Source organism: Rhinolophus sinicus, linkage group LG02, assembly GCF_036562045.2.
Source record: "Rhinolophus sinicus isolate RSC01 linkage group LG02, ASM3656204v1, whole genome shotgun sequence".
NCBI classification, from domain to species: Eukaryota; Metazoa; Chordata; class Mammalia; order Chiroptera; family Rhinolophidae; genus Rhinolophus; species Rhinolophus sinicus.
In genome coordinates, this window is record NC_133752.1 from 98,495,255 (window position 1) to 98,628,899 (window position 133,645).

At 42.8% G+C, this 133,645-nt stretch overlaps 1 protein-coding gene and 1 long non-coding RNA gene across 3 annotated transcripts; one reads left to right on the top strand and one right to left on the bottom strand.

Moving 5' to 3' along the window:
• Positions 1-30,757: 30,757 nt before the first annotated feature.
• LOC141570036 (uncharacterized) lies at positions 30,758-38,552 on the bottom strand. The gene is made up of 3 exons (XR_012493779.1): positions 38,428-38,552; positions 33,943-34,075; positions 30,758-32,723 (listed from the first exon to the last, which is right to left on the bottom strand). It is a non-coding gene; the product is annotated as an uncharacterized LOC141570036 (long non-coding RNA).
• Positions 37,490-121,316, top strand: CCDC3 (coiled-coil domain containing 3). Of its 2 annotated transcripts, none has more exons than XM_019717470.2 (3): positions 37,490-38,284; positions 40,654-40,828; positions 119,111-121,316. In XM_019717470.2, exons 1-3 carry the CDS (start codon positions 37,911-37,913, stop codon positions 119,384-119,386), a joined length of 825 nt encoding a protein of 274 aa, XP_019573029.2. In that variant the 5' UTR covers positions 37,490-37,910; the 3' UTR covers positions 119,387-121,316. The 2 variants fall into 2 exon arrangements, with proteins under 2 accessions (XP_019573029.2, XP_074181074.1); XM_074324973.1 differs by lacking the exon at positions 37,490-38,284 and adding an exon at positions 38,619-38,792.
• Positions 121,317-133,645: the final 12,329 nt, after the last annotated feature.

The window sequence follows — 133,645 nt, forward strand, 5'->3', positions numbered from 1 at the left end:
AATGGGTCATAATGGACTATGTGACTGGGTTAGAACTCCCAGCTAGAAGGGATTTGAATAGTCTTCTTGTTCCCTCATTTTAAAACAAAGGAAACTACAGCCCAGGTAATGACAAATGTAGGACTCGGTATTAGGCTTTTTGCCTCCAATCAAGTGCTCCAGAGACTCACCTGCCTGCCTATATAAGAACCTTCACAGGAGTACCTCTCAAGTCTCGTTCCTGTGTTTATTGCCTTGCTTCACTTCACAGACAAGAAAACTAAGCCCAAACCAACCAAACAACTGCTCTCTCTCATCCTCACAATTTTTGGTTGGTGTCTCTTCAATGAAAATGACTGCAGTATGAATTTCCTCTAGTCTCCTATGGTTACCAACCACTTAACTTCAAGAGTATGTACTAAATTCTGATTCTTCTAGCCTGGTTACTCAGATCCTCAAGCCCAGTGCAATGTATTTTCCTACTTTTTATTCTGAGCAGCAGATGGCACTGTGCACAAGCCTGGAAAGATGTTTTGTATACACAGAGAAAGTTGATGGAAAAATATGCTTAATGCTCCCTTAATTCATAGGCATGCCTGCCCTCCTCTTTCTGGGTCTGAGAGCTCACAATGAGTGTGAGCTGTGTACTTACAGACAAAAGTAATACAGTGTGTGTGATTTATATGGGCTGGGACATGGTGGCAGAGGCTGCTTCCTCTTCTTCCTGGGCACACAGCTGGACTGCGTTTTCTGGTCATAGTTAGACTGTGCCATGTGACTGAGATATGACCAATGGAAGTGATCTGAGAGAAAGTGAGAGGAGTTAGAGGAAGTGTTCGGTGCCATGTCCAGGCCTGGTCTATAAAAATCTCTGGTCCTTTTCCCTTCTACTAGCTGGATGCCAATGGCCTGGAAACCTAGAAATCATGGGTTGAAGTAGTAGAGTCGGCACCACCCTGGATCCCTGAATGACTGCATGGAGCCGAGTACCCCCAGTGACTTGGATTCACATTGGGGTATTACATGAGTAAGAATTAAACTCTAACATGTTAAGTTACTGAAATTATGGGGTTGGTTGTTGCAGTGATTAGACTATTACCCTTATCGGTATAAAAATTAACTAATGAAACCCTACTGCTCCATGTGGTGCTCCTGGGGAAGATGTTAATGATAGTTTTAGGAAGCATCCACATTTCTGCATATTCGGGTGTCTTTTTTTTCACATTAGCCTCCAAAGAGGAAGTCACTGTTCCCTGTCAAAGAGGGTTTAAAGGTTTATCCACCCCCAATTGTTTCAGCAAAACAAAGCACTTGATCTGCAGACCAGAAGGCAAGCAGCTAGCTGGGAGAATGCAAGTTAGCTCAGGATAAAGACACAGAATATATCCTGTGTTCGTTGTTTATGAGTAAGGCGTAGCTAGCAAGTTGCCAAGCACATTAGAATGAAGTAAATCCTTCATAGAAATAAAGGCACTGTAATAAAAACCACTCAGGGTGGGGAGGTTGTCTTTAAAAGCTGGCCACCAACAATTTCTCCCGTTCCTGTATACATCAGCTTCTCCTACAACAAGAGGTGGATCCTGTCTCCCCTCCACTTTAGCTTGGGCTTTTGCCAAAAGAACACAGCAGAAGTGATGTGGTGACAGTTTGGGACATAGAGAAGCTTCTGCTCTCTTGGAACCCAGCTGCCATGTGGTGAGGAAGCTCAACTGGACTTATGCAAGTGCATAAGTGACCACAATCTACACCACACTGAGAACAGGAATTGTTGATGTAAACTCAACCAACCCACAGAGTAATGAGAAATAATAAGCTATGATGTTAGGCGCTGAGCTTTCAGGTGGTTTATCATGTGTCAATGGATAACCAAAGCACAAGATAAGTGATAAATGCTCTTTAGCAAGAGTTGGATGGTAGGGGATAAAACACTGTGAAGCATGAAAGACAAACATTCAGCAATAAATGCTGAAGTCCCCTATAACTGTGTTAGATAAGGGGAGCCAAAGACCACTTGAGATGCCATTCGTGCCCTCACAGAGCTCATAGTAAAGCAGATGAATACAGAAATGTGAACAGATAGTTACTGGAATTGTATTGTGTAGGGGACAAAACAAACACACAAAAAAAACTATGCTTCCTTTAAAACTTAAGCAGACAAATGCAGCCTAGAAAATATAGTCAGTAATGTACAACAACTATATGTAGGTACTAGACTAATCAGGGGATCACTGCATATTATGTTAATATAAATATTTAACCATTGTGCTGTATACCTGAAACTAATATAAATAATATTGATTGTCAACTGTAACTGAAAAAAAAAAATAAACATACACACACACACACACACACACACACACACTTAAGCTGAGTTTTTAAGGGGAGTAGGAATTGATGAGTAGCTGATAGTGACTGCGGGGTGGGGGGGTGGGGGGGTGGAGCAAAAGCAGTCCAGGCAGGGGGAGTCATACACAAAGCTAGGGAAGGGTGAATCCTGGTAAACAGAGGAAACGACACAATCTGCAGTAGCGGGGTTGAGGGCAGGCACACCAGGTGAGGCCCACCTTTGCATAGTCACCTTGCTCTTATGATGCCTAACTGTTCTCAGTGCCACATGATGCCAGATGACACCCTGAGTTATACAACCTTCATACCTGCCCACACAGCTTACCAGGGGCAAATGAGGCAGTGCTTATTTTGGTCTGAGTGGTGTAAAAATTAAATGTCAGGTTCAGGTTTGTAAGTGACAAAATGAATCAGGAATCAACATTCCTACTTGGAGAAGTGGTTATCCTGTTTCTATCACCTCTGATTTTTCTAAAAAGCATTAATTTGGGCTCTGTGTGCTTTTATTGCATAAATCAATTGTCAAATGTTTTTATCTTTCCAATTTAACCCTCCAAACTACAAAACAAAACAAAAGAAATGTCTACTTGCACTCTATTATATTTATTGTGGTAAGAACACTTAACATGAGATCTACCCTCTCGACAAATTTTTAAGTGCTTAATGCAGTATTATTAATTTAATTAACTATGTTGTATGGCAGATCTCTGTTTTTTGTTTTTTGTGTTTTTTTTTTCATCTAAACCATACTTCATATGTCATCAATACAGATGAATAACTCATAAATAAAAATATGTATATGGAAGGTACCTGAGCAAATTACACAACAGTGAACAAAGTTTGGAGACTCTACCACCTTGGTTGTCCGTGTCTGAAGTCCCATAAGCGGGGCCCTCCTATCCTTACCTTCAGGTAGGCAGCTACACACCTGCTGAGGAGGAACCTGGGGAAATGAGCCCCATCCTGTCTCCTCCCTGGCAATACATTCCTTGGCTCCAGTCCAATTGTTTAGGCAGAATCGTTTAGTTCTGAAGTCTGCTCCTCCCCAGTGGAGAACTTTCTGCCCAATCTGATAATGTCATCATTTCCCTTCCACTGTCCTCCCCAGCCCTCCCTTCCCTGGTGGGGCTGGAGCACCGATGCTCACCTGTCCCAAGCAGCTCCTCTAGCAATCAGCCTCCACCTTTCACCCCAGCCTGACCCTGCTAATATCTACAGTTCGTCTTTTATAGACTAGTGTCCCCCTTGGTCACAGTGTTTCCCTGATTTTGAAAAAGTGTCAATAACACAATAAAAACAATATTGAGTGCTGCCATTTCTATGGCTGTGAGGTGCCCTGTACTTTTCATGGTAACCTCCAGTGCTCACAACTGTGGATGGTGGTGCCATTATCCTCACTTCAGGGACGGGTCAATTGAGCCTGAGAGGTTAAGACAAATATCTGAGTTGGAATTTGCATACAAACTTCCCACCTGCCACCAAAGCCTGAATCTTTCTGCCGCACACCATGGCTTTTCTTGTCATGGCCCAAGTGGTAGGGATGTATTTATATTAATGCCAAGTTTTCACTAGAATGGCCTTGCTGCCCTTCCTCCCCAAGCAAACAGTCTTAATTTGCAGTCTATTTGTAGGTGGATAAATGATAGACACTGTTGGGGCAGATTCCCAGAGAGCAGTTCCCGGGCTCTCGGCCTCACGTGGGGAGGTGCTGGCTCAGTCTCTGGCATGCGCAGGACATTCCCTGTGTAAGCAGTTATGTAACCATCACCTACAACCAGTGGGCCGTCAGCCTCTACTGTTCTGTATGCTATAGAACTGATACATTAGCAAGCGCAGTGCTTGCACATCCTACTTCCTGTGTCTCACCCGGCCGCCATCGAGACTGTGATGCAGGAAGACCCCTTGTTGGGGTACTGTTTGCGGCTTGTGTCTCGACCAGCAGCTGTCCATAATATGGTGGTATGAACCCCCTATCCATGCTCCAGTGTTGTTCCTTTTCGGCTTCACCATACCCTATGTTCGCCTGCAGGGAACTGAGCCCCTGTATTACAGATACACATAGATAGACAGGTAGAGAGATAGAGAGATAGAGAGAGAGAGAGAGAGAGAGAGAGAGAGAGAGAGAGAGAGATGATAGATAGATAGATGATAGATAGATAGATAGATGATGATGATGATGATAGATAGATAGATAGATAGATAGATAGATAGATAGATAGATGATAGATAGATAGATAGATAGATAGATAGGAAGAAAGAAAAACAGACAAAATAAATTGGTTGCAAATATTTGAGGTTAATTTGGGGAAGAGTCAGAACTATAATTCAAAGTAATTCGAACATCTAGAGCTTTGTCTAACCCACTGTCGTGCAGGGAGGCCTGCGGGGTCTCTGCTCCCGCTCCCCACATAACGCAGGATATGGTGAGGCCAAAAAGGAACACCCACGGAGCCATAGGTAGGGGAGTCATACCACTACGGTCTCACTGGAGGCTGGGTTCACTGGACGTGCGACCTGCTGTCCGTTTTGTCTGCAACCCACCGACGACTCTCTTTCACTCTCCTCCACTCTCCTCGGCTCTCCTTCATAGCCGCAGCAGTTATATTAGTGGCTAATGGCTCAATGGCTACAGCTGACGGCCAACCAGCCCCAGCTGATGGCCATCTAATACCCGAGCCAGCACCCCTCCACGTGAGGCCGAGAGCCTGTAAACTACTTTCTGGGACTCTGCCCCCACACCCACATATTACTATTATCACTTTTCTGAAAGCCCAGGGCCTATAAATGACCCAGGGTGTCATGCGGGAGACCCTGCTCACTGCACCATTTGTCATGCGGGAGACCCTGCTTGCTGCGCCATTTGTCATGCGGGAGACCTGCGGGGTCTCTGCTCCCGCTCCCCACACAAGAACGCAGGATATGGTGAGGCCAAAAAGGAACACCCACGGAGCCATAGGCAGGGGAGTCATATCACTATATTCTCTCTGGCGGCACTATACTCTCACTGGAGGCTGGATCCACACTGTCCGCAAACCGCCATCCACGCTTGCCAGCCCAGCCGCCATCTTCTTGCTAGCCCCCATTGTTTCTCCTCTCTTCTCCTAGCGTAGCCACAGCAGTTATATTAGTGGCCAATGGCTCACTCGTTACAGCTGACGGCCAACTAGCCACAGCTGATGGCCATGCAATCACAGTTGATGGCCATTCACCACCTGAGCCAGCACCCGTCCATGTGAGGCCGAGAGCCTGGAAACTACTTTCTGGGGCTCTGCCCCCACACAGGGGTTCCACCCTTCTATAGATATCACTTATTTAAGCATTTAAATAAAAACACCTGCCTCCCACAGTTTGATTTCCTCTATTCTGACAGCTTTACAAAGTGACTTAGGGAGACAACGTGGCTTCAGGGCTACCCTGGCCTGCCTGCTGCCCCGCTTTTTTATGGCATATGAATAAGATGTCACCCGCAAAGCACATTGCAGCCCTGGCCATGACCAAAACTGTTTTCCTCCACTGTTCTCACAGGGTAACACCTGGGCCCATTTCACTTTTCCACCTTTCTGGTTTGTGGTCTCTGCAGTGGAATCGAAATGACAGATTTATACAACACTGTGGGATTGGATCAGAGAATGCCCTTGAGCAACACGTTTATTTTCTGATTCTCCCCACCCTTAATATCTGTGGGGACAGAGCCCCAGAAAGCAGTTTCCAGGCTCTCGGCCTCACATAGAAAGGTGCTGGCTCAGGTAGTAAATGGCCGTCAACTGTGATTGGATGGCCATCAGCTGTGGCTAGTTGGCCGTCAGCTGTAACCAGTGAGCCATTGGCCACTAATATAACTGCTGTGGCTACGCTAGCAGAAAGAGAAAAAATGCGGGCTAGCAAGAAGATGGTGGCTGAGCCTGCAAGCGGAGCAGTGAGGTTTGCGAACAGTGTGTCTCCTGTTTCCTGTGTCTTGACCAGCTGCCAGCGAGAGTATAGTGGTATGACTCCCCTACCTATGGCTCCGTGGGTGTTCCTTTTTGGCCTCACCATGTCCTGCGTTCTTGTGTGGGGAGCGGGAGCTGAGATCCCACCGGATGCCCCGCACGACACATGGCGTAGTCGGCAGGATATGGTGCCAGCCAAGGCTCTCCCAAGGGTGGTGGAGCAGTTTGTGTGTATGAACGCTCAGTCTCTAGAAGACCAGGAGGAGCAGCTGCCGGAGAGCTGGACCCCCATGGAGGGGTGGGAGGGCGTGGATGGTTCTCCCACCAGCACAGGAAAAGCCATGCAGCTGCTGGAGAGATGGAGCCCTGTGGAGAGGTGGAAAGATGTGGACGGTTCCCCAACCAGCACAGGCCGGAGAAAGCAAAGGTCGTTGCGGCCCTGTGGGCCGGGAAGTTCCTGCTCAGGAAGCCCGGATGCAGGACTTGTCCCAGGAGGAAACGCTTACTGAGTCCTCCATGGGAGATGTGGGTGAGGTCCAGGTCGTCCCTCACCCCCAGGACAGCCCTGGTGAATGACTATGGACTATGGGGAATTGCCCTCCATCCCTAATTTAATGGACCGCTTGACTGTTTGCTTGGGAACATACCACTATGTAGTGGAACTGGCGGATGTTTGTTTTTGTGTCTTGACTGGCCACCATCGAGAATATGTAAGCACCTTGACTGTGAGTTACTGTTGTTCCAGCACGGTACCCTGAGAGGCCCAGGGAGAGTGGCAGTGCCCTGAGAACCCTGGCTGTGCCCAGGAAGTCTGGCTGTGCCCAGAGAGAGTGGCAGTGCCCTGAGAGGCCCTGGCTGTGCCCGGGGAGACTAGTGGTACCCTAAGAAGCCCAGGAAGTCTGGCTGTGCCCAGAAGTACTGGTGGTGCCCTGAGAGGCCCTGGCTGTGCCCGGGGAGACTGGTGGTACCCTAAGAAGCCCAGGAAGTCTGGCTGTGCCCAGAAGTACTGGTGGTGCCCTGAGAGACTCTGGCTGTGCCAGAGAGCCTGGCTGTGTCCAGGATGTTGCGTTCACCTCCAGGCTCCTCGCACAGGTCCCCTCGCGGAAGATGCTTGTCACGTAGATTGTGAGGCGAGAGCCTGTAGGGGTGGAGTGTGGGGACAGAGCCCCAGAAAGCAGTTTCCAGGCTCTCGGCCTCACATAGAAAGGTGCTGGCTCAGGTAGTAAATGGCCGTCAACTGTAATTGGATGGCCATCAGCTGTGGCTAGTTGGCCGTCAGCTGTAACCAGTGATTCATTGGCCACTAATATAACTGCCGTGGCTATGCTAGCAGACAAATTGGGGGCTAGCAAGAAGATGGTGGCTGAGCCTGCAAGCGGAGCAATGAGGGTTGAGAATTGTGTGGCTCCTGTTTCCTGTTTCTCCAACCCAGCTGCCAGCGAGAGTATAGTGGTATGACTCCCCTACCTATGGCTCCGTGGATGTTCCTTTTTAGCCTCACCATGTCCTGCGTTCTCCTGTGGGGAGCGGGAGCTGAGACCCCGCCGGACGCCCCTCACGACAATATCTACCTGGAAAAGCCGACAGAGAAGAAAACATCTATTTTTTTCCTTGGAAATAGGCAGAGGCACCTTGATATCTGGTACAGCTGTTCTCCACACCTGGCAACATTTAATCAAAACATAAAACATGGGCCTCCAAAATTGGGGCTGGAGGCCTTTGACTACACGTGGGCACAGAGTTCCAGAGAGGAGTTTCCAGGCTCTCGGCCTCGCATGGAAAGGTGCTGGCTTGGTCATTAGATGGCCATCAGCTGTAATCAGGTGTCCATCTGCTGTGGCTGGATGGCCATCAGCTGTTACCAGTTAGCCATTAGCCACTAATATAACTGCTATGGCTATGCTAGGGGGTTGGTTGGTTGGCAGAGAAGCAGATAGCAGATTGCAGCTAGCAAGTGGGGTTAGCAAGCCCAGATGGCGGATTGCGAGTCATGTGGATCCTACTTCCTGTGTCTTGCTGTGGGGGCAGAGCCCCAGAATGTAGTTTCCAGGCTCTTGGCCTCACATAGAAAGGTGCTGGCTCAGGTGGTAAATGGCCATCAACTGTAATTGTGTGGCCATCATCTGTGGCTAGTTAGCCGTCAGCTGTAACCAGTGAGCCATTGGTCACTAATATAACTGCTGTGGCTACGCTAGCAGAAAGAGAAAAAAATGGGGGCTAGCAAGAAGATGGTGGCTGAGCCTGCAAGCGGAGCAGTGAGGTTTGCGAACAGTGTGCCTCCTGCTTCCTGTGTCTCCAACCCAGCCGCCAGCGAGAATATAGTGGTATGACTCCCCTACCTATGGCTCCATGGGTGTTCCTTTTTGGCCTCACCATGTCCTGCGTTCTTGTGTGGGGAGTGGGAGCAGAGACTCCGCAGGCCTCCCCGCCTGACAAGTGGCGCAGCGAGCAGGGTATGGTGCCGGCCAAAGCTCCCCGAAGAGCGGTGGAGCAGTTTGTGTGTATGAACACTCAGTCTGAGGATGACCAGGAGGAGCAGCTGCCGGAGAGCTGGACCCCCGTGGAGGGGTTGGAGGACGTGGACGGTTCTCCCACCAGCACAGGGAAAGCCATGCAGCTGCTGGAGAGATGGAGCCCCATGGAGAGGTGGAAAGACGTGGATGGTTCCCCAACCAGCACAGGCCGGAGAAAGCAAAGGTTGTTGCAACCCTGTGGGCCGGGAAGTTCCTGCTCAGGCAGCCCGGATGCAGGACTTGTCCCAGGAGGAAAGGCTTGCTGAGTCCTCCATGGGAGATGAGGGTGAGGTCAAGGTCGTCCCTCACCCCCAGGACAGCCCTGGTGAATGACTATGGACTGTGGGGAATTACCTTCCATCCCTAGTTTAATGGACCGCTTGACTGTTTGTTTGGGAACACACCACCATGTAGTGGAACTGGGGGATATTTGCTATTGTGTCTTGACTGGCCGCCATCGAGAATATGTAAGCACCTTGATTGTGAGTCGCTGTTGTTCCAGCACAGTACCCTGAGAGGCCCAGAGAGAGTGGCAGTGCCCTGAGAGCCCTGGCTGTGTCCAGGAAGTGTGGCTGTGCCCAGAGAGAGTGGTAGTGCCCTGAGAGCCCTGGCTGAGCCCAGGAAGTCTGGCTGTGCCCTGAGATGCCCTGGCTGTGCCCAGGAAGTTGGGCTGTTCCCAGAGAGAGTGGCAGTGCCCTGAGAAACCCTGTCTGTGCCCGGGGAAACTAGTGGTACCCTAAGAAGCCCAGGAAGTCTGGCCGTGCCCAGAAGCACTGGTGGTGCGCTGAGAAACCCTGGCTGTGTCCGGGAAGACAGGTGGTACCCTAAGAAGCCCAGGAAGTCTGGCCATGCCCAGAAGTACTGGTGGTGCCCTGAGAAACCCTGGCTGTGTCTGGGATAACTAGTGGTACCCTAAAAAGCCCAGGAAGTCTGGCTGTGCCCAGAAGTACTGGTGGTGCCCTGAGAAACCCTGGCTGTGTCCGGGATAACTAGTGGTACCCTAAGAAGCCCAGGAAGTCTGGCTGTGCCCAGAAGCACTGGTGGTGCCCTGAGAAACCCTGGCTGTGCCCAGAGAGCCTGGCTATGTCCAGGATATTGCATTCACCTCCAGGCTCCTCACACAAGGCCCCTCACAGAAGATGCTTGTCACGTAGATTGTGAGGCGAGACCCTGTAGGGGTGGAGTGTGGGGCAGATCCCCAGAAAGTAGTTTCCAGGCTCTCGGCCTCACATAGAAAGGTGCTGGCTCAGGTAGTAAATGGCCATCAACTGTAATTGTTGGCCATCAGCTGTGGCTAGTTGGCCATCAGCTGTAACCAGTGAGCCATTGGCCACTAATATAACTGCTGTGGCTACGCTAGCAGAAAGAGAAAAAATGGGGGCTAGCAAGAAGACGGTGGCTGAGCCTGCAAGTGGAGCAGGGAGGGTTGCGAACAGTGTGTCTCCTGCTTCCTGTGTCTCCAACCCAGCCGCCAGCGAGAATATAGTGGTATGACTCCCCTACCTATGGCTCCGTGGGTGTTCCTTTTTGGCCTCACCATATCTTGCGTTCTTATGTGGGGAGCGGGAGCAGAGACCCCGCAGGCCGCCCCGCACGACACATGGCGTAGTCGGCAGTATCCCCTGCATGACACTTGCCCAGCTGCCAGCGAGATTGGGGTGCAGGAAGATCCCTCGTTGGGGTACTGGTGAATGTTTGCTTTTGTGTCTCGACCAGCCGTCAGCGAGAATATAGTGGTATAACTCCCCTATTTATGGCTCCGTGGGTGTTCCTTTTTGGCCTCACCATATCCTGCATTCTTTTGTGGGGAGTGGGTGCTGAGACCCTGCATGACACTACACCACCCCCCTCCCCAAGATGGGGAGAGATTGGTGATAGTGGGTTTAGAAATTATATTTCCCCTCAAGATGAGCATCTAACTGATGGTGTGGCTGAGTGTTGTTTACTCCTGGGCTCTTCAGGGGTGGCTTTCTTTGAAACTTAACCCCTAGAACCAGAGCCCTGCAGTGCTGTGATCTTACCTCGGTCACACTTTGGAGGTGCACTCCCTCTTATACTGAGGGCAAATTGTTTGATTTCTGCTGCCTTTGTCTTTCTATAAAAGGGATTTATGGGAGATAATTCTCCAAGGAATCTCAAGTGGTTTTAAGATCAAAAGCTCGTTTTGATTTTTTATCTCATTTCTTCCAGCTATTCAGGGTTTTGTTCTCCTGGGTTTGTGGAGGCTTATAAAAATGCATTAGTTATTTTCTAGTTTCACAGGTGAGATCAGAGTTTTTCAAAGAGCAAAGCGGATTCTGGCTGAGACAGGGCCAGTGACCCACGTCGTCCTTGGATGCATCCAACATACTTGTTCTGAGAAGGTGCATAGAGTGAATGGACAGGCAGAAATGCTCCATGGTTCTTCTATTTCAAGAATAAAGATGCTCTATAAGCTCGCCCTCCAACCTTCTTTTCCAGCTGATTATAACTGATTGTTTGAATTTTGAGTCCTGTGAAGAATGCATGATTGGATCTCCACTCTAACCAAATTGTTTAGGACCTATGCAAAGAATATTGACTCATTTGTAACTTGTAGTCTTCCTGGTGAATGAAGGGAAAGGATAGCAGGGGCTCTATTTTGTGTATCTTCAGTGGATTAAAGAGATCAAATGCCCAAGACATCCCAAACTACAAGGATAACCTGAGTCAGGACACCTGACCCTGATTCCTATGCAACATACATCTCAGGAGGCTTCTCTCCCCAACTGTGATACTGGACCTTAGTATGCTCAGCCTCTTCATTGTTATATACCCAACCCTTCATGGTTTGCAAAGAAAAGGTAGAAAATTCAAACCAGATTACTAAAATCCATGTGGTTCTGGATGTAATGAAAGACAGTCATGTATTCAGACAGTCTGTATTTCATACACACACACACACACACACACACACACACACACACACACAGAAAGACATGTTTGGCTTTTTACTTTACTCTGAATCTGATTTTAATCCCTCTTGGTTTGGTCCATACTGTCAGTGATCAGAGGACCCAGAAGGACAGCTGATGAAGTACCATAGTAAGCTCCTCTCAGCTTACTATGGTGCATTGCCCCATGCTGACTACTTGAGGCTATTTGAGAGTTGAGCATAATACTTAGAAAGCACCACAGTGTTGCATTAGTTATACGAGTTCGGACAATTCAGTGCATGAACTCATCCTAGAAAAACCACTATATACCTCATTGCTGAATATCACTATGGTCACCTTTGAAGTACTCCCCTTGGGAAGCTATGCACTGATTCCAGTGCCTAGTGCACCCTTCAAAGCAATTTTGGAACTCCTTTTCTGGAATGACCATCAGAGCTGTTGTAGTATTACATTTAATGTCCTGAATGTCATCAAAATGTCTTCCTTTCAATATTTTCCTGATCTTTGGGTAAAGAAAGAAGTCACTGGGGGCCAGATCAGGTGAATAGGGAGGGTGTTCCAATACAGTTGCTGTGTAATGTTCCATTGTGTATACATATACCACATCTTTATCCATTCATCTATCGATGGAAACCTAGGTTCCTTCTTTATCTTGGCTATTGTAAATAATGCTGCAGTGAACGTAGGGGTGCATACGTCTTCTCAAATTAGTGTTTTCACTTCCTTCAGATAAATACCCAGAAATGGAATTGCTGGGTCACATGGTAGATCTATATTTAGTGTTTTTGAGGAATCTCGATACTGTTTTCCATAGTACATATACAAATGTCTGACAGACATATGAAAAGGTACTCAATATTACTAATCATCAGGGAAATGCAAATCAAAACTACAGTAAAATATCAACCCACACCAGTCAGAATGACTAATATCAAAAAGTCAACAAATAATATGTGTTGGCAAGGCTATGGCGGAAAGGTAGCACTTGTGCACTGTTAGCAGGATCTCGGGAGTGTTTGAGACAGGTCCATAGGTGCCATGAGGAGGTCAGCCCACACAGGCAAGACACTCAGCTTGGAGCTCTCAGGAACAGAGCACATTACTAACATCCCCTTACATAGAACTACATATTTTAAGGGATAAAAGTAGGGGAAGAATGGGATCTAATTGGTTTGGGGAATTCTCCATTAAACAAAGTGAAACAGGTTATTTTAGCTTTTAATATCCGGGTTTTGTTATGAATCTCTAAGAAATGGAAACAATAGAAAGGTGTTCCCAGACTTTTTTGACCTGGGATCTTTCTTCACTGGGAATCTTTCTTCACTGGAAATCTCTAGCATGTCAAAGGGCACAAAATGTCCCACAAAACCCAGTTTGGAGAATGTCATTTGGAGATGTCAGAGGAACCCCAGGTGTCCAGGGTCACCAGTTCCATTGAAACTCAGTTCCCAGCCAGTGGAGATGTTCTGAGGCAGCGGACTCTACATTTGGGCATGCACATCCTCGGGGGTACGTGAAGGCTCACCAGACGTACATAAGTACATAGATTTGTTTGTTTGTTTGTTTGTTTGTTTAATTCCAGGCCTACCACTTGCATTGCTCTGCCAAGAATTGCATGGCAGTGAGCCATGGCAGTGAAATGGGGGGTCTCCTTTCTGGTCCCTCCTTCATGACATGCATTTCATAAAAGCAAGAGTTTCCTCTCACTCCCCTCAGCTTACTATGGTGCATTGCCCCAGCGGAGGCAAATCTCAAGGGTGCCACAGGAAATGCTGTTCTTCTAAAAAGTGAATGAATCTATTGATTTAGTCATAAGTCTTTTTGCAACTCATGTAATTTCTAATTCTTTGCTTTCATGAAAACTGAGGGAAGACCTAATTGAGTTGTCAGGGAATTAGATCATTAAAAATCATTTTGATGATAGGTCACCATATCAGAAGGAGCTCTGTAATTGACATCTGTATGATAAAATTCCTTTCATTCTCATCTACTTATTTTTATGAAAAAGTTTTCGTAGTGCTTACAATAACTGTAACAACAATAATTGTAAAATGGGAATAATGTTGATGAGGAGCCCCATGTATTTTAGAAAGCAGTCTGACGAAGAGTAGTTTTTCCAATAAAATTTTACTTTTTATGTTTAATAATCACTTATAAAAATTATATTTTTGTTTTGATAAATTACAAATGAATAGGGCCTACAATGATAATTTCATCCAGAAATATATGTTTGATACCTAGAGCTGTACAGGCATAGGAAATATTTTAAATTAATTTCAAATTAATTAAAGTGTGCAGGATTAATTTCATATTATACAGATATTCTTGCTGCAGTTAATTATTATGGATGATCAATAAAAGGATTTTTGGCATAAAATATATCACATTAACATAAAATTACTTGGGGAAAGTGGAACTGAAATACAGCTTTAAGGAGTGAATGAAATAATTTTTTGCTGATTGAAGACCAACTTGTTGGTGTATATTTAGAATGAATTTTAATGGATACCAAATTGCTATGGTATTAGATTTCATTGGAAACATTTATAAAAGTCATATGAGTTTTATTTTTAAATGTTCAATATTTCCAATGCACCAGAAGTTATATCTTTTGCAACTACTTAAACTTTTGACGAAACGTTTTAGATGTTAACTTAAATGGGCGTGAGAAGACATGTAGTTTTTAAAAATCATTTTAAGTTGTAATCGAGCAAGGAGTTGAGGTTCTTGCATCCAATAGCACATAAGGAGAATGAAAACATTTGGCCGAAGTCAGGCTTTGGGGAGTTCTGCCTTCCACTCACTTCATCCTTCCTCCCTCTGCAGTCCTTTGAGTCTGTCATCCATGCCTACCTAGGTCTCGGTGCCCTCAGCTTTCAACTTCATGTCCCACATCACCGCTAAGCTCCTCCTCCCAGACACAACACTGATTTCTTTCATACTTGATAACCAACCAGGGGCAAGGCCCTGTCCCATACTCCCCACCTCTTTCTTGCCCCAAATCCCACAAACCCTCAGATAGTAGGAAGACAAAGATAGTTCTGTTCCCTGAGGTCTCGTCCATCCATCACCATCTCAACAATTAGCCTTAATTTGTACATTGGAAGCTTCCAAAGTGCTTCCCTCTCTATATTATCTCATTTATGTCTTAACACAGCCTGCTGTGATAGATGAAGACAGTGGGACTCAGAGGATTGAAATGCTTTGCCTGTGATTATATAGCAAGAAATGGCGGAGTTAATGTTTGGATCTAAATCATCTCTCTTCAAACTCTAGGCTTTATCCAAGACATCCACTGTCCCACGGGGGTCAGATTTAGTCACAGGCCAAAGCAGACCAGTTGGGATCTCCTGAGTCTGGGCTGGTCCACTTCTCAGTTCCCCTACTAAGCCCTCCCCTGAGAGATGGGAGATGGTGGTGGGTGTTAACACAGCCTCTTTGTCTGATGACCAACTCTCTGGGGTCTCCTGGAAGATTCTCTACCAGGCACTGGAATGAATTCACAAAGACCAAGAGGGAAATCAACACGTTCACATTCTTAGCTCAGAACAAGATATTATGGCGTGGAGCCAAGATGAGATGAGTATAAACAAGCATTCACATAAAAATGTGTGAGATTTGCCGTGACTGGTGTCTTAGTCTGTGTAGTAGTTGTACTGGAATAAGACTTGGTCAGATGTCAAAATACCAGTCATCTCACTTTAGTTTTGATTTTTAAAGACAAAGAGTTTTAGAAACAAGGAGAAAAATAAGAAATACTTAATCTGTTTCAGTTTACCTCAAAGGGCCCAGATTAATAGGTATTTCTGGCTGAATAAATCAACTTTAACTGTGCTTTGTGTGTTAGTTTTGAAAACTTTTGAGGTTTTGTTTGTTTGTTTGTTTGTTTGTTTGTTTTTTAAGTACATCAGGATGCCAGACATGCATATTGGAAAAATCATTACTCTATTTTGGGGGCTTGATTTTTTATTCCTTAGCGTGAGGTATTTCACTGAGGCTGAGCCCTCAAGAACATTATAAAGATAACTGGGATTTCTAAAAGTGACTGATTCTTTAGGTCTTAAAGGAGTAAATCTACAGGTAGGATACAAATTTTAGGCCACTTAGTGCGCACAGGAAATAACTTATTTTAAAAAGGAGGACAGCACTGTAAACAGCCCAAGGTCACCCTCACAGCCCACCTAGAAGGCCCCTAGTGCAGGTGGCCAGGAGTTTAGCACCCTGGAACTTATTATACCTGTCCTTGTTAGTTGGCTCCAGCTTTTTACTTCTGAATGCAACGCACCCTGCTGGTTAGTCTGACTCCACTGATAGCTGTTTGCTCTGCTCAGAGTCAGTCTTGAGGGGGTGAACACCTTAACACAGTGTTACAGATATTAAAGTTGACAGCATTACAGATATTAAATTCTTGCTTGGAACTTAAAGGCAAATCTCAGTGAAACAGTGGGGGCCTTTGCCAAGCAAAATCTGTATATCCTGAAAAATTTGCCAATGGCAGCCTCCATGCCAGTCTCTGTGTCAGTTCCTAGTTCTGCAATGTCCTCATCATGCTCACTGAGCAGGGCACAGACCACCTGAACAGAGAACCTCATCTCTTTTTGACTGAACTTTTAGAGACTGATATGCCTATACTGTCACGCTGGAAAGGAAGTTAGAGATCATTTACCAGGGCAAATGACCACCCAGGGTGCTATTGGCATTTGGGGCAGGAAACCCTTTTTCTAGGAAACTTTCCTGAGCAGGGAAAACAGCATTCTGGCCACCTACATATCAATAATGCATCCATCACCATTCTTTTGACAAATGACAATCACCTCTCCCACATTTCCAAATACTGGGGGAGAGAAACAGACAGTCACACACATTCAGTTGACAATGCTGTTTATAGGGAGGGCACCTGTAAACTGGGAGGCAACTGGCTTGCCTGAAGTCATAATACAAATTATTAATGAACTCAGAATTTTGCTCTGGTGCCTCTAGACTTTAAGCACCCTCCTGCTACTTCCTGTAAAGTAGAAATTAACTTAACTGATTAATTTACTATTTGTGGCCAGTATTTGTGAAATACTTTAAAGTCCTAGGCAAAAGACACTGAATAACCACCCCAAATCATTTATTGTCTATTTATAGCTCAAGGCACTATCAGGAGTATAAATTATTGAAAAATTAATTACAGTGGTACCTCGGTTTTCAAACGTCTCCATTGACGAACATTTCAGTTTATGAACGCCGTAAATTTTATGGATCGATGGTATCATTAGATAGTAAAATTCATGCTAAATTTGCAATTTTAGGGGTTGATTTTAAAGGTCTGAAATGGATAAATCCATTTTGCATTACTTTCTATGGGGAAACTGTGCCTCGGTTTTCGAATATTTCAGAACTCAAACGGTGTTCCGGAACAGTTTATGTTCGAAAACCGAGGTACCACCGTATAATCCATCCTGGAAGTATTTTCAAAAGAAAAGGTCAGAAGTAGACAGGAGAACAGAAGTGTGCCCAGACTGATAGCTCCGGGAGGGCAGGTCTGGAATATTCTCTTTACACACCCATGCTGAACACCAAACCTGGCACGAAGGTGACAGTTGGCTCGTTTTCAATTGCAGCTGAATGAAGCACAGGCCTGTTTGCATTTGAGCTGCTCTCCCAGACAGGTTGTCAAAAGATAGCTCTTGGAGTTTCATTTCTAATTACTACAGGGGCTCCTGTTCAGGTTCCCTGGATTGATTGTAGTGAGCAAACTGGACCCTCAAAACTAGCCCTGATTGAACGAGAACACATGCGGGCTGCAGTCCAAACATGCAGTTGGTGCCAGGTGGGGTGCACAGAACAGGTCCTCTTGCCGGCTGGTACATCCCTCCCCCACAAGCTCTAGCAGCTGCAGCGAGACGCTGCCTGCCACGTACTCCCAGCTGCCTGGAACAAGATGCCCCACAATCATCAGCCTTATGATCCTTTCTAATCTGCAGATCCTGGGCTCTGTGTCTGAAAACACGAAGAAAGGAATGGGGCTGGGTAGATGGACGCAAATGTATCTAAGCACCCCAGGCTGCTGCTTGCTGCATGCTTTTCCACAAGGGACAGTAAACCTCTGCTTCTAAGCCTCAGCAAGGCCTATGTATTTGTCTGTGATAGGAGCTTCCTCTTCTGGAACATAAATGCTGTTTTTTTGTTTTGGTTTGGTTTGGTTTGGTTTTTCTGAAACAATCAACTTTTGTTCTTCCCAGCAGAGCCCTTACACAGCCCCAGGCTGCTTCTGGTCACTGAATTGTGGGAACACTACTCTGATCCTCCAGCTCTCCATTGAAACCTATTAAAGACCTCCCTTGGACAAAGCCGTTTCTTAGGGGTCTGCGTTTTTAGTTGCATTCCTCTATCTGGATCCAGGGGAGGAATAGGGTAGTGTGGACACTCAGGTTATAATGTACGCCCACCAGTTTCACGAAATGGGGCAGTGCAGAGTGTCCCTGAGATCCAAGGATGCCCCTTTAGAAGTCTAGGGTGTTCAATGCTTAAGAAATGGCTTGGCAGCCTACTCATGAGTAGCAATGGACCTACCTTTCAGCTTGCTGAGAAACCAGTTCACTGGCCTTCTGCAGTTTTGTTTTCAAGTTTGACAGAAGCAAATTGAAACTGTGTTTATAGTAGGTATTTAAAAAAAACTACCAAGATTGCCATGGAAACTAAAGGCAAAATCACCAAACTCCAAGGGGTGCATCCTTTGCTTAATTGCTTATGAAGATATATGAAAGGAACTGAAAGTTCAGGTCTGGTAAATTGATAGATCTGTTCAAGAGAAGGAAATGAAAGAATAGGTAACAACACCCTTGGGGAGGCCCAACCCAGCACTGTTGACATCATTGGCTCTGTGGAAGTGTTTTGATTAGAGAGTTTTAGTTACACTACCTCTCAGATTCATGCTGGGGTTAAAAAAAAAAGAAAAAGAAAAGCTTAAGTTACAATGACTATTATGGGATTAAATTTAGAATTTCTGGGGAGAAAAAATGATTAGCATATATGCTTCTTGCTTGGAATTTAAATCTCTTTTTTTAAAAAAAATTACCCAGTGTCATCAAGGATTAATAAGAATATAGAGTGTTTCTTAATTTTCAGTGAGTTCAGTCACTTCAGATTTTTTCTCTCACTATGTAGAGAAGACATATCCCAGGAATTCAATGCCAAAGGTAGACTGACCATACAGCATTATAAAACATGAAGTACTCTTATTCTTTAAAGTTTCCTTGAAAAAAGGAAGCATGCAGCAGAGAACAAAATTAATCCTCTATTTAAAAAGTGCACCTTTGTTCCAGAATGTTCTTTGTAAAGACTACAGGGCTTTCAGAACTAATTTCTATAGAACCCTCATGCATAAATGATTTGTAAAAGCTGTAGGTTATTAAGGCTTGACGAGGAAAGTCCACTGCAGGTCATTTCAAGCCTTGAAGTTATCAGTGTATAGTTAGAAAACTGGTGGGAAAGTGACCATTAATTCTTTATTAGTAAAGTAAAAGAATATATATCAGGATGAGGGATGATGTGGTGGTGCTATTATGATGGTATTATTTCCAGGGCTTAGCAAGGCCCAAATTATGTTTTGTGACTCATCCCTGCTCTGCAAAGAGTTCTTGACCTGAGAGTGACACTCTAGGTGCAAAAGCTAAATGGGAAACACCATACATGACCTCTTTATATCTGAGGATAATTGATACTAGAAAAAGGCCACTCAAATGGAATCCACTTAAAGTGGGGACCAAAATGTCATAGTAGACAATGTAAAACAAGTTTGATAGGTATGATTTTTGAAAAATAAAATGAAATTGACAAAAGGGAGTTTAGGTTGTCTTACAATTAACAAAATGATTTTTATAATGACAATTGTACACTAAATCATTTGCGTCATCAAAAATAAATCAAATGTTGAAGGATGTGATAGACTATTACTTTGGTGGCCCTCAATGAACTCTGCTTCTTTCTATTTGTACCCTTATAAATCCCCTTGCTCACTGATTCTGGGCTTGGCCATGTGACTAGCTTTGGCCAATGGGGCACAGCAAGAGTGATGCCGGTAAAGGCTTGGTAAGTCCTGGTACATCAGGCCTTGTCTGTTTCGAAGGTGTCTTTTTGGAACCCACCTGCCATACTATGAGAAAATATAAGCAGTACTGTGTAGGAACCCACGTGGAGAAGAACTGAGGCCCCCTCGCCCACTCTAGCTGAGCTCCCAGCCAGCAGCCAGTACTAAGTTCCAGCCATGTATGTGAGTCCATTTTACATCTTCTACACATCCCACCTCCAAGCCAACAACATGTGAAGCATAATAACCTCCTGTTCAACCCACAGATTTGTAAGAGGTAATAATAAACTGTTATAAGCCATTGCATTTTGGGATGATTTGTTATTCAGCAATAGCTGACTAAAACAGAAACTGTTACCTGAAAATAGAGTCCTACCATAACATGTGGCATTGGTTTTGAGTCTGGTAGAAGAAATGGACAAATTGGAGGAATGACAACGGGATCATTAGTGGAAGCTGGGAGGGCAAGGAGGAAGTTCCTATTGGAAGCTGAAGAAAAGAGACCTTGAGTTATGTATTGGCAGAACAAGTAGCAAAACTGTTTGCCTATGGAAATACAGGAAACAAGAAGAGCACCTAATGAACTTGTGGATCTGGCTAAGGAAATTCCCAGGCAGGATGCTGAAAGTACTGTCTGGTTTCTTTCAGCTACCAATGGTAAAGTATAGGAGGAGAAAGTTGAGCTTAAAGAAGGAAATACTCAGATTTAAAGCAGAAGTTAGAAGGACTGAAAGAGAGCTAGAACTTGTGGGTTTAATAATAAAATTGTTTTTTATCCCCAGTCTCTCCAAGAAAAAAATTATGAAAGTAAGAATTAGCTTTGGTTTGAAGATAAAAGTCAGGGTTCTGGCAGTAAAATATGGCCTCAGGGTCCAGGACTCTTTAAGCCATCAGAAAGATTTAAGGGGTATCTCAAAGATCCTCTCAGCTAGACAAGAAGAATCTTAAGGGTATTTTCCCATGGCACTCTGATTTGCAGCCCCAAACAGAGAGAGGACTGTCTTGAAGAGATTTGTGAGTGTGGTTTTCTTTAATAGAGTGGATAATAATTTGATACATAGAAAATTACAAAATGTTCAATGAAGTTATACTAGCCTAGATTAAAAAGACAGAGATGTTACAAAATGGAAAATGCCTCAAAACCCCCAAACTCCTATGGGAAGGAAGCAAACTAAGAAAGAAACTCAGCTGTAAACCTGGATATCTCTCTTGGAAAAAGAATTATATCTCAGAGAACAGAGCATAGAGCACAGAAGGTAGAAAGAAGAGCCATCGAGAATCACTCCAGAACTGGGTCATAGTCAAGAAACTGGCTCCCTGTGCTATATTTCAAAACTGCTATGGACCAGGAACTGCTGCATGACTTCCATTTTCAACCATTTTAAGTGAGTGCAGTTTTCCTGTTCTTGCATTTTCATTGTATGTTGGTTGTGTAAGGGTTAGAAAACGTGTCCCTTTTGTTCACACTTCTTCAGATCAAGAGCAGCTGCACCCGAGACTTTGGTTGCATCAGTACCTGATTTGGGTCGTGAGATTCTATACCTGATGCCATCATGGGATAATACCTTGGGAGCTTTGGAGAGGGTAACTATATTTTGCATGTGGGAAGGACATGATCTACTTGAGGCCAGAGGGTGCTGTGGTAGACTGTACTTTGGTGGCTTTCAGAGGACCTTATCTCCTGATATGCAGACCTTTGCATCCTTCCCTCCTTCACTGACTCTGGGCTTTGGACAATGGAACTATAGCAAGCATGATACAACTGGAGACTTGATAAACACATGCACATTGGGGCTTATTCTCTTGGAGCAATTCTCCTGGAAACCTGGACACTAAGCTATATGAAAGCCCAGGAAACCATGTGGAGGAAAACTGAGGCCCCAGCAAACACTTAAGGTAAGTTTCCAGCCAATGGCTAGTACCAACTTGTGGTCACGTGAATGAAGCCATATTGGACTTTCTTGTCATTCCAGCATCCCAGCTAATAACATGTGAAACGGAACTATCAGATCAGCCAATAGAATTGTGCAAAATCATTAAATGTATCTGTGGTTTGTTATGCCACAATAGATGAACCAGACAGGATAAATAATTTTTAGATAAGATTGTATAATAGCAGGATAAAATATCTTTTACTTTGTATTTGACTTTTGCCATATGATCACAAAAAGGGCTGTTTTTGCAAAAATATTCAAGGATTTTATTTAGTTTTTCTCAAGTGCTTTGTCAATGCTTTGATATATGAATTTCTTTATTTTTTTAAGTATCTTTTATGTCATCCTTGTTTATTTTTTCTTCTTCAATTGTTAACTGGTCAAATTGTGCCATAACCACATTTATTATTGGCTTTCATATAGTTCAAACAATGAATGCCTCGGGCTCTCATCAATAAAATTAGTAAATCTTTATATTTAGTGGGAGGATGGAGGAAGGAAAAGGTGGCGAAATCCGTAAGTAGGAAAAGAGGACTGAGGTATCCCATTGGTCTCACAGTATCTATCTTATCGGAGGATCTACCCATAGGGTGAAGTTGGGAAGTCACAAGAGGGTGGGTATTGTACTCTCAGGGCATGTCACTGTGTTTCTCTCTTCAGTCTTCCCAGTGGAAAGGATTGAAGAGAACTGAGCAAAGGAAACGACACCCCTGAGGAGAATTGTTTTAGCAACAGACTAAGAGAAGCTAGTCACAGGAATGTGGTTTTATCTGAATTGAAGTTCTCAGAACTTACTGCTAAAAAGAGCTGTAAGATTTCTTTAAAGCCAAGTTTTCCCAAAGTTTGTAGAACTAGAAGGGAGCTGACTCCAAGGGAAGATTGAAGTGGAGTGAAAAGCTCTTAAGTGACGATCAGGAGATCAGTGCAAAATGGAAATGATTGGTAAGAGAAGAAAGATGGAAAGGAACCGGTAGTATCTTGAATTGGTTTATTCAAAAAGTTATTCCAGAAGAGTTATCTGCTTTTATTGGTAAATATTATTCTTTGTTATTTCCACCAAGAACTACATTTTTTAAAATAAAGAGTAGAACATTTATAGTTGGATAATATTGAAACTATAATTTACCCTCAAAGCCCACACTTTTGAGTGTAAACACATGACAAGAAAACATTTAAGTTGAATAAACAGTTTTAGTGTTGAATAAACTTCCAGAAAGCTGAAGAAGTACATTTTTAGGTATGGGACATTTTCATTCATTCATTCATTCATTCATTCATTCATTCATTCAAAAAATACTGAGAGCCTGCTCAGTGCCAGTCATTATATCTAGCGTTCATATTATTAACACAGGTTTGGAAAACGTTTTAAAGTTATAATGTGTAAAGTGGGGTCCTTGGCACTAAGTCATCATATTTTTAAACAGAACAAAGTCAATAATGGAAAATTTTGAAAAAGCAGATATTCTTCTACAAAGTACTTTCCCTTAGGGGTAGAAGTTGCTGAAATGCTGACCACATTAGGCCTTCACAATGAGAGCACAGATAGAAAGGTTAATAAATGCAGAGAGCAAGTGAAAAAATAGTCTAATTGTGATGTCTTTGGACTTTTCCTAGCAATATCTAGTTTTATTTACATTTCAGAGCAATCTGTATCAACCCTTTTAATGAAGTGCTTTCATCATAAATGTAAGAAGACCCAAACTTGTTCCATACTTTCCATTCATTTCTCAGCACTCACCGCCATGTCCTACCAAGCAGAGAATTCTGTGAGAACCTTCCTCCGGAGTAAGAGGCCATTTCTTCAGCATGCTTTTCAACAGGATTTTAACTCATCTATGCAGCTGGCAAGAACACCGAACAAGCAAATTGAAAACACACAGTGGTATGTATACTTGGAGTCTTTATAAACTTTCCCACACGTGTGATTCTATCGGCTTTACACATTCCCTGAGCAGATACTGGTGAACTGAGCTATCAGGCAACTGCTCAGCAGTGAAAATTGGTCTGGTGTGCACAGTTTGTGAATTTCTAGTCTATTGAGCGGGCCCAGCTATGGGTCTCCCCTTCAGCAAGAGGGGTCTTGCCTTTTAAGAACTTTGTTCCACTTACCCCGCCATGACTTTTGTCACCTCCCCAGGAGACTTCACTTCCTATGGGAAACAGCTATGTACTGACAACACGTCAGGAACACTTGGAGCCGCTTTACGATATTCACACATATTCTCTCTCTCCACTTGTCCCAAACTGTAGCTTATTTTTTTTTGTTGTTTATTCAGTCCAAGGACATTGATGTGAAAAGAAGGTCAATGAAACCCACCTTGCTCTCAGTCTGAGGGTTGGTTATGCTCTAACATGTAAAGGGAAGCTTGGCTTCTTAGAGACCGAAGACCCATGTGCTTAATCTTAACCTTGTCAGTTACACAGACATTTAAATGTAAGTATTCAAAGGATGTTGAACAAGAAGATTGTCAAGCCATTCTTTCCCAGGTAAAAGTTATATCTTCAAAAGCAGGTTTTTCTCTCCCCAACGTACCCAATTGTACCAACTTGAGCATTGGTAGATGTGCATTCCAAGAAGGCAGGTCTCTGTTTTGTTTGCTGCTCTCTATGCAAGCCCTAGAATCATACCGGGCACCTAGTAATTGAATGGTGAATGTTGAAAGTTGTTTGTTGAAATGTAAATGTTGAATGATAGCTATAAAATGTCAAAATGCTCAAGCCATGCCTGGTATTTCCGTTCAGTATCTAAAAAATTGCACAAGAGGATGTTGGGAATTTGGTCTGATGGCCTTAAAATTACAACAGGAGTTCTTAGAGCCTCATCTCAGTTACTTGAAAAATCAATTAATCTCCTTGTTTCCATTTTTGCCAGCTGTGCAAGGTGCTATTGGCAGTGTCTTCACAATGACAATAGAGGGAGGAAGCAAGAAGAGGGCTTAGCCAAAGTGCTCATAACACCTGACAAAGAGCAATACATTTCTGTGGGGTGCTTGTCAACCCCAAATTTAGTTCATTCTTTCTCTGAAATGCAGCTGCTTAAAATGGCATAGACTAAGATGTCTATCAACAGTTCAGGCCACTGGTTTCTTTTCTTTTCTAACAAAACAGAATTGTCATGGACTCATATCATTGGCAGAGTCATTTAGGCTAAAGATTAGTCCCCAAATTGGGTGAATTTGAAACTATTATAGACAATGGCTACATGTCCTAAACCTGACTTCTGAAAATGTAGCATGTGTGAATGTGCAGGGGAAGAAAAATGCAGTTGTCTCTCAGCAGTCCCAGAACATTCCTTTTATAGAACAAGTCTCCAACAGAGTTTTAATATACAAAGTTATCTCATAAGAAGGGGGCCCCATTTGGGAACCAGGGGACCATAGGCAGGGATTCCTCACCCCAAACCCCGTTCCCAGCATCCCCAACTGCCTGTAGTTATGTGACCCTGCAAAAGGCACTTAACCTCCTGACCCTTTAGCTTCTTTATCTATGAAATAGCATTGGCTTCCTGCCTCCCAAGGATACCAGAAGGAAGAATGAGTTAACATTTACATAGCACATTGGGAACCTCCAAGAAACATACCACATGAGTAGAAACTGTGATATAACAGGAAAAATGTCTTTTGTTTTTAATTTGTTGGTCTCTGGCCAGGCTTGCTGGGCCTGTTCCTTTTATCCAGTATTAAAATAAAAGGCAAGTGTCAGAAAGTTCTGAATCTAATTCAGGTAGGATAACCAAATTATAGCTGCTGGGTTTTTTGTTGTTGTTTGTCCATTATTTAACTTTGCGGGAAAGAACTATGTGGGGGAGGTAACTTGGTTGCTGCTAGAGAAGTATCTGACTTTGGACTGCATTTAGCTCTTTCATTGCATTAATTGATTTCAAGGTTTTTTCCCCAAAATGTGTCAGAAATCCACAAAAAACAAAAAGTTGATATTTTGACTATTTTATGCATTTAATAATAGCAATTTGAGCTGCTTTGTATATAAATGACATTTTTATGTATAAAAATGTCCTATTGTTATTCATTATTGAAAAACACAAAAATATAGAAAAATGTACATCTGCTTTCCTAAACTTCCTTTCTGAAATATTGACACCATTTTTTATATTTTGCTTTTGAGTGATAATTCTCAAAATAAGGAACAACACACATTGCTGGGTTTCCAGGACACATAGCACAATAATATGTGTTTTGGTTTCATTTGCAAACACCTTTCCTGTTTTTGCACATTGTGAGGGCATAGTGCTGCCCATGCAGCAATTAGGTTGCTTTTTCTTGTCCTCAAATTGCCTGGGGAAATGGCGCTTTGTCAGCTTAATTTTTTTTGGTGGAGACATCCTGCAACCCCCCCCTTATTTCCATCTTTTCTTGAAAATCCATCTAATAAGCCCTCTATCATTTTTTCCCTGAATTTCCACTGCCTCAATTTATTGTTTGGGTTTTGAATGTTGTAACATATACAGCCATTTACTAGAGCCAATTCAGTGAGAAAATGCCATCTGCTTTGATACCACTTCTTAGACTTCCTATCAAAAGGGTACGTGGCACAGAGTTGATCAAATCAAGCAACTCCACCCATAAATGCACTGTACAGAATTTGAATATTTGGTTTCCATACAGTTCTCATTCCCATTTTTGATCTTACATGCACTTCCCTGACACCACCATTCCCCACAGTGGAGATCTTGTTAACTCGCCCTGTCTCCTGCCAAGTGCAAGCAAGCATTGAGCGATCGTGATTTTCCCACATCACTGGGAAGTCACCATGCTTCAGCGTGCCAATCCTCACGTCTGACGGTAGTCCTCTCCTATTGGCACACACTGTACCACATGCTCCAATGTTTTTCAATCTTAGACTCTCAATAAGTTCTACACTTGGATAAAAATTGTCTGTACAAACTGCATGTCCCTTACCTTCAAATCCATTCAACACGCTGGACACCACCCTTGCTCCCAACCCAACTTTCCTGTCTTGGAATGAATCTTTACCTGTATATGTATCAATCCATTCAGCAAGCTGGACACCACCCTGCTCCCAACCCAACTTTCCTGTCTTGGAATGAATCTTTACCTGTATATGTATCAATCCATTCAGCAAGCTGGACACCACCCTGTTCCCAACCCAGCTTTCCTACCTTGAGATGAATCTTTGCATGTATACACATCAAACTGCAACAGAAATCCTGTTCGTGAATCACAGAGTGACCAAAATCTTTATGCCCCACTTTGTACTTGGTTTACTGGGAAGATATTGCTTGAAAAATAGGCGCCCTTTGAATTTCAACATGGACTCATCCACACACAATTCCATATTGCTATTATAGGCAGAAATATATGTATCCTTCACTAAATCTATTATGGGCTTGATTTTTGCAAGCCGATCAGTCTTTGATGATTCATCATCAGTCTTGGAAAAATGAAGGAAGGACCTAATTAGTTGATAGTCATCCCTTCTCAAAACAGTGTTAAAACCAGGAGTTTGAGTCAGCCAATTGTGCCCTGAAAGCATGACTCTAACTGGCTTGCATACCAACCCATCCCAATTCCAATGGCTACCAACGCCTTAGGTGTTTCCTGTTCTTGCGCATTGACAGCAGCACTCACGGACTTCTGTCGCTGGATGCAAGTGCCTGAGAATATACTCGAACTCTGCAGTACAGGGAAAAGGTTTTTTTGAGCTTGTGGAGTAAACTAGAACACCAGTAAGCAGATAGAAATATTCATTCAGATATATCCAACCGTTGCAACAAAAGGGTTAGATAACAACAGATAAGCACTCCTCCTACTGGAGAACAGCTGTAGGCATAGATGAAGCAGCTGAAATTTAAAGTTCATCAGATGGTCAGCTCCTGGAGGGTAGGAATTTTGTCTTATGTGTCTTATATATTCAGTACATTTCCAGTGTCTGACATATAGCTGCTACTTAGTTTGTGTGTATCTAATGAATGAATTAACTAGGATCTGAATGCAGCTTCAGTCTTTCCTAGTTTTGTGCCCCTTTTCCTTAATTGTAAATTGGGAGTAATAACACCATCTTTGTGGGACTGTTGTGAGAGTTAGATGAGTGATATGTATAAAGTGCCCAGCACACCGTCTGACACGCCTGTGGGGCACACAATCACAACTGTTGTGACAACGGTTAGCTCTCTCACCACTCATGCTGGGGACACAGGTCAGTGTGGTGGCCAAAGCATGAATGGGTTTGTATCCTGGCCTTGGTACTTCTCAACTCCTGGAGAGCAATGGTTTCACTTTTTTGGAACTTGCTTCCTCATCTATACAAGAGGGTGATAACATTTGATCTATTTAGCAGTTCAATGTCTAGAATATAGCGCAGTATGATGAACGGTACTAGATGTCCTTTAAAAATCTTTTACTGTAACATACATCAGGAAAATACATAAAACATACTTATGAAACAAAGTGAATGACCATACAACTACCACCAAGGTCAAGACATGGACCATTGCCAACACCCCAAGAGCCTACCATGTGCCACTCAGTCATTTGTACTCTTCCACTTAACATTATATCATGTGCACGATATTTAGAATGTTTAAAAATATGTTTAATTGTGATAAATTATTTGAACATATGACTGTGCTACAATTTATTAAGTTATTATAAATACAGATCTGTTTTGTTGTCTCGGTGTGCCTGTTGCTTCCTGCACAATTACCACACCGTTTCAAGCACTGTAACTGTACAATCCTCTTTCGAAAACTTCTTAGCTATCCCACTTATTCATTAATTTTTCTTCTCTTTTTTTATTCTGAAATTTATTTTTTTATTCTAAAAGTTCTCAAATTTATAGAATAGTTACAGGTCTAGTTCCAACAAATTTTCTTCCCAGACCATTGGAGAATAAGTTGGTCCATTATGTCCGATCATCTGAAAATATGTTAGTGTGTATTTCCTGCAATCAAGAGCATAGAAATTGAAAATTAGCCTTGATATATTACCATCATCGAAACTTCAGATCCCATTCACATTTTGCCACTTGTTCCAAAAATATCCTTTATAGCAAAAGGATCCAGTTCAGAGTCATGTGTTGAATTTAGTCTTTTGCATTTTGTTTATATCTCCTTCAATCTGGAAAAGCTTCTGGGTCTTTTATTGATTTTTGTGAACTTGACAGAAAGGTTATAGACCAGTTATTTTTTACAATATTCCTCAATTTGTGTTTGATATTTCTTCATGATTTTATTTATGTTAATACATCTTCAGAAGGAATATCATAAAAGTGACACTGTGCTTCTCGTTGCATTTTATCAGGTGGCAAATGATTTCAATGTGTTGCATTACTCAGGATGTTTACTTTAGTTAAGGTGGTATCTTTCAGGCTTCTCCAACTGTAAAGTTGTTCTTTTTCCCTTTGTAATGCATAAATATTTTGTTGAGAGCTATTTATAACTATGTACATATCCTTAAAATGTTCTTTTTAATCATCCATGTATTTACTAGTATGACTTCATGATTTCCTATTTATTCTATGGCTTATAAGCAATTAATATCATTATTAACTTTAATTGATTAATGGGAGCCCCTTAAGGAGTGTGTGTGTGTGTGTGTGTGTGTGTGTGTGTGTGTTTGACATGTTCCAATTGTTTTTTTGAGCACTTCTTCACTTTTTGGCACAGCAATATTCCTGACTCATTGGAGAAATTGTATGTCCACTTCCTCAATTAGTCGCTGATATCAGCTAATTCTCCAAGGAACCCTGGTTCCTTTTAGTGGAGAATGATATTTAAAAACCCAGATCTGGGTGTGAGGTGCTCTCATTGCTACTGGAGTGTAACTGCTCCTAGGCCCTCTCAGTGGACAGAGCCAGGGAAAGTATGTGTGTCTATCAGGGTATCCCAAAAGTCTTATTGCAGTTTTAGACTTTAAGAACTTCGGAAGTACGAATGCTATAAATCCACAAAAATATCATTGGGAGGTTTATTTACATTTCTTTACACTTAGTTTTGATAATTTTGAATAATATGTTTTTTAATTTTAAGGTTTTGTTTGTGACAGTGTTATGGATAAGCATTTCTGAGACCAGTGAATTGACAGAGGAGGTTCTCTTGCTTGGCCAACTCTTCACCTGATCCATCTCCATTAGATATTTTTCTTGTGGGATCACATCAAAACTGTCATGTATGCATCAAAGCACCGTTCTTCCAACAAATTAGATAACTTAGATGAAATGGGCGAAATCCTAGAGTACAAACTACAAAAACTGACTCAAAAAAAAAAAAAGAAAGAAAATCTGAATGGATCTATGACAAGTAAAGCGATTGCATCAATACTCAAAAAGCTTTTCACAAAGAAAAGCGGAGGAAAACATGTTTCACTGATATATTCTACCATACATTTGGTAGAAGAATTAACACCAATAAATCACAGATTCTTCCAAAAAAATTAAAAAGGGTACTCCTCCACTCATTCTATGAAGCTAGTATTACCCTGATACCAAAACCAAAAATAGACATCACAAGAAATGAAAATACAGGCCAAAATCTTTTATGGTAAAAGTCCTCAAAAAAAAGAAAAGAAAGAAATTAGCAAACTGAATCCAGCAACATATGAAAAGAATCATACACCATAGCCAGGTGGTATTTATCCCAGGACTGCATGATTTGCTTAACACATGAAAATCAATATACTATATTAATAGATGTAAAGGACAAAAATCACGATTGTATTAATAGAAAAAAAACACAAACATTTGACAAAATCCAACACCCTTTATGGAAAAGCATTCAATGTATTAGAAATTAGAAATAGAAGGGAACATTCTCAATGTGATAAAGGGCATCTGTAACAAACCTACAGCTAACATCATACTTAATGGTGAAAGACTGAAAGCTTTTCCTCTAAGATCAGAAAAAAGACAAGAATTTTGCTCTTGCCAATTCTATTCAACATTATATTGGAAATTCTAACCAGGGTAATTAGGCATTAAAAAGAAATAAAAGGCATAAGGATTGAAAAAGAAGCAAAACTATCTATTTGCCAATTACATGATAATTTACAGAGAAAATCCAAAGAAATTGAAAAAAAAAAAAAAAAACTATTGGAGCAAATAATGACATCATCAAGGTTGCAGGATATGAAAACCAGTTGTATTTCTACACAATAGCAGAGCAACCCCAAAATGAAATTAGGAAAACAATTACATTTACAAATAATATCAAAAAAGAATAAAATGCATAGGAATAAATTTGACCAAACAATTGCAAGTCTTGTATGTTGAAAACTACAAAACATCATTGAAAAAAATTTCAAAAGGCCCAAATGAATGGAAAGAAATGCCATGTTCATTGATTAAAAGATTTAATATGGCAATACTTTCCAGACTGAACTACAGATTCATCCCAGGAATGCAAGGTTGGTTCAACACATGATGGCTAGAATAAAGAACAGAGATGCGTCGTTGAGGATGAGGAAAAATTTGAACCCTCATACATTGATGGTGGGATTGTAAAGTGGTGTTATTGCTTTGGAAAACAATTTTGCAATTCCTCAAAACATAAACATAGATTTGTTATATGACCCAGCAATTCTGCTCATCGGTATTTTACCCCAGAGAATAGAAAAGATATGTCCGTATGAAAACTTGTCAATGAATAATCATAGTATCATTATTCATAATAGGCATAAATGGAAACAACCCAAATGTTCAACAGCTGATGAATGGATAAACAGAATGTGATCTATCCAGAATGTTATTCAACCACAGAAAGGAATGGAGTACTGATTCATATTACAACAGGGATGAACCTTATAAGCATTATGCAAAATGAAAGTGGCTTAACACAAAAGGACACATATTGTATGATTCCATTTATAAGAATGGTCCAGAATAGGAAAATCTATAGAGACAGAAAGTAGATTAGTAGTTGGGGGAGTTGAGAGCAGGGGGAAATTGGTAGTGACTGGTAATGAATACAGGATTTCATTTTGGGGTGATGAAAATGTTCTGGAAATATGTAGTGGTAATGGTTACACAACCTTACAAATGTACTAAAACCCACAAAATTGTATACTTAAAAAGGATGGACTTCATGAAACACTGATTATATCTCAATAAAAAGGCAAAACCAATGAAAGTCTTAAAAAACCCTCATTTGGGGGATGATCTGAAGACTAGAATTATAACTGAAAGTTTTTATGTCACTGAGTAGCAACTGATGAAAGTTTTACAAAATTTGAGAATTTACTAGAATGATGAACTGCACACTATAGTAATTATGTTGAATTTAAAATATTATTTTATTTAACTATCATAGACACAGTAAACTATACATCTTAAAGTGTACAATTTAGTAAGTTTTGACATACAAATACACTCAGGAAAACATGATCACAATAAAAATAACTAACGTATCCCCAAAAGTTTCTTCATGTCTCATTCTTCTCACGTCTCCTTCGCAGGCAACTCCTGATCTTATTTCTGTTATTATATATTAGTTTGCATTTCCTAGCATTTTATGTAAAGGAAACCATACAGTATATATGCTTTTTAAAAAATCTGTATTCTTTCACTTAGCATAATTACTTTGAGATTCATCCATGTTTTGGTGTGTTTAATAGTTCATTCCTTTTTATTGCCGAGTAATAAAAAGGAATCCGTTTGTTTATCCATTGATCTGTGGATGAACATTTGAGTTGTTTCCAGTTTGGGCTATTACAACTAATACTGTAATGACATTGATGTGACCTTAGCTTCACCTTTTCAACTGGGTGTTGTCTAACCCAACCAGCCATAAGGCCATGTGTGTGCAGCAGCAATCTATTATCAAATGGCAGTGGTTTCTAAGAGCCCAAGCTTGAGCAGGTCCAGAAGGTACAAGTAGATGGCATGAGCAAGTGGCTTAGACTCCTCTGACTCTGAAGGTGCATTGTCTCTTCCCTCTCCATGGTCTAAGTCCTCTTGGTCATGTTCCCGATGACTGGTTGACAGAGGAAGAGATCATTCAAGCCAGGTTTATAGATTGTTCTGTATTATAAGTGAGTATCTTGTAGCACCACTCAGGGTTGACCCTGAAAGACACCAGTGAAAGAAAATTATCCCAGTAGTAGAACTTTGGGCAGCACATTTAGTTGTATACTATGTCTAGACTGAGAGATGGCCAGTGGTACAGATGGACACTAACTCCTGGGCAGTTATAGTGGTTTGGTTGGATGGCGTATTAGGGTTCACTAGAAAAACAGTATATTTCTATGTCTGTATCTATATCATCTATATCTATATCTATATAGTTTGTATTCCTATATATGGAGATCAATTGGCTTACATAGTTATGGAGAATGAAAGGGAACATGATCTGCCATCTGTAAGCTGGAGACTCGGGAAAGTCAGTGGTATAATTCAGTCTGAATCCAAAGGCCTGAGAACCAGGGGAGCTGATAGTATAAAGCCCAGTCTGAGGGCAAGAGGTGAGATGAGATGTTCCAGCTAATCCAGTGAGGCAGAAAAAAAAGGGGGGAAATTCCATCTTCCTCTACCTGTTGCTCTATTCAGGCCCTCAATGGACTAAATGATGCCCACCCACACGGGGGAGGGTAATCCATTTTACTGAGTCAAATGCTAATCTTATCTAGATACACCCTCATAGACACACCCAGAAGTAATGTTTAATTTGGGTATTCTGCCGCCCACTCAAGCTGACACATAAAATTAATCATCACAGATGTCTAGGAACTTAAAAGAAATAGGATGAGAAAATTGGTGACAAGGGCATCTGGAGAAGAAGCATATGGGTGGACCTCTTGGAATGGTCAGAGTGTGAAGATACTCGTATTTGTGTCCCATGTAAATGATGGGCATTCACTGACAAGAAGCTTCTAGTAACTAAGTGAACAAATCACATACTCTGTGGATGTCAGTCTCTTTACCAAGCCACCACAGTGCTTGTTCAATGGGCCCATGAGAAAAGTGGCCATGCATAGTAGGGATAGAGGCTATGCATTGACTGGACAACATGGACTTACCCTCACCAAGGCCGACCTAGGAACACCACGGATGAGGTCCTACTGTGTCAACAACAGAGACCAACGTTGATCCCCTAATATGGTCCCATTCACTGGGGTAACCAGCCAGCCACCTAGTAGTAGGCTGATTACAACTGGACCTCTTTCATCTTGGAGTGGGCAGAGATTTGTCTTCACTGGAATAACCAATTATGGATATGGCTATGCTTTCCCTGCCCCACATTGCTTGTGCCAGTAGCACTATCTATGAGCTCACAGAACCCCTTACCCGCCATCGTGGTATTTCCCATAGCATTGCTTCTGATCAATGATTTTCATGGCATCTCTTCTTTTACAGCAAAAGGAATCAGCAGTGGGCTCTTGGCCATGAAATTAACTGGTTCTACCACATACTCCGTCGCCTAGAAGCAACAAGGCAAATTTTGAAAGCTTACTAATGGAATGGAATGGCTTACTGAAGACTCAGTTATTGTGTCAGTTGGGAGTCAGCACCTTTAGGATGAGGTGTTATCTTAAAGGAGACTGCATATTCTTTGAAACAGAACAATATGTGGTGCTCTCTCCCCCCATAGCCAGATAATACGGGTTTTGAAATCAAGGAATGGAAGCAGCTCGTCTCAGTATCAAGCCAAAAAATTCACTCATAGAATTTTGCTTGCTATCCTGGCTACCTTGAGCTCTGCTTGTTTGGTGTTCTTAGTCCCCAGAGAGGAGGGGCTCACCAGGGGACAACCCATGATCCAGGTAAAGAACCCCAGTCAGAGAGGCACTCTGCCAGACCTTACGGAGAAGAAAAGCATGACTGATGTGTCTGTGAAGAATCTGGGCAAAGGACAATTTCTCAACCGGGCTCACTTCTGGAAAATACATTCCGGGTAGTACTGGAAGAGATTTGATTCTAAGTTTATACAAGAAGAGAGAAAACAGCCATGCATACTGATTTTTATTTATTTGCTCATCTAAATGGAAAGAAAAGTAACGATTTTAAGGTCTGTAGAAGTGGACAAATCTTTTCCAGGTCTCTGAGGCACTTGAAGGTGCAATTAAAAAGAAAAACTTTCTTACTATCTTGTCTGCATAAGTTATATCACAGGACTAAAATAGAGCAGGGCTGCTGCTTCATCCAGAATTAATGTTAATTCCTTTACACACTCCCTTAGCCATCACTGGTGATTATGCCAAGGTTATCACTATTCATATCCTCTGTTAATTCTAGATAAAGGATGCACTTGTGCCTTTTAAAGATCACCTATTCTGTCCATATTCTAGTGTGTAGTTAAGCACATGGGCTCTGAGGAGTCTGAGGCTGGGGTTTGCACTTGATCTTAGTGAAAAAGCTGAGAAGCAATACGGCTGGGGTTTGAATCCTGGCTTAGTCACTTTCTAGCTCCGAGATCTTGGGTAAGTCAATTGAACTCTCTGCCTGAATTTCCTTATCTATAAAATGAGGATGATAGTGGTATCTGCCTGGGAGTGTTATTTGGAGAATTCATTAACGTAACATATGCAAAGTCCTTACAACAGTGCTTGGCCCATAGTAAGCAATGAATTAATGTTAGCCAATTGTTAATATGATAATTTGGCAATGCTTGCTATAAGTTTGCTTGCCAGGAATATAAACCATTTTATATCCTTCATCTCTCTTTCTCTAGCAAATCTGCAGGAAAACTGTTATGGACTGAATTTTGCACCCCCACCCCCATTCAAATGTTGAAGCCCTAACCCCCAATGAGACTGTATTTAGAGATAGGGCCATTAGGGGAGGTAATTAGGGTTAAATGAGGTCAAAAGGGTGGTGCCCTAATCTGACAGGGCTGATAAGAACAGGAAGACCCCAGGTCCACCTCCCCCTTCCTCTATCCCTTCTTATCACCCTTCCTCTTCCTCTTCCTCTTCTCCTCTCCTCTTTTTCCTCTCTCTCCTCTCCTCTCTCTCTCTTCTCCATATGAGGATGCAGTGGGAAGGTGACTGTCTTCAAGCCTGGAAGAGAGATCACGCCAGAAACCAACCATGACGGCACCTTGATCTTGGACTTCAGCCTTCGGAACTGTGAGAAAATAAATGTCTGTTGTTTAGGTATTTTGTTATGGCTGCCCTAGCAAACTAAGACAATGACATTAAGAAGTTTCCTAATTCTCATATTAAATGAGACAAATGAACAGTGCTGACACAATGTCTGATGTTATCCTTGAATATCATTTCCCTGTTGTGTGAAAGTCTGGTATCTACCGGGGTGTGGGTGTGGGCGTCACAGCAGGGAGTCATATGCCATCTTGACTGCTGCCCACTTGAATCCCTCTCAGGATAACAATTTAGGGTTTTTTTTTCAGCAAAATGTATTGAGGCCCTAAACTGACTCCCACAAATGCAGGGATTTGTTATTACCTGTGAGGAGCTCTCACTCTTACTTCTTTCTGATTTTAGGCTCATCCCAGAGGGTTTTGTAAGAATAAGAATGTGGTCGATTGAGTCACTGATCAGATTCTGGACTAGTGCGACCTCATGTCAGCTGTGGTGTTCCTTTCCCTCAGGAGCTGGACAGTGTTGGCTGGAGTCCTTATCATTCCACTTCTGGGGACGCCCTCAGATGTCTTTGAAGCCCCTGAGGCCATCCTTCCCATGGCCTCTTCCTCCTGTCCCGATGGGCTGGATTGTACCCAGGGTCACCTTTCAAAAAGTACGGTCACAACAAGCATGTATGAATTTAGTGGTCCTAACTGCAGGTTGAGAGATCACAGGAAGGAGACTTGGGAGTCACCGGAGGTGAGGCCCAGCCTTGCATTCTTCTCCATCCTCTTTTCTGCTTATCTTTCCTTCCATAATTTCCCAAGAATACTTTACCCTGCAGTACATAGAAGGAGTCATTTGAGTTCCAAGGCTCAAACCTACAGAAACTGTAGTTTGTAAGATGCTTGCAGAACAAAGGGCCTTCCATTTCAAGTCAGTTTTCCTTAAAAAATTATAAATAAATATCATGTAATATGTATGATATACGTACGATATGTATATTGTATATGCACATTTTATATATGATATACATATTATAAATATATTTATAAATAACAAGCATCTCTTTTTTCTTCTTACTACATTAGGAACAATTAAGACAATTTAGAGATAAAAGGAACTGCTGAATTTAGAGAGAAAGATAGAACTGCTGAGTCTGGGTCTCCCCAGATTCACTCAGTGACTTTTGAAAAGTTGTTTGGAATTGACGTCAGAATATATTTCTTGGGTGTAGGGTGTTTAGCACTTGGAAGTAGGAATTATGTAAATCCCGTAGCTTTAGAAAAATCAGGGCAAAATGGCTTTTCAAATCTTTTATTAAGCCTTTTTTAAAAATTTTTATTAGTTTCAGGTGCACAAGACAAAGCAATACTTAGACGTTTATCATTTATATCCCTCACACTGTGTGATCCCCCTCCCCCCATCCACTATCCCTCTGACATCGCACAGCGCCTTTCTTAAGATCATGACTAAATAATAAGCAGAGAGAAACGCAAAAAGTTCATTAGTTCACACTGATTTTCGTAGCTAACACCTGTGAAGGTAAAGTCACCTTCACATTTCTATTGTGTTTCGACTCAGAACGAAATACACAGAAAATATAAAAACTCACGCAGAGTAATCATGCAAATTAACAATGACTTGTGAAAAGCTGTTCAGGATGGCACGCGTTTGAAACACTCTTTACCCTTGGGAAGCGTTGCCCCAGTGCATCAGTAGGGCGCAGAGGACTTGGAGACCACTCCCACCAGTGACCTTTCTCGGGGCGCCTCGTACTCCCCTAAACACCGCTCCTCGCAGGGGGACTGCGGCCCCCGCGGTTCCCGAGCGTCCCGCGCGCCCCTGCCTCGCGTCCCAACTCCGCCAGGCGGCCTCCCCGCCTTCCCGCGCCGCCGCCCACGCCCCCGTCGCGGGGGGCAGGGCAGGAGGCGGCGGCCCGCCCGCCCCAAGACCTTTAAAGCGTCCGGGGCGAGGGCCGGGCACTGTGAACCTGGCGGCGGGGAGAGTTGGGCGCCGAGCTCCGGGAGCAGCGCGAGGAGCCCAGCGCCCAGGACTGCCCTTCCCGGGCTGGAGCGAGCGCGCCGGACTCCCCGACACCTCCTGCGCCCCGCGGCGGCGCCTCCGGGCTCATCCCTGCTCGCCCCGGGAGGCCCGACCATGCGCCCTGGCTAGTGCACCCGGAGCGCAGCGCCCACTGGGGCCGCCCAGCCGCCCGCTCCTGCCGCCGGCATGCTGCGCCCGCTGCTGCTCGCCGCGCTCTGCTTGGCCGGCCGGCTCGCGCCTGCCGGCGGCTGCCAGCTGCCGTCCGAGTGGAGACCCCTGAGCGAGGGCTGCCGCGCGGAGCTGGCCGAGATTATCGTGTACGCCAAGGTGCTGGCGCTGCACCAGGACGTGCCTGGCCTCTACAACTACCTGCCCTGGCAGTACGAGGCCGGCGAGCCGGGGCTCTTCTACTCCGCCGAGATCGAGATGCTGTGCGACCAGGCATGGGGCAGCATGCTCGAGGTCCCCGCCGGCTCCAGGCTCAACCTCACCGGCCTGGGCTACTTCTCCTGCCACTCCCACACCGTGGTCCAGGGGTACTCCTATTTCTTCTTCCTCAGGTGAGCCCCGCACCGCATGCCCATACCACCTCCTTCACCTAGCTGTGTGGCCTCCCCAAGCCACCGTTATCTGGAGCCAGGTCAGGACTCCCACGGAATCCTGTCTGTGCCATTTTAGAAAATGCCTTACTCTTTATTCTCACCTGCTAGGTACGTCCGACATCTCTACAAAGGTCCGGGTCCCTCTGGCTAAGGGTGGTGAAAAAACACGGACGATTTCTGTGCATCATCAAAGAAGAGTGTTTCAGGCAAACGCTCAAGGTTGTTTCCAACACTCCATTTGACTGAACTTTTTTTTTTTCCTTTTTTTAAAAAACTGGATTCAGTGGGAGTAGCTTGGATGGTGAGGAAAAAACAAAACAACAACAAAAAAAACCTTTGAAGTCACACTGTTGGGATTCTGGTTCTGCTCCTTCCTAACTGATTTTGAGCACGTTACTGACCTCAAGAACCTCGCTATCCTCACCTTAGTAATGTGAGAAGCAAGGCTGATGGAGACTAAAACACAGTAAGTCAGGCAGACACCTGATGCAGCTCTTCTGCCCACCTGCTTAAATGCCAGGATGTGAATGGGATGGAATGCAGCCCAGCTGTCCTCTTGTTTCACTCATACCAGCTGATAGCAGTCTCATATCAGCTGCCCACAGACCTCAATGCCAGGCTATTTAAAATAGCCAAGGCTTGAGTTGGGATGGGGTGTGTGGGGGGAGGTTGCTCCTGGGTGTAAGACCCTGGGTCACAGTGCTTCCAAGAGGATAGAAGTGAATCAGGCAGGAGGCTCTCTCTGATTGGAGACTCCTGGAATCGTGTGATGTTCCATGAAAGTTAGCCTGTGGTCATGATGGAATGTATGCGTAAAAATTCAGTCAATGTGTTCTACTGAAGTGTAAAACAGAGCAGCAGGTAGAAGCCTAAATGCATTGGTTGTCTGCAGTTGAAATAGAAGAGTGATACAGAGCAACTACAAGCAACATCAGAATGGAATCTCACATCTATATCCAGATAGTGAATTAATCCAAGCTGTGCTTAGTAATAGTTCCAGTCTGCCCAGTGGGTAAAGTTGCAATAAGGATATTTGAATGACTGTGACCTGGGTCTGCAGATTTGCTTTGAGCACTTGAGATTTCATATTTATCTGAGAAAGAAAGCAGTAAGTTCCCCAGTGGGCGTCCATAAGCCCATGGCAACACATTTTCCATATTGAAGCCAGAATATCTAAGTTTAGAATGCATTATGTGCTTTGTTTTGGCTTGAGTGGTTTAGCTAGCTTCAGTTCAATTTTTTTCATTGCTGGGAAAGTATAGTTTCTAAATAAAATTAGCAAGGACTGAGACTGTACCTTTCTTGTACAGAGAAACTTGACTCAGAGTTCTCATGTTTTTATTTAGGATAAATGCTGAGAACCCAGCTATAAAACTATTCAACAATGAAACTTTATTTTCCAAAGAAAAAAGAGCGAGAGTGTTTATGTAGACACTGTTGTTGTTTTTTCCTGACTTTATCACGAAATACAATTTTGTCCACTGGCTCTGTGGTGGTCAGCCAACTCTTTCATCTTTTGCTGTGACATATTTATAAAAAGTTAGGGCAGAAATACAGAGTCAAACAGTAGTCTGACAGATTTCCATTTCACAGGGCTGTGTTCTTCAGTGCGTTAAAGCTGCATACAAATCATTCCTCCTCTGTTTTTCGAGGACCCACTGAAATGGATTCTGGTCAGTGTCACAGGCAGTGGAAACTCCCTGGTGAGCTGGAGTTTAATGTCCATCTCTCCTTTTCCTTTTCATGACTTCTTTGTTTCCAACAGACTATTTAGGCTCTATAAAAATGTTAACTAACATTTATACTGCACTCACTCTGTGCCAAATACTTTATTTATGTACATTTTTTAATGCAACCCTTATACTGCCACCAAGAAGTCAGGTGCCTTTATCCTCTTTTTACAGATTAGAATACTGAAACTTAGAGAATTAAAAAAAAATCCATTTCATGTCAGATTGAAGGTAAGTAGCAAGGGGAGGATTTGAACCCAGGTCATTACAATTGGTCTTCTTTCACCAAGAAGCAAGAAACACTCTCTATGAGAAGGAAGTCCTCTTGGGAGATATACAAATAGACAAATATGCAAGCACAAACTTTCCCGCTTTTTAGGCAGTCATCACTTTGAAAACCTTAAGGATAGATGCACATAGTGTGAGACAGAAAAACAATTAGAAACAGTAACTCTGATGACAGACACAGGAGACATTGTTGTATAACTGGCAAGATCGTCTCAGTCTTCTCTGATTCTTAATTAAAGATGGCACACCCCATAGGTGACCGACCAGTCTACATCTCTGCTTTTTTTTTTTTTTTCTCTTTCCCATTAGGATGGATGAAAATTATAATCTTTTGCCTCATGGAGTCAATTTCCAAGATGCCATCTTTCCAGACACTCAAGAGAACAGAAGGATGTTTTCCAGCCTTTTCCAGTTTTCGAACTGTTCCCAAGGGCAGCAACTGGCAACTTTCTCCAGTGACTGGGAGATCCAGGAAGATAACAGGGTAAGAATTGGCCGTTCCCTGTGCAGCAGCAAAATAATAGAATAGCTACCTCTTGTATGAGTTTTGTGACCAAAGGGTCAAGAATACTCTTCCAAAAGCCCAGAACAAAGCGTCTTAACCTTCCTTCTCCCTCCCTGCCAGCAGTTAAAAACACTGCTCGTAAACTTTGGATTCCCATGGCCTTACTATTTGGCAAAGGGTTCCTCACTAAGAGAAAGGATAAGATGAGACGAAGGTTGGCACATTGTGCCTCAGTTTCTTCTTCTGTATAATGGAGACAATAGTAGCTTCTACATTAAAGAGCTGATGTAGTATGACCTCACTGTGCAAAATATGTAAATATGCAAAGCATAGTGCTTGCCAGAGTCAGCGTTTTACACACGTGACACATCGTGAGTATCGTTGTTGCGATTGATAGCAGGGCGCTCTAAGAAATTTTCTAAGAGGAAAGAAAAATGTCCTCAAGGAAATGAAGTGAAAACATTATCAGAGTTAACACTTCCATGATTCGTAAATATGGTTGTCAAGACGTAGAGGTACAGGGTGGCCAAGCTGGTTGTGGAATGTGAGGGTCAGTATTATTTGGGGGGACTAAAATGTAAAAGGGATCTTCCATTCTGGGACAGATGCCAGAGTTGGGGGAAATTTTGAGGAAAGTCACTTTTCCAAAGCAGTGGCATTGCCACAGTGGAGATGGGATGACGGTGGGACCAGGGCATCCAGGTGGCGTTCCACCACTCCCAGGCCCTTGTCTGAGACATTTTTAGGGCAATGTGACAGACTGCTGAGAGAGTTCTGCTGTGTAGATATGGCTGTCTCGTGCAACAAGGACTCCTTTGTGGGTTAATGAGCAATTGCATGTGTTGGGCAGCTTCCTTCCACCCTTATGTGATGGGTTTGGGCGAATGCTCTTCTCTCGTCTGGTGGGTTGGCCTAGGGGAGCTGCATAGTTCTCTTCCAAATTTCCGTATCTTCTGCCCAGGGCTCCCAGGCACCTGGAGGCCTTCTTCGTGCTCTTGCCCAAATACTGTTTGCATGATGGACAAGTATGTCTGACTAAGGAAAATGGTTTATTCTTATTTCCTTAACATTTTATCAAGAGGTTCCACCTTAGGCCTACCCTATTGACAGCAATCTAGACTCCTCTAACCCCTCCTTCATGGTTTGCCAGAATTTTCGGAACATTTGTCCTATAGTTTGCTCCCAACACGGTTCCAAGCGCTTCCCCCACCAATCTGCACCAGCCCCCACTCCATACTGAACAAGATCTGGCAAGTGTGAGCCTGGGTATCCCCAGCCTGAGTCACACCTTAGCATGTTCCAAATGAAATCCTTTTAGCCTCAGCCCTTTGGTTCTCCGTTTTGTGGGAACTTTGTATATACTCCTAGATCCTGGGTAACAATATATTTATATCAAGAGATCAGATATTATTCCAAAAATATCTTAGTAGCTTAGCCTCCAAACTCTTCAGCTACATAACTTATTAGCCCTATGGTCACGTAATGATGCCGTTAAGCATTTTCCTGGAATTAGATTTTCCATCATTTGACAAACAAAACAAAACAGAACAGAACAATGGGACCATGGAGAATTGTTTCAGTGTGAAAACAGTCCTGTTTCTGGTGGTCAGATGTTCATTGGGAGAATTCTTTCCCTTTCCCTCTAATCACCCTGGCCGCTTAGATACCGAAGGGAGCGTGTGCTGTGCAGCTCTGAGGAAGCTTCAGGAGTTTTAGGAGAGGAAAATAATTGTTCCAGACTCCTGAGCTCCTGTGTTGCCAAATTTAGAAGTTAGAGCTGATGTACCTTGTGCTTTTCAACACCTGTTGAACCCCTTCCATTTTTAATCCCTTGCCCAATTTGAAAGGTAGCACATTAGCGCTACGTTAAATTAGCTCGCATAGAGTTTAAAATTAAATTTGCTTTTTGAGTCAACTTTATGATTTACATTTTATGGTGCTCCTTGAGAAATGTTTATGTACTCTGGAGTGATTAAAGTGGTTGTGAATTGACAATCTCAGGGGTAGATGAAGAATTATTGACAATTACTTGTTCCTTTCTTCGGGGAGGAAAAAAAGCTAAAAGTTCTCCGCCTTTTCTGTGGGAAGGGGCGTATCACATTGTGTATCCTACTCAGATAAGTACATCCTGTTATATCAGAAGCAGTCTATATTTTTCCTATGGTGGTCGTCATCATGGGAGGGATCAGAAGAGGTGCTCCGGTCCCCTTTTTATTGCAGGAGGAGTAGGTATGAGGATGCTTTGAAAAATCGGAACACACGAATCCTTCGCATGTTCTGAGACCATTATAAATGGCCCCGGACATTGCTGCTACACGCCTTTCCGGTATCACTCACATGTCATATCTTAGAGGTCAAGATTGGTGAGTTCTCGGACTTCACACTGTTTATTCTGTGGCTCTCAGCTTCCTGTCAGTGTGAACAGTGGCTCTGAGACTGTGGTGGTGAGAGGCGTATTTCATTCTCTTCACTGATGGTTCTCACTTGGTCTTGGAGGACCCCATGAATCTGGAAATCTAGAGTCAATTCGGAGGTTATGAAATGGAAAAGGAAGAAAATCTTATGCAAGGAAATGTCCGCAATACACACCCAGGCTGACATTCTCCCCACTCACCCCGTCCTCAGCAGCAAAATGCTCCTACTCTCTAGTTCCATCTTCAGATGTCCGACCCATGCCTTAATGAGCAGAAACACAATCTTGCTTTCAAATGTTGCCAGGAGGTCAGCAGTGTTGCTAAGTGTTCAGTACTGCTCAGTTCACTGTCATGGTGTTAACAGGCCCTTGGGGGATGCCTCTGGCAAGTTTGGAGCATCCACCAGATTTACTGGAACAATTCTCTCTACACCAGCCAGCAACATTTTTTTTCCTTCTTTTCTATCCTGTTGGGTGAGTGTAACCGTCAAAACAGAAGTTGGATATTTTCCCCTCTTGGTCCCCTAGGACCAACACCCAGACTGACCCATGCTCATATCAGTCTGTCACAGAATGTCATGGGATTGAAATAAAGTTTGTGAAAGTCCTTCTGCCATCTTTTTTTTTTTTTTTTTTTTCTTTTTTCCATTTTTGGACTTGGGAGGGATGATGGGAGTTATTCTTGAAGCAGCTTTAAACGGAATGTAAACTTGTAATCCTAAGGTCTAGATTGGCTCCGCCATTTCCACAGGAATGAACTTAGGCAGGGCCCTTAATTTCTCACAGCATCAGTTTTCTCATCTATAAAATGGGGCTAAAGATAACATAAACTATCTAAGGTTGTTGTTAAGGACCTAATTAATTAAAGCATGTTTGAAATTACTTCGTAAACTGTAAAGGGTGATACAAGGGTGTATTATTGTAAATTGATCGTTTGAAAGTATGACTTTAAAAATGACATAGTTTTTTAAATTTAAAGACCTCCCTGCTACTTCCCAGGGGAGGGGCCAAGTGGTGGCAATGGAGGTGATGGGGATATGTGTTAGAAATGGGAACAGATGATAGGCAAGCCATCATGTGTGCTTTCATTCATTCAGTGGAATTTATTGTATTCCATGCAGGGGGCACTTAAAAATGTGTCTACTGAATTATAAATAGGTAACATATTCCCATGGGTTCCCATATCTGGAAGTATAAAGTGGTAGTGAGTGCAGTTTCTCTCCCATCTCTGACACCTATCCACCCAGCTCTCACCCACTCTCCAAACAGGTACTTGCCATTGTTAGTTTCTTATAAACATTCAGTGAGTACTTTCATCCAACAAATAATACAAATGTATTATTTACCCTCTTCTTTGACACAAATGGCAGCACACTATGCGTGCTTTTATTGCCTTGCTTTATTCACAAGGATGTCTTGAAGATTTTTCCATATCAATGCATACAAAGTTGTCATGAATAGCTGCATAGTATTCCATTGTATGCATGTGTCACTATATATTTAATCAAGTCCCCTATTGATAGGTAGTTAGATTGTTTCCAATACATTGCTATTACAAAGAGTGTGAACACGTACAACATTATATATACCTCATTTTGTGGGATTGCTGAGTCAGTCTTGAGCATATATTTACTGAGTAACTACTGTGAGGCAGCTACTATGTTAGACACTAGAGTTTCAATGTTTAGCAAAATACAAAGTCTCTGATCTCATAAAGCTTATAGTCCTAGAGTTGGTGATTGACATGATCAAAAGACCACATTAATGACTTTATAATTCCGAATGGGGAAAAATGCTCCAAAGGAAAGAAAGGAAATAATCAGAGTCTTAGTAGTCTTAGAGGTAAAGAAAGCCTTCTGTGTTGCATTGATACTGGAGCTAAGATCTGCTGGATGAAGAGGCATCATGGGGAGATGAGAGCAGTCCAGAGAAGAACAGTCTGTGCAAAGGCCCTGTGGTAGCAAGGTACACAGTGCTGTTGAGGAAATGGAGCAAAGGGAGTGAGTGAGAAGGATGAGGCAAGAGCATTAGGCAGGACCAGACCATGCAGGGACTGATAGATCCTGAAGAGAGTTTGGGCTTTGTCCTCACAGTAATGGGAAACCTTGAACGTTTTGAAAACAAGGAGGGATAAGATCAGATTTACATTTTGAAAAAGCCAGTTGGATTGGAGAGGATGTAAGTGATGTGGTGAGAGCAGGTGTGGGTTGTTATAAAGCTACCAGATTGATGCTGGACTAGGGTGGAGGCGTGGGGTGGAGTGAAGTAGGCAAAGTTGAGAAATATTTAGCAAATAAAGTCAGTAGGTGTTAATGACGGTTTAGATTTGGGTGGTAAAGAAGGTGGTGGGGGGTCAAAGAGAACTCCGGTGTTTCTAACATGTACACTGCACTCCAGAACCAATGCTAAGAAATGTGAATAGGACAGGTTTGGTAGGGGAACTCATGAGACTAGTGTTGGACCTACTGAGTTGAGGTGTCTTCGAGCCATCCACATGAGACCTTGAATAGGTAGGCAGTTGGATTTATAAGTTTAGAACTCTCAGAGGAAAATATACCTTTGTGTCTGAGCAATAATTAGATGTCAGTTAAAACTGGATCTGAATGAGATTTCCAAGGGAGAGGGCATAGAGAAAGAAGAGCAGAGGACCTTGGGTTGGCTGAGACTCATGGAATTCTATGCTTGGTCAAGATGGAGCAGACAGAGGTAGAAGGAAACTAGGAGAGTCCATGGCACAGCATGTTTCCAGGAGAATGAGTGATGGACAGAGAGAAAAGCTGTTCAGAAGTCAAGTAAGATGAGGAGTAAAAACCACTCAACTTTGGTGGCCTGAACGAGGACAGTTTCCATATAGTGAGGGAGGAGACTGAGGGTGTGAGGAGTGTGGGTGGACAAGAGGACATGGAGACAGTGAGGGTGGACAACTTTGTCATGCAGTTTGGCTGTGAATGGTTTAATACATATAAGGTTGCCGGTGAAGGGGGCAGAACTGGAGAGGGAGGGGTTTTGTTATATTTAAAGATGGCAGCCATCCTGTTCAAACCATCTTGGTCCTTGTTTTCCCACTCTTCAGACACTGTCTGCCCAAGTGGACTAAACTACTCCAGGGCTGGGATGTCTGTTTTGTTTACTGTTGTGTATCTGGTGCACGTTTTATGGTATCTTACACAATTGTAAAACGAACAGTCTCTCATCTGGAGATCTCTGAGGCCTAAGCAAAGGTCTTCTCTGTCCTTTTCCTACCTTCTCTCCTCCCCTCTCATTTTCTCAGTTAATATTGAAAATCCACAGACAGTAAAATTCACTCTTTTACATGGACAGTTATGGGTTTTAACAGAGGCATGTAGTTGTATGTTCACAACTACAACCACAACACAGAAATTCCATCACCGCAGAAAACCTCATCTGTGCTCTTTTATAGTCAGACCCTCCCCAACCGCAACTCCCGGGAACCACACTTTTGTTCTGAATCACGATTTGCATTTTCCAGAATGTCATATGAATGGAGTCAATCATACAGTATGTTGCATTTTTCAGTTTGGCTTTTTTTTTTTAAACTTAGCAGAATGTGCTTGTGATTCATCCATGTCATGTGTGTCAGTAGTTCATTCCCTTTAATTGCCAATACATATTCCATTATAGGGGTGTACCACAGGTTTATTTATCTATTCACCAGCTGAGAGTTTCAGGCTACTGGAGCTTCTATAAACATGCACGTATAGGTTTTTGTGTGAACATAAATTTTGGCTTCTCAGGTAAATACCTAGGGTAGGTTTGCTGAATTGTAAGGTAAGTGTATGTTTAACTTTATAAGAAACTGCAAAAACTGTTTTTGAGACTTGCTGTACCATTTTGCATTCACATTAGCAATGTATGAGAGCTCCAGGTCTGCATCCTCATCGGTATTTAGTATTAGGTAAACACACACACACACACACACATTCTAATGGGTGTGTGGTGGTATCTTTTTTTTAAGATTCCACATATAAGTGAGATCATGTGGTATTTGTCTTTTTCTGATTTCTTTCACTTAGCATAATGCCCTAAAGGTCCATCCATGTTATAAATGGAAGGATCGTCTTCTTTGAAAAGGCTGAATAGTATTTCATTGTGTCTATATACCACAATTTCTTTATCTGTCAACGGAAACTTAGGTTTTTTCCGTATCTTGGCTGTTGTGAATAATGATGCAATGAACGTGGGAGGGCAGATATCTGTTCAAGGTACTGATTTTATTTCCTCTGGATATGTATCCAGAAGAGGGATTGCTAGATCTTATTGTTTTCCTTTTAAAATTTTTTGAGGCACTCCATACTGTTTTCCATAGTGGCTATACCAATTTCCATTCCCATCAACAGTGTACAGGGGTTCCCTTTTCTCCACATCTTTGCCACCCCATGTTATCTTTTATTTTTTGAATAATAGGCATCCTAATAGGTGTGAGGTGATAGCTCACTGTGGGTTTGGTTTGCATTTTCCTGATGATTAGACGGCTATCTGTATATCTTCTTTGGAAAAATGTCTATTCAGATCTGCCATTTTTAAATTGGTGTTTTTTGTTTTTTTGTTTTGTTTTGTTTTGTTTTTTGCTATTGAATTATATGAGTTTCTTATATTTTGGATATTAACCCATTACCAGATACATGATTTGCAAATATTTTTTTCTCATCTTGTGGGTTGCCTTTTCATTTTGCTGATGGTTTCCTTTGCTGCACAGCAGCATTTTAGTTTGATGTAGCCCACTTGTTTATTTTTGCTTTTATTGATTTTACATTTGGTGTCAAATAAAAAAAAATCATTGTCAAGACTGATGTCAAGGAGCTCACTCTCAGATTTTTTTCTAGGAACTTTATTGTTTCAGGTCTTATGTTGAAGTCTTTAATCTATTTAGAGTTGATATTTTTGGGTGTGTATGATTTAAGATAGTGGTCCAGTTTCATTCTTTTGCAAGTGGCTGTTCAGTTTTCCCAACACCATTTGTTGAAGAGACTGTTTTTTCCCCATTGTATATTTTTGACTACTTTGTTGTAAATTAATTCTCCACATATATGTGGTTTTAATTCTGGGCTCTCTTTTCTCTTCCATTGTTCTGTGTGTCTCTTTTTATGCCAATACCATGTTGTTTTGATTACTGTAGCTTTGTAATATAGAGGAATCATGATGCCTCTGTTTTATTCTTAATTTTTAAGATTGCTTTGGTTATTCGGGGTCTTTTGTTCTTTTTTTAGGATCGCTTGTTCTATTTTTGTGAAAAACGCCATTGGAAGTTTGATAGGGATTGCATTGACTCTCTAGATTGCTTTGGGTAGTATGGGAATTTAAACAATGTTAATTCTTCTAATCCCTGAGTGTGGAATATTTTTCATTTATTTTTGTCTTCTTAAATTTCTTTCATCAACGTGTTATAATTTTCAATGTATATGTCTTTCATCTCCTTTGTGAAATTTAGTCCTGGGTATTATATTCTTTTTGATGCAATTTTAAATAGGATTACTTTCTTATTTTCTCTTTCTCATAGATTGTTGTTAGCATATAGAAATGCAACTGATTTTTGTATATTGATTTTGTATCCTGCAACTTTGTTGAACTCATTTTTGATTTCTAACAGGTTTGTGTGTGTGTGTATGTGTGTAATTTTTAGGGTTTTCTATATATAATATCATGTCATCTGCAAATAGAGACAGATTTATTTCTTCCTTTCTGATTTGGATGCCTTTTATTTATTTTTCTTGCCCAATTCCTCTGGCTTGGACTTCCAATACTATGACGTAAAGAAATGTAAGTGATTTTTGTGTGTTGATTTTTGTATTCTACAACTTTCCTGGATTTGTGTATTAGTTATAACAATATTTTGTATAGTCTTTATGGTTTTATACTTATAAGATCATGACATCTGCAAACAATTCAATTTCTTTAGTAGAAAGAACAATTCAGGTTATCTGTTTCTTGCCTGTGCCACTGTGGCAGTGCAGACTGAAACTAGGGTTGGCCTTAGGGCAAGGCTGGGTGAGAAAAAAGAGAAGGAAAAAGGAAGACAACCAAGGACTGCCTCCATACTCTCCGTACACGGGGGCCTCCTTTCTGGTTCTTCTGGATAGGAATAAAGATATCTCCCACAGTTTTCTGCATAACTCCATCATTTAGTTGCATTATCCCCTTTGATTCAGGTCCCTTTGCTTGTAATTGTGGAGTTTTCAGAGTCCCCAGATAGTTGCTTTTTGTATTATGTGCAGAGGTTTTAATTGTAATCAGTAGGAGTCATAGACTGTGTTCAGCTTCCTTCTTCTTGACCGGCACTGGAAGCTGGTGTTTCCTTTTGATTGGCCCATTAAGAACACCTGGTCAAGTTTGGGTAGAACCTACTACAGAGAGAAAAAGGACAGTGTTTCATTTCTGATTATCAAAAGCAAAAATGATCTGTAGTTCTTACAGTGAGGTTTGAGCCCCAAATGGATCAAGAAAATCGGAACTCAATTTATTCAGATCTTCCATTAAGCCCTAGTAGTATTTGGTTTAAAATATCACTGGAAGTTTGCTGAGAAAGTCCAGTTCACCAGATTATTTGTTGAAGAACAAAGAGACCCCTTAGGGGTAGAGGAGCATAACTTCAGTTTAACAGGTATTTGAGTGTCTCTTTTCCTGTATTCTTCTTTGATAACCACATCAATATTCCAAAAGGTGATAGTTTCTTAAAAGTTAGTTGCAGTGCAGAATCTGAAACCTCATCAATGAACTTTTTTGTATTCCTACATGAAAATCCATCAGACCCTTGCACTTGGAATGGATTATTTTTCCCGTGCATGATTTTGTAACATAATAAATTGACCATTTGGAAAATGCAGAGTTATACAGACCCTGCATATGCTGAGACTTTTAATTATGCAGTATTTAAAAATCCTATTCATTAATACACTGTCGATCTAATCAGGAACGGCTTTAAGCATTGGGAAAAATGTCAAGCACACAGTGGAAAGTTTTCTAAAATTCTAATTTTCGCTTGAAAGCTTTAATTTTACCACTGGAAACAAGTACTATTAGTTGTTTTCCTTGACATGACAGGCTCATTTTATCCATGTTCAAGAAAATGTCAATCAAACACACAAATGTGAATAACTGTAGTTTACCTGTCATTCATTCTTTCAAGTAAAAATAGTGTTTCACAAAGAAAGCCACTAGTTCAGCTCAGAACTCAGTCTCATAGTGCTTTTCCTTGACTCTACCATTGTGCTTTGATAAGCAGCCGAGGTGCTTTCTGTGTGCTTCTCATTCCTTTGCAGAGTGTTCAAAGCATGGGTACCCAAGGGTTGGGATTGATTTAATGACTTTTACTGCTTCATCAGGGACATTCTTCAGTTGAACTGCCTTTTCTTTGTCTGCCCGCACAAGCACTGAAGAACATGACTGTTAGTATAATTTGGTGTCACTGCGCCAGGTGCCAGTAGTTATACTCACCTTTGAGTTTGCACCAACAATGCAAATGTCAACACAGTGGAAAAGAGGTTTTAGTATTATTCTGAAAATAGTTTTGATCTCATGGACCCCCATGAAAGCATCCTGGGATCCCCCCAGAAATATGCAGACTGTGAACCACTGCAGCAGACAAACTCGGGGATGGGAGAATGGTAGAGGAGGGGGTGTTATGTGAGCCGAGTGCTCAGGGATGGGGGCCATTTTACAGTCTGAGCTGTGCAGGGGGCATGTGTGACCTTACCACGGGGCTCGGAATTTCAGAAGACCTGGAGGAAACGATGAGCTTGGAATGACTTCTGCCGTTGGGCTTCTAGCATTGAGAAGAGCGGGAAGTTGCACAGTTAGGGTTGGATCAGATTGTGGAGGGCGGTGGATACCTTTGGAATGAATCCAGAGCTGAGATTCAGCAGATCTGGATTCTAATCTGGACTGCTTTCACTCACACATTAATCTTAAGGAAATCCATTTACCTTTATGGATCTTTGTGCTCATAATTAGTACATGCTCAATACATTTTTCGTTCATCGAAATTAAATTGTTTCACCTCTGAGAAATCAAGTGGTTATATTTTAGTTCTCTGGGTTGTTGTTTTTTTTAACACTAAACATTGATTCTGTTCTTTATATGTAGTTGAGTCAACTGAGGCCTGGTAAGTCCAGTGGAATGTAGGCAGGCAGTGACCGCTGGAAGGGAAGCCGCGGTCTCCTGACTTCAGGTCCATGCCATTTTGTTCTCCGTTTTGCCTGCTCACTGGTCTGCTGCCTCCCATACTGGACACGCTTTCTGCTCACAGAGTAACTCTTACTTCTTCCACCCACTTCCTACCTGCCTTCCTTCCTTTACCCAGCTGGTCTGGTTTTGTCCTTCAATTATGCTGGGAGCACACACTTTTTTCTGTGGCACTTATCACAAAAATAATTAGTAATAGTTTGTGCAAAGATTGGTTTAATATCTATGTCCCCCAACCATATGAACTCCTTCTAATTCATTGTTGTGTTCCAAGGATCTAGCACGATCCCCTCACGTAGTAGGTACTCATACCGATGTGAGTAAGGGGATTATTAAATATCACATGAGTGGTGTGGGCACTAAAGCTGTGGAAAGTCTGAGAAGGGAGGTATCAGAGAGGCCTTGGGTAGTCCGGGAAGATCTCAGAGAAGAGGCGGGGCTTGATCTGGACCTTGTAGGTGACCCACAATATACTGTTCTCAAAGTGCTTTTGATGTAACGAGGATCATGCAACTCATTTACCCCTTAGGTGAAGGCTATTACCCTGTTTTCTGATTGTTACTACCAGGCCATTTGTTTGGCCGGATAGAGCCAGAACTGTGAAGTAGGTAGGGTGAAGGCCTTCTTTCCTTCCTTTTTTCCTCTCTTTCTCTCTCCCTTCTTTCCTCTTTCCTTCCACCCCTGTCATCTCCCTTCCTTCCATTCATACTTTTTATTCTACACGTATTTATTGAACTCCTACTGTGTGTCAGGCACTGGGAATACAAAAGAGAATGAGAGAAAAGCTCTTCCATTTCTCCTGGAGCTTACATTGCAGTGGGATGAGGGAGAGACAGTCGACACGTCAATCACTACGAGTACATCAGTCAATGAGAAAAACGTCATATAGCAATAGGTGTTTCTCAAAGAATTAAAAGAAGGTTATATGATAGAGGGGAACTGATTACTATAGGTTGAGGGGATAACACACTGAAAGCTGAATGACACAGGGCCAGCCAAACAAAGATCAGGCAGAAAAGCATTCCAGGTAGAAGAAAAAGTCGGTGATACTGGCCAAGGCAGAGCCTGTTTGGCATGCTTCTCCTTTGGAGAAGGATATGCACAGCATTGTTGGTGGGGAAGAATGGGACCGGGTGAGTTTGGAGAGGTGAGCAGGAGCCAGATCTTTCAGAGCCTTTTAAGTAAGTGTAAGGAGTTTAGGACTTTGTGCCTTGGGAAGCCATTGAATGGAGTGGTACGATCTGAGTAAGGGAGGCTTGGTGTAGGGCGTAGTGTTGGTGCTGGGAGAACTGAGTGGATTCCACTACATTTGGAAGTGGACACTTCCTGTGTTCTCCCAGTTTGTCCTTGATCACAATCCACTCCTCTATCCCCACTTTCTAAAGACATTTGTTCTGGGTCCTTTTCCTACAGGGCCTCTGCCTCCCCCAAAGTATTGGCTAAACACTACATTTTGTGTTGCAAAATGTTATACTTCCTTCTGGGAAGATTTAAATCTGAATTAACTAATAATTAACCTTAAAAATAAAGTTGTAAAGTGGCAATTTGCATCTCGATAGGGCCTTTGACTGAGTCTTGGGTTCCAACCCTGACTCAGTACCAACCATGACTTCAAATTTTACTGAACCACTCTGACTCAGTTTCCTTCCCTGAAAAATGGGTCTAATTACATCTATGTTTTACTCATAGCTCTCTCATAAGAAAAAACAACCGAGGTGACATATTTAAAAGGACAAAGTACCGGTTACGTGTGAAATGTTATGTCGTGGCTCTTACACCTGCACACATACCCACTCTCCTTCATCACATATCTCACAAGAGTGAGAATAAAAGATCTGGAGGACGACAAGCTTCTATTCCATCAGAAAGGGTTTCTGAGCGCCCCCCATGTTCTTAGCGCTGTGTCCTGTATTGTGGAGAATTAGTAGAAGATGACCTGGTGTCTGAATTCCGGTATCTACTCGCAGAGATACAATTAGCCGACCTGGAAAGATGGATCCTGCTGCTGGGACTTAAGAGATGGGAAGGACATGGGAAGGTTGAGGGGAGCAGAGCAAGAACAAAGGCCCAGAGACGAGAATGATGGTGCATTAGGGACACTAGAGCTGCATGCGGGGGAGTGAAGGGAAATGAGGACACACAAGTGATGGGTCCACAATGGACATTCCTGACCTGTTTTCCAGTATGGGCATTCACAGTAAGAGGGGGACTCCCTCCTACACGAGAGGTGATGTTTGTGGCTGTACGATGACAGCTGTCATTTCTTCTTTACTTTTGAGTTTTGTTGAAACAGTCAATACTCTTCAACATTGACTAATGCTATCACTATATAGTTACATTTTAAAAACTTATTTTGGAATAAATATAGATTCACAGGCAGCTACAGAGAAATGGTGAGCGGTCGTTGGTGCCCCTCACCCACTGCCGCCTACAGTGAGCTTACTGTCTAACTGCAGTACAGTAGCAAGCCCAGGTGATGACATTAAGTCCACAGAGCTGATTCCGATGTCACCAGTTATACACGCACTGCTTTGTGTGCCTGGGTATCACTCTAGACAAGTTGGTCACATGTGTAGCTTCCTGTCACTACCGCCACAGTCAGCATACAGGACTGTCCCACCACCCCAAACTCCCTCGTGCTACCCCTTCGTAGCCACACTGTCTCCCAGGCCCATTCTACACCCTGGCAGCCACTACCCTGTTCTCTCTCTCTCTAGAATTTTGTTATTTCAAGTGTTATATGAGTAGAACCTTACAGTACGTAACTTTTTGAGACTGTCTTCTTCACTCGGGATAATTTCCCTGAGGTGGATCCAAGTTGTTGTATTTCTTCTTATTGCTGTGTACTATTTCCTATTATGGATGTACCATCATTTATTAAGCCATTCACTCACTGAAGGACTTAGGGTAGTTTCTAGTTATTAGTTATTATGAATAAAGCTACTCTGCATATTCATACATTATTTTTGTGGTGACGTAAGTTTTCATTTCTCTGCAGTAAATGCCCAAAGTGTCATTGCTGGGACATATAGTAAGTCCATTTTCATTTTAAAAGAAGCTTCCAAACTATTTTCCAAAGTGGCTAAATCATTTACATTCCCACCAACAATGCATGAGTGATCCAGTTTTCTGCATTGCTGGCCAGCATTTGGTATTATCACTATTTTTTATTTTAGCCATTCTGATAGGCATGTAGTACTATCCCATTGTGGTTTAAAATTTTTTTCATTGAGATATGATTCACATACCTTTTAAAGTACACAATTCAGTGGTGTTTGGTATATTTACAGATGTGCATCATTATCTATTTCCAAAGCATTTTCATCCCTCCCACCAAAAGGAAAAGCACCAATTATTAGTCACTCACATTCCTGCCCTCTCTCCAGCCCCTGGCAACCTAGTGGATTTGCCGATTCTGGACATTTCATATAAATGAAATCTTATATTATGTGGCCTTTTGTGTCTGGCTACTTTCACCTAGCATGTTTTCAAGGTTCATCCCTGTTTTAATATGAATCGGTACTTCATGCATGATGGCTGAGTAATATTCCATTGCATGGATAGACCACATTTTGCTTATCTATTCATTTGTTAATGGACATTTAGGTTGTTTTCACTTTTGCCTATTATAAATAATGCTGCTATCAGTGTTCATGTATAAGTTTTTGTGTGGATGTTTTCATTTCTCTTGGAGTGGAATTGCTGGGGTCATGTGGTAACTCTCTGTTTAGCTTTTTAAGGAGCTGCCAAACTGTTTTTCCAAGCAAGCAACTGCCCCATTTTATATTCCCACCGGCAATGTATAAGGGTTCCAATTTCTTCACGTCTTTGCCAGTACTTGTTATTTTCTCTCTTACTGATTCTAACCATCCTAGTGGAAATGAAGTGGTATCATGTTATGGTTTGGATTTGCATTTCCCTGATAGCTAAGGATCTTGAGCATCTTCTCATGGACTTACTGGTCAGTTGTGTGTCTTCTTTGGAGAAATGGCTCTTCATGTCTTTTGCCCAGTTTTTAATTGGGTTTTCTTTCTATTGTTGAGTTGTAGTCGGTTCTTATATATTTTGGATACTAGGCCCTTATCAGATATATGATTTGCGTCATTTTCTTCCATTTTGTGGAGCATGGATACTATCTGTATGGCTTCTTTGGTGAAATGTCTGTTCATGTCTTTTGCCCATGTTTGGTATCTCTTCTTATAGAGCTATGGCTGTAGACATTTCCCTTTGTGGTATAAGTTAAAAAGTCTTCAAACTCTTTCTTACAACAGCACTAGGAAGGATCAGAGACATGTTAAGCTACTCATAGCTATAGATGCTATGTGATAAAACATTTATCACAATGTTTTCATTGTGATAAAAAACAAAAACAAAAACAAAACGCATAACATGAAATCCACCCTCTTAACAAAATTTTGCATGTACACTACGGTATTGTTAACTGTATGCATGTTGTCATACAGCAGATCTCTCATAACTTTCACTTTGCTTGACTGAAACTCTGGACCCATCGAATAGCAACTCCCCATTCCCCCCATCTTCCAGACTTTGGCATCCACAATTCGACTTTTTGCTTCTGAGTTTGACTATTTTAGACACCTACGTAAGTGGAATCATATGTATTTGTCCTTCTGTGACTGCCATATTTCACTTAGCATGATGTCTTTAGCATTCACCCATGTTGTAACATGACCTTAGCAATCGATTTGGATTCATTTTAGGTCGCTTTCAGTTTTACCTCATTGCTAATCATGTGGTTTCGCCATGAATCAGTTTCTATATCAGCAAAGTGGATAACAGTTCATTATGGTACAGAACTTGGGAGTAAACAAGCTCAGAGCTTTGTAAATAGTGCAGGAGTCCTATGATTTGTGTCATAGATGCCGTCAGTTAGAGCATCTATGACAAAAAGTCAGAAGTCAACAGGAGAAACTTCTCATCCTGGTTTGTTGAAGAGAACTCACTGAGTGGCCTCATTTCTTCCTTAATTTTATTTCTTTTCTTGCATAATGATGTTCAATTCTGGAGCCTTCCCAGCGTGCTTCAGTACATATGTACCAAGATGGAAAGGGAGGGCATCAAAATGAAGTCTGGTCCTCCACCAAGGGTCTTCTCTGTTCCCAAAGGGGAAGGCCCTCCAGCTAGCCTCTGCCTGGCCTCACAAGGCACCCAATTCCCAGACAGTTACTATGGAAACATGCTCCAGTACTAGAAGGAAATGAAATTAAGCATCTGAGAGTGTTGCAGCCTAGAAAACAGAGTTGTACACCTGAAGCCTTTACTAACAATTGTCACCCCAATAAGCTTTAGTTAAAGAAATAAAATAAAGAAAAATAAAATAGAAGTTCTGACTTTTGTTCCCAAAGTCTCCTGTGGTTGCTTTCTTCCTTCTTTCTCCATGTTTCACTGTCCCCATGTGGATGGGGAGGCTGAATGCGGTGACTGTCCTTGCAGGGGCTTTGCAGGGAGGCAGGAGAGGTTTGTAAGATCTCTGGCCATCAAGCTGTGGTGTTAAATAAGAAATGATGATCATGTCTCTCCTTTTTGTCTTGGAAGCAGAAAATCTGCCACCATCTGAGCTCTCCCTATGGACATCTTAGCTCATGCAAATGTCTCTTGGGAAGGGGAAAAGTGTCTTTGCCCTGCTGCTTCCTTCTTCCCACACCCCTCCCTGGAGGCCCTTCACTTCTGCACCATCCTGTCCCTTGGACCGGCAGCTTCAGCTCTGACCTTTCTCAGCATGCACTGTGGCTTTGCAGACAGGCGGGGGCATTACTGGGCGTTGGTCGCGGTTGTTACAACAAGCTCTGCCTGTGAGTAGTGGGCCCGAGGAGATCACCTCCTGCCTCCCCCACTCTGCTCTGGCTCTCATTAGACCCTTGGGGACACTGTCAAGCTTCAGTTCCCTGACTGGTTCTCATCCTTCAGCTAAATCAGCTGTGACACCTGGTAGAGCCCTGCTTTCCCTGGGGGCCTAAGCAAACCTAGATGCTGCCAGCATATTCCAGGGCCATTGTCCACAGAATGCACCCAAAGCCAGTCCATTTACTTTGCACAGACACAGGAGAAAGAATGTCAGGCCTAGAAGGGAGCTAAGAAGTCATCTAGTTCAACTCCTTAATGTAACATCACAACATAATTTTCTAGGAAAACAAAGACTCACCCACAGCTCCATTAGCACATGGCCTAGTGATACTGTTTTGACTTTAAATACAATTATCATCATTTCAATGATAAAACTGTTTAAAATATTAGTAGGAACTAGCATAGGGTTCCAAAAGTGTGTACACCTTTGTCAAAGCAAAATGGTCATAACGAAAGTCAAAGGAAGTGAACCAGCACATAGTACCTACGAGTATGTGCACAGATAGATACATACATACATGAAAAGTAAGGACAGCACCTTCTCACACTGCATCAGATGGTTACTCTGTACGTGCTTTTTAAGTTATTTCTGTTGATTTACTTACTCTGAGAAGAAGGTCCTTTTTTTATTATCCTGTGGCTGGAGAGAAGTAGCAATTTCTCATTTTTCTGGGAAATGGTTGTAGTTGTGCCTGGGCCAAGGTTGGTGCCTCTGTGTTGTCTGCATATCTGTCTGTTTGTCTTTCTGTGTGTTTTCCTCTCTGGGTTCTCCTGGCGGACCCCACGTTGAACTGGTGTCTGATGCCCAATGGCTTCCCACCCTGTCTCTTTCTTAGTGTCTCATTCCCCACGCTCTACAGATTTCTTCTGCCCACCAATATTTGCTGACCTGTGTCACGTAACCCAAGGCTCTGCTAGACAGCGGAAGCTGATCTCAGCTGCTCTCAGAGAGTAATTCAAGTTAAAGTGGTAATGAGTAGAAGTGGCATTGTTTATTACCTTTCCATAAACTTTTTCTGTCGTGTCCCACACGATGAGAGTTGTAGGGAGCGAGGAGGGAGATGCAGGGTTAAGAAAAGACAGTAGCCATGAATAGAGTGCAAACAGGGCCAAGGGACCCCAGTCTCCAGGACTGGACACCCCGAATTGGGCCTATGCATTAGCTTTTATTAGTTAGGTGGGGAAGTAAAGAAAATAAAGCTTGTCAATCTCAAGATCTGTGAATCCTATACATTATAATAGGAAACTGATTCAAGCCAATCACCCTTGCCTGCAGGCAGCAGAACCGTAAGTCTCAGGAAGTATGTACCTCCCCAAGGGACAAAACATTTATGCATATGAATAGATGGAGAGCACATCATCGAATCTCTTCCCCTGCAGGTTGTGGAAGGAATGCGGCCACAGAGGCAGAGGCTCTCCTTAGCCAGGGGAAGGTGGGGGGCTGTGCCCACCTCTATGAACCCTGGGGGTTCACCTGTTGGTCCCCACTCTACTGCGCCTGGCTTGAGTTGCCCCCCCTCCCCCGTGGGGAATCTTACTCATCATTGGCTGACCAGCCATCTTTCTGGGGCCAAACAGGGAGACATAAGGTGCAAGCACAAAGGTGAAGCAAAGTCCCTGAAAGGATCCATCTCACAGACTCTGCTTTCTTTAGGGGCAGGTACACAGAGACAGATGGTTAGGCTGCTGCGTGGCAAGTTTTCATATGAAAGCTTTTGATCCCTAAATTTTATATATATATATATATATATATATATATATATATATATATATATATATATATATATATATTTAGTTGCTGCCTTGTGGACACTTAGGAGTGGTGGAGAGTGTCTCGCACGTTGGACTGGGGCAGACCCATGGTTGAATCCTAGTACCGCTCCAAATGAATTCTGTGACAGTAAGCAAGTCATTCAACTTCTCTGACCCTCCAGCTTCATACACACACACACACACACACACACACACACACACACACACACACACACACATATATGTGGAACAGCAAGAGGGGGAAATAGTTTTTCTTTTCTGGACCATACGTTGAGTCACTCCAGCCCTCCCCCATGCACACACGAGCCCAGGTGGAGTCCTTCCTCTGTCCTGTTGTCCTAAGGAAGATGAAACCCACATTTACTCCATGTGTGTCTTTTATGAGTATCTGTCTATAATTAGGTCATAAGGTACTAATGAAAAGGACTCCTATCTTTTAAATCCAATTCTTTTCATGAATAATGGGAACTTAATATGTCAATGACGAAATATTAATATGGCAGAAGGAGTCAGGCAATAAGTCTTTCTTAGTGTTTGAAACTGCTTCTAAAGCCTTATTGGAAATGTCCTGTGGGGGCTTGGCTTTTGTGTCATGAGAAACACTAATTGAAAGCCTCTGGGGAAGGTCATTTCTTCCCCCTCTAGGCAATTCATGTTGCAAATATGCTTCTCTTGCAGCTGGCATTGCACGCTTACTGGAGAGACCGATCCGAGGGCATTAGTGCCAGGTGCTGTCACAGTCAGCACTGCAGTCAGCTACTCTACGGGCCGCTGAGTTTGCTCTCTTCCCTTGAGAAGCTATGTCAGCGCTGGTATCGACAGGCATTTAGGGATGCCAAGGAAAAACATAGAAGGCACCACTTGCTCTCTTGTGGACACTTAGGAGTGGTGGAGAGTGTTTCGCACGTTGGACTGGGGCAGACCCATGGTTGAATCCTAGTACCGCTCCAAATGAATTCTGTGACAGTAGGCAAGTCATTCAACTTCTCTGACCCTCCAGCTTTTCTTTAAAACTGGGGTAATGATCTGTTTTCACAGGGCTATTTTGAGATTAAAATGAGACATTCATGCAAAGAACCTGGCACAGAGTGAGAGGTGGCCAGCTGGTGAATGGGAGCTCTATAATTTGGTAAATCCTCAAAGTGCATTTTGACCCATTTAATTGCCATCTCAGAATAGTGTTGGCAGGGGTGGGTGGAGGGGATACAGCTTTCCAATCAAGAAATTTGGGCTTCCAACTAGACATCTCTTTGTATCTTGGACCCCAGAAGATGGGTATGGAAGCTCAAATGCCTGGCATGCTGTGAAATGTCCCATTTTGGCACGTGTGAGTCTCCCTCCAGGCGAGAGGACAGGTTTGATTTCTGCTATGGAGAGAGCCCTGCGCGGAGAGACTGCTCAGGGCAAGGAGGCTGGCTGGATGCCCAGGACTTGTGTTGCCGTAGACTGAATGTTTGTGTTCCCTCTCCCCACTCATATGTTGAAATCTAACCTCTGATGACAGTTGGGAGGTGAACAGGTCATGAGGCTGGAGTCCTCATGAGTGGGATTAGTGTGTTTATAAAAGAGATCCCGGAGAGCTCCCTCAGCCCTTCAGCCATGTGAAGACAGTGAAAAGGTGGCTGTCTGTGAACCAGAATCAGACCCTCACCAGACACTGAAGCGGCCAGCACCTTCATCCTGGACTTCTTAGACTCTGGGACTGGGAGAAGTAAATTTCGGTTGTTTATAAGCCACCCTGTCTATAGCATTTTGTTCCGATAAGTGGCATGGACTAAGACACCTGTAAATATTCCATTCCAGTGGTGTGATTGGATTTTTTTAAAATAGACTTTATTTTGTAGAGCAGTTTTATGTTCACAGCAAAACTGAGTGGAAGATACAGAGATTTTACATATACCTCTTGCCCCCACATGTCCATAGCCCTCCCTCATTATTATGTTCCCCATCAGAATGGGGCATTTGTTACAGGCGATGAACCTACCTTGATTCACACATCATCATCACCCAGAACCATAGTTGACATCAGGGCTCACTCTTGTGTTGTACATTCTGTGGGTTTTGACAAATGTGTAGTAACATGTACCCACCAATATAGCATCATACAGAGCAGTTTCACTGCCCTAAGATTCCCATATGCTCCCCCTATCCATTCCTCCCTCCCCTCTAGTCTTACTGGTTTTTAAGTCAGAATTACATTATTTTGCATATCAGACAGGGTATAGTTAGAGGTCCACGGGTCTGTTTTTTATCTATTTGCCTCATAAGACCATGAGTAAACGTAAGTTCAGATGTACAAAAATAAATTCATTTCTTTGTGGCTGTGGATTATTACCTGGCCAAGTCAACCTTGTGTGGTGAATTCTCGGCCTTAGAATTCTGGATCCCTCCTGCTCCCCATCCCTGCCACTCATCACCCCCTGCTCCTTGTTGTGTATACGAGGTCCTCTCAGGGCAGGGACCGTGTCCTCTTCATCTTTGTATCCTGGAGCTTAGCACACAGCAGGTGCTCAGCGCATGTTGGGCTACCGGCTCCTAAAAGCCCACTTCCTTTCATTGATGTTGTTCTATGACCTTCCACTGACCACAGGCTATGCTGCTCTCACTTGTGCTGCTGCCCCTGCCCATCTTTCTACTTATCCATCTGAGAGAAACAGGCAGAGGCTGAGGGCTCCGGAGCCATGCACAGGCTGCTTCTGAGCTCATGCCTTTGAGCAGAGTAAGGATGAGTGTAAGCCGTTTGAGACGGCACAGCTCCAGTGTCTGGACCCCATCTGGGAAGACATGGGGGCTTCGTGCAAATGAGAGGACTCTTACCCATGAAGGCATTCTCATCTCCTGTCTTTCGGGCAGTAGGATGCAGTGTGGAAGGGTGTGTTTGGGGACCCAGGGGCCCATGACTGTACTGTGTCCTCAAGTTCTAGGATGGCTCATTTCAACTCATTGAATTCCAAGGGAATCCAATTTTCATGTGCAAATAGGAATTGGGTTAACTGTGTCACCCTTGGTAACATGAAAAGAGGTGGTAAGAGTGAACTGCTTTGAAGCCTTTCTGTAAGAATTGCCGGTTAATTACAGAGTGTGTCCACTTCTTCTGCCAACTGCCAGGGGCACCCCTCTGTGTGGCAGAGGGCGCTGGCCACAGAAGGACTGTGAGCAGGACTCTCCCACCTGATGCCCGGCCACTGGTATGTGTCTGTTCCCAGTGCCCTGCCGCAGGCCAGGCCATCTGCACAAAGGGAGGCTGGTGAGTCCCAGGACCCTGGGAGTGGTGGTTCAGTATCTATTTGCCCCTCCTTCCTCTAGTTGAAAAGCAAAGAGGGGTAAATTGATGTGGTGTTTTCTCTTTAAGCCTTTCTTTACAAAGGCTGCTGCTACCCATTGTGTTGTTATTCCTTTCTAAGGCTGAACAAACGCCTAGCAGGAGGAGTTAGAACTGAGCGAAACATCGGAAGGTTTATTCTGTTCAGAACTTGGGCTGGGGGCTAAGTGCAAAATGAACCTTGGTTCATTTCTATTGGCAGGTCTGGGGAGGCCTGGAGTGCGTGTGTGTGTGCGCGCGCGTTGGGGGCGGATGGGAGGGCCAGTGAGCCTCTTCCTCACTGAGCCCTCTGAGATGAGATGGGCAGAGGACTGGAAGACCCTGCACGGAGGACATTTACGAGGGGGGATGGCCCCTGCTGGGTCAGGGGCTTGGAAAGAAGGTGTGAGTCAAAGCCCATAGCACCTAAGACAATTTAAACCTAAGACTGGGACTGACCAGAGAAGCCCATGATGACTAGGGCAGTCAGTTAGGCACGGACTTGTGTGGGGACAGAGCCCCAGAAAGTAGTTTACAGGCTCTCGGCCTCACGTGGAAGGATGCTGGCTCGGGTGGTGGATGGCCCTCGGCTATGGCTGATTGGCCGTCAGCTGTGGCCAGTTAGCCGATTGGCCACTGGTATAACTGCTGCGGCTACGGAGGATTGCCGAGGAGCTGAGCAGAGACGAGAGAGCGGAAGAGAGTGGAGGAGAGTCGTCGGTCGGTCGGTTGGTGGAAAGGCGGACGGCAGGTTGCGCGTCCGGTGGGCCCAGCCTCCAGTGAGACCATAGTGGTATGACTCCGCTACCTATGGCTCTGTGGGTGTTCCTTTTTGGCCTCACCATATCCTGCGTTCTTATGTGGGGAGCGGGACCAGAGACCCCGCAGGCCGCCCCGCCCTACAAATGGCGGAGTGAGCAGGGTCTCCCGCATGACAACTTGACTCCTGGCCTTGCCAGCCGTTTGACCGTTGGGAATAGCTTAACCACAGAAGCCTCATGCTATGCATTTGTCATGAGACATACACAATAGGCATGACAATACTTTCAAGGATATGGTTGGGCCATGTGCTATATGAGGTCTGACAATTAGTTCCCTGAACTTGTTGCAACAATGTTGCTAACCTTTTTTTGCTATCAGAGGGATTATTCATTAAGAATTTGTACCAACTGGTCAGTTAACCAAGTTGACTATTTGGAAGTGCTGAAAAGGCTGCGTGAAAAAGTTGATGAAAATGACCTGAATTTTTCGCCAACAATTCATGGCTCTTACATCACGGCAATGCACCAGCTCACACGGCACTGTCTGTGAGGGAGTGTTTAGCCAGTAAACAAATAACTGTTATTGGAACACCCTCCCTACTCACCTGATCTGGCCCCAATGACTTCTTTCTTTACCCGAAGATAAAGGAAATATTGAAAGGAAGATATTTTGATGACATTCAAGACATCGAGGGTAATACAACAACAGCTCTGATGACATTCCAAAACAAGAGCTCTGACATTGCTTTGAAGGGTGGACTAGGTGCTGGTGTCGGTGCATAGCTTCCCAAGGGGAGTACTTCAAAGGTGGCCATAGTGATATTCAGTAATGAGGTATGCAGCACTTTTTCTAGCATAAGTTCGCAGACTTCATTGTCAGACCTCAGTATGGTAAGATCCATTTAAGATGGTGAAGGACCAAAGGCACATAGGTTGCCCTCCAGTTAGGCAGTGACCTCGGGTGATGGAAAGCTACCATACTGCTTGGAAAGGTGAATGCCTCCGCTGGTGGCTCAGCACCATAGGGTATCCAGGGGCCCCCTAGGGCCGTGTCATCTCTCCTTCCTGACACTGTCACAGAAGCTCTCAACAGCAGGATGTCAAGCCCCCATTTTGCCACATGGATTGGCATTTTCCAGACGTGCTGGCTTCCCTTTTCTAATTGGCTACTTAGAGTGACAGTTAACTGTGTCCTGGAGGCCTCTGGGGCATTTTTCAAACATGCAGCAGGAACATGAACCTCAGTAATTCCAGCTGTGGGATCAATTTCTTCATGAAAAATGAGACAATAATAGAACTTGATAGGATTGTTAGGGTTAACTGTAGAAACTCATGTTGATTATTTAACACACTTTTATTATGGGCCCAATAAATATTGTTGCTGTTGTTACTGTGACTATTCTGTCCTCTACCTTCTTCTCCCCCTACCTTCAGTTTGGGTTCCAAGAAGTTTCCAGAAAGAGGAGGGGATAGTTGGGACTGTCTCATGGAAGCTGTGTCCATCCTGCCCCCACTCCCACCTGCCCGCCTCTCTTCTGACACACTGAGTCAGTGCAATTTTCTTCCCGTGTGCCTGGCACCAATCAGATCTTGTTCTCCATATGGTTGGTTCCTACTATTGTAGGACCTGGCAAGAGAGTGTCCTCATCCCCCCTTGAGGGATGGGCCTCGGGGACAAGGAGGAAGTGAGCAGAACATCAGGTCACGTGTGTATAGGGCCTCCCGGGGCCTCAGGGAAACTCTCATAAAACATGCTGCCACTTCCTCCTGTGGGATTCAAGGGGGAAATCCTATCACTAGAAAAATCTAGACCTCTTCTTAACCCTCTCACCCGCTCTTCCTTTCTCCTAGAAAGATGGGGGTGTCCTGTTGGCCTTGGGGTACAGCCCAGCTTGGGTCTTCCTGACTATGAGCTCAGCCCCTGTCTCCTCTATGACTCATAACTGCAGCTCACTGCCCTGCCCCCTGCCCTCTGCTTTCAGGTCATAATTCTCCAACCCTCCCCCTCGCCCCACCCCGTGCCTTCTGAAAGATATTATAAGGCCGAGTTTAGGTGGATAAAATGGCCACATACAAGATTTCCCAACTGCATACATTTGATATCACTGAAATGTATCAATCTGCCACCAGGCAGCTCCATCCCCTCTGCCGATGGAGATAACAACTATGAAAACACACTTTGAGAGAAAACCAGGAAGAGAGGCATGGGGCCAGCTCCGACCAGCAAGACAGTCATTTTGGTGGCAGTGGAAACCTCTGGCTTGTGCTTATGCTCTGTTCTTATGCTCTATTGATGACGCCTCACGTGGGACGTGCTGACCGGCTTGGCCCAGGTTCAGAAAGCAGCCTGTCTCACAAATGGAAACTCCAGACAGGAAGTTTGGAAACCTGGCCCTGATTTCTGCCTTGGAAGAGATTTTTCTCACTGTACCCAGCAGGCTTTTCCTATCTAACGTATTTCATTTTGGTGGCCTGTGGGGACAGAGCCCCCAGAAAGTAGTTTACAGGCTCTCGGCCTCACGTGGAAGGGTGCTGGCTCGGGTGGTGGATGGCCGTCGGCTGTGGCTGATTGGCCGTCGGCTGTGGCCGGTTAGCCGATTGGCCACTGGTATAACTGCTGCGGCTACGAAGGACTGCCGAGGAGCCGAGCAGAGTCGAGAGAGAGTGGAGGAGAGTCGTCGGTCGGTTGGCGGAAAGGCGGACGGCAGGTCGCGCGTCCGGTGGGCCCAGCCTCCAGTGAGACCATAGTGGTATGACTCCCCTACCTATGGCTCCGTGGGTGTTCCTTTTTGGCCTCACCATATCCTGCGTTCTTATGTGGGGAGCGGGACCAGAGACCCCGCAGGCCGCCCCGCCCGACAAATGGCGCAGCGAGCAGGATCTCCCGCACGACAAATGGCGCAGCGAGCAGGGTCTCCCGCACGACAAATGGCGCAGCGAGCAGGGTCTCCCGCACGACAAATGGCGCAGCGAGCAGGGTCTCCCGCACGACAAATGGCGCAGCGAGCAGGGTCTCCCGCACGACATGGCCTCAGGTGCTTGGGATTCTCTACCCATTGCTCCTTATCTCCCACCAGTAGAGAGGCTATTGACCATGCCTTCAACCATCTTGGACCTTTCTGCAATGCTGCCTGGTTCTCAGGGTCCTTTCATTTCTCTTCTTGTTTGATTTTCCTAACCACAGATGTGATTACAGATAAGAACACAGAGGTGAGTGACCCACTCAAGGTCACAGAGATTGTTAAGCAACTAAAGGGAAAAATTCAGGTCCCCACTATCTAGTCTAGTGCCATCTTGCTACTTGGGGAAAAGCTGGGGTCATGTACAAGAGGCCTTGGGGGTATGAGACCTGGGTCAGGTGTACCCAGAAGCCCAAAGTGCAGGCATACCTCATCTTATTGCATTTTGCAGATACTTGGCAAGAAGTAGAAACGTGTGAGGGCTGCAGCTTAGAATGGGACGTGGCTTAGGTGAGGGAGGCAGGTCCAGCAGGAAAGCCAGAATGCCAGGCTGGAAAACAAGGTGGACACCAACTGGACCCGTGGCAGAGATTAGGGGGCCCTTGCCTCCAACCAGCTTTAGAAACTGGGGGTGAAGTTACATGAAGCCCCAGTACACTATGCATTCTTCGAGTCTAAGCCTGCTTGGCTGCCAGTACTATGACAAAAACCAAATAAGCAAAACAAAACCACAAGTTGGGAGAAGGGTTGCATTCGAGGTCCTGGGGGAGGAACAATGACTGTGTTCTGGGTTTGTAGACGATGTGAGATGACAGTCTGACAGTGAGGGTTACTGTCCTGCAGGCAGCGGGGTGAGAGGTGGGAAGAAGATAATACCCTCAGCCTGGGAAGTGATGGTTGCAGCCATAGGCCAGAATGAGTCCATCTTGGAGGAGACAGGAGAGAACAGAGGTTGAGAACCAGCCTTGGGGGCTTGGCTGAACTTGGGGTTGGAAGGACGGATAAGGCTCAGCCCAGCAGGCAGAGAGGGAGCCATGGAAAAAATGGGCAGGAGACCTCCGTGTGGTGGGACCCATGTGCGGGGATAGCCAGGAGGGAGAGGGCAGCAGTGCCAAGAGCTGATATTCAAGGAGCAGAAAGGACCCTCGATTTGTCGTGAAAGAGGTCATCGAGGACCCCAGGGGGCACGTTCCTACTTTTCTACATCGCCACCTACAAAAATCTATGATGAGAAGTTCTGCTCTGAGTGATCTGGCGACTCAGAGAGTAAGTTGTGTTCATTGCACAGGAGCAGTTAAGGCAAGAAAATGTCCTAGTTCGTTTTAGAACGGACGGCAGCCACTTGCCTTTTCTCCCCAGTGATTGGTTCCAGTGACCACAGTGGTGCCGTTCCTGTTCATTACAGAGAGTTAGAGTTTTACTCCATGGTGTAAATGTAGTCTACAAGGCCCTGGGGCCAGGGTGGCAGGCAGGCATCCGAGGGCAGCAGGTGGCTTGGGATCTGATTGCACATGATGACAGGCAAGGACTTTTTTTCCCTTGAAAATACGATAACTGGGTAGATTTATATATTGGAGTAATTAGCATTGATACTACACTACTAAGTAGACAGATTCCCTATTTAAACTATAGACACTGAAAACTTGAGAAGTAGAAAGCTTTAATGAATTGTCTGACTTTGCAAAGTGCTTTTTAATTGCTTAGTTTATTAGTTTGTGGAATGACTTTTAAAGAACTTTCAAAGAGTCTCTAATTTGGGTACAGACGTACTGTTTAAGCATGAAAAATAGGTCATTAGGGTAACAAAGAATCAATATAATTATCTTATTTGCCTGGCAGAAGCCTCTGAAGCTCGGAAAAATTCAAGTTGGGGCTTCCAGTAAATTAGGCTATTTATTAGATGGCACCAAAGCCAACAAGTCGTGTAGTGTACTAATGCAGCCTTTAAAAGGCAGAACTGCTATGTGTGGGGGGTGGAGAGGCAGGTTCCACGCCCTGCCCCATCTTATGTAAGTCGTTCAGCTCACTGGAGTCAAAGTGTGAAGGAAGTCAGGGGGGAAAGGTATTCTAGAATGAACAGAAGAGTGGGAGCTAGAGATCTAGAACATTGTACGGGGCTGGTACCCTGGTCAGATCACTTAAAATTTCTGGGTCTCAGTTTCCATATTGGTGTCCATTTAGGATAATAAACCCTGGTTTCCTCTCAGGTTTGATGAGAAGACCCAAAGAGATAGGCTATGGGAGAGAACTTTGAATGCCGTCAAGCACTATATAAGAAAGTGTGGCGAAGCCGCCCCAATTTTAGAAAATGTTGGGGTTTGAGCGAGCTCAGTAAATAACCACTAGCTTTGTCACCCATGTTCTGATTTAACTGCACTTTTTTTTCAAAACTGATCAAGATGGTATTGGAAAATGTGGTTGTTCTCTGCTGGTGAGAGTGCTGTTTCCCAAACTCAGGATTCGATGGACTTGCCCATCCAGGCAGGCACAGGTGGCCCTGCAAAACCACAGCTTGGGTCCTTGGGCCCTGGGGCTTGCACATTTTCGGCTTTGAGCAGATTGACCCTGTGGTTAACTAGCTCCCAAAAGGATGAGGGGAGAGGGTAACTGAGGCATGCGCATTTCCTGTTCCCAATACACCTATTCGGATTCGCCTTCTGTCCTCAGGAGGTGTGAGTGAGGGGCCCTGGAGAGACCAGAAATGTACTCTTAATGAAGGACTCATTGCACAGAAACTAAATGTCAGGGAAGGCGATTCCTCCCAACAGATACTACCACCATTTGAAGTAACTCAGCCCCCAAGAGCTGATGCTGTGGGCTTTGAATTCCTTAAATCCCATTTGCATCACTCCCAGATGCTTCTTCTCCACAGACCGTGACATATATTGAGACATTGCCTTAGGAACAGCTGGGGAAATGTTGGCAAAGAGAACACATAAGCAAGATGCTCGGATGGAGGATTCTCTTTCTATGCTGGAGACTTAATGATGTGTGTCACTAAAAAGGAACTCTTTATTCATTTGCATAGAACACAACAATTTCTCATCCAAAGTGAATTATATTCTGAGTCCCACTGGGTGGGGTGTACTTTCTTCACATGTCATTTTGCAGCTCATGTAGAGTAATGAAGCCTTCTCTTGTGGGGTGAGCCATCTCTGGGTTCTGTTTTGCATAATGTCTCCTAATAGCTGAAACCCCACACTGCTAGCGTCCACAAGTTAATAATTCATGATCACATGAGAAAAGAAGCATCAACAGTTCACAGCTTTCTGCTGCATTTATATACTTTGACTATCATGGCTAATTACTTGATTTTACTAAGATGAACTTTTGTATCAAAACCATTAGAGTTTAGTAAAAAATGATAATATATTTGCCTTTCCATTTGCCTTATGACACTCTCAGTGACTCACATCTATAATCTCACATACACAGAATCAAAATCTAACAGTCTTTGGGAGTAGAAATCAGAAATATATATTGAGCTCTAGGTAATGAACTTTCTAATCATTATTTTAAGATTAGTTGTGATGTTAGAGTATGTGTGTGATTATGAAAGTATATGTATGTATAGTGTGTAAAATATTGGTGTTTAACATCCGTCTCTTAGCAGTCCTTTTTAATTTAATGTATGAACTTTAGACCCTAATGCCTGCATGTTCTTAGTACATTTACTAGCAGTGTGATGGTAGGTAAGGCACTTACCCTCTTCGTCTTTTTCTTCATCTGTAGAGTTAATTATATCATTAGGAATGGCTTTGGCTGTAAGTAAGAGAGAAAGCTGGATTCAGCTCATTTAAAAAAATGAGGAACTATATTATTGCATGCCACAAGAAAGCAAAAGCTCCACCAGCTCCAGACACAGAATCAGGGCTCTGGGTCCCCTCTGGGTGACTCTCTGGGCTTTGTATTCTCTCTGTGATGCCGCTGTCCTCAGACTGGCTTCCCTCGTGGGTGCAAGAAGGCTGCAGCAGTTCTAGGCATCAACTCCAGACCCAACCAGATCCAAAAGAGGGAGACATTCTCTCTTCCTGTGTGGCTTTTATTAACAACAACAAAAAAAGTACTCTCGTGAACAACTACCCCTCTCCCAAACCTGCAGGCTTCCTATCCCAGCACATATCATTGCCTAGAGGTGTGTCACACGCCTGGACCTCGTGGGCCTCCTTACTTAGCTTAGGCCAATAAGGGCCCACCTCCCAGGACAGCCCCTCCTGAAGTAATGGCCATGTGGAAAAGGGTGGAACTTGAACAAAATCATGGCTTGTTAGGAACGGAAGAAAGGTTTAAGCAACCGACATAAGAAACTCTATAGGATTATTATGAGGAGTAGACAGTATAACATATGGTTTGAGGAGTGAACACATATAAAACTCTTCAAACAGTGCTTAGGATGTGTGAAGCGCTATATACGTGTTTGTTTATTGTCATATATGTGTTTGATAAGTCTCAGCGTTCCATACTAATACAAATAGTGTTCTGACTGTTGTTTTATTAGATAAAAGGAAATGGATGGATGCCAAAGGTAAATAAGAGAGGAAGTCTAGCTGATGCTCAGAAGCAAAAAGGAGCTAGAGTGAGCAGTGGGCCCATATTTGGTCATAGTCTTTACACTGGGAGGAGTTACGACAGCCTTCTAAATAAAGGAAAACTACTGTTGCCCTGCGTGTTAATGAATTCCAGCCCCAATAGTCTCTTCTTTCCCACAGCTATTTTCTTTCACGAGTTGAAAGTGGTATTTAACTGCCAAAGTATTTTTAAAACAGCCGGAGGTCTCTTAACCGAATAAAAAGTTTAAATTTTATTACTATTGATGGGGTGGGGGGTAGGGAGAATGGAGGTGGAAAATCATACATTGTGTATCTATGTGTGTAAATTTAAATATCTTTGAAAAGCACACACATACACTTGTAAGAAACTCTCTAAAAGCTGTAGCAATTCTAGCCAAGAAAAAGGAACCAAGAAAACTGGCTTCTTGAAGCTTTCAGCTATAACTAAAAATAATCTTCCTAGCCCATATTTGAAACATCTTTCAAGAAGAAATTGACTCTGTGTCCTGAATGATTTTAGAGTTCATTTTCAGTCTGTGTGGCTTTAAGAAGGTCCACGTTGTATCTGATGGCATTTTATACCATATGGGACAGGCTTTTGTGCTGGCCACTTGATGTGGCATTTTAAACGTGATAGATGACAACTGTGAAACTCCCGTGCATGTCTCTAAAAGAAAAAAAGGAAGAAGCAGTTCTACAGGTAAAAGTCTATTTCACGTTAATGCATCAAGTTCTATTTTTATAGCCTTGAAGAGACTTGGGGGAGTGTGTTGCTGATTATGTATTTTTCTTAAATGCAAAGCAAATTACTTTAAAGAGTGGGTGTCCATCTGACAGGAGAACCTGTCATATCAAATCCTCCCCCTTCAGGGAAGCCAAAGAAAGCACAGAGGCATCTTGGAGCTTTGAGTCTGGCGTACAGCATTGATGTTTTCATTCTTCTTGGCCGTTTGTCAAATTTTACTTTCAATCTTCTCAAAGCAACATCGCGTTGTTTATAATCAGCTTCATAACCTGATGTTTGCCAGTTCTAAAGTCCAGATGATCCTTTCGTCCTTTATCAGCAGCGTATACTTCTTCCCACTCATACCCCCTCCAAAAGGGGTCAGAAGGGTATTTCTCTGTACGCCCAGAGTATTGTCTTTGAACTTGAGACTGCAGCTCGTTCTGGATCCCCAAGGAGAGGGTTGAAATAGAAGCTGTACTGATTTTGGCTGATTATTTGGGGGTGGGAGACCCTTTCTGCTTTCCTGGTGCTATGAGCTTAAGCTCCATTAACTTCTTAATGCAAAGTCTTCCCTTGGATGTCCATCTAATGGACTTCACCAGCTGTCCTGAGTTTCTCCAGGCTTGAGAGCAAACACTGAGTGGTACTCAGATATGTTTATGCAGTGGTCCCAGAGCCTTCGGGGAGAAGCAACAGAATAAATACCCCAAAATTATGTATGCCAACATCTTTTCAAAGGCTCACAATGACAATTTCTATTCATGGATTTGTTGCATAGACTGTAGTTAGGATACTTGAAGACTGATGGGGACTTTTTCCTTCTCCACTTTCCATGCTATTGGTTTCATCATTCTTATTATTGGACTTTCAAGGAAAGTTTTCACCTGCTGTTTTCTTTCCTGGCACATTCTTGGGAATCGCAGGAACAGTGGGTAGCAGGCACTTGGCAGGTTCTCGGGACACTAGATTTTCACAACAGCTCTGTAATGTGTACACTGTTATTATACTCGTGTCACAAATGTGGAAAAAGATGTGGAGTTAAACCACTTGTCTAAGACACTGAATGAGGGCAGAAGCTGGGCTGGGGAGTGGGTCTGTGGTATTCCAAGCCCATGCTTGTACGTAGCACCACACAGAGCTGACTCTGCATGGTGGTGCTCTCGGCCAACTCCTTCCAGGGTATCCACTTCGGGAAGTGGAGGGTGTATTTCTAGGTTCCTCCCCTGCTGTTTGGCACTTCTGTTCCTTCTTCTGCCCACTTCGCTCCCACTGAGATACCATATTCTAAGAATACCAACTCAAACTGTAGCAGGTAAGAAAGTCAGAATGTTACCCCAAACTCCCTTGTGTTGGTACAGAGCGCTTTATACCCTACACGATGCCTTCCCATTTGCTGTCCTCCTCGGTTTGGTCAGTAGGGCTCCTTCTGGGTGGTAGGTCAGAAGGCCCACACTTGTGGTCTGTGGGCGGAGCTTGGGCAGCAGAGTTATTCTGGATCTGTGTTGACTTTTCCAAGTGCTTGGCTCTAGGGAAGGGGTGTGCAGTCCTGACCCCTTCAGGGCCTCCTGGCCATTTCCCGCATTTCTCACCTCTCCCCACTGTCGAATTGCCCTGCCATACCTCGTGTTTCGATTCTGCACAGTTTATCATTGTGCTGGGAAAGCTTCTTGAGCCTGGTACAAAAGCACTGGACATACACTGAGCATTATGGGCTTTGGTCTGCTTATTCCACATAGATCAGGGCTGGAAGGCACCATTATAAACCTCAGTGCCTGGCAGCTGCCTTCTCTGGGCCAATAAGCAGATGAGCCTTGAACCCAGTGATGGGGCACTGCCACCCTCTGAGACAAGGACCCAGACACATCTTTCTGGCTCCCCATGACCTCTCTGTCCTGCTCTTTCTCCATTCTGGCTCCTCTCCTCTCCTCTTCTCAAACACACACAAAAGAAACACTAAACAACAACACAATAATAGAAAGGTCTGTAGAGCTGAAGGACAAAAACAACAGATATTCAAAAGACATATGTCTATTCTTTTCATTGTTTTTCCGTTCAAGGACAGCACAGTTATACTGAGGAAGCCCTTACGAAAGGAGAGAAAACGTTCATTTTCCTTGGGTCTCACATATAAGCATTCTGGGTGCCACATGACACAGTAGTAAGCTTGGGCTGGGAAGAGGCTCCAGCCCTGTCTTTGACCCTAACCAGCCCTGAGATCTGGGCCATGCCACTAACCATGTCTAGGGGTTTGGACTAGATGATTTATAAGGCACCCTTTAGCACTGACATTGTGTTGTTTGCACAGAGGAGATAGTGTATGCATAAGGATGGTTTCCATAAAGTGGGCTGATCCTTGGCCCTCCCCCTCCCCGTGTCCTCCTATGTGCAAATGGTAGAACACGTGGGTAATTAGTATTTGAGTGTCTATTATAAGCCAGCCATTGTGCTGGCTTATAACCATAAAGCATCTTTTTCTCTTTGTAGCTTGTAAAGTGATGCGGGTGGATGAGATGGGAGTGGTAGCCATCTCTACTTTACAGTGAGGTAGGGCAGTTGTAGTAGTCTGTCAGTTAAAGTCTAAGATTTAAATCTTCATTTCCCCATTTGTGGATATCTGCTGTTTCTGTCTGCCTCTTGCTCTTGGCAATGGCACCCCAACTTTGCTGTCTCCACCCTTCCCTGCTGTGTTGATCACATCCCTATGATCTAGGCCTGGCCAAGTAGAACTCACGTCCCCTTGCCATGGTCAGTGGTTGAGAACTGGGCAGAAATGTAAGCCAGGCCAATCAGGCTTTTGCTGAAACTGCAGGGACGGAGGCTTCCTGTTCCCATGGGGGTCGCCAAGCAGGAGAAATGTATGCCTGATGCTGCTGGCAGCCATTTTCACCACGACATGGGACGGACCTGCTGAGAATGAAGTTGACACTGAGGAAAGCAGAACAGAGCAGAGAGGGGCTTCTGGTGACATTGTCAGCACATGTGAGTCCAACTCTGCCAGAACCTAAAACAAGGCCAGGACTTGTTAGTTATGTAGACCAGTACACTATTCCTTTTTCTCTACTGAAGTTTTGGATTGAGTTTCTGTCACCTGCAATTGAGTCCCAGTCATCACGACTCTTGGGGCACTACTGTCTTTCTGCCACATCCTCTGAGCAGCCCTTTAACCAGTGAGGATGCATTTGACTTTTAGGACCACACCCAAAGCAGCTTACCTAGTGGGGTGCTTCTCAGTCTCCTCTAACAAGCCTGGGGCAGCGTGGGTCCAGGATTGGTATTTAGTGTCACCAGAGGCTCAGGTTGTCAGGGTCCCGCTGGCTTGCTTTGTCCCCTCATGGTACAAAGTGACAGCTCTAGAAATTGCCTCCTCACATGACTGAAATATCCCAAATGGAAATTTCTCCCCAAATTCCTTCATAGTGTTGGTTTCTTGGGGCTCTTTTGTTCTTTTCGTTTTTTGTTTTTGATCAGAGAGGAAAAAAATTCTGCTAGCAGCCCTTTAGCAGAATTGCCTCTGTGTTTCTGTTAAAGAAAAACAAAGTCTACCAGTAGTTAAAGACAGATTTCATTCAGTACTATTGCAGGAGGAGAAAGAAACTTAAGGATCTATGGAACTGGGCTTAACTCTGATCCATATAGAGAGGACCTGACATGTTAAAGGGAGAATTTAGAGGAATGAGTAGGGCCTCCAATAGAGACAGAGAAATGGAAACTTGCAAAATGCAGGTATGTTGCTCGGTGTGATTAGGTCATCTGGGTTTGCTCACTGGTGCTTATTGAAATGAGGCTCCTACCATCCCATGGAGACTGGGAGACTGGAGTCCCGTCCTTCCTGATGATGACATTTCCAAGGAATGACTTTCAGGGCCTTGGGAAAGACATCCCTGGGTTATAGGAGATGTGTATGCCTCTGAAAGGGACAGAGGGCCTTCCTCACAATTGTAATTGTTTTTAAATAAATGCTTTAAGAAAAGGAAGTTTGGGGCCCCTGAGGTTGTTGGCTGGAGCAAACTGTAAATTCTTTTGACAGCCTTGAGTTTTTTTCAGACAGGAACTCAAGGAGTCTTGGTTGTCTCAGGGACACGACCTTAGGCTACTAGAAGCAATGCTAGAGTTTGTTCAAGTCTCCTAGTGTGGTGGGGTGGACAGAATTGTTCATGCCAAAAGTCATAATTCTTATAGGCCAAGGTTGCGGCCCCGTTGGGAAGAGAGCTCAGAGGAGCGTGGCTGAAGTTTGGTCAAGGAGAGAGCCCCTTTCATTTCCTTGGCCACAATTGCGTTTTCAGCCCATGATAATCCAAGCTACCAAAGCTCCAAGCAAAAGAAATGTAATTTCTGTTATTAGTGTAGCGTCTAAGCTGAGTCATCAAGATTCACCTTCTGGAGCTGGGAAGGGCCTTTTCTCTGAGCCCAAGACCAGGAGGAGGGTAACAAAATCAGGGTTCCATGAACAGGAAGAAGGGGATGAGGAGTGGCTTTTGGGTCTACCACCCCATCTGTGTGCGGACCCCCAGCTGTGATGGTAGAGGGTCCACTGCTGTACTAACCATAGTCCTGCTCCTTAGAAATGCTCGATAGAGGAAGGTTGGGCTGAAGAGTATAATTTGCTCAGTTCCCTCAGGGACAGCCCAGTATATCTTGAAAGGCATGGAATGATGGGATAAGAAAGTTTCTCTTTTTATTTTTGACTGCGGTGATAGTGGTTTGGCAGAACAGCAAGGTAGTGGTCAGAAGTCACTGAAACAAGGATGAAGTTACTGAATTCGGGGCTTAGTTACAAACCAGATGGTATGCGGGGCTCAGCTTGAACTTACCCTCCTGTCTTTACTCCCAACTTCCTGCCATGTAATAACGGTCAACAGGCCTAGAAATAACTCGGTTTTGCCTCAGAAGGGTGGTATTTTCAGACAAGAATCAGAACCCAAGTGGTGGAGTAGAATGAGGAGGGAATCCTAATCAGAGAATGGGTACTACAGTTTTCTTCAGTGAAACACTACAGGTTGCCTAACAGATATATCTTTGAAGACTTAATTATATTTTATTTGCATTAGGAGAGCTTGGTATTTAAAGGAATCTTATAGTGACTCTTTATGGAAATGGAAGTAAACAATTTTGGTGGCTCCTAACTCCATTTGGTATACCAAGGAGTCTAAATGCAAGAAATGTCTGAACATTAATAGAATTATTCTAAACATTTTTATAATGATAATTCATAAAAAAAAAAAAGCACAGTTTGCTTTGTGGGTGGGATGTGGTGATTGTGGAAAGTATTGGGCTGTGAGTGACAAGTAGTGCTATCTAGGTGGACAGTTTACATGCTAAACATGGAGAGGCAGATGGTAATGGACGTTTGCCGGGCTACCATGGCAATCTCGCAGGTGATACACGCATCAAGACTGGGTCCCTTATGTGTTTTCACTTATATCAGTCATTTTGGAGTGTTGGATTATAATTGGGCAAATATATATTATATATCCCACTCAATCTGTAGCATGAAAAGAAGCATAAGATCATTCAAAATCAAAAACGCTTGGGTTGAATGAAGTCTTTTATGAACATTTTGTTTGTTTGGATCAGAAATAGCCAAATGCTGGAAATACTGGTATTTTAGGTCAGCAATGGCATTCTGGGTAAACTACTACCACATTTGTTTTCTGAGTGAAGATTTTCAGACATTATTACATAGCGTGATTTCTCCACAGTAGACCACAGACTATCTTGCCAGCTACTCACATTCAGCCCACTGCCTATTTTTGTATGGTGCCTGAGCTGAGGATGGATTTTACATTTTAAATGTGAAAAAAAAGGTATTTTGCAATTCAGGAGAATTGTGTGAAATTCCAATTTCAGTGTGTATAAAAAAGGCTTTCTCGGCTTACAGCCTTGGGCGGTCATTAGGTATTGTGTGTGGCTGTGTCTGTGCTACAGTGGCCCGTGATAAGTATTGTCACAGGCCATGCAGCATACAAAGCTGAAAATATTTACTAACAGGCCCTTTACAAAAACGTTTGCCGACCCCTGCACTAGACCCTTTCAATGACTTGTTATTCTATTCTTCCCACATAAGAGGTCCTTTCTCTTGGGGCCCAGCCTTCTGAGCAGTCGCTAGGGACTAGGGCTGGGCGCCTGTGAGCTCCCTGAGGCTCTTCAGTCACAGTTCCACAGGGTTTGAACCTGAGTGAGCTGTACCCTGAGCGTTTGTCCCTCAGCAAGATAGCAGGGAGGCTGGGGAGAGTTTTCCCTGCCCACGTTTGAACAGTTGGTGCCTGAGGAGCAGACTGATAAATTCTCCATGGCCTACCTGTGAAAATGTGACCAACCACTTACTCCCTATTTTGTTTTCACTTCAGGACATATCAGTATTTTATTTGCATGTATATATTGTAATCTTTTTATTTAATTTCTTCAGTATCCCCCACATGTATAATTTATGGGTATATAATGAGAGGGGCAGAGGTCCACGGCGTCCAGGAGGACTGACTGGATTATTCATTCATTCGTTCATTCATTCATTCGTTCATTCATACTTTTGATAAATATTTATTGGATAAGATTCATTGTAGCTCTCAGGGAGCTCCAATCCATGGGAGAGTAAAATGCATACCCAGGTAAATCACAGCAGGATGTCAGAAATACCACAAAGGATATGCACACAGTGCAGGGGTAGCATGGACGGGAACTTGGTTTACTCTGCAGAGGTCGGGGTTAAGAGCACGTGACCAGGGATGGCTCTGAGGAGGTCACACTTGAGCTGGATGGTACGATTTGGCTGGGCTCTCAAGGGGGACTGGCTTTTCAGGCAAAGGGCACTGAAGGTATAGTGGCACCAAGTCATAAAACACTCTCATGCATTTAGAGAATTTACATAAGTTCATTATTGCTAAAGAATACATTTCAAGATAAGGTGAGAGGGAAGAAGAAGGTGTAGCTTAAAAGGTAGGTGGGAACTCGGGCATGAAGAGATACCATGGGCCAGTTGAGGATGCCATCAAAACATTTAAAACTGGAGAAAATAACCTTGGTTCTGTTTCTCGCTAGTTCTCTTAAGTCTAGCTGAGGGCACCTCAGGGAAAGACGATTTCTTCATCGGGTTAGCTAAATGTCTGTGTCAATAAATAATTATTTTTTGAGTTTGGGGATTGTGCTAATTCATTCCTTTGTTAAATTATTCATTCAACTAATATTTATTAAGGGCCTACTTTGGGCTGGGGACTGTTCTAGAAACTGAGGAATGAGCTGAACAAAGCCTTTCCCTCCTGGAAATCTAACTGGTGCCCACTCACTGCTTGTGGCTGAACTTTGTTTGGCTACAGAGAAGAACCGCACAGGCCTGTTTTTGGGCCTTACTAGATTTTAGCACAATCATTTTGGCTCTGTTCTCTGTGTGGCCAGAAGAAGTTGTTTCCTATTTTGCACCTGCATTTCCTTATCTGTCAAATGGGTATAATCATGGCCATCTTTGGTGAAAACACCAGAAGAGTGAATCAGACATTGTACAGATGGGGGTTGAATTCAAGAGATGTTCCAGTGGGAACACGAACTATCTATCCTTTATTCAGTCGGTAGCCTCCAAAGATTTTTCGCTGTGGCTCACACAAATAACATTTTAAAACCCAAACAGAAGTTTCACAAAGTTATGAAAGTGGTGCCCTGGTACCTTTTCTGTTCTATCCTGCTTTATTTACAAATGCTGGTAGGGACCTGCTACAGTGATTTCACAGCCCAGTGCACCTGGATCGCGGCCTCCAGGCTAAGAAATGCTGCCTTAAGTTGAACATTCCTTGTGGGCAGGGTTTTAAACTGTCTTCATTTCTCCTGTTCTCGCTAAGTACTTGTTGATGGATTGTCTTCTACTTGGCCTTTTCTAACCCAAGCCACTGTGCACACACAACATTGCAAAGATCACTCAGTCTCTATAGCAGGAACACCAGTCACACGTGCCCATGATGCACTCTGCCCCCTTTGAGCTCACCCAAGCGGCCTTGTCGTGATTATTCCAGTTAGGCATTGAATGAAGTCAGATGTGGTGGGTTAGAAGCCGGCCCTGCTCCCCTCCCCTTCCTTTCAGAGGGTCTTGCTGTCAGCTCTGAATAAATAATTGTGACATGATGCCTTTCCCCAGGGAGGACCACAGGTCTGAGCTTGTGCAGTCAACCTGGTTGCGGTGCATGGGCTCAGGGTTTCTGATGTGGGTGAGTTGGTAGGAAGTTTAGGAATGTTTGTCTTCTCCGTTCCAATCTCATACAGGAGATTTGGCCAGAAAACCCAGGATGAGGGGGAACAATGACAATCAAATACACATTTTTCTGGGGTTCACCAGCACCAACATGTTAAAGCATTTCATGTTTGTTTTTGACAGAGAGCACGTCACCTCGTTCTGCTGTTTGCCCCTGAGCTGATCTCAGTCATGAAAGCTGGATCTTTTATTTATTTATTTATTTATTTATTTATTTATTTATTCATTATTGTTTTAATGAAAGTTTATTGGGGTGACAATTGTTAGTAAAGTTACATAGGTTTGAGGAATCCCTTCCTTTATATTCTTGCTTAGGATTCCAGCAGAGCGGTGTCCCTTCTTTATTTGCAATTGAAACAATGCCTTGGGCAAAAGGGGTTGGTGACTCCTCAGGTTGATTCTCTCTTTCTCTTAAATATACTCGTATACTGTTTTGGGGCTTCTGGGGTGCCTTCGAGAGAGTTTTCTGTTTGCTTGAAATCTCAGGCCCGAGGCTCTATTGATCATGCTTAGTTTATTCTTTCCATAGTATTCTTTTCTTCTCCCATAGTTCACTAAGTGGAAGTTTGATCCTCCAGAGTTGGAGTACAAGGGATTTGAAGGAAGTGGGAAAGGTCTTTTTTGAGTAGTACTATATGTGAAAGCAGATTAGTGCTTTCTGGGCCAGACTACAACTCTGTTTTTCAATTGGAGTTCACATACAATAATATATTATTTTCAGGTGGACAGCATAGTGGTAGACATTTATATAATTTACTAAGTGATCACCCCAACAAGTCTAGTACCCACCTGACAGGATACATAGTTATTGTAATATTATCAACTGTCATCTCTATGCTGTACTTTACATCCCCATGACTGTTTTTAGAACTGGCAATTTAAACATTTCAGTCTGTTCCCCTTTTCCCCCCATCCTCTCAACCCCCCTCCCATCTGGTGACCATCAATTTGTCCTCTGTAACTAAGAGTTTGTTTCTGTTTTGTTTGTTTATTTATTTTGTTTTCTTAGATTCCACATGTAAGTGAAATCATGTGGTCTTTTTCTTTCTCTGACTTTCTCTGTCCATTCATGTTGTTGCAAATGGTAAGATTTCCCTATTTGTATGGCAGAGTAATATTCACTGTATGTATATACCACCTCTTTATCCATTTGTCTCTCAGTGGACACTTAGGTTACTTCCGTATCTTGGCTATTGTAAATAATGCTGTAGTGAACATAGGAGTGCGTATGTTTTTTTGAATTAGTGTTTTGGATTTCTTTGGATAAATACCCATGAGTGGAATTGTTGGGTCATAAGGTATATCTTTCCATTTATTTTGAGGCATCTCCATACTTTTTTCCACAGCAGCTGTACCAGTTTACAGTGTCCTCTGTGCACAGTGCAACACTTGTGCACAAACAGTGCACAAGTGTTGCCTTTTCTCCACATCCTCGCCAACCCTTGTATGTTGTTTTATTGGTGAGGTGATATCTCATTGTGCTTTTTATTTGCATTTTTCTGATTAATCTCATGATTAATGATGTTGAACATTTTTTCATGTGTCTGTTGGCCATCTGTATGTCCTCTTTGGCAAAATGTCTATTTACGTCCTCTGCCCATTTTTTATTGGATTTTTTTGGTGTTAACTTGTATGAGTTCCTTATGTACTTTGGATATTAACCCCTTAGAATGTGTCATTGGTGAATATCTTCTCCCATTCAGTGGGTTGTCTTTTCATTCTGTTGAAAGTTTCCTTTGCTGTGCAAAACCTTTTTAGTTTGATGTAGTCCCATATGTTTATTTTTCCTTTTGTTTCCCTTGCCCGAGAGGACATATCCAAAAAAAACTATTACCAAGAGCAATGTCAAAGAGTTTACTGCTTATGTTTTCTTCTAGGAGTTTTATGGTTTTGGTGTCTTCCATTTAAGTCTTTAATCGATTTTGAGTTTGTTCTTATATGTGGTGTAAGAAAGTGATTCAGTTTCATTCTTTTGCATGTGTCTGTCCAGTTTTCCCAATACCATTTTTTGAAAAGACTGTATTTACCTCATTGTATATTCTTGCTTTCTTTGTCATAGATTAATTGACCAAATAGGCATGTGTTTATTTCTGGGTTCACTATTCTGTTTAGTTGATCTATGTCTATTTTCATGCCAGTACCATGCTGTTTTGATTACTATAGCCTTGTTATATAGCTTGGTATCAGGTAGTGTGAGACCTCCAACTTTGTTCTTCTTAAGATTGCTTTGCCTATCTGGGGTCTTTGGTGGTTCCATATAAATTCTAGTATTATTTGTTTTAGTTCTGTGAAAAATGCCATTGGTATTTTGAAAGGGATTGCATTGAAACAGCAGATTGCTTTGGGTAGTATGGACATTTTAATGATGCTAATTCTTCCTGTCTATGAGCATTGTATATCTTTCCATTTATTTGTATCTTCTTCAAATTCTTTCTTCAGTGTCTTGTAGTTTTCTGAGTACAAGTCTTACACCTCCTTGATTAAATGTATTCCTACGTATCGTATGCTTTTTGATGCAACTGTGAATGGGATTATTTTCTTAATTTCTCTTTCTAATAGTTATTTGTGCATCAAAATGCAACCGATCTCTGAACATTAAGTTTGTTTCCTGTTTCTTGACTGAATTCATTTATTCTAATAGGTTTTTGGTAGATTCTTTAGGGTTCTCTATATATAGTATGTCATCTTTAAATAATGACAGTTTTACTTCTTTCTTTCCAATCTGAATGACTTTTATTTGTTTTCCTTGTCTGGTTCCTGTGTCTGGAACTTCCAGTACTATGTTGAATAAAAGTGGTGAAAGTCGACATCCTTGTCTTGGTCCCCATCTTAAAGAAAAAGCTTTCAGGTTTTCACAGTTGAGTATGATGTTAACTGTGGGTTTGTCATATATGGCCTTGATTATGTTGAGGTATGTTCCCTATATCCCCATTTTACTGAGAATTTTGATCATAAATGGATGTTGAGTTTTGTCAAATGCTTTTTCCTTATCTATTTATATGATCATATTATTTTTATCCTTCATTTTGTTTATGTGGTGTATCACATTAACTGACTTGTGGATATTGAACCAGCCTTACATCCCAGCAATAAATCCTACTTGATCAAGGTATATGATCTTTTTCATGCATTGCTGAATTTGATTTGCTAATATTTGTTGAGGATTTTTGCATCTGTGTTCATCAGGGATATTGGCCTATAATTTTCTTGTTTGTAGTGTCTTTGTCTGGTTTTGGCATCAGGTAATGCTGTCCTTGTAAAATGAGGTTGGAAGCCTCCCCTCCTCTTCAATTTTTGGAATAGTTTGGGAATCATAGGTATTAATTCTTCTTTGAATGTTTGGTAAAATTGACCTGTGAAGTCATCTGGTCCAGGGCTTTTGTTTGTTGGGAGTTTTTCAATTACTGGTTCAATTTCGTTAGTAGTTATTGGTCTGTTCATTTTTTCTGTTTCTTCCTGATTCAGCCTTGGAAAATTGTATGTTTCTAGGAATTTATCTATTTCTTCCATGTTCTCCAATTTGTTGGCATGTAATTATTCGTAGTATTTCCTTATAATCCTTTGTATTTCCATGGTGTCAGTTATCACTTCTCTTTCATTTCTGATTTTATTTATTTGGGCACTTCTGTTTTTTTCTTGATGAATCTGGTTAAAGGTTTATCAATTTTATTTATCTTTTCAAAGAACCAGCTCTTTCACTGATCTTTTCCATTGTTTCATTTAGACTCTATATTGTTTGTTTCCACCCTGATATTTATTAGTTCCTCCCTCTTACTTTGGACTTTGTTTGTTCTTTTTCTAGTTCCTTTAGGTACAAGGTCAGATTATTTGAGATTTTCTTGTTTCTTGAGTTATGCTGGTATTGCTATAAATTTCCCTCTTAGAATTCCTTTGGCTTTGTTTCACAGATTTTGGGTTGCTGTGTTTTCATGTTCATTTGTCTCAAGGTATCTTTTGATTTCATTGTTTCTTGATCTCATTGTTAACCAACTCATTGTGTAGTAGCTTGTTATTTAACCTCCATATATTTGTATCTGTTTCAGTTGTCTTATTGTAATTGATTTCTAGTTTCATGCCATTGTGATCAGAGAAGATGCTTGATATGATTTCAGTCTTCTTAAATTTATTGAGACTTGTTTTGTGGCCTAACATGTGGTCTATCCTTGGAAAGGTTCCAGGTGCACTTGAAAAGAATGTACGAGGTGTGATCAGAAAATACGGTGAATTTTTAAATTAAAAAAAATCATTACAATAAAAGACACGTTGCTATTAACCCCCTTAAAAGTACTCCTCCTCACTTCAGACACACTTATCCCACCATTCTTGCCACTTTCTGAAGCAGTTCTGCAAGTCCTCTTATATAAGTGTCTTTAGTTGTGCTGTTGTGGCTGCCTCAATGTCCTGAATCAATTCAAAACGTGTTACCTTTCATAGTCATTTTGACTTTGAGGAAGAGCCAGAAGTCGCATGCTGCCAGATCTGGTGAATAAGGTGGATGAGGACACACGGTAATGTTTTTATTTGACAGAAATTGCTGTACGAGAAGCAATGTGTGACATGGAATCTTGCCATTGTGATCATAAAATACAGTGAATGCTGCTACTGAGTGCCATCTAACGGAAAGGCAGGGATCTTCAATATGAGAAGTGGCGCATTGAACCTTAGTAACAGTGTGTGACAGGTTTCAACTTGTGCAGTGCAGTCAGTCGGGTGTGAGCTACGGTTGAGAGGTGTGTTTTGAAGTGTGCTTCAAATCCTCCTCCATCATGACAGTGCTCCGTGCCACACATCACTTCTGGCACAGCAATTTCTGTCAAATAAAAACATTGCGGTGTGTCCTCAGCCACCTTATTCACCAGATCTGGCACTGTGTAAACTTCTGGCTCTTCCCCAAAGTCAAAATGATTCAGGACATCGAGGCAGCCATGACAGCACAACTAAAGACACTCACAAAAGAGGACTTCCAGAACTGCTTCAGAAAGTGGCAAGAATGAGGGGATAAGTGTGTTCTAAGCGAAAGGAATATTCTGAGGGAGATTAATGGCAATGTATCTTTTACTGTAATACATTTTTTTTATTTACACATTCACCATATTGTTTGATCACACCTCATATATTCTTCTGCTTTGGGGTGAAATGCCCTAAAAATTTCAACTAAGCCCATTTGCTAGAATGTGTCATGTAAGGCCACTACTTCCTTGTTGATTTTCTGGCTGGATGAGCTATCCATTGATGTTAATGGGGGTGTTAACATTTCCTACTATTACTATATTACTGTCAATCTCTCCTTTTACACCAGTCAGTATTTGCTTTGTATATTTAGGTGCTCCAACATCAGGTGTGTAGATGTTTACAAGAGTTATATCCTCTTGTTGGATTAATCCCTTTATCATTATGAAATGCCCTTCTTTTTTCTCTTGTTACAGCCCTTGTTTTAAAGTGTATTTTGTCTGATAAGTATCACTACTCCATCATTTTTGTTCATTTCCATTTGCATGAAATATTTTTTTCCATCCCTTTACTTTTATTCTGTGTCTGTATTTCAAGCTGAAATGGTTCTTTTGTAGGCAGCATATGTATGAGTCTTGTTTTCTTATCCATTTAGCCTCCATATGTCTTTGATTGGAGCATTTAACCCATTTACATTTAAAGTAATTATTGATAGGTATGTAGTCCTTGCCATTTTATTGATTATTTTCTGATTGTTTTGTAGTTCTTCTCTGTTCCTTTCTTACTCTCTTGCTGTCTTCTCTTATAAGTTGATGACTTTTGTAGTGTTGTGTTTGGATTCGTTTTTCTTTATTCCTTGTATATCTCTTGTACATTTTTGGTTTATGGTTACCATGTGCTTTATATATACCAAGCTATGTTTATAGCAGTCTATTTTGACGGTTGCTTAAGTTTGAGCACATTCTAAGATCACTACAGTTTTTATTCAACCCCTCCACGTTTGTTTTTGTCATCATTTTTTACTTCTTTTGTATGTGTGTTTTTTGTATCCCTCAATTTATTGTTGTAATTACACATGATCTTCCTCCTTTTGCCTTTTAACTTTTGTACTACCTTTATAGTTGGTTGATCCACTGCTTTTCCTGTGTTTTTTCACAGAATCCTTTGAGAATTTGGTACAAGCAATGAACCCTCTCCCAGAAAAATACACTTATGTATACACTACACTTTTATTCATTGTCTGAAGCCCACTCACAGCACACCAGGGGTCAGAGATGAATAATTCCTGCTCAGGGATCAGAGGCCAGTGCTTCCTAAATGCAGCATCTCCCTGTCCTCTCACTGAACAGCAATGGATAAAACCCTGTCATGTTCATGGATTCCCTTTCCAGAATTCCATCACTCCTCCCTGTTGTTGATCACATGTTTCTTCAGAACTGGTAATGCCAAAGGTTAGACTGCAGGCTCTTTATTCTTCAATTCTTCCTTGTTTCGATTTAGGGGCAGGAGACAAATGACAGGAGTAAACTGTCCACCTCATCTGTACCCTTGATTCATATTCTTACTTAGCTGAATCCTCACCACCAGTAGAGGAAGTCAGTGTGATTATGTGCTAAGCTGAGGATCTCAAATGTTAAGTGATTGGACAGGGATGCGACTTGTTAGTGGGTGAGTAGGATTCAAACTCGGATGAGCCTGACCCCCGACCTTCTGTTATGTTTGCTGTATCAGAGGCCTCACCCTGCTTTCCCCCTTTTGACTAGGGAATCACCCGAATCCTGTGGTAACTTCTGCAGACATCTAAGTGCATTCATTTTGTGGATTTTATTAGTGTACTCCCAAAGGGTCATGTGATTTTGAAGTCCTTATAGACCAGTTCATTGCAGTTTCCTGAGTACCAGTCATGTATTTGAAATGAAGCCATTATCTCCCTATCACATTTCCCAATTATAAACTCTCTTTCCCAGGAGAAACACCAAACTGTGACTTGGCTTAGGAAAAGGACTATTTCAATTACTCTTTTCCAGATGCCTTATTTCTCTTTTTGCATTGTTGCTTCTGTAACTGAATAGTCTGATGTATTCTGAGATATTTCCTTTTCCATGTAAAACATCTGCCAACAGGGTCCTGTGCATTGTCAGACAAATCAGCACGTTTTCAGACATTTAGGTCTGATATGTTAACATAGAAGTAAAATTAGACAGTAGAGGCCCTGGAATGGGCAGTTCACCTATCTTGGCCAGGTCTATCCTATTTTTAGTCTTCCAAACTTCTTTGATGAACTATGCTGCTGTCTACTGACCTATGTTCAGGAAATTCATAGGACCAGCCAATTCATTAATATTTTTATTAAATCATTGGCTATATAAAGTTATATTTTGGTCACTCTTTAAAAACATTTTTTTTCCATTTTTCAATTACAGTTGAAATTCAAGCTTATATAGTTTTGGGTATACAACATAATGGTTAGACATTTATATAACTTAAGATGTTATGTCATTGATTCCTTGATAAGTCTTGCACTCACCAATACCATATATAGTTATTACAACATTATTGACTATATTCTCTAAGCTGTACTTTACATCTCCATGACTGTTTTTTAACTGCCAATTTGTACTTCTTAATTACTTCACCTTTTTCACCCAGCTCCCCAAATTCCCTTCTCATCTGGCAACCATCAATTTGTTCTCTGTATCTATGAGTTTGTTTCTGTTTTGTTTGTTCATTTTGTTTTCTAGATTCCACATATAAGTGAAGCCATATGGTATTTCTTTCTCTGACTTATTTCACTTATTATAATACCCTCTAGATCCATCCATGTTGTCACAAATGTTAAGATTTCATTCTTTTTTATGGCCAAGTAATATTCCACTGCATATGTACATCATCTTTATCCATTCGTTTTTTGATTAGAGCACTTAATCCATTTACATTTAAAGTAATTATAAATAGGCATGTAGTCGTTGCCATTTTATTAATTGTTTTTGAAGTTTTGCTCTGTTCCTTATTCTCTTGCTCTCTTCTCTTATATGTTGATTACTTTGGTAGTGTTGTGTTTGGATTCCTTTCTCTTCTTATATATCTTTTGTAAATTTTTGGTTTGTGGGTACCGCATACTATACACATACACACACACACACACACACATATACATACACACACACACACACACACACACACACACACACATGGTACCAAAAAATGTATACACATTTTAAGAAAGGAAAAAACTGTATTTAAATTATACTGATGGTAACTACTTTGAGCACCTCTTGTAATTGCAGAAGTCAAACGTGACTTGTATTCATCTTTTGTTGTCAGTATATATTGAGTATTACAATTTTAATAATTGTAATAGTTTTAATAATTTTAATAGTTTTAATAATTTTAATAGTTTTTTCCTTTCTTATAATGTATTATATTTTTTTGGCACCCTCTGTACTTGGTCACTCTTACTGGCATTGACCAGGCTTTGATTTCATCAGCCTTTTAGGTAATTATTATGCTTTGGTCAGAATCTCTATTATGTCATGTAATCATTTTTTTGCATGGCTCCCATGTGAGAGACTGACCTTCTCAAAGTGCCTAATTCTTAGAGGCCAGTTGATATCTGGACAGACTTGATCTACTACTACCATTTATTGTGAATTAATAATCTTCATTATAAAATATAAAGCATCTTTCTCATGCAGCTTAAAAGTGCTACAGGTCGGGCCTTTTCGGCTCTCTGAGCAGCACCATGGTGGTTGGCAAGAATAAGCCCCTTACAGAAGGTGGCAAGAGGGAAGCAAAGAAAAATGTGGCTGACCCATTTTCTAAGAAAAATTGGTATGATGGGAAAGCACCAGCTATGTCAATATAAGAAATATTGGGAAAACACTTGTCACGAGAACTCAAGAAACCAAAATTGTATCTGATGGCCTTAAGGGTTGTGTTTTTGAAGTGAGCCCAGCTGATCTGCAGAATAATGAAGTTGCATTTAGAAAATTCAAGTTAATCACTGAGGATGTCGGGGGAAAAACTACCTGACTAATTTCCATGGTGTGGATCTTACCTGTGACAAAATGTGCACCATGGTCAAAAAATCGCCAACCATGATTGAAGCGCATATTGATGTCACAACCTCCGATGGTTATTTGCTTTGTCTGTTCTCTGTTGGTTTTACTAAAAAATGCAACAATCAGATTCGGAACACCTCTGAATGCTCAGCATCAATAGGTCCACCAAATCTGGAAGAAGATGATGGAAATCATGACCTGAGAGGTACAGACAAATGACTTTGAAAGAAATGGTCAATACATTGATTCTAGGTAGCACTGGAAAAGATGTCGAAAGGCCTGCCAATCTATCTCTCTGCTCCATGATGTTTTTGTTAGAAAATTCAAAATGCTGAAGAAACCCAAGTTTGAATTGGGAAAATCCATGGAGCTTCATGGTTTTAGAAAAGCTACTGGTCATGAGACAGGTGCTAAAGTTGGATGGACTGAAGGATATGAGCCCCTAGTCCAAGAATCTGTTTAAAATTCAGACTTTTCACAGTGACAGATAAAATCTGTCTGTGATGTTTAAAAAAGAAAAAAAAAAATGCTACAGGTTGGATAGGCTGGATAGAAATTGAGCCCTGGAGTAGGAATTCATCTGCCTTACTCAAAAGGAGGATATCTTTTCTATTGGAATAGGGATATTAGAATGGGGAAAGTAGCTAAAGCCAAATGGGTGAAGATCACTAGAGGCAAGACTGATGAGTGCATTATCTATGTGATTACTCGTGTCACATCTGGAATGACAAGACTGGAGGGAGAGAAGGCAGTGGGCTGGGGGTGAAAAGTATTCATGAGTATGGGCTGGTGATTAGAAGGACAGTAGATGACAAAATGAAGAGGTGAAAATGGTGATGGTGATACAATCAGATGGCATGTGTCCCAAAGCCCCAGGATTATTATAATATATGTGAGTGGAGGAGGAATAGTGCTATTGTTGGAGGAGGAAAATGCTCACCCCTCCTCCCAAGCCTGAAGCCTAAGGGACTAAGAAGCTGTGTTATTGGGAAAGAGCCAGGTTTCAGCTAAGCAGGGAAATGGAAGGAGAATTCTCCATGTGAGTTGACGATGTTTGGAGATTTATTTTCTATACTCCAGAGTTCCAGGGATTTGGGAGGGAGGAGATTTGGGGTCCCTGGATCAAAGGCATAGAAACATAGAGGAAATTGGAATGAGAGTAGGATGGGGTGGAATTGAAGGGGCAACATTTTGGGTGATAACTGAGACATGGGTGGACCATTTGCCTTCAATTTCCCCTGGAGGTTACCTGTAGAGCCCCAATATAAAGTTGCATGGACCTCCGTGCAAGCCAAGGCCCCAGGTAGTGGCCGTTGTCCACGGGCACCAGGTAAGCCTTCCAATGAATATGCTTCCCACAAGACTGCACTTTCCTTAGTGACAGCAACAAGCTACAACAAGCTATCAGTGGGCTTCTTCTGAGTCACACTCTGTCCCCACCCAACAGGGCTTTTTAACCTTTTCTGTGCCATAGAGCTCTTTGACAGTCTCATGAAGCTTGTGGACTCCTTTTCACAATAATATGTTTAAATGCATAAGATAAAATGTTCAGAATTACAAAGGAAACCAATTATATTTACATAGGTTATGAGAATATTAAAAAATTGTGATATGGAAATACACACCCGCTATTATTAATGCATTATAACCACATTATATGATTAATAGATTATAAAATAAGGCCTAGCAGCAGGTCTAATAATAACATTTCAAAGTAATGATGAGCATAAATAATACATTGAGATACAACATGAGATGAAATTATCTGTGATTTCTATAGGTGACAGAATGTCAGGTACTTCTATTACTGCTGTGGCTAGTTGATCATATGTATAATAGAGAGAAATGCTATTTTTCAGTTAGAGATTAGTGAAAAGAAATATGTCATATTTTCCCACTCAAATCCACATAGCATCTGAATTCTACTCACAGACCCTCTGGGTGGTGGGGACCCCAGATTAAGAACCCCTGCAGAGAGAAAACACACGTGTGGGACCTAATTCTTGATATGCAGGCGATACAGGATTTCTAGCTTTTCCCATTCCACCATATCTGCCAGGCATTGTCAATAATTAGTTAGAGATCAATAAAGTTGCTAACTGCTGCATTTGGGGTGGGCCTCATTCATAAAAGTTTGTGAATACAGTATACTTGTCAGAGCTTTATATCAACTTGTGTCCCTCCCTGGGTAGAGTCTGATTTGGACTGGAGCATGTGACACACACGTCATAGGAGTTCTCACTGAAGCCCATCCTCACAAGCCCCTCCTTGCCGCTGTGCTCCAGATCTCCTTCTAGAATGGGCTTTCTCAACATTAGCACTATTGACATTTGGGGATGGAGAATTCTTTGTTGTTCTGTGTCCTGTGCATTGTGGGATTTTTAGCGGCATCCCTGATGTCTGTCCACTGATGGCAGTAGCATATCCCTTAAGTCGTGACAAATAAAAAATGTCTCCAAATACTGCCAGACGTCCCCTGGGGAGATACAGACCCCCATTTGAGAATCTAGAATTAATCTAGAATATGGTTTCAGCTGTTTGCCCAATTGCTGCAGCCGCTGTCTGCTAAGGCAGTGGTCAGTTACACAAGTAGACCATCTGCACATATCAGAATGACACCCACCCCCTTAATGTCATATTACTAATGAACCTCTTACTAATAATACAGAGAGACGTTCACAAACCGAGGGGAATGCTCATTCCAGTCATGGGAAAAGAACGTTTTCCATTTGTCACAATATTTGTCATCAGAAATTAGGTGATGCTTTCCTTCAGTAACATCTGGTTATACTCATCACTCTGTTAAATGTCTGCAAACTGCCTTTGTGACATATAAGCTTCCTGAGGGCACACTGGAAATACATGACCTATTATCACTGAATAGAAAGAAACCTGAAAAATGTTAAACCATTTCATAGAGAAATTTACAATCTCTTCTCCTGGAAAGCTTTCTAAGAGGATTAGAGACCTATTTGATGAAAATGATTAGGCTGAATTTCCGCTTAGAGCATAAACTTGGTGACATCAGCATTCTAACTGTGCAATGATGGAAAACTAAGAAAATCATCATTATAACTTGCTCCCATATTAATAGACATGTGAACAGTAATTTTATTTGAAAATGAGACATAACTATTATTCATCGTTACCTTCCCATATTGTATTTGCAGACTACTTTTTAATACTCTCCATCTTTCACCTACTCATTACAAGAATAAATTTCAGTGGCCAGCTCAAAAACAAATTTCTTTCTCATTCTAGCTTTTCTGATTGTGCCCTGCAGAATATTTACCTTACTCCCTCCCACTTTGATTTCTCAGCTTGCTTTTTTATATAATTTTACAGTTTTCAAAGACCTCCCATATACACGTTCATGTTTGATATTCCCCCAAACTCTGTCAGACTGGCAGCATTATTTTTCATTGTAAACATAAAGAAACAGCCTCAGGAGGAAAAGGTTACCAGCTCAGGATCCAACGGTGGTGGGTTGTCTGAACAGGGTCAGTGTTGAGGCATGTTGGTCTTATGGACCTGTGGAGAAGGGGTAAAAACCAGAAGTGGGGTGCCATGAAGGGTGAGGGGGTCCCCGTGATGTCCAGTGCCCTATGGTTGACAGTGATAGAGAAAATCGGTGGCTGAGGGGCAGAGTGGGCTCTAATCCCTATGGACTTTAACCATCACCTGGACATGTGGGTGTCACCCATCATTGCCAGGACTTGGGCTTCATGGGGAAAATGACAGAAAATGATAGAGCCACTAAAGCAGAGGCAGCTGCCTCACCTTGTGCTCACAAGCTCTGTTTCTGTGACAGTCCTTCACACAGCCCCTCACAGCTCTTGCAACTCAATCAGTGACCTTAAGAAAAAGCAGAGGCAAGTTGAATTGTTTGTCTAACATGACAGGGCACAAAAATAAAACTGAGTTGGGCAGGGGTCTTGTTTAGGCAACATCCTCCTGTTGAACTTCAGAGTCAACTTTTGGGGGGCTGGGTCCTTGCTTCATTAGGGTTCTCCATATAGGGTCTCCAGAGAAAGAAATAAAAATATTTCTAAATTCGACATTTCTAAAAATGTCTATATTTCTGAATATAGAAATATGGAAAGACGTCTCATGAGAGATTGGGTCGCTCAGTCTGCAAGCTGGAGGAAAGCTGGTGGTGTCCTTCCAGGCCAGATGTTAAGACCCGGCTGCTGGTATAAATTTTACAACCCCAAAAGGAGTTCCAGATGGAGTTTACTGAGGTTATTCGACCTCCCTTACAGAAGAGGTAACTTTCTATGTGATGGGAAAGTGCAGTGCTGCCGAGGGGTGGGAAGACGGATTGCTAATAAGAAGCTGGTACTGGTTCACTTCTGACGTCTCAGACCGAGGATGGCAAGCATGGCCGTTCCTAAAAGGACTGGAGGGAGATTTAGCAGAAAATTGCTGAGAAAGGGCAATCATATCCCACTTCCTCTTTCTTTTGTTGTACGTTTCATTGTATTCTCTTCTGTGCCTGGGGCTTTTCGAACTTTTGTTCCCAAGATTTTGGCTTTCCGAGCTCTCTAAAAAAGCAAAGTTTGGGTGTGCTGTGGGCAAGGGTTGGAGACGGTTCCCAGTGGTACTGGCTGACTCACCTCGTGTGCCTCCAGCCACCCTCCTCACAAGCCCTTCCTCCAAGCTCTGACTAAGTCTGTATTAAGTTGTATGTGAACAGTGTGGCGATGTCATTAGCTTGGCTGTGTTTGAACATGCAGAGGCCCCAGGGGTGCACACCTGCGTTCCTTGATGGCTCTCAAAGGCCCCAACAGGCCGTGAGGTTAGGGAAAAAAGTCAGTTCCTTAGGACTTGGCAGACCTCAGGGCCTCCAGACCTCAGGGCCCTCTTTTCTCCATTTCAGTTCCTTTTCTGGATTGTTCCTGTCCTTTGACATTGATAGACTGTATTGTCTTGTTAGTGCTTTCAAAATGTAGATTGAATTTCACTTGAAGTTGAATTGAAATAAGTGTCTGTTCCTGATGATTCTAATGGGGTCCCTGGGATTCTAATGGGGCTCACACTGGTTTAAAGAGGTTCTGTGAATTCTTTGGGCAATGAGAAGCAATCTCTTTGGAAAGTTTGAAACAAAGAGTATACGTGTATATTAGAGAAGTCACTTCTGAACTTCCACATTATTCTTTACTTATATGGTGGTAATAATCATCTCTAAAATAGGTCTTTAGGTCAGAAAGAGCTTTTTTTTGTTATTTTGTAGCATAAATGACCCAGTTTCTCTTAAATCAATGGGTTAAAAAACAAAGGAAAGATTATTATAGCGTAAAAGAGACTTGTGAGCTATAACAACCAAATGTAAACTGAGGGCCTTATTTGGATCATGATTTGAATAAACCAAATTTAAAAAAAAATCTGTGAGGCATTTGTACTGGGTATTAGCTAATATCAAAGAATTATTATTAATTTTGTTACATGTGATAAGGGTATGGTGGTTATGCTTTTTTAAAGTGTCCTTATAGCTAGAGAAGCCAGATGAAAGCATTTATAGCCTAGATGATGTGAATCTGGGATTTCCTCTAAAATACTGTTTCAAAAAATTGGGGAAGTCTAGTGGATAAATGAAACAAGAGAAGCAAAATGCTGGGGTTTATTGAAGGTGGGTGGTGATGAGGATATGGAGGTTCACTGTACTAATCTCTCCACTTTTAACTGTGTTTGGAAATTTCCATAATTAAAAAAGGATCTTTTTAAAAAGATTCCTTTTCTGGTTGGAGATGGAAAACAGTATATTGCAAACATCACATCAGCTGATAAGAAAAAGACCAGGATGTTGGGGTATCTTTCTTTGATGCTAATACTCTATTCTGAAAATCTTTACTTTTTTTTTTTTTTTACAAGATGGAAGTTGTTTTGGAGAAGTGACTATGTTTCACCTTTTGAATATCTCAGTGCTAAATAAACGTTCCCTGAGTTTTTAAGGGTAAAAACATTTACGGTTATAAGGTCTTCATGATGAGTTGACTTGATAAAATGTCCTCTTCTATTTTGAGTAATATTCCATGTCCTGAAGTCTCCTTTGCTTGATGTCAGCATAGACATACTTGCTTTCTTATGCTGGATGTTTCCACGATATAGCTGTATATCTTTTCTATCCTTTTACTTTCAGTCTGTTTGCATCTGTGTATTCAAAGTCCATTTCTTGTAGATAACATATAGTTGGGTCTTGCTTTTCTGTCCAATTTGGTCCTCTCTTTTTAATTAGTGTTCAGTCTATTCATATTTAATGACTGGTTTTAAGTCCACCATCTTGCTGTTGCTTCCTATTAGTCCTACCGTGATAAGACCGTCATTCCCACCTTAATAGAAAGATGGGCTGTGCAGCAAACAAAAGTCAGCCGTTTCCCTATGGGCAGATGCTGAATTCCAGGCGGCATCGTGCATATCACACTCTCTGAGAAGTGTGCTCCTGGAGCACAGTTCCGGTACACCGAGAACGAGGCACCCTATAGCACGGCATTGTGTCAGCCACCTGCCTTTTACTGGACCTCACAGCGAAGGCCACAGCTGCCTGCCATCCTTAGGTTTCATGTAGCCACACTTCTTAGCCCACTTGAGAAACATATTAGTGGCAATAAATACAATGCTTTTCTTTTCTTTTATTAAATTTATTGAGGCGACAATTGTTAGTAAAATTACATAGATTTCAGGTGTACAATTCTGTATTACATCATCTATAAGAATCAACATAGTTAAAATGGCCATATTACCCAAAGCAATATATAGATTCAATGCAATCCCCATCAAAATCCCAATGGCATATTTTAAAGAAATAGAACAAAAAAATCATCAGATTTGTTTGGAACCACAAAAGACCCCGAATAGCCAAAGCAATCTTAAGAAAAAAGAACTATAATGGAGGTATCACACTTCCTGACTTTGGCTTGTACTACAGGGCTACAATAATCAAAACAGCATGGTATTGGCAGAAAAACAGACACATAGACCAATGGACTAGAATTGAGAATCCAGAAATAAAACCACATAAATATGGACAGATAATTTTTTACAAAGAAGCTAAAAACATACAATGGAGCAAAGACAGCCTCTTCAATAAATACAATGCTTTCAATACATGGCTTCAGTGGTGGAGCTTAGGGTTGTGTCAGTTTTTAGGCTCAGAATTCACTACTGTTACACACAGCTCTGTGCATGGAGTAGAGACGAGCTTATCATCACTAAATCACAGCTGTCTTCACTCCACCTATGTTCTCCAGGCCATAGCATGGGCTGATGTTCTTGTTTGGGTTTCTGCTCCTGACTGTCCACCCGTGTCCACCCCACCCAGTATCCTAGTCCCCACCCAGGACTGGAACACTGTCCTGCACTCCAAGTGTGTTACCAGGTGCCGAGCTGTCCTTCTGTGCTCCTGCCCAACCACTCTTTGGCACAGCACCTCAAATACCCACTATACCTGCAGATGTTCCCCCTGCAGTGCAGTAAGGCCTCCCAAGCCCTCTCCCGCCTAGTGAGCTGGCCTTATGGGACTTTCCAGCTCTTCCGCTCCCGACTCCTTCTTGCCTCATACATAAGCTCTGAGCTTTAATGGCCCTGGTCAGACCAACCCTAACGCACAGCCCTCAGCTCTGGGCACTACATTAAGGTGGATGGATTGGAGGATTCCAGACCATGAAGACTGGAGAGGTCAGACCACGAGGAGTCTTGGAAAATGTAATGTGAGAAGTGGTCCAGGGAGCTGGAATATTTACCCTGGGATAGAGAAGCTTAGACAAGACATGATACTGTGTACAAACCTTTGGCATGCTACCTTGAAAAAAACAAGATGGCTTTACTTTGTGTGATTTCAGAAGCAAGAACTAAAACCATTTATGTTATATTGTGTTATAAGGTACCTCGGTATATTAACCTTTTGGGATAGGTAGTTGTGCTAGGAAAAAATAACCAAAACAGTAGAGTTGGGTGCCAGGCAGTGGGTGGCATGTCTTTCCATGGAGGCCGACTGGCCACTTGTCAGAGGAGTTGCTGAGGGTTTGCCTTTCCTGGGTGAGAGGTGGCCTCTCGAAACGTGATTCAGTGGGGCTGGATTTTGAAATTGCTCTTCATGAATAGTAGGAAAGAGTAGACCTTGATGATCCTTGACTAGAACCAGTTACCTATTGAATGTAAGCCAAAGAGGCAAAGAGTACACCCCGTTTTGAGGCCCTGAACAGCCTTCCCACTGGCTGGATTTCTCAGCGCCTTGAGGCCTCTCTGCAGGCTTTGTTTCTTATTCTCTCTCTGGACCCTCCTTCCCACCTCCCTGCTTCCTGATGGAGACCCACTGGTCTGACCTAGGTTTGTTGCTCCCTAGTTGAGCTCTCCTGGGACCATGTGTTTTATTCAGATCATCTCTGCCTCCCAAACCTGGCTTCTCCCCTGAACAGTTTGGGTGGCTCCCTCTCTTTCAGTACACAGAAGCTTCTAGAACTTCAGGCTAACTCCGTCCTCTACACCTGTACTCAGTATTACCTGAGAGCTTCTCACCACGGTCACACCTGGTTCTCACTTTCCACAACTGCAAGTCTTCCTTGAAGACTTCTCTAACCACTGTCTCTACATTGTCCTCCATTCTTCTCCACAGTCTCCCACACTCTTGAGACCCCAGTTGACCGTGTGTTTTGGAGTCTCACACACATACATATACACACACAGGATGTGAGAGCAAAGTAGGACTTTCAGCCCGGATACTGCAGTTTGAAAGCTTGGGTCCGCACAATGACATTCAGAAGACGATGTCAGAGATTTGTAGAGATCCCCAGAAAGGCAGTGTATTGAGAGAAGAAAAATGGGTATTAACCCAGGCCCCTTGTGGAAGTCACACCTGGCTGTTTCATTTAGCTTATTCTCAGAATCATCAGGGTTTAGATATTCTTAGACTGAGTGAAACGTGACAGATTGGCTGCCATAGCAACACAGTTATAAATTCCATTTTGGCAACAAATTTTCATTTTGGAAGGTATTCTAGGATTTCTACTTCAACCCACAGGCATAGGATTTCCTAAAACATAACAGAAGACTATATAACAAGCACATTTCTGCTCAAAAGGCTTTGCAACCTCCCAGTGTAATGCTTTTTGTGTCTTAAGCCACACTGCATGGCAAGGTGGTTTAAAGACAGGATGGGAAATATGAAATGTCCAGCTCTTTCGCTTCTTGACAGCTTTCTTGGAAATTGGGAAGGGCTCTAAAAACTCAGAGCACCATCTAGAAGTTTGCATAGCCAGCTAATGATACCCGACAATTAAAGCAGAAACGGAGGCTGTGACGATTCCATAGCATCCGAAACCAGTCTCCTTCAAGGCAAGAAACTGAGCTCACAAATGAAAGCCACACCAGACCTGGTGTTTCTACAGTCTCTCAAAGGGAGGACACTGCACTGTGTCCCGGTTCCACTGCAAAGGGCAGTCCTTCCAGGGGGATGTGTGCATTGCTGAGTTCAGGTCCTTTATTAACGATTGCAAAGATACATGTGGCAGAGGAAGTTGTGTCCACAGACTGTGTGCTCAGACTTGTAAAGCTTAACAGATGAACACTTATTGAGTTCCAGCAAGTTCCACACATACAGAGAGGGTGGTGAGCGATGGAGGCCAGGGGGCAGATACACATGTGGCCTTCAAAGAGCTTATCGTCAAGCGCAGAGGTGAAGACAAGCCTGTACATGACCGTGATGTGTGCCCCAAAGGTAAATATCTATGTACCTTCTAACAAAACAGAATTGGTTTTAATGCTTGCCCATGCAAGACAAATGCAAAACGGGAGGCTCCAAGCGCCATGGGAGTCCCGAGGGGATGGACTCCATGCAGTCCAGGGATCCAGGGCAACCTTGGTGAAGGTGGCATCAGATTGGCCCTGGAGAGGGGCTGTTTAAGGATTGGGGGTGGGAACTGTGCCAAGTGGAGGAAGCATCTGAAACAAAGACTCAGAATTGATGCTTGGGTATGTTCAGGGAACAGTGAGACTAGTGCAGGGTGCCTATAATACAGTGCTTGTGCAATAGCAATGAGATCACATCAGGAAGCAAAGGGAGGACCCTCTCCTGGGGCTCTGGCTGCCTTTGAAGGTTTCTGAGCAGAGAAATGACATAATGCAAGTGTGTGCCGGCATGTGTTCCCCAAGCAGGGGACATCCCCTGGAGAGTCCTTTCCTTTCTAGAAGATTAAAGTTGCAGACAGGGGCCATGGGATGTCTGGAGAAGGCCATTTCAATCTGGTTTCGTCTACTCAGTTTCTTTCCTGTGTTCTGACATTTTCAAAGCCTCCAGATGGTCTCCTTTCCCTGACTGACTTTTAAAAATAAGTGATTTATTCTTCCAACCTGGCAAGGGTTGTCTTTCTTATCTCACTCCCCAAAGGGGGAGGAAAAGAAAGGACATCATACGTTTGTCTGTTGAACATTTGGCAAGTATCAGAACAGGGCATGTTTTCCAAACTCTGGGCTCCCCTTCTAGGCTGTAAACTGGTGTTCAGTGAGTCTTCCTTTTATAAACACCCTACTATGAGCTGTGATATCTAAGTGGGCATTTTCTGCCAGACTCAGCCAAGGGAAGAGGGGAGAAACAGAAACTTGTTGGGGTTCAGAAAACAGAGAACCAGACTCTTACTTTCTACCACCTCCTGGGATAATGTGCATTTTGGGTTCCCACAGAAGGCAGAGTGTGGAGGGTGGGTGAAAGCGGATGTTGTAGATAGAAGGAGTGATGGAGAGGGGGGATGCTGGGAAGGGAACAGCAGGTCAGGACAGTCTCAGACAGAGCGCGTCACTTAGCAGCATATGGCATGGCCTTCCAGGCCCCAGGTCCCTGACAAGCCTCATATTCTGTCTTCATAGCCACCCAGCAGTTAAAGATTGGTGGCCCCATTTTGTGGGGGCTGAATAGGCTCCTTGAGATTTGGTCAACTGCTCATGCCCATGTAGTGGGTAAAGAGGTGCCAGGTTGTTACCCAGAGCTGTGGTTTCAAACTATCTCCTGACGGAGAAGCCTGGAGGAGGAGGGAGGCTGGATGTGGGGCCTGGCCAGGAAGAGGTGTTGGATCCTAAGTCCTGGAAGGGAGACCCAGGATGCCATCAGAGTGGGGCCCACTAAGGAGCCCGTGCAGAGTGGTCATGCTGCAGGCTTTCTTCAAAAACATGGCAGAATGCAGAGAACCATCTGGAGAAGTAGGTGTCCGTTTGTAAGGGCAGAAATGGAAGCCATGAAAGGAGTCGGGGTGGGGTGGAAACACACAGGGAGTCCAAAGGTAAGGCCTGAGACGGACAGTGGTGATAGCTGCACGACAGTGCGAATGTGCTGAATGCCACCAAACTGTGCACATAAAAATGGTTCAAATGGTTAGTTTTCTGTTCAGTGTATTCTATCACAATTTTAAAAAATCATTAAAAACAAATAAGGCCTGGCTTTTCCACTGGTCAGTGAAGTCTATCAGTGAGCAGGGCTTCCTGGCTTCAAATTCAATCTGAGGGCCCTGTTGGGGCAAATGGGGGGCCAGCTGCCCGCCCTGGGCTTTGGGCTGACCTCACAGCAGACGTACCCAGCCTTGGGGACAGGATCGTGGCACAGAGGTGTCTCTGGCCACAGAGGATGTATAAAATTTATGAGTCGAAAGGTCACTTTCTCAGGAACCAGAGTGGAATTTGATGTTCATTGGCTGTGAGTTTTTAAAAGCTGGGCCTACTGTCCTTCCTCACTTAAAGTTGCCTCCTTAATTCATTTTCAATTGAATGTCCAGACTGCTCGCAAGTGGGATTATGGAAGGGGATGAAAAGGCAGTCATCTGGAATGGCGGTTTTAAGTTTTATTCTTTGGTAACGAAAACCATTGGGTAACCCAAACCACAAATAGCACCAATTGTGGTTTGCCCAGGTCGTTCTCCAGAGTAGACGGAGGGGGTTTTTCTGTGGGGAGAATGCCGTGTGTGCTGTCGGGGGTAAAGAAGGGCTGAGAGAGGCAAGCTAAGGCCCGCAACACCAACACTGGAGCTACTGCAAATGAAATCTCCTGATTGGAAGTCCTCAGCAGTCTATCACAGAGCTTAAGAGCATGGGGGTGGTGACCTTTTAAGACAGATGGCTGATTTTAAGTCCAAAGTCCATGGCATACATGGGGCCACAGGCAAGTTATTTCTCAGCTCTCTGAGCTTCATTTGTAAAACCTCCAAAATGGGGAACATAGTACAACCTACCATGTGGCTTGAATGTCAGACTGTAAGAAGAGGAAGTGTCTAAAGTGCGTAGTATAGAGCCTGCCACATAGTGAATGCTCAGTTGCAGTAGTTGTTGTTCCCTCTCCAGCGCCACAATATAGTGAAGATTAGGGGGTCTTGACTACCCTGGGTAAATGACTAGCCCTCCCCACAACTGTGAACCAGCTCTGATCCCAGTGGGTCCACTTTGGACGCCCCCAGGCCGTCGGCATACTTAGCAACCGCTCCTTTGTGAGGCGAAACCTGGATTCCGCTCATGCCTGGGCTGCAAGTCACTGCCAGTCCCTGGTCAAGCACCCCCTCTTCCCCAAGCTTGGCTTTTCTTACCTAAAATGGCATCTGCAGAGTCCCTGTGGTTTCTGCAGGGCCAGGACATAGGTCGGTACAGCACATCTCCCTGGGGGCCGAGTGCTGTCGCCACTGCAGCGGGCTCTGTGGGACAACTTTGCACTCAGCACCCACTGAAGGAACCGCCTGGCCCTGTGGCACCCAGGTGTATGCGAGAGAAGTGCCACCCCAGGGCTGATCATCCCGTCAAAGAGAATGACTTTGAAACGATTTACTAATTTCTAATGGCACAGCAAACAGACATGAATATATGTATTATCCATATAAAAATGGAAGCATTACAAATACAAGCACAGCTCCTGCATGCTCAGTCTCAGGCCCCTCCCCAGAGGCGACTGTGCTGACAGGAAAATCCTTCTAGCTCTGACCCAAGCTTTATATACATACATCAGTACGTGGACTTAAAAATTGTTTCGTGGACTTTTTTTTTGGGGGGGGGTGCATAAATGATATGCTATATGAATGGTTGTAACACTTGGCGGTTTTCTTTTTTTTTTTTTTTACTTGATAAAGTATATAGGAGATCTTTCCCCTCATCTTTTAATTCTGCATAGTCTTTCATAGGGTGAACGAGCTGTAGTTTATTTAGCTGGATTCCTTATTGCCGGGCATGAAAGCTGTCCTTCCTTTTTGAGTCTTACAAACAATTCTGCAGTGACCATTCTTGTTTGTCCACATTAGGAACATCTGTGCATATTTTCCTAGATGAGTAATGAGAAGAGCGGAAAATACAGCTTTTATAGGTTAAGTGAAGAATGAAACATAAAATTTTATGGCTTTATTCCCTGACTAGGAATAAGACTGATATAGAATCAAGAATATATTTAAGAAAAAGAAATGGGCAGGGAAATGGATCAGAACAACACATATAATATATAATATATATAATACTTCAAGCTTATTTTTAAAATTATATAATAATCAAATATTAGTCTATAGTTTTTTTTATTTTTATAGAATCCTTCTGGGTTTTAAAAATTTGGCCAAAATTTTTTGAAAAAGAGGAATATCCCATCACCTATTAAAACTAATTTAATAAAAAGCCACCTGGGATTGGTACACTAACTCACAGCTAAACCAGATGAAGTAGGTCCAGTCAGACTTCAGTATAACTCAGAAGATTCGGGAGGGAGGTAATGTAATCTGGGCGGAAGGGAGGGGTATTTAATAAAATGTGGGGGAATAATTGACTTACTATTTGGAAAAAACTTATATACTTACACCATATTTCCAAATAAATTCTACTAAATTAAAGAAGTAAATATGAAAAATTAAACCTTAAATCAGTATAATACTTTTAGAAAACAATTTGGTAACATAAAGCAAAACTCTTAGAAATGTTTATTACTTCTAATAATCTGATCATCTCACTTCCAAGTGTCAACCCTAAAGAAATAATCCTGATAAGGAAAACTGTGATATCTTATTTTCTTTAACATTATTTAAAATTGTACATTTAGAAACAGCCTGGGTGCCCACCAAATGGAGTATAGCTAAGTAAATTAAAGAAAAATCTTATAATGAAATAATTGCAGCCAGTACAATAATGAAATTCTTGGATTATAAGGTTTTTATGAGATGTAAGCTTAAAATAGCAAAACTGAAAATGCAGGGTGTTTATAGGCAGTTTAAAACAGTAAAAAAAGAAATGATGGTTGTCTTTCAGTGAATGAAATGGGTGACTTTTTATTTTTTCTAGTTTTTTGGTAGTTTCCAATTTTTAAAATAACTAGCATATGCTAGTTTTATAATTCATTATTTCATTCAACAGTGACACTTTTGAGCACTTACTGTATTTCAGGCACTGTATTATGTGGTAAGGCGATAGCAGTAACAATGAGATAAAGTACCTGTTTTACGGTATAGTGGAAGAAAGACAACCGTTAATAAGTAAGCCTGATGATGCAATTAGGAACACAAGCAGGGTACTGAGGTAGTCATAAGGGGAAGCCACTCACAGGTAGGTAAGGAAAGGAGATGCCACAGGAAACAGAAGGATGAGAATGAATCTGCCATGCAGTCATCGAATAGCATCCCAGAAAAATGGAACAGCAACTTGTTGATGAGGTGGCTAAGAGTAATGTAGGTTGTTTGTATATTGGAACAATTAAGGCATATTTAAAACTTCTTCTCACAGCTAATATCCATTTTTCATTTGTCGCCGAGTGTGGTCATAACCTTGTGTGCTGGCAAGGATTCTATAATCTAATGCCTTTCACATGTAAATTTTGCCCTGACCATGTCATTGAAAGTTTCAAGTTTGCAAGGACTTGTGCCAGAGACCAAGCCAGAAAGGACAGCCTTTGCAAGTTGGCAGAAACACATCACTATGCTTTAGTCTCCATTTGTCATCTGTTGTTTAAAGGTTTTTCAACAGTATTTTTACTTAATAAAATATTGACTGAGAATTGATTCTGGGACATGATGTTATTGACAGAGCCCAGGAGTATGTATGAATAACAGTCAACATTTAGTGGCTTTAAGGCTCCAAAGGACTTTGCATATTCTGAACAATATTATCAGTATCTTTATGAAAGAAGGGAAACAGCTGCTTAGCCAGCAAGTGGCAGAGCCAGGTTTGAAGCAGGGTCCCACTGAATCCCACCCCCAGCTCTCCACTCTGAGAGACAGCTCCAATTTTTTGTTTATTGGAGTTACATTGGTTAATAAAATTATATAAGTTTCAAGTGTACAATTCAATAATACGTCATATGTATATTGCATTGTGTGCTCAGCATGCTCACCACCCAAAGTCAAGTCTCTGTCCATCACCTTATATTTGACCCCTCTAATCCTTCTCATCCTCCCCCACCCTTTCTCCCCTCTGGTAACCACCATACTGTTATCTATGTCTATGAATTCGTTTGTGTTGTTTGTTCATGTGTTGCTTTCAGTTTTCTATCCCACATGTGAGTGAAATCATATGGTTTTTGTCTTTTTCTGTCTGACTTATTTTGCTTAGCATGATAATCTCAAAACCCATCCATGTTGTCACAAATGGCAGTATTTCATCTTTTTTATGGTGGAGTAATGTTCCATTGTGCATATATACCACATCTTCTTTATCTAGTCATCCATCCAGCTTTTATAGGTTAAGTGAAGAATGAAACTTTGGTTGTTTCCATGTCTTGGCCATCATAAATGAAGCTGCAGTGAACATGGGAGCACACATGTCTTTATGGATAAATGTTTTCAGATTTTCTGGGTTGATACCCTGGAGAGGGATTGCTGGGTCATATGGTAATTCTATTTGTATTTTTTGAGGAACCTCCACACTGCCTTCCATAACAGCTGCACCAGTCTGCATTCCCACCAACCAACAGTGTATGAGGGTTCCTTTTTCTCCACAGCCTCTCCAACACTTGTTATTGCTTGTCTTATTGATGATAGCCATTCTGACTGGGGTGAGGTGAAACCTCATTGTGGTTTTGATTTCCATTTCCCTAATAGTGAAGTTGAGCAGTTTTTCATATATCTGTTGGCCGTTTGTATGTCTTCTTAAGAGAAGTGTCTGTTCAGGTCCTTTGCCCATTTTTTAATTGGATTGTTTGGTTTTTTGTTGTTGAGTTATATGAGTTCTTTATATATTTTGGATATTAGCCCCTTATCAGAGGTTATTTATTGCAAATATCTTCTCTCATTAGGTTAGTTTCTTTTGCTGTGCAGAAGCATTTTAGTTTGATATAGTCCGGTTTATTTTTTCTTTTACTTCTCTTGCCTTTGTGGTCAAGTTCACAAAAGCCTCTTTGGAGCTTTAAGTTTAGTACCTGTTTTCTTCTTTATATTTTATTGTTTCAGGTCTTATATTTAAGTCTTTAATCCATTTTGAGTTTATTTTTGTATGGGGTGTCAAAAAGCAGTCTAGTGTCGTTCTTTTGCCTATACAGGGCCACTGTCTTGACTCAGTAGCAGAAAAGCCAGTGTCTGGGTTTGAAAAACTCAGAATTTCAGCTGAGTCAGGCCCTGGATGTAGCCACTGGACAACTCATCAGTCCCTGGGAAGTAAATAGGAGTATGCTCACAGCTCATAAATCTCTGTCACATTCCCCAGTAGGGCGGGTGGCAGGAGCCCTTTGGGGTTTTCAGCCAGTAGTGATGGTGCCAGGAAAACACACCCGCCACCAGGAGGAAAAGTAGCGCCTGGTCCTTAACTGCCCTTTGCAGGAGAAGGGCTGGAGTCTGAACCCCACATACTTTGGAACACATGACTGTGAACGGCCCCAGTGAAATGGACATCAGATCAGAGAGGGGTCAGGCTGACAGTGCTGTCGGGGAGAGAGCAGGGGCGGAGCAGGCCAGCCTTGGTTCTGGGCCAGTTTCTCCTCCAGGCTTCCCCTCCTCGGTGGACTCAGTGTTCCATGGTCCAGCCTTCCCGCTCAGCAGCCTCACTGGCTGTGCACTGAGATCAGAGAAGACTGCCTTGAGATTTCCCTGGACCGAGTTCAGAGGTCCACAGCGCCAGGTAGAAGCTTCCACTTGGCTAATGACTACTGTTCCCTGGGGCAGCAGCAGTGACCTGAGGCATGGAGCTTAAAGAGGCAGTCAGTGGCTCAGCACACCTCCCTCAGCAGTGGTTGGCTGGTTGGCACACTCAGAGGCAGGAATGAACTTGGCCTCCAACCCCAACAGTAGCACATCTGTCAACTACTGGGTTTGGGGTAGGAGGCTCCTTTATCAGCCTTTTCATTTTTCCTTTCCCATAGCCTGAGATACCCTGCAGGCTGAGCACACACATACCAGATGCCAGTGGTCAGATCTTCACAAAACCCTGAGATTCCACTGACCACATAGAACCCCCATCCCTCCCACGGGAATTCCCACATCAGCAAGTCTGTAGCAGGCCTGATTCCTGCCTGCTGTTTTCATGGGAGGGTCTCCCAGTCCTAGCTGTAACTGTCCAGCTGGGACTGAGATGCCCAAGGGGGCTTTGAGCAATCTTCAGAGGCATCAGGAGTTGGAACGTGTCTGTCAGAGCCTGTGAATGCGGCTCAGAGAGGACCACGACTCAGCAGTCACTAACTCAAGAGGTGGGAGGATGTGGACTAGTGGAGGGGCCATCTACTGTGATGCTGATTTTCTGGTGGGAATTTCTGAGAACCTAAAAAAATAAAACATCCTCCTTCCCACTTTATTGGGGAGGAGGGGATCTTTTGTCCACTGCAAAATGGGAAGTGCTGAGCACTGAATGAGAGCTGCCAGGGGACCGTGTACCCAAGGTTCTGTGTTTCAGTATTGCCTCCCCTCAGTAGGTCTAGAAAAGCAATGGGGTTGGAATCCAGCATTCCATGGCCTTGCATTCACTTGCCAGTCTTTACATCATAGCCAATGGGAAAGGATGTTTGCAAAACTCCTTGGGGAGCTACAGATTCACCCACAAGAAGCTTAGAACCTAGACTGAAATGTCACAGAATGGGACAAGTTCAGTTTCCGTCAGTGAGGTTCATGTGCATACAGTACAATAGAGAGAGAACAGCTGGATGCAATGAGAAACTCATTCATTTTACAGACGAGTGGTGATCAAAATATTATCTTGAAAATTATCTATTTTAAAAGTTACTAGTCTCCTAGACTCATTACGCCATTTTCAACCACAACAGGAAAAGATTTTGTAATGGACATTGAAAAAAAATCCCCAGGGAGAATGCAGCAAGCTGCTCAGCGCTGAATGCACTGGCCAGGGGTCTGGGTGACTCTGAGACTGAGATGATCAAACTGTCTGCACGCTCGTAGTCAACTCCTGTTGTCTGTTGGAGGGCTCTGCCATCATCAAATGAGGTTCGGGGTAAAATGCGGTTACAGAGGGTAGTTCACGCAGGACTCATGTACACAGCTGGTATGTTAATGAGTGTTACATCAAAGAGGGAGACACAATACACAGCATTTCTGAACTGGGACCAACAAAACCCTTTTATTGCCATCTTATGAGATGAGAGCTATGGAGACCCCACTTTAGGTGACACTCTGCAGTGGATTTCTCTGAAGATATGGATTTATGTCTCTGTAACTGAAGTTAACCAATAAACTTCCATTCCACGGTGGCGGGTAGTGACGCAAGGCAGCACCGTCTTTCCTACTTGCTTTTAATCGCGGTCAGTTCAGGATTTAAGTTTTGGCCATCTAAGGTCCTGTCCCTTTCCTCCCTGCTTTCTGGAGGCCACTTCTGAAGTGTGATCCCATCTCCTAAATGTACCTGTTTTCTATAATCTGGCATCTCCTCTCTAAAATTCGCTGTCTCTTCTCATCTCCACCATCACCGGCACATTTTGTGGGATTTGGTTTTGGGAAATACAAACTAACCCAGTCATCGTGACGCAGGGCGAGTTGGAGGAAAGGAGACTACACTAATGTCAGCAACCTTTACAGCCAACATCAGTTCCTGATCTCCCCAGAATGGGAGTCAACACTGACTTTCTTCTGGGGAAGCAGGACTTCACAAAGAGCATGCTGCACCCAGCACTCACTTTTCCAAGTAGCTCCTGCTTCTCCGTTTGTGGCCCCTTTTGAAGTCATTGAATTTGTTTGTTTCCACCTGCATCCCTCCCTTCATTTATTAAGTGCCTCCTGTCTGCTGGGTGCTTGGTACAAAGATGAAAAGACAGAGCCCTTGTACTTGAGGGGCTTATAGTGTAGGAGAGAGTGAGACTTGCCAACAGTTGGAACATGATGCATTAAACCTGACGCTGGAATCAAGGGAATGGTCAACACGGTTCTGCTTGGAGGACTCAGGGAAGGCCTCAGAGGAGGCGACTCTTGACCTGAGATTTGGAGCACAAGTAGAATTTCATGACTTGGGTAAATGCATGAGGAGTATGGGTCGGTGGAGATTTTCAAAGCAGAAGGAATTAACTACACATGCAAAGGTGCAGCCATTTGAGAGAGCTTAGTGTGGTCAGGGAGGAGCAAACTGATGGGGAAAGCCGAAACTCAGGACAAATAATAGTAATGAAAGCTCCACTTCTTGTTTACTCTATGCCAGGTGCTATGTCAAGTGCATCAGGTATATTATCTGATTTACTCTTCAAAGCAGACCTCTGGCGGAGGCATGTTTCTCCCCACTGTATAAATGAGGAGACAGAGCCAAGGCAGCTTCAGTGACTTAATACGTTGCGTACGGGCGGGGTTTAAATCCCTCATACCCCTCTGTTCCGGCAGGTTTTTCAAAGAAACTACTTTAAAATGCACTCTTCTCTTTAAAGCATAAATGCTTCTATGTCATTTATTATTTTTCTATGGAATTTTTTAGGATTTACTCACCTATGATGTTAGTAATCCCTCCTGGTGTGATACTGCAGAAAGCAGCTTCCTTTGTTATTAACAAAACACAAATAATTCAATAAAATGTGCAAAGTAAAAAGAGTCAACAGTAAAAACGAGAATTCTCGTTATCCGTCCTTAACGCATGGCTCAGAAAAAAACAAAGATTCTCATGATCTGTACGCAACGTGTTAAGCAAGAACCCACTGTCAGATACTGGGGGAGCCAGGATAGAATTGCATGGCCCGATTCCTAACGGTTTTGCCCATGGTCCCACCCCAGATGCTAGACAGCCTCCTGGTTGCCTGGGCCAAGTGGTGGGAGGGGCGCTGTGAAGCCAGTGCTGCCCGGGGGGTGGGGGGGGGCAGTCCTGGCCCCGCTCCCTCCGGACTTCCCGCCTACCCCAGGCCTGCTCTCCCATTCTCATGCCCCTCACCTTCCCACCACAGCTGGTCTGAGACACTTGCTTTCCCTTCTGCATGGCCCCTGGCACAGCAAAAGAACTCTCTTGATGTCATGCAGGGTGTAACGTAGGGTCTCTGGTCCCGCTCCCCACATAAGAACACAGGACATGGTGAGGTCAAAAAGGAACACCCACGGAGCCATAGGTAGGGGAATCATATCACTGTATTCTCGCTGGTGGCATCCGCCTCTCTAGAATCCACAATCCACAATCCGCCCTTGCTAGCCCCCATTTTCTGCTAGCATAGCCACGGCCGTTATATTAGTGGCCAATGGCTCACTGGTTAACAGCTGACGGCCAACTAGCCACAGCTGATGGCCATCCAATCACAGTTAATAGCCATTTACTACCTGAGCCAGCACCTTTCCACGTGAGGCCCAGAGCCTGGAAACTGCACTCCTGGCTCTGTCCCCACACTTGACTTTTGGTGGAGCAGAGAACCAGCTACCAAGTCAAACACAGTCATAGGAATTTCTCCAGAGAGTCCTAAGAAGAGCCATCCTTTTGTCACTGCTGCATTAGGGAAGCTTCTTTGGTCGCTCTGGGTGTCATCCAGCCTGTTCGTGTCCAGTCAGTCAGGACACCATTCTGCACTGACTTCATTCTGCTGCCCACCTCCTCACACATCTGTCTCTAAGGGTTTGGAAACAATGGTGGAACCGAGAGCTGTAGAGCACTTGGGCTGAGGCCCGCGCGCTGACCACCAACCCCCCACGGGTCCCTAAATCACACAGAGTGGAGGAATCCTGGCCTCTGCCCTCAGCTGGGTCAGGAAACAGGTGCAGTATAAACACTTCTGAACTGACAAGCTGCGTGAGCAGAGGAATCCCCGATCGCCACACTGCTGTTGTGAGGAGTACACATTTGTAGGTTCTAGAAAGCTTATCTTTCCAGTGTCGCTGGGGAAGCATGTTAGAAACAGTTGGCTCATCATTCTGGAAAGAGCTAATTGTTCATTTCCGTGTGGAGGGTTGGAGTTGGCAGCAGTATGTGCAGATGCAGTCAAAAGGGCCCTTGCTGAGAACCTGAGCTAAGACATGGCCGCCCAAGCGCTAATCACAAACCAGTGTTTCCAAAGTGTGCAAAAGGTGAGGTATGGCCAGTGAGGGTCCCAGGGTACTTTTCCTATTGCTTTGCCCTCCCTTCATTACTTGGCTGTCACCGTTTCCCTCCGAACTCATCCAGTTGTCAGCTGTTACCTTTGCTTTTCCATTTGCCTTGAGCACCTCTTAAGATTAAGGTCTGGGAATTCTTTCCTGTAAAGTGCTAGGCAGTAAGTATTTCAGGCCTTTTGCATCAGCCTGTCACAACCACTCAAACTCTGCCCCTGTGGCATGGAAGTAGCCATAGACAATGTGTAAACAAATGAACATGGTGGTGCTCCAATAAAACTTTATTTGCAAAAGCAGGTGGTGGGCCGGATTTGGCCATAGTTGCCTGACCCCTGCTTTAGATTTTGTTTTTTTCCTTTTCTGTTTTGAATCCCAAGAATAGGAACAAAATGTTAAAAAGGCAAGCTGTTTGTGTCGTTGCTTTTGGACTCGCATTGCCTCATTTTTAACATTTCAGAAAATCCACTTTGTCTTGTCTTTACAGATGGTTATTTAAATTGAAAGCAGCTGTGAAGGCAAGAATCCTCTCAGTGAGCATTTAAAGTAGTAAACTTTAATACACTTTTTGTTTAGCTACCATGTTTCCCCGAAAATAAGACCTAGCCGGACCATCAGCTCTAATGCATCTTTTGGAACAAAAATTAATATAAGACCCGGTATTATATTATATTATATTATACCCAGTATTATATTAAAATAAATATTATATTATATAAATATATTATATTATATTGTATTATATTATATTATAAATATTATATTATTTTAATATAAGACCGGGTCTTATATTAATTTTTGCACCAAAAGATGTATTAGAGCTCATGGTCTGGCTAGGTCTTATTTTCAGGGAAACACAGTAGATATAGAGATTACTGGCATACTGCAGAATAATTCAGGAAAATTTTCTGCACCCTACAGTCCCAGGCATGGAATAATAAATGCTTCTTGCTGGAATGAGTGAACATATGGAAGCCGAAACTGTTTAGTGATTCTCTATGGTATGTGCTTATGGTATCTGGATTCCATATGGTTTAGAGGTGAGTCTATATAGTAACACATAGTAGACTTTACCTTTCATGATCTTGATTGTGGAAGCTTCCCACAGCACCTGAGCTTCCTGGGGAGACCAGGGAACACACAGGAAGGTTTTAGGTAAAGGCACAGGGTTGACACTCTCCACAGGTTTGTCCTGTCACTGAGACATGTGACCCCCATCCCTCCGAAAGACCACACTACGATCACTCAGCCTCACAGATACAAGCGTCCTCCCCCATCGGCTCGTGGTGAGAAGGAGAGAGGAGGACTGACAGCAGGGCCCCAGTCTTGCAGTCTGTGCTGGCCCGGCACAGCCACCTGACTCGGCCTCCCCCAGCTTCCAGCTCAATGGAAGTGTATGAACGGAAGTCTGGAAAATGGTCATGATAAAATGTCAACGGGAAAACAGTAGAACAGAAAATCTAATAACGGTATGATCCCAACTGTTTAAAATACTTACCTATTTATCTATACCCATAGACACAATCCTAGGAAGAAATATGTCAAAATGCCCACTGTGCCTATCTCTCTGCAACAGAAGTAGATGACTTTAATTGTCCTTTTTCTGTCCCATAATTCTAGTTTTTCCATAATAAACATGTCTGGCTTTTCCAGTTTTAAAATGGCTTAATTTAAAAAGATAAAGAATGGGTATGCCAGTCTGCCTTTTGTCTCATTGCATATAAAACAGCAGGCTCCCCTGTGACAATCTTTTCATCCAATCTGCAGCAAGCCCCTCTTCGGCCATGTGGAGCTTGCCAGAGAAAAAGAATCCTGCCCTGGGGATGCTCAGACATCTGCTGGGCAAGTGCGTTCTCCTCCTTAGCAGTCAGAACTCGTGTAACTTGGGCCTGAGGCAGGGGCTGCATGTGGTTCTCCTTCAAAGAAAATGGCACACTACTTGTTTCAGCTTGGCCTGGCTTTTCTGCCTCCTCAGCTTACCAAAAAAATACCACAAAGCTAAATGAACAAGTGGTATGTCTTGACCTTTTATAAATATATCTTTTTAAAGCCGTTTTCTAAAGATACTTATGTTCTTTGGAGAGTATTCCAGAGAAGGGACAGTTTCTTAGAGGAGCACACATATTTGAAAGCACAGCTCTTGTGTAGAAATTTTTTTTCTTTCTTTCTTTCTTTCTTTCTTTCTTTCTTTCTTTCTTTCTTTCTTTCTTTCTTTCTTTCTTTCTTTAAGTTTACTGAGGTGATAATGGATAGTAAAATTATGTAGGTTTCAGGTGTACACTTCTGTAATACATCATCTATATATCACATTGTGTGTTCACCACACACAGTCGGTTCTCCTTTCATCACAATATATTTGACACCCTTTACCCTCATCTACCACCCCCCTCCCCACTCACCCTCTGGTAACCACTGAACTTTTGTCTGTATCTATGAATTTTTGTTTATTTGTTTGTCTTATTCCTTTGTTGCTTTCACTTTTATATCCCACATATCAGTGAAATCATATGGTTCTCGACTTTTTCTGTGTGACATTTTTGCTTAGCATAATAATCTCAAGGTCCATCCATGTTGTCGCAAATGGCACGATTTAATCTTTTCTTATGGCAGAGTAGTATTGCATTGTATAATATATAATATATATATATATATATATATATATATATATATATATATATATATCACATCTTCTTTATCCAATCATCTATTGAAGGACACTTTGGTTTCTTGGCCACTGTAAATAAAGCTGCAATGAACACTGGGAAATTCCTGCTTTTTTTCTGATAAAGAAAAGGAATTTCATTTTGAGGTGATGGCCAGGATTCAGGAGGCCTCCTTGAGGTACTATTGGCAGTGGCTTCATTATTATATGGGGTTAGCCTCTATTCCTAGGGTCAAGGGTCTCCCTTCTTGGAGACACTCCCCACTTTTCCACTGAGATGCAGATCTTGTCCTTGGTTAGGGGTCCTTGAGTCAAAGCTGTGCTGCTGCTGACATTGGACAAGTTACACTGAGTCCCTCTGTGTCTTTCTGCTGCTATTCCAACCCTACCCATGTCAAAGAGAGACTGTGAGGATCACAAATGAAATATTCACTAAGGAACTCATCATATCATCCATCCCATCTTATTATTAGCCGCCCCCCCCACCCCCACACACACACACTCCAGGTGTTCCCTGGTTCCATGGTGGTTTCTTCAGGCCATCATTAAGGTGCTGTTCCTCTGCCTTTAGCCTCTCTCGATTGGGGACCAGCGGTCCCCTTGGTCTAAGGGATGCTTCTGAACAGCATTGATGGATTAGAAATGATCACTGAAGTCCCACCAAGAGTACAGACATTGTCGCAGCCCACTCTTTGCTCTTATCATCTTAAAATACTGCTTTTGAAGAGCGTCACCAAACATGACAGCCTTCTCTTCAATGCGATGTTCCAGCATACGGTCCTTTCAAACTGAACAAATAGCCATGAAAAAACCCAGTCCTCTTGTTTTAATAGACTTTGCTGGGATTCTTGCATCCTGTTCTTGATGAAGAATCTACTATAATTCTTAGAAAGGCAGTGATTTAATGAGAGTAGCTACCAAGTGCATAGCCTAGAACTTGGCTGTATTGAACCCTCAGTTACATAGACAATATTTGGTCATATAAATAAATATAAATACAATTGACCCCTGAACAACATGGGTTTGAATTATGTGGGTCCTCTTATATGCTGATTTTAAAAAAGTTATTACCTGTACTATTTGTGTTCCATGAGTGGGAGTCCACAAATGCAGAGGGCCAACTGTATGCATTGATCTATATCATTTTATAGAGGGGACTTGAGCATTTTTGGATTTTGGTATCAGCAGGCGTCCTAGAACCAATACCCCATAGATACTAGGGACAACTAAGTTTTAGGGGAATCAAAAGTTATATGCAGATTTTCAACTGCACACATATCAGCACCTGTAGCCCCCCGTGATGTTCAAGGGTCCACTGCAGTGAGTCCTCCAGTCTCCGGTGCCCACCTTCTCTTCTCGGGTGCTCATTTTGGCCAGAAGAGGGCAGTGTTGTGCGCATTGTCTTGCCCAGAACAGTGGTGGCCCCAGAAGACCAAAGCTCTTTATTAAATGACAGGTATTTTTGGAAAAGGTCACGTGACTCAGATTTTTGTGTTGTATGCCTAAAATGACCAGGGCAACAAGTCTACAAAGACCAAGGCAGAGGAGGCTTTCAGGAGTTAGCACGTGACCGTAAGGGCACTCTGGAGACGCGGGAGCAGGAAACGTGGACAGCTGGAGACCCTGTGGAAAGTGTCATGGAGTGGGACCCACAGAATGGTTCTAGGATTCCCAGACAGAGGTCGGGGAGACAGTCCTCCAGGAAGAAAGAAGAAGAGCGTGGCAGAGGCCTGCATACATTCCTGAAAGAGAAGCCAGGACGGCTAAGAGTCAGGTTGCTTTGGGCCTAAAGTGTTTGAACAGAAGGTTGAAAAATAAGATTGGAGATTAGGCCAGGTCCAATCACTAAGGCTACGGGTTTTAGAAGATCCCATAATAATGACTAACATGTAGTGAACATTTACTGTATACCAGGTTGTCTTAGTCCATTTGGGCTGCCAGGGCAAAATTCCACAAACTGTCTTATAAACAACAGAATTGATTTTCTCACAGTGCTAGAGGCCGGAAGTCTGAGCTCAGGGTGCCAGCATGGTTGGGTAAGGGCTTTCCTCCAGGTCTCAGACTTCTCATCTTCAAGAGTGATGTTTCTAAAGTAAGGTTTGAGCTGCACGTTGCCTCTACTTAGAAACGTCTGTGGATCCCTACAACATACACTGTAATGGGGTGACATAGTGAAACTGCCTTGCTTTCAAGTCTTGCCTCTCCCACTGAGGAACAGATGACCTTGGCAAGCCTGCTAAGCTCAGGGTAGTGGGATCTGGGCTGCACCTGCCGGAACCCCCTTAGGACTAAAGGAGTCGTCCCCCAGCTTCTTGGCATGCTGTCAACCCTCCGCTGAGTCTTTCTCCAGACACTGGCCCTGACTTGAGAGCTGTCCATCCCCAGGGGCACCCACATCCAAGGACTGGTATGAAAGCCAGGACTCGGAATCTCTCTGAAGGGCCCTCCCAGCCTCAGAGCGCCCCTGAGGTAGGCTGCAGTCTTTGCTGATACTGCATGGCAGTCCAGCTTCTCCCTCAGCCTAGTCCTGCTCGCCCCTCTGCTTCCCTTCCCTCCCTCAGGTGTTGAACCCAGAAGCACTCTCAAAACAACAACAACAACAACAACAAAACCAACCTCATCTCAGTCGGCTTTCCAGAGAACCAACCTGTAATATTCAGTGTCCTGTGTGCAGTGGAAGAATCATGGTACCCATCTTACAGGGTTGTTTCAAGGATTTAATGATTTTTACTTGTAAAATGCTCAGAACCATACCCTGTGCTGGTGTCTGAATGTTTGTGTCCCTCCAAAATCCATTTGTTAAAATCCTAATGCCCAGTGTGATGGGATTAGGAGGTGGGGCCTCTGGGGTGATTAGGTCCTGAGGGCTGAATCCTCACGAATGGGATTGAGATCTGGATAAAAGAGACCCCAGAGAGCTCCCTCCCCTTCTGCCAGATGGGAGACAGATGGGAGGTGAGATTTAAAAAAAAAATAATAAAGGTAATACTAGCATATAGTTCAAAATTTAGAAAATACAGAAGGGTACGTAGTGAAAATAAATCTTCTCACCCTTGTCCCCTCTGCTCCCTGGTCACAGTCATCCTTCCCAGTTTTTTTATATATTCTTCCAAGACAGTATATGCATATTTCAACCTAGATAAACATGGAATCTACATTTTTACACTCTCGTATCTCACCTTGCTTCACCTTGATTTCACACTAACAACCTGACTTAGATATTGCTACAGTGCCATTTAGATGAAACTGCCCAGTTCTTTTAAAGATGGCAGATGTCTTCACTATGAGAATTTACTATAATTTATTGAACCAAACCTGTCTTGATGAGCATTTTTAGATTGTTTTCAATCTTTCCCCCCTAGCTTTATTGAGAGATAACTGGCATATAACCTTGTATAAGTTTAAGGTATACAGTGTGTTGATTTGATTCATTTATCTACTGCAAAGTGATTACCACCACAGTGTTAGCTAACACTTCCATCATGTCACTTAATTACCATTTCTTTTTTAGCAGTGAGAACATTTATGATTTACTCTTAGAAATGTCCAAGTATACACTACAATATTGTTAACTATAGTCACCATGTTATACATCAGATCCCCAGGACTTTTCATCTTATAACTCAAAGTTTGTAACTTTGACCAACATTTCCCCATTTCTCCCACGTCCTGGCAACCATTATTCTACTCCGTTTACTGAGTTTGGCTTTTTTAGATTGTACATATAAATGAGACAGTACTTGTCTTTCTCTGTAAGAGTTATTTCATTAGCATAATGCCCTCAAGCTCCATCCATGTTGTTGCATCTCAAACGACAGGATTTCCTTCTTTCTCATGGTTGAATAACAATCCATTGTCCATATATTCCACATCTCCTTTATCCATTCTTCTGTTGACAGACACTAAGGTTGTTTCCATAGCTTGGCTATGCAATGAATGTGGAAATGCAATATCTCTTTGAGATCCTGTTTTCTTTTCTTTTGGATAAATACCCAGGAGTGGGATTGCTGGGTCTTATAGTAGTTCTATTTTTAATTTTTTGAGGACCCTTCATACTATTTTCCACAGTGGCGGCACCAATTTACACTCCCACCAACAGTACATGAGGGTTCCCTTTTCTCCACGTCCTCATCAACACTTGTTATCTCTTGTCTTTTTGATAATGGCCATTCTGACAGGTGTGAGGTGATAATTCACTGTGGTTTTGATTTGCATTTCCCTAATAAGTAGTGATGTTGAGCATCTTTTTGTGTAGCTGTTGGCTTTTCATATTTCTTCTTTGGAGAAATGTTTATTCAGGTTTTGTCCATTTGTTAATTGGGTTATTTGGGGGGTTTTGCTATTGAGTTGTCGGAGTTCTTTTTATAGGTTTTAAATATTAATGCCTTATCAGATATACAGCTTACAAATATCTTTTTCTATTCCATACATTGTCTTGTCACTTGTTGATGGTTTCCTTTGCTGTGCAGCTTTTAAGTTTGATGTAATCCAAATGCTGATTTTTTTCTTCTATTGCCAAGTCCAAAAAATCATCACCATGACTGAATGTCTAGGAGCTTACTGCTCCTAGGAGTTTTATGGTTTCAGGTCTTACATTCAAATCTTCAATCCATTTTGAACTGATTTTTATGTATGGTGTATAATAGTGGTCCTGTTTCATTCTTTTGCATGTGGTTGGCCAGTTATCCAACACCAGTTATTGAAGAGATGCTCCTTTCCCCATTGTATATTCTTGGCTCCTTTATCATAAATAATTTGACCTTACGTGCATGGGTTTATTTCTGAACTTTCTCTTCTGTTCCATTGATCTGTGTCTTTGTTTTTATGCCCACGACCTGGAGCAAGGCCAAGGCCGAGTTGGGTCTTTGGAGTGTATTGCAGTAGGCCTCCAGACGTGTATTTCAATTAGAAGCCCCATCAGGGTGATGCTTTAAGATAAGCAAATAGGCCTCTTCACAGAAAGACAGGATGTTTTTCAGTCTGTTTCCTCGGTGCTGGGCCCTCGTGTGGGTGTGTCCATGTGTGCCAGCCTTTAAGACCTGTTTCTTGGTTTAGTAGAGCCTTGTGGACACAAGCCCTGATGGCTTCCTTTGGGTCTTCATCTCTCAGGTCCAGGCCTTAAAGGTTGGGAGTCCCCAGCATGTGGTTCAAACCCTTCATTCCTCAGGAAGAAGCTGGGAGTATGCGTTCCCTCCCGCTTGTGGGTCATCACACCAGGGAATTTATGGCAAGCGTATGTCTTGGCCTCTTTCCCATTTCGATGTGGGTTTTTTTTTTCTCATTTGCCTCACGTGTCGGACTCACTCATCTAGTTATTGGGTTTCTTGCATAGGAAACTGTTCTGTATGTAGCTGTAGATTTGGTGTGTCTGTGAAAGGAGGTAAATTCAGGAATCTCCCATCACCTTCTTGCACCCTGACCCTGTCTCTCATCTTTTTGATGACAGCCATTCTGATAGTTGTGAGGTGTTACCTCACCGTGGTTTTCATTTGCATGTCCCTAATGACTAGTGATATCACATATATTTTTGTGTACCTGTTGGCTACCTGTGTGTTTCCTATAAGGTCCTGAGAGGGGCTGGAGCCAGTTCATGGACCACAAGCAGGGGATCGAGGTCTGTCTGATGTACGGGTGGGCGAGACTCCCCCTGGGTCCCTTGCTATGGCCGCTGGATCTCACAGTGCCATAAAGGCACTGTTGTTCATGGATGGATGCCAAGTTTTTGTTGGAGGGCAGGACAAAACCGAGGGAGGACTTAGGTCACCGTGATGCTAACATCCCTTTCAGTCTTGTCTCTATAACAATACCGTCATGTTTGTGCAGGTGGCAGTCTGCATGTGTGGGAGTATTTCTATGAGAAAAAGCCCCAGAGAGACTAGATCAAAGGGTCGATGAAACTTTCATTTTGATAGATATGATCTATTACTCTTTACAGCAGTTTACACTCCACCTACAGTAGAGGAGAATGCCTGTCTCCCCACATCCCGACGGGTCATTTTACTGACCTGTGAAACGTTGCAATCCATTGGGGCTCTAGTTTGTATTTATCTTACTAGGAGTCAGGCTGAGCTTTTCCTATGTGTAAGAGAGATTTACTTTATATCTCCTGTGAACTACCCATATTCTTTGTGCAGTTTTCTGTCCCAGGTTTTGGTTCTATATTTCTTGATTCACTGGAGCTCTTTCCTTTTAGACAGGAGTGATATATTTAGAATATCTTTTGAAATCATCCAAGGAACCCAACTAGAGAAAGCACAAGAGGGGCTGCGTGTCTGTTTGAGGTCGGGGGTCACGCACAGGGTGAAAGTGATGAGCGCTCATGAGGGGCGTCTGTGTCGCTGAGCAGCGCGCAGGGACGCTCACCTGGCCAGTTTTGTGAACCTCACCTACCTCTGTCCGCAGCTCATGTGCTCCTCGGTGCAGAAGGCCCTGTTTGAGGAGGAGGACCATGTCAAGAAGCTGCAGCGGAAGGTGGCCACCCTCGAGAAGCGGAACAGGCAGCTCCGCGATCGCGTGAAGAAGGTCAAAAGGTCGCTGCGGCAGGCGCGGAAAAACGGCCGCCACCTGGAACTGGTGAACCAGAAGCTCAGTGAGAAGCTGGCGGCCACAGCAGGAGCCGTCCCGCACATCAACGCCCTGGGGCGGGAGCCCGCAGGCAGCACCTACCTGCGGGGGTAGCGGGCACCCCAGGGCACCTCACCCTGCACCGCAGGGGTGCGTTGCCGCTCCCCTGGGAAGGGCAAGTGGGGGCGTAGTTGGACATGCCATAGTTCACGTCTTGTCAAAGATATTTTTCCTATGCGTTTGGTGGTAGCGTCTGGCTGGTTTGAAGGGTCCCTGCTGTCCCCTCCTGGCCTGGTCCACACAGCGCTCGGAGCCCAGAGGCAGCAGCATCCCGGAGGGCCTGTCCTCAGCTTCCGGGGTGGCCTGCAAAGTGCACAGACTGGGCAAAGAACACCTTAGACCAGGGGTGTCCAAACTTTTTTCAACGTTTTTCACCAAGCGCCACATGCGGTAAAATACACAAGCAGCCGGGCCACTCACTCGAGGTGAAGTATGTATTGCCTCACCTGGTTTATTTAAGTAAACTAAATATATTTTTGGAATTTGCTGCAGGCCAATTAACAATGGATTGCGGGCTGCAGTTGGCCGCAGTTTGGACACCCCTGCCTTAGACTCCAGCTGTAAGACGCCTTGATCTCAAAAGGGGGGCAGTGTGGCCTCAGCTCGTGCTCTGGAACAACTTGCTAGTTGGGAGAAGTGATCTGAACCAAGTCACGCAACCTTCGGGGTCTTGTTTTCCAGACCTTTGGAAGGAGGATGGTGGCCTTGCAAAGCCACCAAGGACGCCTGTCAGTAAACATGCGCAGGGTGTCCCTACTCTGGCCCGCATTACCTCACAGCTGAGGCATATTAGGACTTAATGAGCTCATCACAGGTAAGGGAATTGAGTTGGGGGGCAGGTCATTCAAAAGATAAATTACACCTGATTTCCAGCACCAGCTCCCCAGAGCTGAACGTGATACCCACGGTCACTGTAATCAAGTGGGGCATGGCCTTTATGGGCCCATCCTAATTCATCACACCATGGTCCTAAGTTGGAAAACCCCGAGCAATATCTCAGCCATTGCTAAATTCTAACTTCTTGTTTGGCAAGTCACGTATTGCAACTTTTCCAAATTCAAGGTGAGCTGCCCCAGTACGCCGTGGACTTCTGTTCTTTAAAGACACCTCCTTACCAATTGGGATCAGGGACCTTACCTCATTCCTATGTAGGCTCCCAAACAGCTTGTTCTAGCTGTTCCACTCTCCGCTGCTTTCCATTTTATGCAAATGCTTTCCCCCACGAGGACTGACCTTGCCCTAGGGTAATGTTTGCATATCTGCCCACGTGTCAGGAACGCACCTGTATGCAAGCAAAACACCTGTATGCAAGCAAAACATTTCCTCTGCTTTGAAAAGAAACCTTTAAAGACAGCACTACAAGTAAAGAGTGGAGTATTCACTATACCTGACACTTGAGCTCTTGACTTAGGCACATTGGATCAAGTCCCAGTTGTATTATTAAGTCGGTTGAGTGCCCATCTCTTGGTTATCTTCTGCTGATGGAATTAAGTTTCCCTCCCCTGCTATTTCATATAGAAGCTTCTGGCCCCTCCCTAGGGGATCTGCCGACCATAGACCACCCAAGACACTGCAGGGCCTGAGTATGCTGCCTTTGCCATAGGAAATGGCAGTTACTGTCAGATTTCCATTCCACTGGCAGCCAGTGTGGGGGCTGAACCTTGCGTCACTTGCGTGTCAGTGGCCTCAGGGGAGAACTCTATGGCCGGGACTGGATGACATTGGACCTTTTTGCTCAAGGGCACTTCATTTTCCCACTTCTGCCACCACTTTATTCGCTGTATGTGGGGTACAGTAGTAGAAAGTGCCTCTTCTAGTTTATTCTTCCTGGGACATTTCCTTAGAGCAGTTTTGCTTCTACCCAAGGGAATGACAAGCCTAAGGGTGATTTACAGCCAGTGTTTGAAGAATTGTGGAAGCTCGGTCTCTACAGATGCCTTATGTTCTGCCTTTTCAATAAATATGAGCAATATTTCAGCCACAACAGTAAAGCGATGCATTTCTTTGGGGTCAGGGGGATTTCAAGATTTCCAGCTTTGGCCTGGAAAAGCAATTTAGATCCTGTGGGGAAAGCGTGTGTGGGCAACACCTGCGCCATTGAGGACACTGAGCTCAAGTCTCCCTCTGCCTTCCCGCTGGGATGTGGCCTAACCCTGTCTCTCCCAGCATTCCCAAGAAACCTTTTCAAGGCGTCTGCAGAAAAGCAGTCATCCTGGCCTTCTCCTGAGGGGCAAGCAGCTTCATTAATCAATGTCTTCAAACATACACTCGAATCTGTGGCCAAAGGGAATGCCCCGGGTCCCTATTATCTGCTGTGCTGTCATCTTACCATAGCCCTTACCACCTGCTTATTGTCCTAGTGGGAATTTTTTATGCAGGAAAACTGCAATTATAAATGCTCACCGGAACGTGTGACACGTTAGCCAACCTGTTCGAGCACTACTTCTGAATGCAGGCCATTGTTTCGTTCCACTTTGTGCTTCCAGGAGGTCAAGTGACTTATCCAAAGCCACATAATAAGCAAGAGGCAGATACAATCTACACTCTCAGTACAGTCCCCAGGAGTCACAGGCTGCTAGTGGGAGGGCCACGCCCCGGGTGGGAAGAGGTTTCTTGGGTTGCCACGTTGTGTTTGACTGCGAACACCTTTGCTGACTTCAGTTTGGGCCACCATCTCTATTGCTATAGCTTCCTGTGTTTTATTTTTTAACACCAGGATGTGTCACGTATGTATGGCAGCAAAAGTTAACAGGGATCCTCTCTGCTGTGGTACAAAACCCCATCTCCCTTTAGTGAGAGAGAACACGAACTCAGACCACAATGTCTGCTCAGCTGTCGGCTCAGCAACAGTCCACATTCTGTGATGGTTTAAAAACAATCAAGCACCCAACATGTATTAGGCTCTTTCTCTCGTATTCTCTCATTTAATATTCCTAATAATGTTATAAAATAGTTCTCTTGATCCTCATTCTCCAAGAGGAATCTGGGGCTTCAAGAAATTAAGTAAATTGTCCAATGTACATAACTAGGCCAATCAAGGATTCAACTCCAACTTTGCTTCCGTTCAAACCTGGTCGTCTGTAAAATGAAGGTAATTATCTCTCCTACCTCAAAAACTATTAAGAGGATCGAACAAAATTATTCATGTAAATGCTTAGCATGGTGCCTGACACTCCACAAGCACTCAACAGATATTGCTTACAGTAATAATTTTTATCATAAATGCTCACCAGAAAGGCCCAACACATGTCAGAAATAAGAGAATATCTGGTGAGATTCTATATAATTTTCTTGTTAATCTTTACCTTTAACTTTTGCCTCTTCCAGTCACCAGACAGCATTCCCATCCCAGCTCTTTCTCATGTCCCTTATTTCTGAGCCACCTCCTTTTCTTGCACAATCAGTAATTTATTCCTCCCGAGTTATGGAGAATATGTAGTCCATCAGAAATGTGCTTGCTCAGCTTCCTAGCGTGTCTGTCATTGCACTGTCTGGTTTTGCCCAGCCTCGTCTCCTTCCTCCCCACTCAGAGGAAGGGACATCCCTGCCGCCCAAGGTCAAACCTTTTCCCTGTTATCTTGAGTTCATATCACTCCTCTCGAAAACTGCCTCCGCCAAGGTTCCCCTCATAAACATTTTCTTTGTTGGGCACTACTGCCCTTATCCCCCAGTCATGTTCAGATTGAACCATCCCAGGAAAAAAAGAACAAACATAGTTTATAGGAAGTATTTTGAGGTGGTCTTTACAGACGGTGACAGAGAAGGCTCCTGAACACAGACACACCAACTGAACAGCTACATGGGGCAGTTTTCTGAAAGAAATCCAGAAACGAGCTGAGTGACTCTCATACATTGGCGAACAAGAATATACCCACACCAAAACGAGCAGGAAAGACTGAGACACACACTTGCCATCAACCGCATCCATGGAGTGAAGGGTTTGGACCCCATACCTAGACCACAGGACTATACAGCAAACCATGAAGCAGTTATGAAGGGGCACAGCATTCACTTTGGCTGTCACCCCAGGACCAGTGCCCAGGGAGCAGGCTGAATACAACCATCTCTGTCGTTCCCCGAATGGGGTCTGTGAGCATACTTTAGCAGCTGCTGCCCAAGGGCCAGGCTTCTAATTTTGCACACATCTAGGAGCCAGTGGGCATCTCCCTGCCGTCTCCCTCTAGACAGCTCCAAGTTACCAGTATCTCCCTGGAAGGAACTTGTACAAACATCTGTGACTCAGACGGGTCCCCAGATCACCTGACTCTGATAGCCAATGGGGCTCCCACTCAGGAGTCCCACAGGACTGTAGCAAAGACGCTCTTAGTAAGTTCTCCCCATCCCAGGGCCCAGTGCAGAGGGAGCCAACAGAAATGCCCATCTCCCAGTCTCCTGATTCACATTGCTCACAAGCTGCTGCCTTCTAATTTAGCATGCATCTGGAGGCTGACTGCATTCCTCCCCGAAGACAGGGAAACCGTCATACACCTCCCCTGCCGTCTCCCACTAGTCTGCTCCAAGTCACCGGTTTCTCCCTGAAAGGAGCTTGTACATGTCTGGTGCCCCGGCTCTCATGGATGCCACCTGAGGGACAAGCCCCCGAACTGCCTGGCTGTGACAGTTAATGGGGCTCGCATTCATGAGTCCCTCAGGATGTAGCAAACAAAGAAAAGGTTCTTAGCAGGCTCAGGAGCACCATCTGCAACTCCATACTGGGGCCCAGGGCAGAAGGAGCAGGCAAAGATGCCCACTGCCCAGTTTCTCCCTGAACGACGCCTAACTACATACTTTCTCAGCTGGTGCCTGAAGGTGCAGTTTCCAACCAGCCTGCATGTAGCTAATGATTGTGATCTTTGCTTTATGGACAATGACAGGTCTTGGTACGCCTGCTACTACTGGGCGCCACTAGGAAGAAAGTAGGTGGCTTGGACAGTCACAAAGGTTAGAGAGACAACCAGGAGCATGAGCCAGGCTGATCTGGTGGGTGAGGTTTATCTCCTACACAACAGCACAGTCCAGACTGGGAGAGGTGGCTGCTTAATGCACGAAAAGCAGCAGAGAGACTCAAGGAAAAATGAAGAAATATGTTCTAAACAAAGAACAAGATGAAACTCCAGAAGCAGATCTTCATGAGACAGATATGAGTTACCTGATGGAGAGTTCAAAAGGATGGACATAAAGATGCTTGCTGAGGTCAGGAGAGCAATGCACAAAGTGAGAATTTCAACACAGAGACAGAAAATATAAAAAAGAGCCAAAGAGATAACAAAGCTAAAGAATACAGTAACTGGACTGAAAACAATACACAGGTTCAGCACCAGACTAGGTCAGTCATAAGGATCCGTGAACTCATCAGGGCAGTAAAATTTACCCAACCATAGGAACAAAAGACTGCAGACAGCTTGAGGGACTTATGGGACACCACCAAACAGGCCTATATACACATTTACAGGGGTCCAGAAAGACAAGGGAGAGAGAGAGAGAGAGAGAGAGAGACAGAGAGAGACAGAGACAGAGAGAGACAGAGACAGAGAGACAGAGAGACAGAAACAGAAAGACAGAGAGAGAGAGAGAGAGAGAGAGAGAGAGAGAGAGAAAGGGGCAGAAAGCTAATTCAAAGAAACAATGGCTGAAATGTTCCCTAACTTGGGGAAAGAAACAGACATCCATATCCAGGAAGCTCAGATTCCCAAGAAAGATGAATGGAAAGAGACCCATGCTGAGACACATTATAATTAAGTTGTCAAAATTAGACAAGAAGAGAATCTTAAAGCAGCAAGAGAAAAACAACTTATAAGATTATGAGCAGATTTTTAAACAGAAAAATATTTTGCAGGCCGGAGGTACTGGGGTAATGTACTCAAAGTGCTGAAAAAACAAAACTGCCAATCAAGAACACTACTCGGCAAAGTTGTTATATCAGAATTGAAGGACAATATGGTATTATACATATAAAACCAAAAAGACTCCACAAAAACAAAACTAATAAATAAACTCAGTAAAATTGCAGGATGTAAAATAAATATACAAAAATCGGTTTCATTTAAGTTGTCCTTCAGAACTATAGGAGAGATAAAGAGTTTTCCAGACAAGCAAAAGCAGAGTTCAGCACACTACACTGGCCTTACAAGAAATTTTAAAAGGACTTCCTTAAGATGTGAAAAAAAAAAAAAAAAGTTGCTAATAAATATAAGGAAAACACATCAAAATATAAATCTCATGGATAAAGGTAAATATATAGTTAAAATCAGAATAATGTAATTGTGGAAGGTTAATCACTTATAAAGCTAGTATGAAGGTTAAAAGACAAAAGTAGTAAAAATAACTATAATAATTTGTTAGTGGATACAAAAGATAGATGTAAATTTTGACATTGAAAACAAAATATAGGGGGAGAGTGCAGAAACGTAGAGCTTTAGAATGTGTTTAGACTTAATTTGTTATCAGCATAAAATAGACTGTTCTAACTCTAAGATGTTTTATGTAAACTTCATGGTAATCACAAACCAAAACCATATAGTAGATCCACAAAAGAGAAAGAGAAAGGAATCCAAGCACACCACTGCAGAAAAAATTTTAAGTCAAAAAGAGAGCAAAATGAGAAGGAACAGAGGAATTACAAAACATCCAGAAATCAATTAACAAAATGGCAATAAGTCCATACCTATCAATATTTAATTATAAATGGATAAATTCTCCAATCAAGACACAGAGTGGGTGAATGGATTATAAAACAAGATTCATCTATATGCTGCCTATAGGAAACTCACTTCAGCTTTAAGGACACACACAGACTGAAAGTGAAGGGATGAAAAAAGATGTTCCATTAAATGGAAACCAAAAGAGAGGAGTAGCTATACTTATCTCAGACAAAATAGACTGTAAGACAAAGACTGTAATAAGAGTCAAAGAATATCATTATATAATAATAAATGGGTCAATACAAGAGGATATAATATTTGTAATTATGTACCCTATATAGTAGCACCTAATTATACAAAACAAGTATTAATAGACTAGAGAGAAATAGCAATATAATAATAGTAGGGAACTTCAATACCCCACTTTCATCAATGGATAGATCTTCCAGACTCAAAGTCAATAGGAAAACATTGGACTTAAACAACACATTAGGCCAGACGGACCTAACACACTGACAAAACATTCCATCAACAGCAGAATTTTCCCAAGTGTACATAAAACATTCTCCAGGATAGACCATATACTAGGCCACAAAACAAGTATTAATAAATTTAAGAAGACTGAAATTATATCAAGCATGTTTCTGACCACAATGTTATGAAACTAGAAATCAATTATAAGAAGAAAACTGGAAGATTCACAGCTATGTAGAGATTAGACAACATGTTACTGAACAACCAGTGGGTCAAATAAGAGAAATGAAAAAAATGCCTTGAGACAAATGAAAATGGAAGCACAACATACCAAAACTAAGGGGGTGCAGCAAAAGCAGTTCTAAAAGGGAAGTTCATAGTGATAAACACCTACATTAAGAAACAAGAAAAATCTCAAACAACCTAACTTCACATTTTAAGGAACTAGAAAAAGAACAAACAAAGCCGAAAGTTAGCAGAAAGCAGGAAATAAAGATCAAAGCAGAAATAAGTAAAATAGATACCAAAAATGCAACAGAAAAGATCAATGAAACTAAGAACTATTTTTTTAAAAGGTAAACAAAATAGACAAACCTTTAGTTAAACTCATGAGAGATATAGACAGATGATAGATAGATAGATAGATAGATAGATAGATAGATAGATAGATAGATAGATAGATATTAATAGATAGAAGATTCAAATAAATAAAATCAGAAATACCTCTTTCAGGAGGCATTACAACTGATACCACAGAAATACAAAGGATCATAAGGGACTACTATGAGCACTTACACGCCAACAAGTTGGACAACCTAGAAGAAATGGATAAATTCCTAGACATGTACACTATAAAGATTCAATCATGAAGAAAGAGAGAATCAGAAGACACCAATTCAGGAGATCTAATCAGTAATAAAAAGCCTCCCGGGAGACGTCATCAAAATGACGGCGTGAGGTGAGCCTCTAAATCTCCCCTGGAATTTACAACAAACGGAACAACTATAACTCCACAAAGGACTCCCTGCACAGCAGACAGGCAAGACAAAGATGCCCACGACTGAATTAACCTAACGGTGGGCGAATCGCACGAGCAGGGGAGGAGGGAAGGGAGAAGTGCGGAGACGGAGCCGCCCGGGCGCAGGACGCAGACCTAGCTCAGTCCTCCGAGCTCGCTGCTTCCCGGAACCACCGCAGCTGCGGGAGAGGGAAGAACTCCAACTGCTAGGGCTCCACTTATGGCCCACAGGGCTGAGGGGGCAGCATATAACACGGCTGAACCCAACGCTCACGGCAGAGACCTCGGAGAAAAGACTGAGGGAAGAAGGCTGAAAACGGTGGTTTAAGCCCTCACTGCCGAGCAGAGAACGGAGCCTTAGGCACTGAGATGAGCCGCCCCCTCCCCTACCCTCCCAGAGCTCGCGCCACCCCCACCTGCCCAGTGCTAGAAGCGGAATAGTAGCAGTGTCAGATCAAGAGAACAGAATATTTGCTGTTCTGAGAACTGTGGACCGCAGACACAGATTCACAGCCCAACTAGTTCCTGCAAGGGGAGGGAGCTGTGGAAGCAGGACTGGCTGTGCTGGTGGTCGCCGCCATTGCGCTGGGCCACCTCTCACAATTCACCCCGCCCCTGACCCCACCTATCTGGGTGCATCCCTGCAGGAGTAAACAGAACTGCTGAACCACAGGGCTCTGAATCTGGTGCAGGAAGAGCTTTGGAACATCAAAAGCTCTCCGCATACCACCGGGACACTGCGCCCTGTGATCTAGACGAACTATTAACAGAGGAGAAGCCCATCTCCCAGGGAATCCCCCACTGTGTGAGAAGCTGGAATAGTGCAGAGAAAACATAGCACTACCGTGTGGGAGAAGAAAAATAAGCTGCAGTTGGAGAAAAAATAAAACATTCTACCAACAAGTACTGGAAAACGAAAGAAAGACCGCTTCCTATCAACCTGTTGCAGAAGCCACTCCTGTAGACGTCTAGGAAGAGAAATAGTAAATCAGTAATTGCCATGAATAACCAAGGCAACAAGATAGCTCAGAAAGAAAGTAAAAAGTCTCCAGAAAAGACACTTAAAGATACAGAAATATGTGACTTAAATGACAGAGAATTCAAGATTGCAGTTCTGAAAAACCTCAACGAGATGCAAGAAAACACAGATAGGCAGTTAGATGAACTCAGAAACACAATCAAAGAACAGCATGAGCATTTTATGAAAGAGATTGAAATTTTAAAAAAGAACCAAATAGACTTTCTGGAGAATAAGAACTCCATAGAAGAAATTAAGAATGAAATAGTCAGCTTAGGTAGTAGAGTTGACCAGATGGAGGAAAGAATCAGTGACATCGAAGATAGAAACCTGGAAATGACACGGATGGAAGAAGAAAGAGACTTGAGACTTAAAAGAAATGAAAGAACTCTACAAGAACTTTCTGACTCCATCAGAAAGAGCAATATAAGAATAATGGGCATACCAGAAGGAGAAGAAAGAGAACGGAACAGAGAATATAGTCAAACAAATTGTCGATGAGAACTTCCCAAACTTGTGGACAGAAATGGTTCCTCGAATCCAAGAAGCAAATAGAACACCTAATTACCTCAAGCCCAACAGGCCTTCTCCAAGGCACATTGTATTGAAGCTGTCTAAAATCAACGACAAAGAAAGAATCCTCAAGACAGCCAGGGAAAAGAAGACGGTAACCTACAAAGGAAAGCCCATTAGATTATCATCACATTTTTCAGCAGAAACTCTACAAGCCAGGGGGGAGTGGAACCAAACAATTGGTTATTCAATTATTCAATTATTCAAACAATTGAAAGAGAGAAATAATGAGCCAAGAATAATATATCCAGCAAAGATATCCTTTAGATATGAAGGAGAAATAAAGATCTTTCCAGACATACAGAAGCTGAGGGGATTTTCTAATACATGACCTGCACTACAAGAAATACTAACGGAGGCTATTCGACCACCATCAACAGGGACAATCTGTGGCAACCAAAACTCGAAAAGGGGGAGAGTAAAGGCCTGAACTGGAATATGGGAATGGAGAAAGTAAGCGTGCTGAAGAAAATGGAATACTCTAAATATCAAACTTTCTTTTACATAAACTTAAGGGTAACCACTCAAAAGAAATCCAGAACTGAAATATATACTGTAATAAAAGAAGAAACAGAGGGAAACATCATAGAATACCACCACACAGAAATAATAGACAACAACAAAAAGGCAAAGAAACAATGGAGACACAGCCTTACCAGAAAACTAAAGATAGAATGACAGGAAATCCTCACATATCAATAATCACCCTAAATGTAAATGGACTGAACTCACCAATAAAAGGCACAGAGTAGCAGATTGGATCAAAAACTAAACCCAACCATAAGCTGTCTCCAAGAGACACATCTCAGCTACAAGGACAAGCATAGACTCAAAGTGAAAGGGTGGAAATTGACACTCCAAGCAAATGGTTCCCAGAGAAAATCAGGTGTAGCCATAATGATATCAGATGAAACAGACTTCAGGGTGAAAAAGGTAACAAGAGACAAAGATGGACATTTCATAATGGTAAAGGGACTATACAACAAGAAGACATAACAGTCATCAACATTTATGCCCCCAATCAAGGAGCTGAACTATACCAAGCAACTACTAACAGAACTAAAGGGAGAAATTGACCAAAACACAATTATACTAGGGGACTTAAATACATCATTGACAGCTATGGATAGATCATCCAAACAGAAAATAAATAACAAAATAGCAGCCCTAAATGACACATTAGATGAAATGGACATAATTGACATATATATAGAGCACTTCATCCTAAAACATCAGACTATACATTTTTTTCTAGTGTACATGGAACATTCTCAAGGATAGACCATATATTGGGACATAAAATCAGCCTCAGCAAATTTAAGAAGATTGAAATCATACCAAGCATATTCTCTGATCACAAGGCTTTGAAATTGGATATCAACTGCAAAAAGAAAGCAGGAAAAAACACAAATACATGGAGATTAAACAACATACTTTTAAAGAACGACCAGGTCAAAGAAGAAATTAGAGGAGAGATCAAAAGATACATAGAAACAAATGACAATGAAAATACATCCTACCAAAATTTTTGGGATGCAGCAAAAGCAGTTTTAAGATGGAGATTTATATTATTACAGGCCTATCTCAAGAAACAAGAAAAATCTCAAATAAATAACCTCACGTTACACCTTAAAGAACTAGAAAAAGAAGAACAAGTGAAACCCAAGGTCAGCAGAAGAAGGGAAATAACAAAAATCAGAGCAGAACTAAATGAAATAGAGAACAAAAAGACAATAGAAAAAAATTAATGTGACAAAGAGCTGGTTCTTTGAAAAGATTAACAAAATTGACAAACCCTTGGCTAGACTCACTAAGATAAAAAGAGAGAAGACACTAATTAACAAAATCAGAAATGAAAAAGGGGAAGTTATCACAGACACCACAGAAATACAAAGGATCATCCAAGAATACTATGAAGGACTATATGCCACCAAATTCAATAACCTAGAAGAAATGGACAAGTTCTTAGAAACATATAGCCTTCCAAGACTGAACCATGAAGAAATGGAAAATCTAAACAGACCTATCACCAGTAACGAAATGGAATCAGTCATCCAAAACCTTCCCAAAAGCAAAAGTCCGGGATCAGATGGCTTCACTAGTGAATTCTACCAAACCTTCCTGCTCAAACTCTTCCAAAAAATTGAAGAAGAGATAGTACTCCCTAACTCATTTTATGAGGCCAACATTATCCTGATACCAAAACCTGGTGAGGACAGCACAAAAAAAGAAAACTACAGACCAATATCTCTGATGAATACATATGCAAAAGTCCTAAATAAAATTCTAGCAAATGGAATACAACAATGCATTAAAATGATTATTCATCACGACCAAGTGCAGTTCATCCCCGGAGTACAAGGATGGTTCAACATCCGCAAATCCATCAATGTGATACATCACATAAACAAAATAAAGGACAAAAAGCATACGATTATATCAATTGATGCAGAAAAAGCATTTGACAAGATACAACATCCATTTATGAATAAAACACTTAATAAAATAGGTATAAAAGGAAAATACCTTAACATAATAAAGGCCATATATGACAAGCCCTCAGCTAATCTCATAATTAATGGTGAAAAACTGAAGCCCTTTGCTCTACGTTCAGGAACATGACAGGGCTATCCCCTATCACCTCTGCTTTTCAACATAGTGTTGGAAGTCCTTGCCAGAGCAATCAGGCAAGAGAAAGAAATAAAAGGCATCCAAATTGGGAATGAAGAAGTTAAATTATCACTCTTTGCAGATGACATGATGCTATATATAGAAAACCCTAAAGACTCCACCAAAAAGCTATTAGAAACAATCAATGAATACAGTAAAGTTGCTGGCTACAAAATCAACGTGTAAAAGTCCATTGCTTTCCTTATATTAACAATGAAATCTCAGAAAAAGAAATACAAAAAACAATTCCTTTTGCAATTGCAGCAAAAAGAATAAAATACCTAGGAATAAACTTAACCAAGGATGTGAAAGACCTATATGCTGAAAACTATAAGACATTTTTTAAAGAAATTGAAGAAGACACAAAGAAATGGAAAGACATTCCGTGCTCATGGATTGGAAGAATCAACATAGTTAAAATGGCCATATTACCCAAAGCAATATACAGATTCAATGCAATCCCCATCAAAATCCCAATGGCAATTTTTAAAAAAATAGAACAAAAAATCATCAGATTTGTTTGGAACCACAAAAGACCCCGAATAGCCAAAGCAATGTTAAGAAAAAAGAACAATACTGGAGGTATCACACTCCCTGACTTTAGCTTGTACTCCAGGGCTACAATAATCAAAACAGCATGGTATTGGCAGAAAAACAGACACACAGACAAACGGAATAGAATTGAGAATCCAGAAATAAAACCACATAAATATGGACAGATAATTTTTAACAAAGAAACAAAAAACATACAATGGAGAAAAGACAGCCTCTTCAATAAATGGTGCTGGGAGAATTGGATAGCCACGTGCAAAAGAATGAAACTGGACTGCTGTCTGTCACCATGTACCAAAATTAATACAAAGTGGATCAAAGACTTAAGCATAAGACCTGACACAATAAACTGCATAGAAGAAAACATAGGTGCTAAACTTATGGACCTTGGGTTCAAAAAGCATTTTATGAATTTGACTACAAAGGCAAGGGAAATAAAAGCTAAAATAAATGAATGGGACTATATGAAACTTAAAAGCTTCTGCACAGCAAAAGAAACCATCGACAAAATAAATAGGCAACTAACTGAATGGGAGAAGGTTTTTCCAAACATCACCTCCGATAAAGGGCTAATATCCATAGTATACAAGGAACTCATGCAACTCAACAAAAGACAAACAAACTAACAACCCAATTGAAAAATGGGCAGACGACCTGAAGAGACATTTCTCCAAAGAGGACATACAAATGGCAAATAGACACATGAAAAAATGCTCAACATCACTAATTATCAGAGAAATGCAAATAAAAACCACAATGAGATAGCACCTCACTCCAGTCAGAATGGCTATCATCAACAAGACAAATAGTAGCAAGTGTTGGAGAGGCTGTGGAGAAAAAGGAACCCTCATACACTGTTGGTGGGAATGCAGACTGGTGCAACCGTTATGGAAGGCAGTGTGGAGGTTCCTCAAAGAATTACGAATAGAATTGCCATATGACCCAGCAATCCCTCTCCTGGGTATCTACCAAAAAAATCTGAAAACATTTATACATAAAGACACGTGTGCTCCAATGTTCATTGCAGCTTTATTTACGGTGACCAAGACATGGAAACAACCAAAATGTCCTTCGATAGATGAATGGATAAAGAAGTTGTGGTATATATATACAACGGAATACTATTCGTTGGTAAGAAAAGATGAAATAGGAACATTTGTGACAACATGGATGGATCTTGAGAGTATGATGCTAAGCGAAATATGTCAGACAGAAAAAGCAGAGAACCATATGATTTCACTGATATGTGGTATATAAACCAAAAACAACAAAAGAACAAGACAAACAAATGAGAAACAAAAACTCATAGACACAGACAATAGTTTAGAGATTACCGGAGGGTGAGGGGGGTGGGGGATGGGAGATGA

Excerpts from the sequence above, each read along its gene's own strand:
- CCDC3 (XM_019717470.2), top strand. The coding sequence starts at position 37,911 with ATGCTGCGCCCGCTGCTGCTCGCCGCGCTCTGCTTGGCCGGCCGGCTC. Across the intron at positions 38,285-40,653 it reads TCCTATTTCTTCTTCCTCAG|GATGGATGAAAATTATAATC; the intron begins GTGAGCCCCGCA and ends CTTTCCCATTAG. Across the intron at positions 40,829-119,110 it reads AGATCCAGGAAGATAACAGG|CTCATGTGCTCCTCGGTGCA; the intron begins GTAAGAATTGGC and ends CTCTGTCCGCAG.